General features: G+C 39.7%; 3 protein-coding genes across 5 annotated transcripts; 2 read left to right on the top strand and 1 right to left on the bottom strand.

The window, feature by feature from the left end:
- The first annotated feature begins 21,570 nt into the window (after positions 1 to 21,570).
- INPP5F (inositol polyphosphate-5-phosphatase F) lies at positions 21,571 to 63,970 on the top strand. 3 transcript variants are annotated; one of them, XM_065638735.1, is made up of 20 exons: positions 21,572 to 21,797; positions 36,228 to 36,308; positions 42,407 to 42,543; positions 42,864 to 42,992; positions 43,715 to 43,882; positions 44,197 to 44,253; positions 45,755 to 45,953; positions 48,325 to 48,504; positions 50,402 to 50,469; positions 50,882 to 51,006; positions 52,318 to 52,395; positions 53,086 to 53,206; positions 54,282 to 54,410; positions 55,910 to 56,027; positions 56,553 to 56,751; positions 57,769 to 57,840; positions 57,932 to 58,005; positions 59,175 to 59,303; positions 60,080 to 60,167; positions 61,341 to 63,970. In XM_065638735.1, the coding sequence occupies exons 1-20, from the start codon at positions 21,701 to 21,703 to the stop codon at positions 62,458 to 62,460; spliced, it is 3,369 nt and encodes a 1,122-aa protein (XP_065494807.1). In that variant the 5' UTR covers positions 21,572 to 21,700; the 3' UTR covers positions 62,461 to 63,970. The 3 variants fall into 3 exon arrangements, with proteins under 3 accessions (XP_065494809.1, XP_065494807.1, XP_065494808.1); XM_065638737.1 differs by lacking the exons at positions 56,553 to 56,751; positions 57,769 to 57,840; positions 57,932 to 58,005; ... (1 more) ...; positions 60,080 to 60,167; positions 61,341 to 63,970 and having other exon boundaries at positions 21,571 to 21,797; positions 54,282 to 54,417; positions 55,910 to 55,964; XM_065638736.1 differs by lacking the exons at positions 21,572 to 21,797; positions 36,228 to 36,308; positions 42,407 to 42,543; ... (7 more) ...; positions 52,318 to 52,395; positions 53,086 to 53,206 and having other exon boundaries at positions 54,370 to 54,417.
- Positions 63,971 to 66,233: 2,263 nt separating this feature from the next.
- MCMBP (minichromosome maintenance complex binding protein) lies at positions 66,234 to 79,200 on the bottom strand. The gene is made up of 14 exons (XM_065638986.1): positions 79,126 to 79,200; positions 78,787 to 78,828; positions 78,212 to 78,304; positions 76,737 to 76,872; positions 74,687 to 74,865; positions 74,349 to 74,449; positions 72,327 to 72,496; positions 69,982 to 70,063; positions 69,489 to 69,606; positions 68,687 to 68,852; positions 67,868 to 68,001; positions 67,093 to 67,257; positions 66,651 to 66,739; positions 66,234 to 66,360 (listed from the first exon to the last, which is right to left on the bottom strand). Exons 1-14 carry the CDS (start codon positions 79,198 to 79,200, stop codon positions 66,234 to 66,236), a joined length of 1,677 nt encoding a protein of 558 aa, XP_065495058.1.
- A 2,800-nt stretch (positions 79,201 to 82,000) lies between these two features.
- SEC23IP (SEC23 interacting protein) lies at positions 82,001 to 106,180 on the top strand. The gene is given in 20 exon segments (XM_065638829.1): positions 82,001 to 82,180; positions 82,182 to 82,470; positions 86,756 to 87,285; positions 88,631 to 88,826; positions 89,313 to 89,506; positions 89,851 to 89,940; positions 90,916 to 91,036; positions 91,364 to 91,453; positions 92,067 to 92,208; positions 93,486 to 93,694; positions 94,355 to 94,473; positions 95,037 to 95,207; positions 95,466 to 95,561; positions 95,737 to 95,934; positions 96,583 to 96,738; positions 97,489 to 97,591; positions 98,548 to 98,733; positions 99,646 to 99,808; positions 102,631 to 102,731; positions 104,239 to 106,180. Coding segments are annotated over 19 exon segments (3,315 nt in total). The 3' UTR covers positions 102,713 to 102,731; positions 104,239 to 106,180.
- The last annotated feature ends 16,657 nt before the right edge of the window (positions 106,181 to 122,837 follow it).

Below are 122,837 nucleotides of genomic sequence, written 5' to 3'. Positions count from 1 at the left end.
AAGCAGTGCTTTAAAAGTTGATTATTAAAGTCAGTGATACTACTGCAGAATTAGGTACCACTCAAAGCAAGATTTCATGATCTGGCCTAATAAGGGAAAGTACATTTGGCTGCCCTGGAGCTGCCTGGCTGGAAGACTGTTGCTCTGAGTCATAGTCTCTCTTTGTTTCCTCTCTTGCTCAAGATAAAACTACACCCAGTCCAGCATATACGTCTTCACACATCAGCGTAGCTACAAGTTCTGCATGTGGGCTGGGAGGAGGGACTAGCAAAGGAGGAAGCAGATGAAGATGCCCACTCATTCCCTATAAGCTTCTGACCTCTTTGCAGAGCCTGCTTGCTTCCTTGCATTGGTGCCAATGATGCGGGCAGCTGGCAGAGGAGAGGAAAAAGCTTCTTCATTAAGTTGCATTTCTCCAGTGTGGTACGAGCTGGTCTGTGGCTTGAGCCTGAGCTGGGGAAACTGGGCTTTGAAACTCAAGTAGAAAGTGATTAGAGTTTTAATACTAGTGATAAGAATGACACTACATTGCGTTACTTTTCAAATACTGCCATGCACAACAAACGGCCAATGTACTCTGGGATGCAAGGTGTTCAAATATGTATATACTGCATTTGCAGTAGCCATTTTAAAAAATTAAAATACCGCAAAGATTTTCAATAAGAAAAAAAACCCCTGCCTGTTACTCATTTTGATTCTATGTCAAAGCGTTTAATTTATTCAAGAAGCAAATAATCCCCAAGTCAGTGAAAGACACTGTTTCAACTAATCTAAAAGTAGCAAGAGGGATATGAAAAGCCTGTACACAGAACCACAGTAAAAGCTTAGGCTATTTTCTGATTGCGCTATCTTGTCCAGCTAGTGATGTTTTAAATGCCGGTAGTGGCCTCTATATTTAAACTATCACAGCGGCGAGGCATTGTGTTTCCTATAAATATAGCATTTTGACTATTTACGCATGGCCAAATGACACCATACCCTGCGGAAGGGGCAGCAGATAGTGACATTGCCCCCAAGAGCATGCTGAGATACAATTGGGCCACTCTCTGGTGTCCCATTCCTCCCGTTCTCTGGTGGGAGGTACAAGCCCTGTATCAGGGATGTGCTTTACTTCCAACTTTGTTAGCTCAGCTGCGTTTGCAGACAAGTTGGGGAAGGGAAGGAGGGGAGTACGAGTGGAACTCAGCCCAGAAGGCAGGGAGGCAACCCGGCACAGTTTGGAGGGGCAGGTCATTCCCTCGCATTCCAGTAGCAATGTCAGCCAGCGTAGGAAAGGCCTTGTCTCGGTGTCACTGTTCTCAGAATATCATGTGGCACTTTAAAAAATTGTTGCTGAAATAATAATAATAAAAAGCTGCTGGTGACTGGTGTATAGCTGCCGAAGAGGATAAAGATTAATCACGGTATGAGAAGGCTTTAATTTGCTAGGTTTTTAATCTCCCTCCTTAGATGTGCATGTATTGATATGTTTAAATATGCAAGTAACCAAATAAAAGACGTTACTGCATCATGAACTTAAACAAGATGTACACAAACATGAGGGTAAAATGGGTTTAGACCAAAGGAATAGTTACGGGCAGTAACTTCAGTGGTTTTGGTCCTGTCGTGTCCAAATAGTGAAATGCAGGTGTCTTAAGAACCTGAAATCTAAATCATTAGCTGTAAACGTTTAATATCAGATCAGTCTTTGGTTTTGCTACAAAAGCTAATATTTATCAGTAACACAATTTTTCTGACAGAGACAAATCCAGGCCTCTTGGGCCACTTGGGTAAAGGAGGCTTTTAGAAAAAGCTAATCTGAGCTCAGTAGTGCTGGATGTAGAATACAGTTTGAAGCCATAAGTTAACCATACAACAAATGATTTCCTGGAGCATTAACATAAATATTAGGACTCAAAGTCCAAAATTTGCTGGATATATATAGTATTGTCATTAACGAAATATTGACACAAACATTTTAGCAATAGATACAACAATCTTACTGGCACTTTCATCTTCTATTTATGTGAGTTAGGAGGATCTCATAATAGTACACAGGAGATCCAAATGACCTAGTCTGTTTAAACTCTTTTTCTCCTAAGACACAGCATTTACTTAAGGATAAATAGATGACACTAGGACACATTAGCGTTGCTTCACAAAGAGCCTTTTATACTGGATAATTTGGATTTCCTAGCTCTACATAAACAACACATTCACAGTATTGTATATGGTATCAGTCTACTCTCCCGTGAATGACTGTGCGAATGTGAATGGTCTGTCCGCTCTTTGTAATGCTAGATATTAATACAAATGTATGCCAGCCAATGTAATCCACAGCAAGAGTTATTTTAAGATGGGCAAGAAGCTGGTTACAAAGCAGTGGAATGTACCAATTCTCAACCAAATACCTTTCCAGAATTTATAAATGGGCAACTTTAAAACATAAAGAGCGTAAGAATTACAGGCTAGTTCAGTTGTTGCCTACCAGAATTTTCATCGCTGTCTCCAGAAGCTGGGAATCTGCACGGATGGAAGGAAGAGGTCCAGCCTTCAGTATCCATAGGCTCCTGCACCAGCAAACTGCATGGCAAGCAGAAGTACAGGATCACAGGTTAAACTTCAGTTTATGGAAAGAAAAGTGCATTTGCCACGCATATTTCAGAAAATAATGCCAAAGGGCACCGGTCTGTAAAGACACACTTCACGTTTCAGAATTAAACATTGAATATGGAGTTCTTTATCTCTGGTCCTTTACATTTGACATCTATCCAAGGCCTGTGCAGTATTCCGTGACGTGTTCCACAACAAAGAAAGAAATCACTATCAGAATTTTCACTAATTGATAACCTTGTTGGAAGTCTTGATAAAAAGGCTGGAGACTGAACAAGACCTGAAAATTAGCAACTTCTCTTAATGAGAAAGGTACCTTTTCTAGGAAAGAGGTGAGCAGGTAAGAACATGTAACAAACTTCCAAGTGTTGCTACTTCCATTACATCTCCTCAGTGGATAGAGGATCTGCCTGCAGGGCTGTTCAGCTGCCTTCACAAATACAATATTTTTTTTTTTTTAATGGGGGGTTATTTTAGTTTTAAAACAGTAGAAGAATTTAGCCAGAAAGGGGTACTGAACTTTGCCTTGCTTCGCTGGCTTCTGTGGCACCTGACAGTGAACAGATTAGATCTGCAAAATCATCTACATGGATTACGTGAAGCCCTGATTTATTGCTTTCCATCATTTGATGAACTTTGAGTTCCTATCCATGTCTGTCTTGTCAGGAAAGCTCAGCTCCTTCCATTTGCAGAAATGAGCAGTATCTGGAATAATTCTCTTGTGTGTTTGCACAGGGTTGGCAGGCAGATGATGTACGTTTTCTGCAGCCCATACAGTTCTGTGGCAAACAATGAGGGGTCAGTAGTCTTGTCTCTCCAAGTGCACAGCTCAGAGTGTAAAATCTGTTAGTAAGAGCCATAACATTAACCCAGTGGGCATTTTAATATTTTATTTAAATAAAATTGAGATTAAACCATGAAAAACCTAAAGCAGCATTGCTCAGGTTCCAAAAATACAGAGATTTTTACTTCCAAAGGATCGATGAAATGATAACGCATACTCCTAGTGAAGCATTTCAGCAGATGTTGGTGAATGCTTAGTCCCCAGGACTCTCGGCTCATCTCCATTCCTGCTCTCAAACTGCCTGTCCAAGTACCATGAAGCCTCTTTCATTCTCCTGGCCCATTACCGCTTAGGAAAGAGTGAGATAGAGCAGATTTGCATCTGAAGATTTAACAATTTAGAGAGCTTGGTCAAGAAAAAGTTAGTAGTTCAACTCTATCTCTCCAATTAAAGGTGATCTCGATCCTCAGCCATTAAATTCGAATGTTTATCAAAATTTCTGCATGCCTGCGTACCAGCTAGGAAGGCAGCTCTTAGGATGGAACGTGCCTGGAAGCGTGAGGGCAACTATGAAGGTAACTGTAATTCTATCCAAACCAGGCTTCTCTCCACCCAAAATACCGAAATCGTATGATTTACTTTAAAACTCTGGAATTTTGTACTTTTGAAACATGTAAGCATCTGCAATAGCTGCCAAAAGTGCACGGGAGCACTACCAACTTATGAATGGCCTTTGCTAAGTATTTTATTATTTTTTTAAGATTGTACAAAGAAAGAAAAAAATGCTGGCAGTGCATCCTGACAAAGAATAAATCTATATCAGAGATATTTTGTAATTCTTAACAGTAGTTACTTCAATATGCTACACTGTGGGAAAAAAAAGTATCAGGACTGAAATTTAACTGTATGGATTATTAGATTACACTGAATAAAGGATATAAGGTAGAAAGGGTTGTATAACAATATCATAAACAAATATTGCTGCCTAGAAACAGCAGGCATAGACACATTAAAATATTTAAGGTACCTTAAATATTAACTACCTAGCAACAAGTCCCTGATTACTCCAAGGAAAATATGCACTGCTAGGAAAGGCAGAAATCATAACAATCATTATTATTATTCTACTTTTTTTTTTACAGTAACAATTAGACACATCACTCCTGTTACAAAACATACAATTAAATGCACAGACGATCCCTGCCTTAAATAGTTTAGGCTTGACTACACTAAGAAGCAATGTATGGCTATGACATTACAGAATCTGTATTTGATAGGACTAGCTCTTTGCATCACTGGGTTCTAGCTCCTCCTCTACCTCTGATCTACAGTGTGACTGTACCAACTCACTTACGTCCACACTTTCCTAATTTGGTGCTTTCATTTATAATGGAGTTGTGCCGTAGCACAGGTAAACATAATCTGAAGCACGTTATGTGACATCATTTAACAAGAGAACCAGGGTAAGCTGTGAGTCTTACTTCCCGTGACATTGCTCATGTCACTCAATATTCCTGTATGTTACTCTCATAGTGACCTGCGTTTGGCAGCATGAGGAGCCCCCTGGGGTCACAGCTCGGCAGGGCTGTGTCTTCCTGCACCACCGCTGCGCGTTCCGAACGTATGAGCCCAAAGGCAGAATTGCCTGCTGCACCATTTGCAAAACAGCTGAAAGGGCTGTGATGGAAAATGGTTTCCAGTAATAGTTAAACAAACTTTCTAATCTTGCTTGTGTTCATTACAGCAGTGAATAAACATGTTGGCAGCAGGCTCACATGCAGTGGTGGCAGGCTCTAGTGATTTTTTTTAAGCTTAGAAAAGGTGTCAGGTTAATACAGGTTTGCAGGGTGTTGGAGGCCTTGGGTTCCTGCAGTTCTAGTTATAACAAACAACATTGACATGTCTAGCATTTTAAAAGCTGGGATACTTTCAGATTTGGCTTCCAAAGTAGGTTTTGTAGAACCCTATTTGCACATGACATTCTCAAGCTTCACATAAAACCAATAACCGTTTGCAGTCTGGGATCTACATGAAGACAGGAATCCCCTAGCAGAGGGATTAGAGTTTGGTTTACAGTCTATAAACCAAAAATAAAGCCATTGGCTCATTTCTGCACTTCTTTATTCCATAACCACAACACCAATCCTCATTGCAAAATTTAACTCTACTAACAATCCTAATCCATCGGTCTCTACCTGCCTCAAAAGAAATACAAACCTGCAGACTCTGGTAAAACAAGCCTTGACTGTTTCCAGCAGCACTCCAAGCAAATTACTCTAGAATGTCTTAATTCTGTTAAAATAAAACGTGTGTTCTCAGATTTTTAAAAGGAGGTATAAAGCATTTATTTTTGTAATTGATTCAGATTTTGTATCATCCACGCTCCTTCATCTAGAGCAGGGGTGTCAAACTCATTTTTACCGGGGGTCACATCAGCCTCGCAGTTGCCTTCAAAGGGCCAAATGTAATTTTAGGACTGTATAACTGTAACTACAGCTAACATTTATCGAGTCCTAAAATTATGTTCAGCCCTTCGAAGGCAACCGTCAGACTGATATGGCCCCTGGTTAAAATGAGTTTGACACCTCTGCTCTAGAGGGTGAAATTCTCTCAGTGTCGGTGCTATTTTTGCTTTTTGTCCAGAAGTTTTCCATTGGGAACTCTGCATGAGTCTCCAGTAGTTGTTGCCAGAACCTGATCCACCAGAGTAATCCACTCCTGATGCATCCTTTCCTGTGACACTCCTCTCACACAGGGGCAGCAAAGCTTTGTGTGCTCCGGATTTTCCCTGTTCTCCCTGGTGAATTTTCTGCCTTCAAGATTGCACAGCAGAAGCTTCCCTTTGTTGCCAGAAGTTGGAACAGAATCTGAGTGCATTTATGTAAACAATGGAGGAAGAGCAATTTTTGTGTTAGTTCACGTGGACATTTCAGGTGTGATTCAAGCAGGTTATGTGCAGAAGACACGTTTTGTCAAAGCCAAGCTCTGAGAATCTTTCTATTTAAAATCTAAAAAACTGAAGTTATTGGGCTTGAGCCAAGAAACATATTTCTAACTAACTTTATTTGCTACGTGCTGCTCTGATAAAAGCAAAATCCAATCACTGGAAGAAACTAATAATGTCAGTAAATAGTAATTTAGCATTCATCACACAGCAGCCATTACGTAAAGAAAATTGGCTATCATAGCATTATTATTAAAACCAGCAAATACTGTGTAATTTTGTACCATGACAAAACTATGAGGTGTACCTGAGGAAGGGCCACGTCATGCAGTTGCACGACTGCAAGCGGAAAATACGGCCCAGTTGTTCATTCCGGCCGACTGTCGCCATTATACGCGTTTCTGAGCTCCATGTATGACGTCAACGGCACCGTGACGTCGCACTGGGGACGAACACGGTTCCCAGCGACCAGCAGAGGGCGGCGGAGCCCAAGGATGGAGCCGGACCCGCCGCCTCCGGAGCACCCGGAGCGAACCCGACGCGAACCCGACGCGAACCCGACGCGAACCCGACGCGAACCCGGCGCTCCTGCCCGGGCCCTTCCTTGGAAATCAGGGGCTTGTGGGGGGCGGAATGTAAGGGCTCGGCATCTCCTAAAGCAGCCTTTTTAAAGTGTGCTTGGAATTAAGCACTGAGAGTTGAGTGCGGAATGATGAGCGGGGAGAAGGTGACGAGCGATTTGTGCCACAGCAGCTCGTGGCTCACGTTGCAGAAACCCACCAGCAGTCCCTGGATTGACTGTGGGTTTGTTTTTTTCCCTTACAATATCTACTGTCATTATAGAAAAAAAATCATATGAAAGAAATTAAACTCCTTAATTTCCTTGGTCTCTTCTCCCAAGTAGCGATAGGATGAGAGGAAATGGCCTCAAGTTGCACCATGGGAGGTTTAGATTGGGTATTAGGAAAAAAATTCTTCCCGGAAAGGGTTGTCAGGCATGGGAACAGGCTGCTCAGGGCAGTGGTGGAGTCACCATTCCTGGAGGGGTCTAAAAGGTGTTTAGACGAGGTTCTTAGGGACATGGGTTAGTGCTAGAGTCAGGTTATGGTTGGACTCAGTGATCCTGAGGGTCTCTTCCAACTCAAATGATTCTATGATTCTATGATTCTATTCTATGATTCTATTCTATGATTCTATTCCTTGATTTTATCCAAGTCCACTACAGCGCTAAGAAATACAGGTTCTTGTTCTAACTTAGTGATTTTATATGAATATATGAATATGATATGAAAAACTCCCACTTGAGACCAGCACAAGAAACAGGGACAGTCACTTTGGTAGGCACTTCTGTGCTAGAGCAGGTAATGCTTATTATCAGTCTTATGGAACATAAGCATCACTTTCAGCTCAGTACAGGTGGTGTTTTAAGGAATGTAGGCTAGCAAGAGACAGCTGAAACCCTTCAAACCTCAAAACTACAAAATAGGAGCAGGAGTTAAGTAATTCCAATATGTTGAATTGGAGTGATTTTTCCCTATAAGGCACTGTGGAGCTGTACTCTGAGGCTTCTGAGGACCAGCGAAATATAACATTTCAGCCCTGCTTTTTAATAAAGTGCTGCTTCAAGTGGAAGGTTGGACTAATGATCTTCAGAGGTCCCTTCTGACCAGCATTGGCATATCTACATTTTGATTTCTGAAAGAGTCATTTTAAAAAACCCAAGATACCAAAATCACAATCAATTGCTCAGTAAACATTTGGGTTTTTTGTTGAGGGTGCTATTTCTCAAAGCCAGGCCAGGCCAGGATTCATATAAGCCACTTTTTCCCTGAGACAGAATGATTGCGTATCCTATTTTAGAGTGACTTAGGTCAGCAACGAAAGCTGCCAAGAAGTCACAATCATCTGACTCCAAGGGTTGGGCCACTCCTCTTGATATGATAGCTGATGCAACCTTCTCTTGAACAAACTGAACTGTAAGAAGAGGACATGTAAAGCACAGAGCAAAAACTGCTCTTTGCATAATGGAGTACCGTCCAGAGAAATTAATCCTATTACCACAATAGCTGGGGATTATTTTTTACCCAAGTTCCATCCCAGGGAACTTTGAATGCTCTTATGTGTACTTATCTAGTATTTTAATTATATGATTCCAAAGTACTTTCCAGTCATAAAATACTCCACTAGGAGAGGCCATATGCCTATTATTCCAGCTTACAAGTAGCACAGTAAATTATTTGCAGTATCAGTAGTATAAGCCAGCCGTGTTGATTCCCAGTCCTTCCAGAATCTTTTTCCCATAGGCATTATACTGCTGTGGCAGGACATAATTTTTTATTTTATCTTCCATAAGCTGAATCCAAATACATCAAACAAAGCTGAAGGATACATGGCTACTTAATGCAACATACTCTAACTGAGAATCAAATCTCTGACCACGCCTGGTTTTGTTAGTGTTAAATTGCATTTGCCTGTGGATGCTGTGTTTGATTGAGAGTAGGGTAGTGGCATCTATTTTAAAGACTGATATAAAATTTAAATAGAGAGTTTGTATTTACCTTTTTCACTATAATTAACATTGAGGCTTGAGGCAAATCAAATCAGCCAAAAAGAACAACTGCATGCATAATGCATGAGTTGGTCTCAGAAACCTTGTTTCAAACATTTAGTTAAGCAGGAAAGTTATTTGAGGACTTGCACATGTTTGTTTTCTCTTTTTGGGGAGTTGAGTTTTTTTGGCACATTCAGAGATACCGCTTCTCTAAAGAGCAAGCATGGCTGAGTGGGGAAAAATGGAATGCCAGCCTTTTTTCGCTCTTTTTCCCTGTTCTCTATGTGAACCTTTTTCTTTACATTGCTTATTCACTGCTTTTTTTGGAAAACATTGAAAAAATATCCCTCAGGTTTTAAGGTACATTTGTAGAATGGACGTCTAGAAAGAAAGCATTGGTAAACAGCACAGAAAGAAACAAAACTCTAGTGAAGAAGGTATTTTTCCTTGATTAAAACAATTAATTGGGAGGCTATAGCCCAAGCTTTCTGACAAAGTATCTCCAGCCTTAAGGAAGTACTAGAATCCATTGCCCTGAAATTTGAAAATCCTACCCTTTCTCGGGTGGATCTGGATGCTTAAGTGCAATTTGCACATTATTTATAATGAGGCAGGTATCAATTAAATAACCTCATAAGACCTGAGCACAGGACATGACACTAAGGGCATCATTCTGAAGACTCAGAACCTAACTGGAAGAAACACAACAAGTGAAAGGGATGAATGTTACCTTTTCTGGTTAGCTAGCAAGTATTTGCAGTTCTGTGGTGTTGCTACGCTTTGACAGCAGCTTCTGCTACTACTTGATAGATATACGCACAAAAGAAGAAAGACAGAAAGGAATAGATGAAAAGAAGGTTAAGGAAATGTGGAGAAGGGTAAAGAGACTAAGATTCAAAAGAATAAGATTGCAACAAACCATCATAGATTGTGAATAGGAAGAGATCACTTTAGTTAATTCCTGTCTTGCCCAACAGTTCCTTAAAAAACACTAGTGGTGGGTGTTGCCCAGGTAATTTCAGTGAGCAGTCTATTCCCCTGCTTATTTATCCAAATTCTTTGTCACTGTCTAATCTAACTCATTCTTCCTGCAGTTATGCTCACTACTTTGTTTCTTATCTAGGATAAGACCTGGGATTGTCTAGCCTCAAAAAGAAAAGGCTCAGGGGGGATCTTATCAATGTGTATAAATGCCTGATGGAAGAAAAGATGGGGCCAGGCTCTTCTCAGTATTATCCAGTGACAGGACAGGAAATGGGCACAAAATGAAATACAGGAAATTCCACTTAAAGTTACGAAAAAACTTTCATTGTGAGGGTGGTCGAACACTGGCACAGGTCGCCCAGAGCAGCTGTGGAGTCACCATCTTTGGAGATACTCAAAACCCCACTGGACATGGTCTTGGGCAACCTGCTCTAGCTGACCCGCAGTGACCCTGGGTGCTGGGCCACAGGTACCTTTCAACATCAACCATTCTGTGATTCAGTGACAGGGAGCAAAGAAACCAGTTATTCCTGACCTCTTTCCAGCCATTTCGATATGTTTCAAGACTGTTTCCCATGAGAAACTAGTCTAAAGAATACTAGTTCTGCAAATCATAGATCACAGCTTCTAAAATTCAGAACATCCCTGATTTCTTTTGGCTCATTTTCAGCTGATAATTCTTGAAGCGGTTGTATCAAACTGAATATAGTATTCTCACTGAGGTCTTACTCATAGTAGAGTAAAAGGATTACTGCATAGGTCTTACGTATAATGCTCCTGTGTATTCATTTTAGTACAATTGGATTTTTTTTACGTTTTTGTTAGTGGTTGGTTGATCAATTTATGATCTAGGATTACCCCAGATCTTCCAATTAACCAGCTGTTCCTGAGCTTGTATTTATACAGATGATCATTCTTCTTGGAAATACTTATTTTGCCAGTCATTTCATTCATTTCAGATAATTTATTCAACTTGCCACAATAATCTCGTAATGGAATCCTGATACCCAGTGGGCTTTCAGGCCCTCCTAGCTTGATAATTTATTAAGTGCACTGTTATTCTGTTATTTGAGACATCGCTATAGATACAGGATAATCCAGACTCGTGAGTTAACCCTGAGTAACCACTCCACAAGAGAAACTTCCCAACTATTTGGGACTATGGAGGTGTCCTAACTGGACGATATTTCATTAGATAATTATGAGAAAATCACAAGACACAGGATCAAAGGTCAGATAAAGTGCAGATACACACTATTGCCAGGACTGTTAGACTGTCATAAGAATAAAGGGTATTGATTCAATCTTAAATTTATTATGTTAGCTGATTCTTAACGCTTTGTTGTCTTGCAGGTACTTGAAAGTACATACTTTGACTGTTTTTTTCTATTCTTTTTTTCATTTAAGAAAAGGGTGTGATTGATCTCATATTCCCCGAGTCTTCCTTTTTTCCCCTTTTTAAAGCTCAGGATGGTGGCAGAGATTCATCGATATATATAAAGCTATAACCTCCCACTGGTTTCACAGACAACAAAAACCAATGGTAAAGTAGAAGCCCAAATACTCCTCTCTGGAGTCTCGCTCCTCTGTTAGTTTTCAAAGATCAGTACTTCCCTGTCCAAGGTTATCACGTCTCCACCTGGTCCTACCAGGCTGACGACATAGTGTAGACTCTTGCAATAACACATGCTTGTAATTTTTCCTTTCAATAATTACTCAGAGATAGATCTATTTCCTCCTACATTCTATATGGTGCAATGGTGTATATGGCAAGCTTATGATGCAATTATAAATGAAATGGTGCTTTGCAATTCTTTGTGTGTTTATTTCCCCAAACAGGTAATCGACTATTTATGTTTCTAGGATATTTAAAAACTGTTAATGAATGGATTTGATTTTCTCAGAAACATCTTCTAGTAAAGCTGAGTCATCTGTGTAGCTACATATCAGTCATAGTGTTATAGCTCTGATTTATCACACATAGTCATAGATCTACATACAAAGCTATTACAGATATGCAGTATATATTGCTCAAATATATGTATCTATTATATATGTTGTAACATAATTAAAATGTCAAAGTCAAAAGCATGTTAATAATTGCCAAGTGTTACATGTTGCTCCGATTGCACCTTGGCTTCTCACTGGCGTTCCCCTTCAGAAATCGAAAACCTGACTGACTCCGACGACAACACAGAACTTCCCTGATTTCTCTGAGGTATAGTCTTATATCATGGGGTTTTTTCTTATTATTTCCTAAAATATAGAGCTGGCTTTCATTTATCTGCATATAAATATGATTGTAATCTCTTTCACCATAGCAGTTTAAAACATTTTACATGTATCAATATAGTCAGGCTATAATACTTCTGCACAGTAGGAAAATCCTACCTTTAGTCATATATGTACCAGTGGGGTAGAGAGAGATTAAGTTATTTATCCAAGGTCAGGCAGACAGGACAAGGATTCAGATTTTCTAATTTTTAGATCTCTTTTTCAATCTCCTGTCTGTCTTCTTTCCCTGGGTTTTACAATGACCTACATATCACTGCACAAGAAATGCAAAGCCAGCAATGAACACTTTTAGCCTTTATATAGCAATGATCATCTATCCTAGTTATTCGAGTATAGAACTTACAATCTCACAGGAAAATAAAGTTATTTTAATCTTCTGGTTCAGCCCTTTGAGAGTCATAAGAATTCTAATTACTGGTACAGCACTTAACTGCACATCCAGAGCTTGAGGACTGCAAATTCTCTACATGACTTTTTTACTCACAAGCCACAGATGGAGGAAAAGCTGATAGTATTGTTTGACCTAAATTATTGCATAGCAGCTAGAGATTCTGCTCTCGGGAGAAAAGGATTCAGGGTTACTCTTAGAACTTCATACAGCCTTGCTCTTCTCTTAAATACTGATGTGTTTATCTGCAGTATAACTGAAGCTGCACATTGAGGTTCTGTAAACACGAGTTCTTTCAGAGAGCAGTGGGTGTGTATGTCAATAAGGTTTTATTATGGCTCTGTATGCCTATTAGAATAACTACACTAGCAGAGTTAAAAATAATCACCTCTTTAGCCAGCACATCTGTGCTAGTGAATGTGGTTGAGCTACACCAAGACTTACAGGAGACCTCTCGTGCTGTTCCAGCTCATATCATTTGGGAAGGTGATGCAACGGTCCCTGGAAAAGCTCCTTTGGATGGCACCCTCTGCATCTCATCACTGGGCTCTGCTGCTCTAGGTACAGATGAGCACATGAACTGGATTCCTTGCCGTCGAAACAAGACCAGAAGATGCACTCCAGGACTGCATCTAATGCGCTCCAGCTGCTAAAGGGTCTGTAGGACAAAACTAGATCTAATCTTAAATAAAGGTCCCGCAACGTGCAGAGTGCAGAAGCTGGATCCTCAGCGCCAGCTGTTTTGTTCTCCAAACAAACCCTTTCCTGTTGTCCCGCACTGCTTGCTGACGTAGGCATGGTTGGCATTAGTGCATTTCTAATATAGACATGATCTGATTCTGCATTGCTTGGCGATTGAGAATGAATTGCCAAGTAAGTGACGCTACGGTAAATCCTGACCCTAAAAAATCAGGCTGCTTCTGTCCAATAAGGGCTGGCTGAGTTTACTGTTACTCTGCTTACTGTTATTTGGAGTCCAGTTTCATAAACAGTTTTTTAGTAGTTTATTCTGCATCTGCATTAGCTCCCTGAATTCAGCTCACAACATGCTGCACACACACTTGTGACGGTGGAGCGCAGGCATGGTACAGGAATAGAAACACACAGCTGGGGAAGAGGAAATGATTATTTAAGATGGCTTTAGCACTGTTGTTGCTGAATGTCACAGCATGTCAAACCTTACTCTGAAAAGTTCCCTCTGGAACATATTCTGGGGTAAGAAAAGGAGAATTTGACCCTAAGTTAATTTATTGCATAGGTTTTTGCTGCAACTCTACAAGTACATATGCCATTTTAAAAGCATGTTAGTCACAATATAGAAAATGAAGCCAACCAGAGTGATAGAATATAAATATTTTGTATTAAAAATGTAACAACTGAACCAAGTACTACAGTATCTTTCCCATCACAACTTGGTAATGCTTAAATCTGGAGCGCTGAGACCACTGGCTTCCAGGCTGATCAATGATGTCACATTATCTCATGTTCCACCCCTTAAACATCTAATTCTCTTCTTGTTCCTTGTCTTCTGTAATGGTTCTAAACCTCTGGAACCTGAATAGACATTATGCTCTGGCTCCGAAGAGTCCCTAGCGCAGCGGGGGTCCTTATCCACAACTAGAGTTCTCCAGCATGACAGTACTGTAAACAACGCATAGGAATTAATAAATATTTTATAAAATAATAAGTGCCATGAGAAAGGGGAGCAAGAGGAAAGTGCTTAAAAGAAAAAAAGCCCAGGGAGGGTTAGGCTATTCCTGCGTTTACTTCCATGCCATCCAACTGACAGAGATTTTGTCACTGCATAGCTAATACATCTCTTTTTCATAGGGTAGCCAAAACCAGGGTGAAAAGTGACTAAAAGAAACATGTAATACTTCAGTACTTGGCAACTATTGCTATTCTTCAGGCTCTATTTGATGTTCAGCCTCAACAGTATTCACAGAACATAAAATCATATTATGTCAAGAATGAAATACATTTACTTTGCTATTTTTGCTATTTTACTGTCAAATCACCACAATACTAAGAAACTGAGTAGTCCTATTCACAAATAGAGACAGAAAGTATGATAAATCTCCAGCAAAAAGCTAGATTCAATGAACCATAATAACATGACGAATATAACTGGATGGTTTTTGTTTCTATAATATTAAAAACAAACAAACACAAAAAACCACCAAAAAACCACAAAAAAACCACACAAGGAAAATAAAGCAACTTCCAAGAAAGCTACTTACAAAATCGTTTCAAATTGGCTAAATGGTATCAGATAAAAATAGACTTAATTTTTTTTTTCTAAAAGACTTAAATTCCAATGATCCTTTTCGTTCTTTCTAAAAGTCTGGCTTTTGGTTTGAAATGTGAACCATTTTGCTCTTAAAAAACCCCCAACCTAAATTAAAAGCAAAGAACGGGAGGTAAGCTCTTCCGAAGGCTAATAAAGCCATTCAACTTGCTCAGATTGTTTTTATATCTTATTTTGCTGAATATATTCTGCTCAACTCCCCAGACACCGAGTTAAATGCTGTTTTGTAGCTAGAACCACCAACAAGACAAAGTTGTCTTCGAAACATTTCCACAAAAGCCCAGATTGTGACCTCATGCCACCCTAATAGAGACACGCATAGTTGTGAGGAAGCCTCTTTTAGAAACACCTCCACCGAACCTTTCTTTGATCAAATGTAGGTCTACAAAGGAAAGTCTCTTGTGAGGCAAATGCGCCAAAGCCTACACTTGGGAAAAATGAGTCTCTTGTGTAGATCTCCCTTGATGCTTTCTGGCAAATGGGATTAACGCTCAATCAGTCCTTAATCAAGGAAAAGACTGAAATGGGGCTGTGGAGCAAAATATAAAATCTACTCGGTGAAGGACTTTCTGTGTCTCAGCTGGTCTGCTCTCTACACTTACAAAGACACTGGAAAAGCAACATGCCTGATGATCAGATCAGGAATAGCAAGTAGAATCTGTTTTAAATTAGCTGCAAATTTTGTTACAATGGCCATGAAGTGCAGTCTGTCATTTACCTTGGAGAAATTACAAATTAAATACTATAAATAGTATTTTAACTGATAAAGGCAGACCAACCGCACAGTAAAGAAACTTTTCATGCATGATCGCACCAGTCTGCGAAGTGAAATTTGTGATTGTAGAATAAAAGAATCGCAGGCAGTCAAAACATTCTCATTTATTTTTGCAAATGGTCTCATTGATTTGATCTTAATGGTAAGCACAACAGTGGGAGATCAATACATTACCCATACGCCATGTAGTATATTGCAGATGTTAACCACGTACACATTGCTTTGAAGGGAAAATGTTATTGTTTTCCTGTGTGCTCAGTGAAGCTTGGTGAAGTCAATGGAAATATTCCCATTGGCAAGAAGAGGTTTTCATGGGGAAGGAGGAAATACCAGAGTCGCTCTTGCTTTAGAGATAACAACTGCAGCTGCCATGTGAAAAAGTTATTTCAGTGGAATGAAAGCTGAAAATAAAGTCAGGCAAAAACTTCTTATGCTGAACTGCTTTCTCTGTTCTTGAGAAAGTTTTCATTTTCTTGCCAAAAACTAATATTCATGCCAGTGGTTTTGTATTTTTCTGTTATAAAACACAACATACAAGTGTCTTTCAGGGCATTTAATATTGAAAGTACATTTACGGGTAATTGTAAAGTGTTCTGGTGGCAACTGTTGGCTGTTACAAACAAATCTCTTTTTTATCTGCTCTACTGCCAATCAGAAGAGCCTACTGTTTCACTTTTGTTCTGAGGAGGTACCTTCTCAGAGCAGGCTTTTCAGAGTGTCTGTTTAATGCATAATATAACCTCTCCGAAAAGCACACAAAAGCCTTTTCAAAAGAAAATATTTCAGAAGAGGAAAGTAACTCAAGAGCCCCTCTTCCATCATAGTTTATTAACCATCTCACACAGTTGGGGTGCTGTCAGGTTAGTAGATATGTGGTGAAGTAAGTAAATTAAAGAATCTGATTGGAATATTGTAGAAGCCCTTATCCATGATGTCATTTAAGACAGTAAGGGTACAGCATCATAGACTTATTATTCATATTCCTGTATTAGTAGGAACACATTAGAACCATCTGAGTTATGGGAACAGGCAAACCAGCTTGTCTTGTCTGCAAAAAAAACCAGGTTGCAAGAAAACTAGCAGGCATAACAGGAGGCCAGTCTGGCTGAATGGGGAAAACCTAACCCAGATCGATGCAAAAAGGGAGCACATGGAAAGCGCAAGTGGGTTGGGACTACCAAGGAGGAAAACAGGTGCATTGCCTGGGCACACAGGGATGCAAACAGGAAAGACAAAGCACAGCTAGGCTGAAAACTGGCAAGAAGTATGAACGGTAACAAGAAAATCTAAGTGCATTGCTGAGTGGGGTAGGCAACCCTGTGAAGAAGGACATTGAAAAGGCCAAGGCCATTTTTGTGTCAGACTTTACTGGAGGATCTGCTTTCAGGCCTCCCATTCCTCTGCACCTAATAGCAAAGTTGGGGTACAGAAGTCCTACCAGTGGTAGAAGCCTGAGTTAAGGATTACTTAAATAAGCTGACATACAAAATTTCCATGGGACCTGATGGGATGCATTCAGAAACTGGCTGGTGTCAATGCAAGGCTGCTTTTTATCACCTTTATCATATTTATCATAGCACTTGACACTCCTGTAAACAACTAGACTGAATATACCTTGAATAAACAATAAGGCAGCAAAAATTATTTCCACTCGTCGTCAGATAGCTAAATAAGTGATGGCTCACCCTGTCAGTCAAAAGCAAAGCAGAAAATGTCCAGACTATAGATTTTCCACCAACTGCACCTATGTTATCTCTGATAACAAAAGAGGAACGAGCTGACTAAAATATCATGCAGGCAAATAGGAGTGCTTCAAATGTTTTAAGTGTATTCACTACCAAAGAGCATTTTTCTGATGTTTGTCTGGAAACTACCAGGAGCAAAAGACAAACAAAAAAGTGTTCCACGACTTCTTAATCACAGACATTTAGGAATAAAGATCCTTACACTCTCTACAGTGTCATTTTCAAAACTGGTGTCATTCATCCCAGGAAAAATTGTGTATTTGTCCAATCTATGCAGTCAATCCAGACTATTGCTAAACCACGTCACTTCCCATTAATCAACATTTAAACTTGAAATCAAGCTGTGGGCAAACCGGTAATACTGAGAGTGTGCATGCATAACTGTCAGCCTACGCTATTCACAACAAATTACAAAAATGCAAAATTCCTTTTCCATTTTTTTTTCCCCTAACTAAAGCTGACAGGCTCAAAAAACACTGCCCAGCTGTGAAACTACAGAAACACACTGAATGTAAACAGAAAACTACCCAAGGGGAAAAACGTCCTGATCAAAGGGTGAACAAGGGCAAAACAAAGTCTGTCCTCAAATCCCTGCAAGGAGCTCTGTATTATTTTAATGACAACCTCATGCACTGCACTACAACACTGAACTATTTGGGAAACGCATGCAGAATGGAGATGATATTGCAAGTGGCAGTGATAAATATTTAGCAAATGATAGTGCAGACTGCCCAGAAACAGAGGAAAGAGATGGGAGGAAAAGTGAAGGGTTATGTTTTGATCCATTGAGATGTTCAGCTCTTAGTTTTAAACCAGAAAAGTTCTGAAGCACATGCTCATCTTAAAAAATGTTAATGTCCAATCAAACATATTTAATTTATACAACTAAAGTCATGCACACACTTAAATGCTTTTCTAGGCTGGATGCTCAGTACCTTCCAAAATCAAGCTTGTGCCCAATTTTTGAATGTTAACATTTAATAAGGAGATTTCTCAACTCTTGATGTCCTATACTCATATGTTTTGTAGCATAACTAATATATATATTTGAGTACACTAATGGAGAAATGTTGTATGGAAGAGATATCAGTCTTTTCAAAAAGTGGTTTTACAGTAGTGCTGTTCAGTCATAGGTAGTTTAATAATAATCGGTAAATTTTTTTATTTGTGTGATGAAGAGGCTAACCTCCCCCATAGTCCATCCCTCTCTGTCAGCAGAGACTTCAGTCCTTCCAGATAGTGTGTGAAGGAACCCTTGATTTAGCCTGCCAAAGGGAAGTGGAAACCTCTGGCAGGGGAGGGAAATTCCTAAAATGGATCTGCCACTGACAGAACAGACTCATTCTGGAAACCTCTGCCCTCTGCTGCCAGTTCCCCAGCCCCAGCTGGAGATTCCCACTCTCCTGTTGTGTGACAAATACCACGTCAACTGTTCATAGAGCCCTTCTGAGTGGGTGGAGTCTGTAGCAGGACATCTTTCTTACTGTCATTTTCATATTGATTATCATTTGTTCTTACAAGTCAGTATTAATCATCTCAGTTAAAAGTCTTTATGGGTTTTTCAGATAATTGATTCAATGTACATGTAAAAGTCAAATGCTTACATTTACACAATGAAATGAATGAATGGTGCCACTGAACAAGGTGTTTATTTGCACTGTCCAGAAAAAACAAACTATTTCAAGCAGGCAGGTGTATACAGCTGACAGCTAAAAGAGATTATTTCACCTACTTCTCAAAAATCTGCCTCATCTCCCATTTTAGCAAATCTCAGCTCAAAATAATTATCAAATTTTTTTATTCCTTAAGGCTTCACACATTTCCCTGTGAGAAGGAGAATGCTGCAGCTACTGCCGCTAAGATGTCTGCTGCCTGTGACTCATCATCTAACTAAACTACTGTCCCTCTGCCCTCCTCATAGAGCAAGGCAGGGAAAAGAGAGAGGAAAGGAGCAAAACTCAAGAATCTCTTCCAACTGTCAATTGGCAGCTTCCTTGCAGGGTCACACAGTGACTTCTCTCCAGGAGAAGCTGCAGCACAGATTTTACTGAACTGAGCACTTGAAAAACCTGAGGTTCTTGCTGCTCCTCACCCTTCCCTTTAGGCAGCTAAAACTGAAAAACAGACACGGCCTTTGGTTAGAGACACAAAACATTGCAGTCACAGCTCTGCTGTCCATTCATCCCACCTGAAATTTCACAAAGCCTTCTCTACTTGGGCTAGACTTCATTTTATGGCACTACAAATGAGTTGTCACTTACATGTGGGAAAACAGCACTATGTTCTGTCAGGAAACAAGCCGTCCCTGTACTTCATTTCTCTGTATGTTTGAAAATGTATCACATTGTGCTTATGGGAAAATCAAGAAACTAATTCAAAAGAGATACATTTATTAAGAGGCTGAGAAGCCATTTAAACCCTTCTCTTGCCCAGTACCTGCAGGCGTGATCTGAATTACCAGCATTCTGCCAATGGCATTGTCTGCTGCACACAAGAATTAGGCTACTCTGGAAGCTGTGGGGCATTCCCAAAGCACAGCATTTTCAAAATTGGGATCTGTAGCCAAGGAAGAACAGTGTGTCCTTTTGCATACCTGTCCAGGGAAAATGTTACGAGATACTAGCATCTATTATCAAATCAAGTTCAGTTCCATCCATATCATCCCTACATTATTTAAGTGTATTAAAAGAAAAAAGCGACAACATCAGAGGTCAGACCTTATATTTGAAAGAAAAATCTTAAACTGCATTAAAAATAATATAAAGCCCATTTAGAGACTTTTTTTTTTAAAAAATTGTTCATTGTCTTAAGAAAGAAGGGTAGGTGTAAATAAATAAAAAAATGAGAAATATCAGTTTTCCGGTACTATGTAAAACTACTTACTTAAATGTGCCATTAATTTCCAAGATACACTGAAGATGTTCTTTCAACAAATGCTCCCAGATGTCTGCATGTACGATGGGACACTTTTTGTCCATGTCCATTTCTACTTCAGTTTTATAGGGAGTGGGACTTCAGCTTCCGTAAACAAACAAGAGCTCTGGAAACCTGCGGACAACTGTCTGGTAAGGGTCTGTAGCAGTGATGAGTTTGCTCGTACTTTTTCCAGCATTGCCTGAAGAGAGAGGGTATAATTACCCTTGTATCAGGAGGTGTCCCTTTCTGTATAAATATTTAAAATCATAATGAGTCCCCACCGCGGCGCCTCAGCCCGGTTCCGTTCCCCGCTGTCTCTGTGGGGCTCCGGGCGCCTCCTTCCCCGGGGGGCGGCTGAGGGGACCGGGCTGAGGGGCTGGAGCACAAGTGTGATGGGAGCGGCCGAGGGAGCTGGGGGTTCATCCTGGAGAACAGGAGCTGAGGGGAGACCTTCTGATCTCCGAACTGCCTGAAAGGAGCTTGGAGCGTGGAGGGGGTTGGTCGCCGCTCCCAGGTAGCAAGTGACAGGATGAGAGGAAACGGCCTCAAGTTGTGCCAGGCAAGGTTTAGATTGGATATTAGGAAAAAATTCTCCACAGAAAGGGTTGTCAGGCATGGGAACAGGCTGCCCAGGGCAGTGGTGGAGTCACCATCCCTGGAGGGGTTTAAAAGACCTTTAGACGAGGCTCTTAGGGACATGGGTTAGTGCTAGAGTCAGGTTATGGTTGGACTCGATGATCCTGAGGGTCTCTTCCAACCAAAATAGTTCTATGATTCTATGCCCTAAGGGGTTAGTTGCCAGCTCCTCTCTCTCGGCATTTTAGGGCTCTGCAATGTTTTGAACTGCTCCACTTGGGGATAAAGCCCTTCGACCTTCTGGAGGAATCCACAGCAATAAATCCTTGCCAAGGCTTCAATAGTGTCCCAGTGCCCCACGCTCCATGAGCCCCTTCCTAGGAGTCTGACCACAGGCTTCCCCCGCTTTAGAGGAAACGCGTTTAGACCAGGTTCTTAGGGCCACGGTTTAGTGCTAGAGTCAGGCGCGGTTGGACCCGCTGAACCCCAGGGCCTCTTCCAGCCGAAACGACTCCGTGACTGACCCTGAGGGACGGGCGGGCGGCAGCGCCAGCCCCGCCCCTCGCGCGCAGCAAGCCCCGCCCACCGCGGCTGCCGCACCTTCAAGCGCGCGGCGGGGGCGCTGGCGGGCCGCGTCACGTGCGGGCGGCGGGGCCGGAACCCGAGCGCGTGCCCGGCTGAGGAAGCGCCGCGAGCCGCCGGGCGACCTGCGGCAGCGCGCGCCCCGGGAGCGCGCCCCGTCCCTCCCTCTTCCCTCCCTCTTCCGTGCGCGGGAGCGCCGGGAGCGCCCGGAGCGCCCCGCTCTGCCGCCCGCCCTCCGTCCCTGCCGGCGGCGTGCGAGCATGGAGCTGTTCCAAGCCAAGGACCACTACATCCTGCAGAGCGGCGAGCGGGCGCTGTGGTGCAGCCGGAGGGACGGCAGCCTGCAGCTGAGAGCCGGTGAGCCCCCCGCCGCCGCGGGGCCGGGGCGCCTCCCTGCCCGTTTCCTGCGCGGGGAAGGGACCCGCCCGCGGTGCCCTCGCCGTGCGGCGGCAATGGCCGGGGAAGGGCGGTGGCGGAGCTGGCGGGGAGCGCCCGGGGGGGGCTGGTCGGCCCGGGGGGGGGCTGGTCGGCCCGGGAGGGGCTGGTCGGCCCGGGGGGCTGAGCGCTCCGCGGGCTCCGCCGCCCCGGCCCGGGCGGCGCGGTCAGGCGTGCGCTGGCACTGGCGGCCCGGGGAGAAACGTCCCTTCCCGGGGCTGAGGGATCGGTTTGTCTGGCACGGGGCTGTTGCTCCTCTGCAAAAATGAAGTCGCGCTGCCCCCGCCAACTCCCCCGAGTAGTTTAATGTGTTGAGGTGCATCTGGTCGCCTTCACCGGAGCATCGTTAAATGGGAAAGGGCCATCTTGTGTTGGGTGTCAGCCTTATAGAATTGATGCTTGCCGGCGCTGGTGACAAATGGTGGTCGCGTCCTTGAACACATGTACTCCGTGGTCTCTTCTTTTAGGAGGAACCGAGCAGGTGTCTACGCTTGTAAATTGCTCTCAAATTGTTTTAGTGACTATAGACAGTGTAAGTGACTGTTAGGGACCCTACGTGTATTAATATGAGGCCGCGGACAAGGCAGTGGGAACAAACATTGTAGGTACAGTGAGTTGTGTTAATGGAAAGTTTGAGATAATGGTGATTGTAACATCCTATCTGAGAGATTAGTAAAGGCGGCTGCAAAACGGAATACCATCCTTAGAAATTAGCTTGCCTTGAGTAATGTATGTAGCTTAGATGTAAAGGACCATAGTGTACCTGCTTGTAAGTTAAAAATACTCTTGAATAGCTGGATGTTTCACCAAACGTGGTAGGCTGCACAGATGTTACCTATGGCTTTCAAAAAAACGGGATCCATGTTACGCTGAAAAAGCCAGTTAAGTGTGCATATGACCAGGCTGGCTGTCTGAGTACAGTACAATTCATCAGCTTTTTTTAAAAGGCTGGAAAAACTTTATATATAAACAGCAAATTCCATAGTTATCTGTGTTTATATAAATAACTTCCATACTGGCCTTTCCTGTGTTATGTTTTCATACTTGGCTCATGTTGTCAGTGCAACTGGTTTACATATCTTAGATAAAATTACAGTTTGTCTCAAGTTAAGTTGACTTATGCTTGTCCAGCAGCTTCACTTATGGTTGAAAGTCCGGTAATACTTTGATTTATAGATGACCTTACAAAATGCTTGATATTAAGCTAGCAAACGAAACTGCTGGTCATTGAAATGTATGTTTTTGCAGGGAAAAAAAATTCTTCAGTTTTAGATTTGTGATAGTTATAACCACCTGCATAGGCTCTTACTTGAACCAGAGTGATAAAAGCACAAACTAGTGAACTGTAGTTTTGGAAATTGGTGTTTGAAAGCTTTCGTTTTAAAAGCATCAGTCACTTGTTTTCATGTAGCCATTGCTGTGATTTGTTTGTTTTTAAATTTTTTTTTTCCCCTACTGCCCCTATCTGCAGTCCATTGACTTCACGGAGGCTTTGTCAGTGCCCAGCAGTTTGTCCTTAGCCTAGCTTTAAATTTTCAGCCAGTATACATGTGATCCCTATTGTGTGTGACCTGCAGATTAGTGAGAGGTAATATGATATTGAAGTCTCTTGGTTGGCTTGAAACTCTGGATTTAGTCCCTCTTTCCCATTTCATTGTGTTTGTAGTTTTGTTTTTCCAACCCTGTCTGTTGATGACCTTACTGAAAGTGGACTGTGACATGAAATACCTTAGTATGTTGAAAGAATCAGTTTTCTCACAAGAAGTATTTCTTGCATCAATAGCTCTTGCTCGTATTAAGACAAAGATGGATATCCTTAAGTTTACAATTTTATTACATTTGACCATTTATAATTGAGGCCACTGACCGGACATGAGCAGATGGATTACCGTGTGATGAGTCACTGCCATGTTAAAAAAAACCCAAAGTCATAACTTGTGTTCATTGACATGTTTAATAATCTGTCAAAAGGCTATAAGCTATGTGTCTCTACTTGTTTTTGGAGGCTTTGGTTTTATTCTGTCCCACAGAGGCTGCTCTGAGTTAATCTTTATACATTTGTGGATTGAAATAGATAATACTGGCAAACCTTGCAAAGTATTGCGTTATATGATAGGTCTGAATCTAAAGAGCTGATGCTGAGCTTTATAATACTCTCCTCCCTCAACTGTAAAGGCATGTTCAGAAATTTGCTAGTCTTGAAAGCTGTGTTTCTGACCTCTTTGAATAATGGAGAGAACAGCTTGAATTAAAAAGGCAAAAAACCTTGGTAAATATTTGCTATAAGCAAAGTCTGAGGTTGGCCCTAGTTTGAAGGATGTCAGCCTGTGTTTACAAGATGTTTCTGGTGTGTTTTTTCTCTGAAGTGAAAGCACTAATGAGTCACCTGCTGGAAATCCATGAATCACTGTGGCATCATAGATTTTGTTTGGAATTTAGCTGTGCACTTTTATTTTCAGCGTAGTGAAAAACCCTGTGTTGTTCAACCATGCTTTAAATATCTTATGTTAGGTCTTGATCAGGATTTCACTCTTGGTTTACTCTGTTTACACTCAGCTTGGCTGCTTCTCGCTGGTACTTCTACACAGATTGCAAACATTGTTTTATTGATGTTGTTGATATAAATGCTGTATTTATGTAGGCATGTGTATGCACATACAGAAAAGAGCAGAAGTATTGAAGACACTGAATTCTTTTCACCATTTTCTTATCAGCAGAAGAAGGAATGAGACTACTTTATGGGGTGAAACCTTCTATTATCATTGTGTGGGCCTTGATAGTAGTCTGGGCAGTAATGCCAGACTAAACAAGACTGGGAATATTTGAGTGTAGTAACACTTGTTCCCACCACCTTGGAGAGGAAAATCTACTAGATATTTTGAGAGATACACAGATTGGAATTATTTTAACACAACCTTTGGGGACTTCATGCTCTAAGACTCCATCACCTCTGCCTGTAAGAGTGTCTTACCTCTGGAGCTATAACTAGAGGCAAATAAGCATTTGTTTGTTTTAAATGCTTTAGGAAGTTAATCTTACTGTACTGATCTTCATCTGTTGAAAATGGTTGTGAATCAGCAACTGAAACAATGCCTCTTAGATATTTTCCTTTTAATGAGAGATATGTTACCAAACATTATTTTCAGAGTATCAGGGGAGAGGTTTCCGATGAGGTGTTCTCATCTGACGGTGTGAAATCTTCTCTGAATCACAAATCATAAGGCCATCTAATATTATAGGCATGTGTGCTTGCCTTACTCCTCAAAGATGTTACAGGAGTCATGTAGAAATTACTTGTCAGGATTCCTGAACTGTTCTTCATGATCGTAGACGGGAGGATACAGTGGTTCCTTTGTTTGAAGTATAGTGGCTGTAAATGTTCAAGTGAAGGCCTCGATCTAATGAATGTTTTAAGGAGCAGTAGATGTCTGGGTAAGTGTAAAGCTACAGAATAGTCCGGAGCATGGCTCTGAGTGGTGGTGGCCTGAGTGCCCATTCATGTTGCTGAATTAGATATTTCATATAAAACAGACTTCCTGAATTTCTGTAGTTTGTATTGGAAACTGCCTATATATTCTGGAAAATATTCCAGAGGAGGTAGTTGTAGCTTTAGAAAACTTCTCTCCATATTTCAAGTTACTTCATAAGGGACCTCAAGCTGTGTTTTGACACTTTTCTAGCTGCGGTGGTTATGAACTGTTTCTCACCCTTGCCTGCTCGTTCTGGTCCCCCTTCCCCATGCCCGTTCTTAGCTGTCAGTACAACATACTTGTGGCGTATGTGACAAACAAGATGTCAGAACTGATCTGTATCATCTGCAACCCAGCAAGAATAGATGCTTAAAAAAATCCTGAGTAGTTCGTTCACTGTTGCTGCTTGTTCCTTCTCACAAAAGAGGAGGAGAGAGGACTAGGGGAGAGGGCTGGGCTGCTGTACGTCCTTCATCTGATCGAATATTACCTACATCTGTCGATTTTTGTAGCTTCTGAATGTGAAGTGAGATCTTCAAATGTATTTGCCAGAGATAATTTTATGCTTTCGTTAAATAAGATCTACTTTGTAATTCCATCCATGATTCTTTTTAGAGCATAGTAAACCTAAAACTGAGACTTACATAGGTTGATGGTATGCTACATCCTAATCTGGTGAGACTTAAATCTAGAGGTGAGATGTTGTTTCTTTATTTTCCTGTTGGGTCTCAGTAGCAGAAAAGTTGAATATAACAAGACTGTTACTGTCTGGTGTGTTTTTTTCCTTCCCCTTTTCCTTATATGAAGAGGTGTAGAAATGCCAAACCTGTCCCAACTCAGATGCATTGGTGTCCTGGAACGCCTGCCCATACTGAAATGACTTTAGGTTTTAAATAAATACATGAGAAACCTCTTAAGCTTGATATACTGTGTGTGGTGTGGGGTGTTTTTTTGTGATCTGAAGTTTTCTTGCTTGGTGAAGAAAAAAACCTTTTTTTGTTTTTTGGGTGCCAGAATTAAAATGAATCTGTAATTCAGGTGGATTTTTGTGGCTAGTATTTTGCTGTCAGAGGTTAGACTCATCTTTGATCTCTAATGGGTTAGTATTAAATAAATAGTAGTTAGTAGGAAATTATAGACTAACTGCAACTAAAATATTTAGTACAGAAGGCACTGACAGGTAGCAGCCTTTCAATTAGGAAAGATCTACATCTATAGCAAAGGCTTGTGGTTTTTCAATCTATCAATACTGTTCTTATTATTAGGTTCTTTCACAGTTTAACAGTGTGGGCTATATTTCAACTCTCCGTGTAAGGAAACATTGAAACTTTAAGTGACTTAAGTTTTAAACTGTCTGAATGGTAGTAAAAGGTTACCATTTATTTGATATGCCACTTATGTACTTTCAAAACAACTATTGTAGATTAGAATGTGATTTTTTTTTTATAGTCATTAAAAGCATACAGCAGAGAGATCTTATGTATCTCAAGTTATGTCCCAGAAAGAATAGTTAATGCTGTAGCTTCTGAAGCTGAAAGGCTTTTTAAGACACTTACCTGAAGGTTTTAGGTGACTTCAGGAGGTGATTGGGTGGGCAGTGAGGCTTTTGCTGGTAATGAAATAGTGAGACTGACAACAGGAAAACACTTTCTCTTGCTTTTCCTCCAAAGTGCTTGTGCTGCAACAGGAGCCCTGAGATGTCCAGGGACGCTGCATTAACTTTCACTAAATATTCCCCTCAAACTGTGAGACTTTTCAGATGGTGGTTTAGAATTTTCTGCAGTGCAATATCAAGCAGGTCTCAAATATAGCTTAATGAATCATTGAATGTGTTTCAGAAACTCATTCTGTTAGAGTTGTGTATTGAGACTCAGGGCTCAATTGGGCAGACTGTACTTTTTCCCCCTCAAATGTCTCAAAGATTTGAGACCACTGACAAAAGCTTTTTTTGTGAGTGTTTAGAGTTTTCATGATGAATGTCATAAAGAACACGAATTTTTAATATGTAGAAGTTTTTAGAGAGTAATATACAGATTTAGTAACTCAAAACTTGCTATAAACTTGTGATTTTAAAAAAGTAGTTCTGTTCATTGAATGTTCTGGATTCGTTATAAAAATGCAATGGTTATTCTAACTGAGAAATTCACATGCACAACTGAACTAATATTTCTTGAAAACACTATCCTGGTATGGTAACCTAACTTGGTCTAGGATGGTTTAACTCTTTGTTATTACTTGTTGTTTGTTTAAACAACAAAACTTTCCCCAGTTTATTTTCAGTTGTGATTTGGCGAAATCACTTACCCTTTCAAGAATCATTAGCAGAAATTCCAGCCAGGAAATAACTTATCGTGAGATAGAATATGGAAGTCGAGCCCATCAAGGAGGAGAGTGCCCATGAGTATGTGCAGGTTTCTCTTCCCCCTCCATCCGTTTAAACCTTTTGTGAAGTGCTCTGATTCCTGCCTCTGGAGTTAATGCTTCCAGATGATGGTCTTCAGTTCTATCAGCCGATCATGTTCTGATTATATTCTTATCTGTTAAAATCATTGCATTTCTCATGTTTTCATAGGAAACAATAGGAACAGAATATAAAGAGGAGAAGAAGTTGGACAAATTTCTACAGGAGAAATTTGGAAATAGTGTAAAAGCCTTTTTTATGAAAGCTCTGGTTTAGTAAATGGCAATATTAATACTCAACAATCAGTTGTATATTCTCGTTCCAAACATCTTTAATTCCTCTCCAATAAAAACTGGGAGAAGATTTTTTTTTTTTTTCTTGAAAAGCTGAACTGAAATGAATGGAATTCCACTTGAACATTTAGGTTTTCCTTTTAAGGAAGAAATATTACTTGAATAGAAGCCCTAAAACAGTGTTCATCGTGTCTTTGGAAAACTGAAAACATGGCGTTTGAACTTACTTTGAGCTTAAACTTATGTTCTATTTTGAGTAATGCAGCAAGTCTTTCTGTGATAAAATGTTAGACAGTAGGCAAGATCATTCTGAGATCTGAAGTAAATCACATAAAAGATGTCAGCATTGTGCAAAACAGAATTCTGAGCCACATCTGAAAGTATATGACCTTGCCCAAGAGGCAGTTGCAAAATGTAAATTACAAATGTGCTGGCCTGTCATTAATTGTTAACTTTTCAGTTTTTCTCCTTATCTGTTTCTCAGGTTGGGAAAAACAGCAACTTTCCCACATATAGCTGAGGCTTAAGTTTTTCCATATACTGGCACATCTTCCAGCAATGTTTAAATGATATATTGCTCGTTGTAATTTGATTAAATAGTTGATTTGTGGCCAACATTAAAGGAAAAAAAAAAAAAGAGGTGGAGGAGAGGGAGAGTGTGTTATGTGGTGTGTGTGGCATCAAATCCTTTACTTTCTGTTCCTGAAACATGTGTGCCAGGTTTTTGAGTGTAACTCCCTTATTTAGTGTTTGCAATGGTTGTTCCCAATCCATAATTCTTTTTGTGCTTTGAGTTTGGTTAGTTGGGCAGTCAGGGAGGAAAGTTAATTATGGAGTGAGAAGAAAAGGTGACCGTGAGGGGAAAACCTGATCTGGCTTAGGCTTGGCTCACCAGAGCTGGACCAATATTTCTCTCATGGCTCTTAACAAGCATTGACATAGGTCAGTTCAGTGATAAATAAACTATTTTTCATAATAGTGAAATCCTTCTGCTCAATGTTCATATTTAAATCTTTTGAGGATGGGATGGTTTTCTTGCACTCTCTTTTGAGTACATCTGTAACTGTTGAGCAAACTTTAAAACGGCGTCTTTTCAGAACAAGTGAATGTAGTGTTTAAACTGTTTCGTAAGTAGATTTGAATAAAATGTTTCTTCCTTTCTGATAATTTCCCTCTTGCAAAGTAGGATTTAAAAAAATGCAGACAAACCTACTGCTTTTCCTAGCTTTAAGGATATACTCACAAACAACTTGAGCTTTGAAATAGCAGCTGAAAATGAGAATGTGTGCTAGTCTGTAATAATATTAATTAATACAGCGTTGATAGTTCTGGTAGGATAAAAGATATGTTTCCTTACCCGTATCACTTCTGAGAAAGTATGTGTTAACTAGCGGAGTTCAGGAGTGTAGAAGAAGAATAAAGGGAAATTCTAAAGTAAAAAAAACAACAAAGCCCCAACAAAACACAAAGCCGAAACCAAACCAACCAGCAACAAAAAAACCCAACCCACTGAGCTTCAGTGGCTTAGTGCCTATTTGCATTTTGAGAGGGTCACCGTTGGCCACTTATCTGAATGGTATTTACAGGTTTGTGGAAGAGGTGAGGAGATGATTTATTTCAAGCAGTTGAAATGCATCTATAAAATTTATAAATAAATATACAAACACTTGAGGTGCATGCTAAAATATTTTTTTTATTGATGTGGTATGTGATAAAGTTTGGAGACCACTGGTCTATAGGTTCAAATTCTGTTTGGAGGGAAGACGTTTCACCTGGTAACAACAACTGGTATTAATAACAGCAGTTTTTTACCACTTCTAGTACAGGAGTTACTTGTAATACTGAATACTCTCCAAACAACTGAACATTTTCTGTGTATTTTTAAGTTTCCTGAGCATTGCCTGGTGACTTGGGGGATTTTATAACTGCAACAGAATACAAGGAAGTATTCTTCATCAAAATGAGTAGAAAGGATTAATTTTTGTTAGGTACTTTATCTGGGACTTGCATCCTGCTTTTGCACCAATAATCCAAGCCTGTATTGTGTACTCCCATCCCTTCTGCTTTACATCTGTCACTATATGACCTGAATTGTACTTGGGCTGTTCCTTTTCATCTAGTCTGAGATACTGAAGTGTCCAAGGAAGCTAAATTGCTGTTTCATTTTCCTGGACATAAGTGGGTTGATGTGCACTGTGTGTGCTGTGCTGCAGCTGAGACAGGCGCTCTGTCAGAAACATGCACTGAATTACTGTTTGGAAAAAAGTGTGCTTTTCCTTGTTGGAAGCTGGCTTTCTAGCAAGGCTATAAGGTCTAGGAGAAGGCTGAGTTTTTAGAAATCCTCCTTAACGTGGGTGTCTGGAGGTGGGGGGCAGAATGGGGTATAGTGGTGATTTAATTCTCTCTTTTATATAAAGCAAAGCATTTCAGTTCTGAGTGATTGGGCCCTCTCAAGACTATAACACAGTGCAAGCTGTATAAATGACAAAGATAATTAAAACAGCTGAAGGGATAACTTGTTTAAAATATGGAGGAGAATACGTAAGTAAATACAGTTAATACTTCATAATAATTAAGATCTTGTAATATAAATGTCTTAATATTCTTCCATCTTTCTGCAATTATAGTAGCTTAAATATAGAGATCTATGCTGAAAGGAAAACTTAATTAGCCTAAGTTTGTTTGTATGAGTAGTGCTTTATTTCATACAAGAGAAGGAAGTTCATACTCTTAAGTCTTCCCAAATAACTTGTAATCTCTTAATCCTGGCTAATATTTCGGAAACTATTCAAAGATGAACAGGAGCTTGGAAGCAGACTTGGTTTTGAAAAGCCACATAAAGGTCAAATAGTGCTAATAATGAGGTCTGGTGGTTGTTTTTGATCTAAACCACACCCAATTTAAAGAAAATCTCAAATCTATGTAGAAAGGGTATTGAAGTTTTTTTCACGGTGCTAACACATCAGGTGTCAAATGTTATGTTAGCAGAGCTGAAAGATTTACTCTGACTATTTACTGTGAGTTACTCAGCTTTTACGTTTTGTATATAAATGTCTATTGCTTGTGTTGAGTGGTGAGAACGATTGTGAGAATTGCTACTCTGTCAGGCTACGGAAAGAATTTTTGAGAAATAGTGTGCATTTGTATCTGTGTTTATACACTTACTTATAAACTGAGCTTGAAGTTCAATGACATTTTGAATGTTTTTATACTGAGGACACTGGCAGCAAACACTTCCAAGCCAAGGTGCATTCCTGAAAAGCAGCCGAGTTTGAGGAAGATAGGAGGGGTGTACTCCCTGAACTACAGCAAGATTGCAAGATAAGTAGTTATAGCTATATGATGGATTGAATAAGGCAGCAGCTCAGTAGTAAGGGTTGGATTCAAGTGATTATGAATGAAATCTCTTTTTTCTCCCTGCCTTCTCCCCAAATGAAGTTGACAGGCCATCTCCTTGAACTCTTCAGGCTTGCCTGGAGTCATTCAGTGGTGAGCAAGTGGCTTATCTCAAAGCAGCAGTTTGTTTTCTGATCAGAATTTGTACCTGACCCCAGATCAACCCTGGTGGTAGACTAGAGAAAGAAAGCAGTTTGGGATTTTGATGCTTTTCCAAGTTGCTTTTGTATCACCCATTTCAGGGTTATGTTTGTATAAACACAAGGAATTTAAGAAACTTTCTCTGACATCGCCTGGCCCTGCATTGCTGCTGGTGAGCTCTGAGGGGTGGTGCTGGAAGCAATCACATCAAAGCTGGTTTTGTTCTGAATTTGTGACCGAAGTTCTGGTGTGCTGGGACTACAATGCTGATACAGTCACTGTGAATGGTGAATGTATTGTCAGTGATCTCTGACAGGAATCGGCAAAAAGAGGCAACCCTTATTTCAATAGCTTGAATAAGGGAAAGAATGAGCAATTTAGTACTTTGGGATCGAAACGTGGTAAGCAAGTACATACCTCAGGGTACTAGAAGTGTGTGTTATGGCTTGTCAAACCCTGGCAATTCTCAAACTAAAACATACTGAGGGCACCAGAGAACTCCCTGAGTTGGGGAGGATCTTCCATGGGGCTCAGCTTGCTGCTCATAGTGACTTTCTGCAGACAGCTGCCTACTTTCTGCTCTGAAGGACGATGACTTTGAACAGTGCTTGTTTTCACCAGCACAATACTGTAAAAAGTCTGAACAACATTGTGTTGCAGTTTCAGGTTGATAAGTCTTCATTTCTCTCTTTCAAGAGTTCACTAGATGACTGGTGTGACATCTATAGGAAGGGAAGTTTGTGTGGGGAAACAAGAGTAACTGTATTGATAATTTGTAGTTCACATTATATCTCAAAGCATTCAGTCTGGTTTGGGTGTACAGTCCAGTGTTTCCTTTGATAGAGCCCTGTGGTAGTTAATTATTCTTATTGCGAAGGCATTTCTTTAAATTTCAAACTTGCCATGTGATTCAGCAGTCAGAAATGCAGCCACCTGTCTCCCAAGACTGATGATTTTCAGTCTTGTTTTCTATGGCTTTAAAAATATGTATACCTTCTGTAACTTGTATCACTTATCTACCAATTTCTGCTACCTCTTAAATTCTGCTATGTTTTAGAGTTAAAGACTAATCTCCTATAGGCTTGCAGTTAACTTTCTTGGATCTCTGTATATTTAAAATTGTTACATAAGCGAAGATTAGGTTGGTTATGATTTTCAAAGATACAAAGTGGTGGTTGAAGACAGCTGCTGCCAGAAGTGCCAGACAGGCTAAATGGCTGCAAACAATCAGTCTCAAACAATTTTACAATATTAGACAAAAGTTGGAAAGAGCTTCTTCCAAAAAAACCCCGAGTAAATAGGACTGCACTCAACATGAAAGCCTATATTCTTTGGGAGTGGGTGGGGGAACGATAGTTAAACCTTTTAATTTGGTTCATCCATTTCCAGAGCCTACTCTTCAAGACCAAGAGGTTCATATCAGTATTTACTGTAGTGATATTTATTCAGCATGACTGAGCGTTGGCTCTGAGTTGAGATATGGCTGTCCTGCAGGAAACTGAGCTATAACCAGCAATGAAATTCTAATCAGAAGCTCAGAACCAGATGCGTTTTATTTATTTAAAGCAACTTGCTTCTATGCTGTCACGCATACTTTCCTATAGAAAGTTATCTAGAAATAGTGTAATTAAAAAAAACTTGCGATACCGTCACCAAAGTGAGTGTGATTCCACAACTGGCGTTTTTTCACAGCCTACAGGCATTTCTTCTGTAATATGACTTTGCATCTAGGTTTTTCTTGGACACTGAAAAAATGTTAATCTCCTCAAATGTTGCTAAATATGTGTCATTTTTCTTGGGGAAGGCAGAGCATAGGAAAATTTTCTTTTAAAACAGCCTTCACTGTTAGTAGCTTGATAATCACACTTATCTCAAGAAGCAGAGCTGCCTGGCTGGGGGATCCGCATTTGCTGTCTTTCAACTCTTAAATCAGAGGTGTCAAACTCATTGGCACTGGAGGCTGCATCAGCCTTGTGATTGCCTTCAAAGCGCCGAATGTAATTTTAGGACTGTATCAATGTAGGAGTAGTTGCATTTCTACAGTCCTAAAATTACATTTGGCCCTTTGAAGGCAACTGTGAGGCTGATGTGGCCCCCGGTGACAGTGAGTTTAACACCCACCTCTGAAAGTAAAACATGCATTTATTTCCAAATGCATTCTCTTTTGTTTTTCCAAAGCTCCTCTATAGTTTAAGTGAACATAGTCAAAGTTTAGAGCCAATTCTCATTGTGTTTCTGTGCTATTAGGGAGGATATCCCTGTAGAAGTCTTGGACGTTGTTTATGATTATGTCTACGGCTATGTATGTTAGAGTAACACACAAAACTAATAGAACAGACCCATGTGTCCTACAGTCCCTAATATCAATTTTCTTATGTCCTTTCGCAGGAAAGTCTCGACTATTGTTTCCTTACATCCGTAACTAAAACAAATCTTGTTTTCTCATTTTTATCTTGTGTAAGGTACTACTAATGTATCTTGTCATAGCAAGAAATCAGTGGTTTAAAAAGACTTAAATGGTATTCTAGACTACTGGGTTTGTAATGGCTATGGCAAACCTTCAGTGTTTGGTTCTTCAGGTTCCATCTGTCCCTGGCCTTTTTTGGCTGCTTGGTGTATCTTGCTGGTTTTTAGCCGCCACGGTGGAATATGAGTGTGGAAGTCGATTGCGGAGGTAGCAAAATGTCGGTGAAGTCTGAGACAATACAGGTCTAGAAAATTCCCAGGGATGAAGACAAGACCTGGGATTGTGTGGCTGAACTGGGAAAGGTGGAAGATTTGGGAGCGAGGAAAGCTGCCTGTGTTCTTTCCTCTAAGTCTGATAGTGCAGATTTCCCACTTGGCATACAGATGCTCTTGCATGTCATTTGGACTGAAACTCTGAGCTCAGGCTGTCCTAGAACTTGTTTTGCATGAGCACAAGTCTTTGGCATATGGATACAAAAAGAGTTCAGGTATTCTAGCAAGATTTGAGGGTAAATCAGACTGTTTGCACTGTTACAGCCACTGTTGCTTTTTTTCCTGGTACTTATCTGTCTGTGTTAGCTTCCTTGAACTTCATTTAATTATGGCATGATTCATACTGGGTTCTGTACAGACCGAGTAACAGTCTGTATCGCTCCTACAGTGTAAAAGGAAGAACCAGGAGTTTCTCTACAGTTATAGACCATTAAATGTCACAGCTCAGTGACACACATTAGTTGTAGCTGTGTTCTGCCTCCTGCAAACAGCTTTAAATTCTGCTACCATGTGCTCTTGGTTCATGCTTGTCTACATACAAGCACGTGTGATATATCCCATTTAAATGAGTTCAGTTTAGATCTGTCCTGACTTAAACCATTTCTATTGTATCTCATGTAAATGCTTGTGTTTAATGATGAAGTTAGGCAAGTTCAGTTTGCTATTAGATGTTATGCTGAAAGCTAGGATTAAATCTGTGGTGTTGGAACAGCAAAGTCTCGATTACAAATGTTTCAAGGAGGGTACAGTGTTTGAAAATGTGTATGTAAAAAGTATCAGACTATCAGTTGTCACCTGCAGATCTCGGACTTCCAAGAAGAAACTAAAGTCTTGTAAATAAAGCATGTGTAGGTGGACGATTTATATTATTCTGTATCTTAAGATATTGTGTGAGTTTGTTCTTTCAAATGGTCATCTGCTTACACTGGCAGCCAAGATATTTAATTTGTCTGGGTGTTAAAACTGGAGAAACTCTTCTCTGGTGGAACAAGTGAGTTTTGATAGATAATAACAAGCTTCTTGTCCTTCTTGATATAGAAAAACCTTCTCTGCCTTTGAGTTTGTTCTCTCCTACACAGATACTAACTGTTTAAGGATTTTTCTTCACTTAAAAGATTTAACTTAAGAAATTTACAATTTCTAAGAGTCTTGACCTCTTGAGCAGGTCCTACACCACTACTAGAAACTCTTACTGGGTATCAACAATGTGTGTCAGTGCCCATGGGATACTCTTCATGTTTATACCATCTTACTGATCGAATGTGTGTTGAGAGGAGTTTCCTTCACAGGCTGGAAAACCCAAACCCATAGTGCTGCCTTCCTGCTTTCTCTTCTGCTTCCCATGAGGCTCACTGGAATTTCTGAACAGTAGGAGAACTTGAAACCTACAACTTAACTTTGTACTTCAGTATTCCATGTAGTTTTGTTGAGAGTGCTTTAGAAAAGGGGAAAGAGTGTGTGCATGTGTATAGAAAGAAGATATGAAACTAATGGTGGTTTGATTGGTGTGGGAGAGATCTGGGACTGAAAGTTTACATCTGCTAGGTTTTTGAAGCTATTTTGTTAACTTAATGACCTGTATTCAATTTCACTACAGCCATGTAGAATTTCAGTTAAGTTACAAATTCTAATGGATATTAGAAGAATTATACCTTCATTAAACTGAATTACTGTAGCCCAAAACTATTATGTATTTTCTTTTTATCTGAAATATCTGGGGTGGGACTTTAACTTGAAAATTTGGTAATTTGGTCATAGCTGCTTGGTAACAAGCAAATTGAAGAGCATATGTATCTTATTGTGGGAATCCAGGTTTATTTTCTTTTGGGGAAGTGGAGAGAATGACCATCACTAGACTAATTGTCCTGTTGAGTTTACTTTCATAAAAAACAGCTCTTTTTTTTTTTTTTAGCCACAGATCTTCTTTTGGCTTGGAATCCCATTTGTCTGGGCCTGGTAGAGGGAGTCATTGGTAAAGTTCAGCTTCATACAGGTATGTGGTTGTTTTTTGTTTTGTGTGGTGTATTTTGGGGGTTGGACTACATGACCTTTGAAGGTCCCTTCCAACCCAAATTATTCTGTGGGTGTTTTTTTTTTTGTTATGGCTAATGCACTTTGTTTTAAGGTCAGTGATACTACAAATAATACTGTGTAGCTCAAAAGGAATTATGTAGTGTTCTTTGCAGCTGAGGAATGCTCCCCAACTATGTGAACTTGTCAAAGTGCTTATATTTTAGCTGCGGATGCAAATTCCCTCTACTTTCCAGTATATACACTTTCGTCCATCACTGTCTTGTAAAGGTGGAGAGCTGCATTTGAAGTTTGTGTTTGAAGTTCCAGCTGAGACTTCATCTGAAATGCATAAAATTCTTGCACCTTTTTGAAAAATTATTTCAAGCAGTTTTTTCTTGCTCTCCTGTGGTACAGTGCAAAAACTAATGATGGAAGTTTTCACAAAAATATAAGGCTTAAATTCTCAATGCTATATGAAAACCTGAAGAATGATTACTGCCTTGGTTGACTATTTGACAGTGAGGAACACTTGATTTATTTGTAGTTAAATGTAAGACATATCTATAAAATGAAAGCAGATGTAGAATACATTGTGATTTTAATGTTAAACTGTCTAACTGATTCTAGTAACTTCTCCCTGTAAAATAAGGTAATGCTCTTTTAGATTTAGTCAGCTGCAAATTCCTGGAGCCATAATAAATATTTATTTTGGTATGTAACAGCTTTGACTAGAAAGATTCTTTTTGCCAGTAGATCTCTTGATATATATTTAGTGACAGCTAGGAAAGCTGAACAGAAACTCTGCCTCACTTAGGGTGTGCTGTTCATTTTGTGCATGCTTAGACCCTGCATTTAAAGTAGTGCCTGGCAATGTGATCAATACAGGTGAAGTTTCAAGTGTGTTCCAGGATAGCAGGACGGGTTAAATGCTGAAATAGATCAGACGTTTGTGGTTCAATGAACAGAAGCAGATTAGTCAGGGTGGGACTGGCATATGAGTGATAGGGGAGGAAGGAAAATGTGTTCTGGTGCACCAGTGTATGATGGGTCTAGTTCTAGGAAATGCTTCGCTCTGTAGTTACTGTAACCCTGAGGTCTCATTTCTGAGAGTAACAGTTCAGAGACCATCTCTCCATGAACTTCCTGATCATGTCCTCCTTCCAACTGCATCGCTTCATCTTTGTATTTCACCTGATGCTTTTGTCTGCTCACTCTGCAGATGTATGCAGCCATCCTTTTTCAGAGCTGATGATATGAAGTGGCTCAGACTCTGCCATTTCACTTTCTCTCCTCCTTCTCCAGGCTTTCTGTGCTATTCATGATGAATGATGGCTGAACTCCAGTAATGGCCTCTTTCTGCTATGGGGACAATGCTCAGTTAGTGTTTATAGCATGCTATTTTTTAATGTGTTTTTGTTTTTTTTAAACCAAGCACTTAGGTAGACAAAGGCCTTTCCCCCTCTCTCTAGGGAGTATAACAGGCTTTGAAGTGGGAGACTTTGTCAGATGCTTTCTGGAAGGTCTAATATGTTATGGCAACCAAATATCCTTGTGTGTGCTCATTGTGAGGTGCTTCCTCTGCTTGTGAAAGCTGAGTTAAAACTCCCCAGCATGTGACACTTCAACAGGTGCCAGCTTGCTCTTGTTAAGTAAATCAAGATGGTTGGGTAATAAGCCTGATATACCTGGTCATCTTTCTATGTGTCCTATAGAGCTCCTGAATCAATGGTGCTGATCCAGGCACTCCATTCAGTTGCAGCTTAGGTCAGTGGAAGAATTTTGTCTCTTCTCTGCCTTGTTCAGATGACACCATCACAAACTGTCCATAGGCTATCCTTGTTGTAGATAGTCAGGTATTTAGTGATGCAACTGTCCTGTAAATAGACATTTTTCTACCATTAAATGTCTGAAGAAAGATACAACCTCCAGCTATTTATGCTTTTCTGCTGAGAAATTGAACTTGCTGACAGCTGTTGATGAGTGTCCTCCATCGGGCTGACTGAGATGTCTTATATAGGTCTCTTGAAACCTGTTATTGTCAATGAACTCATACTTGATCATATTCAAGTGTAGTTTTATGTAATCATCTAGTGCTCTGTAACAGTAACCTGTCTTCATTACTTATTCTTCTATCAATCTTTGTCACCTGGAAACTTTATCAGCAGAAGTCATATAAATATTTAACACTGCTGGACCACGATCTCCAGACTTGGTAAGAGTCTTGTGCAGCCCCAGCCAGGTGAAACGTTTTTCTCTCAGAGCTGATCCGGAACAGGACAACTTGTTGCTGATTTCTTCTCCCCTGCCCACAGACTATAAGAATCAGAAAAATTAATCTGAAGATCTTATGGCCAACTAGAGTCCTAAATGGGCTTTTCCTGCTCAGAACCTTGTTATTAGCTATTGTTGGAAAGAAGTACTGGTGTGTTTTGAAAATGCTTAGCGCATACTGACTAACTAGAAACTTTATCTTTTTAAGTATTGAAGTTCTCACCAGTGCACTCTAAAGCTGTCACTAAGCCTATATGCACTTTAATGTCTTGGGCATAGTTCCTTATGTGTTCTTGAAAGATTTGCTTAATGCAAGAATGCTGGAGCAGTCCAAGATGACCTTGAAACGTCCCTGTAGTCAGTCTTGGGCTGTCTTTAATTTAGGATTGAAATACCCTTGCCAAATTGCTGTGACTAAGGATGGGATTTAATTAATCTTTCTGGTTTTATTGCTGGCCTAGTGCAGGGGAGTTTGTAGGAAAGCTTTTGTGGAAGGGAAGCAGTCTCATAGAAACCAGCTAGCCAATATTACATGCCTTATTTTTTAATTCTTTAAAGAATTTTTGCCATGAGAGGGTCAGTCGTACATCTAGACGTAACTGTACACCGACATTGGAGATGAAAGTCTGCTTGAAGTATCATTTGGTTCATCCCCAATACTGAATTTTCTTAAACATAAAGATGCATTTGGGAGGGGAGGAAAAAACCCAACCAAATAAAGAAACAACAAAACCTTAATTGAGTATCAGAATGTAAGGATATGGTCTCTTTTTTTTTGGCCAATCTCAAGATAACTTGTAAGAAAATGTGGAGTACAAGTAGGAATAGAAGGAAAAGGACTTTAGGATGTGTTGTAGAGATAAGTTACTGAAAGAACATTGCACACTTTCTTGGTACAGATTCACAATTAAAATTGTTTCTGCACGATCTTCCCACATAGAGGCAAGGACATCTCTTGCATAAAGTATCTCCTTATAGAATATTAATTTTGTGTGGTCCAGTCAGTGTGTATACATACAAAATATAAACATAGCCACTCAATTTCCTTTTGCCAAAATCCCAATACAGAAGTGGGTTGTATTATTTTTTGTTAGAATAGAAAGTAGATACTTTAATGGTGATGGTAGCCTGAAATTGAGTTCTGAGCTGAGGTTTACTGATCTGCTTTAACAACTTTAATTTTGCTTTACTTTGTAGAAGACTCTGGCTTCTGATTTATTGAAGTTGCTGCTAGCAGTACGGTTTGCTAGTTGATGCATATTTTTAATAGTATAAGTTCTCATTTTAGAAGCTTTCAAATCACTTTCGATCAGTCTATTTAGCAAGTTGATCAAACATGAATATGCTCAGAGTTAATACTGTCTATCTAACTATAACCAAAGCTGGATTCCTTAACTAGTTCCAGCAGCTTCCACTTAAGTCCTTCATTGCCACCATGTTTTTCTGTTTCTTGGTCAAAGGACACTCATGCAGTTTAATGTCAGTACTTCCATCAGTTTGGTGTGCTCTCCCATTGCTGGTTAATTAAGACCCAAATTAAATGCTGCTGGCAAGGTTTCACAGACTCACTAAACAGAAGGAGTTCCTCCTTCCCTATCCCCAGGAAAGGAAAGCTTTTTTGTTGGCATGTTTCTGAATCTTGAGAGAAACAATGAGTGGTTGGTTCAGTATCTGAAATATTGTCAATGAGATGTAACTGCTGCCATTTCTAGCTTCATCCAATCAGCAACTTAAAACATTATTATTGCATGCAATTGATTTTATAAGTTATTCGAGTGACAAAAAAAAGGTATTTCTTGGCTAAAATCAAAATACTTGCAAAAAGCCTGGTAAACTTATGCAGAGTTTAAGAAAAGTTACTTCAAAAGCATTTGGGGAAACAAAATGCTGTATTGTTTGGGAAGCGTTAGGGGAAAATAAACAGCAACAGTGTCCTGACAGTGGTGATGCAAAAGAACAGCTAAATTCCTGTTTGAGTGAGGAGGTTTACTTCAGATACATTGCTTTAAATTGGCTGTTGCCATCAACTCTGCCATAGCTCGTGAGACACTTAAAATGAACATTAGTTCTGATGAGATGAATGATTTAAAACATGCACTTTCCTGGAATGGCAGGTAGCTGTAGTGGTTTCTGTGCACTCCCACACTGAGTAGACAACTTTTTTTAAAGTTATTCTGTGTAACTACTTTTAACTGTAGAAGCACATACTCTGTTTGGGGATTCAGTTATTTAGATTTTCCTGGCAATTATAATATGCTGCTTCTGTGGCTATTGTTGAAGCTTTTACTTTAGGGCATTCTTTCTCTGCATAATTACTTCCTGACTCTTTTCTTTTGATCTGCTGGGGAATTCCTGTTTTCTTTCAATGTTCTGTGGATCTGGATATAATACAAATAGAGTTTTGAAGTGCACACCAAGAGAACTTTGCATTTTTAAAAATGCCAAAATGATACAGAACTCACTTGACTCTATTAAGCTCTTAAGTTCTTATTTACTGCTACCAGGGTTTGTTAATATGAGGTAAACTGAAGAGTAACCAGAGATTTTTTTTTTTCCAGTTTTTGCTAAGGTGCATCTGCTTAGAAATGCATTTACGTTATACTTTTTTTCTGGTGGAATCATTGATTATTTCACTGGAGGTCTAGATGGTATCCTTTCTTAAAAGAGGATCTGTTTGGTGACATACACTGTGATTTCTTAATCTCTGTGAATTCTTAAGCACTCAGAAGATAAAATACTGTTTAGAATTTACTGAGCAAGGAAAGCAGACTTTTGTATTTGCTATAAAGCCTCTAATTTTTTTTTTTTTTCCGGAGGCTGTATATTGTATTCAAAGGCATAATACATGACCTAATCTCCTGTCACAAGTGTAGAAGCATCTTTGAGTCTACCATAGCAGGCTTTTAATGTCTGTATATGACCTCTTCAGTTAAACTTGGTTGCTTCTCAGCTAGGAGAAATAGTGAGTGTATACGTATGTCTCCAAGGCTTTCTGTGCCTTTTCTGTCTCTCTTAGAACTTTGATTTTTTGACTTGTGAAAGCCCAGCATACTATGGCTTGGTATTAATCTAACCAAGGGATCAAAAACTAGGACGCTCATGTCCAGGCACTGTTCAGCAGTCAGTGGGAATGTTTGTTCTGTTTCTCTTTAAAGTGCTGAAGCTCTAGTTGCAAATATTGTAGATTGAATGTGTGTATGGCATGCACCTCTTACCAATGTCTTCATTAATCCTTTGGCTTATTAATTTCTCTACCATTTTGCATATGCTTCAGGAACGATGTTGTTTACACATACATGAGATGCTCTACAATGTAGTCCATGTTTGCTCGCCAGATTTCTTACTCCTGAATTTTGTGTTATCCATGTCTGTCTTGTTTGCTGTTTTGTACACCACAGAAGGTACAAAGGGAAAATCTTAGCTTGCTGTGTGGTGGGCTCCAGCTATTTTTTTTGAATAATGCTGCCGTTAGTGACATTGGTGGGAATGTACGTCATCCTAGAGATTGCCTAATTGCTATAGATGAAGCAGTGGTAACTATACCTCTAATGGATAAGCCTGCAAAATAGTTAATCTTATTATATTAAAGACTGAAAAAGTATTGTTTTTTAGAGTGGTGTGGGTTTTTTAAAATTTTATTATGGCAATGAATAATAACAAACCATAGCAATAGTGAATCATCATTCACTGGAGTTTTCTAGTCAAATGGTTCATGGCAGGAGTTTTACACTGGGGAGAAGCTTCTGGCAGACTAATAAAAGTAAATGCCTGACAGACAAATCAAAGCATCTACTAATCTTTTTCCAGATTTACCGTGGTGGCTGCTTTTAATTCGTCAGAAAGCATTGATTGGCAAACTTCCAGGAGACCATGAGGTTTGCAAAATAACAAAGATTGCAGTGATTCCACTTTCTGAAACAGAACCTCAGGATCTAGAATTGGAGGTATGACTGTCTTCAGTGAATTCCAACTTTCCTGCTTCTGCTTCAGTAAAACTTAAATGTGAAATTTGGGTGGGAACTGGCTACTCAGGTGGGTCTGGTTACTCAAGTCACATTAAATTGAGGCTGACATTCACACAACCACAGGAGAAAATGCTTTCTATGAAAAGAGAAATATACCTGCATGTTTGCCCTGTATCTTCAGAGTGTCTCCCCTAGGTTTGTGGACATTATAGTCTTGCTTCTGTAGATATTAATTAAAATTTCCTTGAACTTGTTTAAGAGTATTTAAGTATTTGCTTTAATTCAATATCATTATTTAGCTTTGTAAAAAGCACCATTTTGGGATAAACAAGCCAGAGAAGATTACACAGTCCCCAGATGACACAAAATTTCTGCTGAAGACTCTTACTCAAATTAAATCAAATGTGTCTGCTCCAAATAAAAAGAAGGTAAATCTTTCTACTGTGTTTCCCCCCCCCCCCCCCCCCCCAAACTGTTTAGTTGATGCTTCAAAGGTTGTAGATGATCAAATAGAGAACGAAGACCTAAGAAGAGAAGTAGGGAAAAACTGCAGAATGTGCAAATATTGTCTTGAAGTTCAATTTAATCCTTGATTGTTTACCTGTTGCTCTTTTATGATTTTCATTTTGTAACTATATAATTTCGTCAGAATTACTTAACAGAGTACCTTCTTACCAGGATTAGCTTGTAGTGGGGTTCTAAACTTCTTCAAATTGCTCTTCAAATTGCATCTTGTACTATATAGAGTTGGAGACAAAACTTGGCACACAGTTCCTCAGAGGACACCATACAATCTTATCCAAACGCTTATTACGTGATAATGGCTTGGATTTGATAGTCCAAACAATATGACAATTAGAACAAGTAGACACAGTGTTTCACAGAAACTGTTGAGACTGGAACTTCTGGATCCCACGTTCAAGCAGAGTGTTTCAGGGTCTGACTGCTCTGAATGCCCTTACTGCTAAAAGTAACAGCATGGTATTTCTGAAGGTGCTGGCCTTTGCATTCATATCTGCCAGGTGTTTTAAGATCCTGCTCTTCAATGGGAAAATGTTTGTCCTACAAGGTTAGAAATGGTGTTTAGGAAATATGGTTGGAGTCTTCAGTCAAAGAATAAGACATAATAAAGCCATTCCTTTTCTTTCAGATTAAAGAAAGCAAAGAAAAAGAGAAGCTGGAGAAGAGATTATTGGAGGAGTTGTTCAAAATGTTCATGGATTCAGACTCCTTTTACTACAGCCTGACCTATGACCTAACAAATTCCGTGCAGAGGCAGAGTGCGTGTGAGAAAACTAACTTACCGCTGTGGCGAAAAGTAAGTGGGGTGTGGTGTTTTTGTTTTCCCTTTTTTGGAGATTGCTGTTCAATAATGTGTGTGGTCCAAACTTGACTGGTGACATTATTTGCTGGGATAAACTACAATAACTGTAGATCTTGCCCTGTAACCAGCTTCAGTGCAAGGAAAGGAAACAAAAGTCTCTGGCAGCATGTCCTGAACTGTTATATTCAAAAATAGGGAATGCTAGATTTTTCTGTACAGGTGTAGTGAATAACACTGGTGTATTGACCAAAGATATTGCCAAACCTTACTTAAAATATTGCAAAACATGCCCTTTTTGTTTTAAACAGGTTGATGACAGATTCTTTTGGAACAAGCACATGATTGAAGATCTCATCAGCATTGACGTGAGTCTTATTTCTAGCAATAGAATGTGTATTACGAGAACCATTCTTTAGTTTTGGTTGAAATGTTTACTTAAGGCCTCATAGAAGTTTTCTTAAGAACCTGTTCGGCAGACAGGTGAGGATCAGGGCTGTGCCCTCGGAAGCTGAGCAGCTGGCATTGCCTCTTCCCACAGCCAGCCTGCCAGCAGCCTCCTAGTTCACTTGCGATCATTGCTAATGCTAATTTAAAATTTTATTGCAATAAAGCAATGCAGAATAACTTGATGTATGATACATTTATGCTGATTTATGACTGCAAACTTAAAATGTATTTATCTGTGAAATGGATTATCCCTGGGCAGAGCTGAGTATTTGGTAAGAAGGAAGAGCCAGAAAAGAAACTTTGATTTCCAGAGTTTTCATGAGATGAGATTTTTGTCTTCCTAAGTAGAGAATACTGTTTTTCTCCTTGAACAGAGTTGTTGATCAGTTTAACAATAGTGTAGGACAAGTTATTCTGAACAGCTATTCAGAGTAGCAGAGAAAGCATTTTCCTAGCTAATGGGCACAAAAACGTAGAACAACTCTTTTCTTCAATATGTAACCTCCTAAATAAAGCACTGAGTTACTAACTACCATATGCCAGTTTAGGTCAAATCTTAGGTTGTTTTTAAGATGACAGTGGACATTTTGCCTTGTGCCCTGCATCTCTCGTAGTTATTTTACATACTCTAATGCTTATAGAGTCAGAACAGGGTAAACTTAGATTGTATATAATGTGTGAGTTTAACTAGTCATATTTTTCATGTTATAAGATATAAGTGGATAACTTTGAATTAGTATGCAACTGAAATCCAAATTCTGTTTAAGAAATTGGGGTTTTAGGGTGACAAAGCACTAATGTGCAGAGCCCTGAACCAGGTGACTTGGATACTAAGTCGGCCCATATAAAGCTTATGCCAATATGTTTTGCTGAAAACAAGCTAACAACATTACACTTTGAAATTTGTATCTACCTATACAATGTGATATGCTGCATGTCCACATAGTGGTTATAAAATTGCCTTAAAGCAGAAACTAGAAAATAAATTACCAATGCTTGATGCTCTATCTGAACTGACTGACTTTGACAGGATGAGTTACTACTAATGTGTTTAAACATGAGATGTAACATTCTATGAAAACTCCCTTTGGGGAAAGGGGAAAAGAAGCTTTTGACTATTATAGGGTTCTTTTCCTTCCATAGCTGGGAGTAAAGGAAGGCTTTTTGCCTTGCCTTGTGTCAGCTTGCTTCAAGGTAACAGAAAAATCTTAAGTTGCTTTCTGTTTTCCTGATTTAAAAGCCCCACAACTAACGGAAGAAAAATGCTGGTACCTCTTACAGAAATAAGACAAGGATATGGCAAATATTTCTTAAAACCTGAAAAGCATACGAAGCAACTGTTTACCTACAGTTATTTCTGCCATTTCTCATGTTTACATTCTTGTTGGTTCTACATTATAAATTTTTTGTAACCTTCAGAATGCTGAAGTGGACTTCTGGATTATACCCATCATACAAGGATTTGTGCAAATTGAAGAGCTTGTAGTAAACTATAGTGAATCTTCCGATGATGATAAGAGCAGTCCTGAAACTCCTCCTCAGGAATCAACTTGTGTAGATGACGTTCATCCGACCTTTCTGGTGGCACTTATTTCACGCCGGAGTCGGCACAGAGCTGGTAGGCGAACAAAGTTCAAGGTGTTGGGATTGTTCCTGAGCGCTGGAGAGGGGTGCAGAAGATAAAACTGCGATGTTGTTCAGCAGATGGTCAGCTCTTGTCAAAGTATGTGCTATGGCCTTTGCTGCTTATAGGAAGAAGTAAAAGCTGTATGCACTACAGTCTTTTACTTAGAGCAGTTACTAAGTGAGCTTCCCTAGTCTCCTCTTGGGCACTGAATGTATTTTTGGAGGTCACAGTTCTGAGATAAAAGTTCTGTCTTTGCAAAGAACACCTTGATTAGGACCTTGCGTACAGCTCTGCCCTGGTGTATTTTGGTAAGCCTGGGTGAGAGTTGAGTTTTCAAAGGTCTTTATTTGAGGGCTTGACAGCAGCTGAGTAGAGACTGGAAAAGGTGTGTGCTTGTGCCTGTGTCCTGAGAGATGTTTGTGTAGGGCCAGGGTGTGAAATAAGAACTGTGCTTTGGTCTTGCCCCTTATTTGACTTATTCCAATAATAGCAAGGCAAACAATTATTCCCAGTCCTTAGGAGCACAGAAAGAAAGATTGAATCACTTTGTACTTTAGTAGGTCCTGTACAACTCTAAGCCTTTTAAATCTATCAGATTTTTTTAAGATATTCTGCACTGTGTTCAACTCCTTTCCTACAGAGTCAGGCTTGTAACAATACAAAACAAGAAAAATCCTGCTTAGCTTGCCCTGATATGGGACTGGCCTTTGTACCACAGCTGACCTCAATGCATTCAGTTCAGTTCCCAGGAAAATTATTTGTCAGAACAACTCAGAGTAAATAGTTGAGGTTTTCAGGGTAGTTTCTAGTTTGCAGTATGCCTTATTTGTACTGAATTGTTTTACAAATACAGAAACTGAATTCCCTCACTATTAATGACACTATGCTCATCTGATTGCTAGTCCAGAGCATAAACTGTGTTGAACTTTCTCCCTAGACACAATAAGATTATTTCAGTAAATTGACGCAATATTTTGAAGAATAATTGTGGGCTTGTGTGTTTAATTCGTTCTGTAATACATAATTTTAGCCAAGAGTTCAGTGTTTTAATTTCTGAAACGTTGTAGTTAAAAAAAATCCAGCCCCTCAAAAAACACTGCTATGAAAGCCCAAGATACTTCTGTGTTAAATATGGTGATTCTTTATTTGTCAGGCACCTTGTTTGTGATTTAAAAAAAACGAATTAACCACTGCACTAAATTATAAACCTGCCCAGGACCTTAAGGAGAGGTATCGTGAGATAAAGGAAGACAGCTGCTCTTAAGAGAGTAAGAGCCTAGTGTCTGCAAAAACAGATATCAAAAGCAAGGGAGCCAAAATTTCCTGTGCAATGATTCAGCTTGGGTTTTGATGTAAGAGCCACTCTTGGTGTCAGGATGTAAGTAAATGGTGTCTGATACTTTAGTCTACAAGCCCCTCTCTGATTAAAGGCTGTGAAATTGCTTTCACACTTTGTCTCTATGACATGGGTCCCTGCGATAAGTATTTTGTTTTGACATAGGTCCCTATGATAGGTATTTTACATTCCTTTCACTTCCCTGTTTCTAAACTTTTCCCTTCTCTGCCACAGTCCTCAGCTAGTGCTATTGAGGTTCAATTTGAAAGTCTGGTCCAGTGCGCCTTCAAGGCTTGGAACAGTTGTTCCAATTCTTTAGAACTGAATTTCCATGCTATAAACCATGGCCTCAAATATTTCTCTAACCCCGTTTATTTACTCCTTCCTTATCCCTTGCTACCACCTGCATCTGTTCTGAAACAGTGAGGTACTTTCCTTTGAGTAAAGGATGTGCAAACTTATCTGTTCTGTTTAATGATCAGATTGAGATGGCTAGGGAAAAAATACTCATGTAGTTGGAAGAACAGTATCTGTTCTTAATATGCAGAATTAGTTACACATGTTAAAACAAGGGGGTGGAAGTCAGAGTCTTCTATTCTGTGAAAATCTTCTTGGCCTGCCTGTGGAATCTCTTATTGTAAGAAGTGAAGCATCTGTTAGTAAAAGTGGCTTTTAGGTTCGTGCAAAACATTGAGCACTAAAGTAAAACTTTCTGCTAAACTTGACAGAAGAGGAGGTAACGTATCCTTTAGGGTGGACTAGATGTATCTGTAACTTTATAGTGCCAATAAACTGCCTTGCCCTGTCAACTTGCTTTCTGCTGCCCATAGTATATCAGTAAATAAACTTTATCCATATAGTCAACATAACCTGGGGATTAGATTAGGGTAGGAGTGACTTTTTCTGTTGATCATGGCTTTTGTCTAGGACTCTCTTCTTTTGTTACTGTTGTCAAAATGGTAACAAAAGTTATTAATATTTAAGTGTTAGTCTTAAACATTAATTGATCATTCTCATTCCTCCTAGGAATGCGGTATAAGCGAAGAGGTGTTGATAAAAATGGAAATGTGGCAAATTACGTTGAGACGGAACAACTGATTCACGTTCATAACCATACTCTGTCATTTATACAAACAAGAGGCTCCGTGCCGGTTTTCTGGAGCCAAGTTGGATACAGATATAACCCACGGCCCCGGCTGGACAGGAGTAAGTATTTGAGTAGAACACCGAAAGATCGGAGTTCCCTTAGGACCAGGTTCTTCGGGGTGTTGCTTCACCACTACTATTTCTGTGTCACTTTTTAAAAGCCAGGAGTAACAGTAATGACTTGACTCCAGTTAACTCTTACTCTAATTACACCTATGCAGAACTTTGACTACTTGTCCATTGTAAATTCTAACAGGTCTTGAATTTCAGTATTTAATGAAGTACCTGTATTATGTCCACTCTTACTTGTTGTGGTGTGTTCTGGCTTGGGAAGGGAGACAATTTGCTGTTCTCTTTTGAGAAATGTCTTTTTTTGATGTCTCAGAAATATCTTTGTCCCTGAAGTTAACTGCTGTTTCAATGTGGGAAAACACAGACATTTCATATAGCACCAGTTTTGCAGTGTGCTTTTGTCTTCTCTGGAATTAATTACTACCTAGTGGGCTTTGTCAGATCTGAATTGCTTCATTTTCCACTTAAAGATAATGCCAAAGCCAAAACATGTAATATGGAGACTGTGACAAATCTGGATGCCTGTATGAACTAGGTATTCATAGCCTGAACTATCTTAAGATAGAGCTCAACAAAATCATCTCGCGGTTTAGTTTTTTAAAGGAGAAAGTTTTCTTGGAAGGAAGCTTGTAGGTTGATCATCTTGTGTAATCAGATTCCAACTCCATTGGGCAGACTGGCATCCTAGATCATGAGTATGTACTTCTACAAGTCCATCTTATGTGTTGGATTCACATTCTCCTCCAGCATTAGCAGCTCTGGTCCTCTGCCACTGAAGAATATTTTTAGGGCTGAAAATAAAAACAAACCAGAAAAAAAAAAAGCCAAAAAAACCTCCCCACAAACTTGTTTTTTCAGTGGGCTCTGTGATGTTGGAAAGTCAAAGGGCTGTTTTTCTACTGTGTCTTGAGTAAAACCTGGTAAAAGGGGCCTTCAAGCTTGCTTAGGAAATTGGCAAAGCACAATTTTATATTGACAAGCAGTTACTGTCATTGCAGACCTAAGGAAGATGCATCAACAGATTTGGTTTTCTTGTGATTTTGATACAAAATAACCTGGAGATTACTGGGGAGGGATGACATGTTGCCACATTGTGGAAATGGAAGCTTAAATAGATAATATAAAGTGAGGAAAATGAAAATAAAACACCTCTTTATCCCCCTTTAGATATTTGGAACCAAAACTTGATTAGTTCTAACCAAAAGCTTGTGCTGTGACATGTTTGTAGAGCTAAGCGATTGTGTTGTGGGGTTTTTTTTAGTTATTTTTTTCCCTCCCTTTTTTAATATGATTCTTTTCAAAAAATATTTAGGAATTGCATTTAATTTGATAGATTTGCAGTTAGGAATTGAGACTTTGAGGAACCAGTGGTGCCTTGAATCAACCGGATGGCATTTGTGGTTTTTAGTTACAAGCAGTTTTGTCCCCTAGGAGAACTGGATGACACTTTCAGGATTGTCCCTGTTCTGCATGTCCCCCTTTGCAAATTGCAAACCTGTCTTGTACTCCAGTTTGCTTTTTTTGAAAAGATGCAAAACGAATATAAGCTGTCCTCTTTTGGAAGAGATGTTTATTTGGGCATGTGGTGCATATGTGGAAGGATTAAACAGGCTTATTAAAAGTTAAATTTTTGTCCAATCTACTCTGCACAAAGCAAAATTTAAGAATGGTGTTTCGTGTACAATATAGTAGTAGAACAAAAATGTTAAAGCTGAGCAAATTGATGAAAGACCTTTAAAAGGAATTCTGTACAATGTGTTACGTTGTGCGTCCAAGTACTCTTAAGCAAAGTTATCTTTGTTTTTTTAGAGTATATTATAGATTTGGGCATCATTTAATACTTCAACCAGGAACTGTTGCTGAACAGGCTGTTTCTGCCTTGTAGGTGAAAATGAAACAGTGTCCTGTTTTCGTGCACACTTTGAAGAACAGCTGAAACATTACAAAAAGCAGGTGAATGCTACATAAGTCATTTTATGAAAATGTAGGACATGAAAGTTAATGTTCTTAGTTTTTCTTGTTGTGGTTTTTTTAGAAGCTCGTTGACAATTGCAAGTGTGGTGCATAAATAGAATTTTACTAAGTTTTTCAAGTATCCTCTAAAAAACTGACAGTAACTTACAGCAATGTGTAAGCCCCACTTCTGTGCACCTGTCTTGTGCATTCCTAGTTTCTCTGTATTAAAATTCGTATAAGCAGGTAACTGTTGGAGTTTATTTGATCTTGGGTACAATCTAGCAAAGACTGTAACTTCACCAAGATTACCTGCAGAGCACTTTTAACTCTTGAGCTATTTGTTATCCTATGATATGTCTAAGCAAGTTGTGTAGCAGATGACAAGTGTTTAATTTAAACGTTTGAACAGGTTATTATTAATTTGGTGGATCAGACAGGCAGAGAGAAGATTATTGGAGATGCTTACCTTAAACAAGTTCTTCTGTACAACAATGCAAATCTGACTTACGTTTCATTTGACTTCCATGAGCACTGGTAAGAAACCTTTTAAAAATGTCACTTGACATGTTTTTTTTAATTTTAATTAGCATGAAAGGCAAGTAGAAGGGAGGAGAAAAGCCATTATTCTACTTCTGCATGAAACACACTCCTTTTAAATGGGAAGAATGCGTTTTGTAAACTGAAGTGCTATAAAAGTTCACTTTTGGATAGCCAAGCACTGTTTGATCTTGTGTCCCTGACTTGTTTAATATGCAGCTATTGGACAAAGCTTTTTTGTTATGCGTTTTAAGCAAGAGTTTCTGTGAACGTGCTGTGAATGTAAAGCTGTGGCTGACCTGCTTTTCAAACTGTGTAGCATTAATTCTTTTCTACAAGCCATTCTTCTGCTTCTCTTGCTTGTGTCTATGAACATATGACAGGTTCTTTCAGAATCTTGATGCTGCTGTTCCATTATAAAATACACCAGATTTTATTTTAATGTTATAAATAGTTGCTGTTTTCATGACTTCACTGTGGCATGGCCTAGTACAGTGTTCACATGCCCAAGAATGTGATCTGTCACACAGGCCTGTATTTCTATGGAGTCTAAACTGTTTTAATCTTCATTTCCCAACTTAATCTAGGGATTGCATCTGGCCTGGAAAAGCATTACTGACTGAATAAGTGTGTCATTAGTGGATACTGTCTGAGGTGGTGGGGGGGGCAGGAAAAAACCCCCTCAAAATAGTACTGACCTTTAAGAGACTTCTTTTTGGTAGCACTGTTGACATCCCGAATTGACTTGATACTTACTCTTTAGTTTAAATGAGCTTTCATTTTCATTTACTTACATTTTTCCAAAGAACTGCTGTGGTAGCCAGGACTGTTTCTTTTTGCACTGTGAGCATTAGTGAATAGAGAACGAGAACCACCTGGTGGGGTGGGGGGAGAAGGGGATGGTGTGTCTATAGGTGTTTTTTCTGTAGAATAACTGGTAAAGCAGGGCAGAGCATCCCAATGTTGAATCTACAGTATTTGCTTTTGTTGAGACTGGGCCTAAAATGAGAACAGAATGTTGCATATACCTGAATAGCTGCACAATTCTTCTTTCTTAGGGAAGTAGCATTCAAGAATGCAAATTCTTGAGAATTTGCAAAGATCTGAATCTCTTGAATTTGGATATTGAACTGTACATTAAAATAGTTCCGAAGGTTGGCTGCTATTTAAAGTTTATTGCAGGAGAGAACGTCTGTCTCTCCCACATAATCAAAACACCATCTTTGTTAACATTACAAATAATATAAAATAATTAGGTAAAGAAAAATCACTAGTTCAAACTAACTTCTGTGAAATTCTGTATTTTAGCCGCGGAATGAAGTTTGAAAATGTTCAAACACTGACCGATGCCATTCATGATATCATTCTTGACATGAAGTGGTGCTGGTAGGTGCTTAACTGTTTTTAAACTAGTATGAAATATTCATGGGGGGGGAGAAGTACATATTCAGAGGCCTTGATTTTTTTTGCCGTAACTGATATGGTTTATATTCTTCTCTTGGTGCCCAGCTTGTGTGTCAGAGTTTTTGTGTTCCAGAGTATTAGTGTTCTACACATGTAACTGCAAAAATTGTCTGTGGCTTGCCTGGGGCTTACTGTATTTAACACTTCTAGGGCTTCTTGTACTTAATGTGAAACACTTTGTATTTGACCCACAAATCCTAGAATGCCAACTTCACTATTGAAAAGAGTAGATATGTTTTGACCTTTTAGTTTGTACTGATTAAAATTCATGTGTCTTGGGAATGAGTATTGCTGCAGTCTTGATCAATTACTATATATTGCTTAATACCTGTTGTGTGAAGTGTTGCTATTACTGTTGGTTTCTAAATTTTTGAGATTAAGTGCCTTCTCTTGAAAGCTTGTATTATATCTGTAGGAAGCGAATTCAACATCTGATTACGTACCAAATTTATGGCCCAAATAGGATGTGTTGGATGTAATTAATTCTGGGGTGATGAGTGCAGCTATAAATAGTATTTGATGTGTAAAGCTTCCTACTGTTTGTAGAAGCTGATAAGTTACTCTGGATTTTAAGTTTCTCAGTATGCTTCTGCTCTATTTTTCTCTTGAAAGGGTTGATCAAGCTGGTGTGATCTGTAAACAGGAAGGAATTTTTCGCGTTAACTGCATGGACTGTCTGGATCGTACCAATGTCGTGCAGGCTGCTATTGCGAGAGTGGTCATGGAACAGCAGGCACGTATGATTAATGTACTTTTTCAAGTACTGAGGTACCTCAGAACTTACCTGTTAATCACAGGGTGATCTGTGTGTTTTGAAAAATGCTGAACTAACCCGTACTGAAAAGGATCTTTGCAAACTGTTAATATTTGGAGAGCCATGAAGCTGCAGGTAATATGTAAAGTTAAAATAACTGGAAATAATTCTAAAACTGTGCTTAATCCCCTTCTTCAGAGCAGAAATGACTGTCCACATCTCGGAGACAATTCTCCTGTTTTGATTTAGTCATTTTAATGTAAGTTGTGCAGTAAAACAAAGTTGAAAATACCTGCAGTTGGTCTGGCATTTAGTGACTACATTGCAGTTATATAAAGTGCAGCTTTACTGGTTTAGTGCATGTAAAATCACTGAAGTTTGTATCCGAGACTTATATTGGAAAAACTTAAGTATTGGTTGTTCTGAAGAGTAAGATATTTTACTTTCAGTATCAGTGTTAAACAGTAATTGTCCAAAATGTGCAAGCATTAATAATAATCACAGCATGTGAAGTCGTTTTAAGGTTTTCTTTTGGGAGAGGAGTAAGTTTGAAGGTTGTGCCATTACGTTTGCTTGAGTGCAAAAGATTAAGAATCTGTTACGCTGCTGCTTGTAACCGGAAAGTGATTCCATTTCTGTATTTTGAAACCATTGAAGTCATGAATGCCTTAGCGATAGAGATTAACTTGTTTACTCATGTTAAGTTTGTGTTGTCTGTTTTGATAGCTCCCTATAGAAAATAGAAGCACTTCCTGTATCTTGAGTAATCAGGAGTAACTATTTTTCCTTCAGCTAATTTTTTGAAGATTGACTCCTACATCCATAATTAATATAATCCTGCTGTATCCAGCGATACGATGTTTATCAATGGATTAGTAATTCATTGCTAACAACTGATTTAACCTGATAAATTAGCAGAACGGCTTCCTTTTTCAGATCACACAAAACTTCACCATTAAATGCTTGGCAAGTGTTCCCATTTTCTTTATCAAGCTCCGATATTGAGAATTATTTTTATCTCCAACCTTGTATTAATGCGTATGTCAAATTCTAGCTCAAAAAACTGGGAGTGATGCCACCAGAACAGCCTTTGCCAGTGAAATGCAATAGAATCTACCAGATCATATGGGCCAACAACGGCGATGCCATAAGCCGGCAGTACGCGGGCACAGCGGCCTTGAAGGTAAAGGGTGAGGAATTTTACCTGTTCCGATGACGGGTAGTATGTCGTGGCACAGGTTTTATGTCCAGTGGAGAGCTCTTGTACGTGTCAAAGTTAGCCAAACATTCTGCATGTTTTTTTGTCTTGAGGCCTTTCAAGAGGAGAATGTTTTGTATCACGCTTGGTGCGATTTGGAGGAGACTCGAGTGTCTGAGTGTCCTGTGGCAGCACTAGCTATATTTTAGCTTCATTCTGTTACCTTCATATCTAGATGCAAAGCTGACCTAAGAGTTTAAGATCTACATTAAGCATTACTTCTATTTAAATATAAGCACCATTACAGTACTTTTAAACACAGTATTAGATACTCTGAAGGACTGAAAATCAGGATATGTAGGTAGGAGGATGATTTTAATTAGTTTTTTTCTAAAGACTTGATTAGTTGTAATGCGTTTTGTCTACGGAGACCAGAAATCGTGTGTGAAACTTCTTACTGTTCACTTCTACTGCTTTGAAAAGTCAGAATTGAGCTACTTGATGTCTAGTCAGTGCTGGAACAATTTTTAGTATTCCTGGTATTTGGCATTGAAAAACCCTTTATAGCAGAAATGCTTAGCACTTAAATATCTTTTTAACTATCTCTACTGAACTTTGAGTCTATTACATTAATCCTTTAAAAAAGCCTGACTCACTTGTCTTGATTGTAAATATTTTTAACTTCAGATCTGAAGCACGGAACAAAATATAGCTACATTTTCATCCATTCTGCTTAAAGATTACTCACTGTTTAGATTAATAGATTAAATTTATTTGCAGTTTAATTATGATCTATCTCTTAATTCGGAAGTGAAACACGCTTGAAGTGTTCTTCCTAGCAGTAGTTGGTGTGGCTTTTAGAACTGTTCCGTGCCAGTGTTCAGAGTATCTCTGCAAACAGAACCCTCTAATGAAGTGTAACTACCAAAACTGCTTTTTATTCAAGTTCTAAGCCTTCTGTGGCCTAGAAACTCTTTTGTTTCTGAGCTTGTGAGGATATGTACTATTTTCCTTTAGTATATTATGCTTGTTTTGATAGCAGAAGCAGAGAAGACGAAAACCACTTTTCAGTAAGCTCCAGTCTTCTCCATTGCTCCAGTAGTGCTCCTTTTACATTAAAGGCCAAGACATAAGTGTTGTAGTTTTTATTTTTTTGAAGTATCCAAGCATCCCAGTGACTGTCTTGAAAGTTCTGCTTTAATGTTAGCTGGCTTATGTGTCCAGATTACTGTTTTCCAGTAAGACTTTATATAGAATCATATTATGCTTTGACAGACCTATACTCTGCAGAGTCAGACAATGCCATGAGAAGCAAATGCTCTATGAAAATCAGTATCTTCAACTTCTATATGGAATAGCTGATTCAACATAATTTCCGAGTTTTTCATCTATTCAGTTCTGAGTTTCGGAACGCCAAAGCTTCCGAGCTGAGACTGCTGCTTGCAAGTTGCATACGTGCATGATCTGCGTGTTCTGTGTGACAGGGTGACTTCACGAGGACTGGTGAAAGAAAGCTGGCAGGTGTGATGAAGGACGGAGTTAATTCTGCAAACAGATACTACTTGAATCGTTTCAGGGATGCTTATAGGCAAGCAGTCATAGGTAAGAAAACGATTTCATCTATAAGCTGAACTATGGTATTTAGAAAAGTCTATTGAAGTCATCTCAGCTTTTTCTCATTAACTTTTTTTCCTGAAGCTTAAAAGCACCTTGAGTGTACATAATGTTCATGTCTATGTAGTGGACACCATATGGAACAGCCATGCTCCTTTTGGAGATTAAACAACATTCAGTTCAGAGGGATTACATGCAGCGGAACTCACTGTAGAATTTGCTCTTAACTTCATTTTAGCATTAACTGTTGTAACATCTCTTTTAGACAGTTAAATTTATGTGCAAGTGTTTCTTAAAATTCTGAGTTCACTCTTGTTTCTCACTGAGAGAAAATAGTGCTATACCTACTGACTCTTCAGTCTCAGGCAACAGTCTATTCAGAAAGAATGATTAACCATTTTTCCTGAGCATCTTCAAATAGGAAACATTTGGAAGGAATTTACAAAGGAATCAGACTATGGCTGTACATCACTTAACTGTTGGCTTCTTGTTTGATATTTTTGTTTTATTTAGATTTGATGCAGGGTATCCCTGTAACAGAGGATCTTTACTCCATATTTACAAAAGAGAAAGAGCATGAAGCCCTGCACAAGGAGAACCTGAGAAGCCATCAAGAACTGATCAGCCAGCTGTTGCAGAGCTACATGAAGCTGCTTTTACCAGATGATGAAAAATTCCATGGAGGTTGGGCACTTATTGACTGCGATCCAAGGTTTGTTAAATAAAGCCATAACTGATCAGCTGCTACTATGACACCTCAGATAATTACTACTGCCTCTGTTACTATTGATGTTAAACAATTTTGATAGCAGATGTGTTAACAGAATACAACTTGATAGTTTTGTAGAGTGACAAGAGTCCTTGAAGAGATCAATACATGTCATTGTGAAAGGAAAGGTCCTCTGAACATGTGCTTTTCCCAAAGTGCCATAAAAGTGGTGCGTGCTGGAGTTACCTCTGAGGCACCACCTGGAAATGCACACGTTCAGTTAATATTGCCAAAATGTGGTAGGTGCCATGGGAGAGAACTTCTAAACCCCCTTAGCTCTAGAAGTGACTGTCGGAGGAGCTGGTTTTCCTCATTGCTTTATGGAGAAAGTGTAACTTGACTTTAAAGCCACATCTGATCAGATTAAATTCTTGTGTAGTGAGTCAATAGTAAGAAAGCCTACACATCTCTTCATGAAAAGTAGTGAGAATCAACTCTAACTGATAAGTCTCCTTATCAAGTTCAGAGTCCACTAACTTGTAAAAGAAAAATAGTGACTTGATCTTCTGCAGGTTAAACTTCAGCATCTAAAAATAACAAAGCAGGATGTTATGATAACTCTTCAAAGCACAAGACTCATCACCTTAACAGAGTCTGAGGTATTTTTCCACTTCTCTGTTTGCATTTTTAATAGCTTGTAGGTCTTATTTTTGGATCTGCTGCTGACTGACTTGAGCTATTAGGTAACTCCAGGTTTAAAAGTGTTATGTGGATCTGCTTATGGTATAGTAAGCCTAATGGCACATCATGTTTTAGCTTGTGAAGTGTCTTACCTAACTTGTTTTTTTTAGAGGCTGTGAAGAGGTAGCAGCATCACATGAGATAATGTACCGTTAACTGAAACATCTTGTAATTTGCCTGCAGTTGTAAAAGTGTCCCTAAAATACCCTGGGGATGGGTTACAGCTGTACCAATAAACCCTTCTCCCCTGTATTCATTTTTCTTCTTCCCCTTCTGTAGTCTCATTGATGCCACTCATAAGGATGTGGATGTTCTGCTGTTACTTTCTAATTCTGCCTACTACGTGGCCTAGTAAGTTACCACTTTCTCCTACCATGTGTAGTTTATTTCTAGTAGCTTTGTTTATGTAGGGAGCATTAAGTTCTGATTTTTTTTTTTGTAGTTATGATGATGAGATTGACAAGGTGAATCAGTACCAAAGGTTAAGTCTTGAAGCTCTGGAAAAAATAGAAATAGGTAAGAATGTAGTCATATATCTTTCTTGAACGCTCTTTGCAATAGCTTGAGCACTTCTCAAAGCATCCTGCAAATACATTGGAACAGCGAGCCTCAACACATTGTGTATATCCTGTGAAATCTACCGTAGTTAAAAATGTGCTTTCTTGTTGGTAATGGATGCCAGAGTTGAGTATGTATTCACACTCAGTCCTGTCTTTTGCTACTGCTCGGAAAATGGAAACTTTGATCACTGGTAGGGTGTAAAATTTTCCCCTTTTCAAACTCGTTAGCACAGGGATTCATCGAAACAATTTTTATCAATTGGCTGTAACAACTTGATCGGCTTCTCTAATGGATCGCAGGTTTGTGCATTCAATGCACTCCTTTCTTTTGATCCAAATACAGCAGCTGATTCTGGATTATACTGTAGATCTGTTTCGTAGCTTATTTTAAAAACTCTTAAGGTCTGATAAGAAACATGCTGTCATGAAATCTTGTTATGCTGATTGACTTATTTATTGACTAAAGAATGTAACATCTGCAGGCTAGATCCAGCACTTTCAGCTGAAAGTATTAAAGATGTGACATCTTTGTTTAATCCTCCATTACACAACACATGGTGATTTCATCATCTCCTTGGTGTAACTTTCACTATGTGCAGTTTCTGAGAGGTCGGTGGAAAGGTCTCCCTCACTTCTGTATTGTGGAGATCCGTAATACACCCTGATGTGCAGAACAGAGTTGAAACATCTAGACCAAATACCTTACAAAAACAAAACCCCACCTGTTTAATGATGTAGATATGATGCAGCACATTGAAGAACTGAAGTACTTGGTCTAAGTGTTGAAATTTATATTGCTTCCACTTGGTAAAAATACATCAGCTTTCCCTTTAATCCTTGCAGGAACACACTCTAAACTACAGCATTTTTTCTTCTGTTTGGAAGGGTGATATGTAATAAGCAATCAGGCTGAATTATAATAGATATACACAGAGTCAAATTGCTTTTTGTAAGTTATTGATTGTTTATTGTGAAAATCTTCAATTTAAAATTTGCTACTCTCAAGAAAACACGAAGCCTTTTATGCTGAAGAAGACTGTCCACTCTTACATATGTTTAGGTACAGCCCTTGCAATATCTCTTGCAGAGTTTGGGTAAAGATTTCTCATCTGGTTTATTTCCCAGGGCCTGAGCCCACTCTTTTTGGCAAACCCAAGTTCTCCTGCATGAGGCTGCATTACAAATACAAAGACATGAGTGGGTATTTTCACACTCTCAGAGCTGTGGTACGCAACCCAGAAGAAGATGGAAAAGGTTTGTTTCATGTGTGTAAAAAAAAAAAAAAAAAAAAAAAAAAAAAAAAAATTTATACATAAGTGTATTCAGTGTACCGGTGTTTCTCTAGAAAGCACTTTCTCCATTGCTCTTAGAATAACTTTTAATAACTTTTAAGGATAAACTTTAATATGATTTAGTTGTGTGGGGTGGGGAACCAACAAAAAAATGCTGTATGTGGCTTCTTGTGTAAACACTAGAATGTTACTGATTTAATACTGATTTAATTGCTTAAAAGCAATGTCTCTAGAATTGAGACATTTCCATGTCTGGATCTTTACTACGCCAAAACCGATAAAATGGACTTAAAATTAGCTCCTAAAGAGTGGAATAAATTGATTTATTTAGTGAAATCACTGTCTAGAAATGTTCTTGCTTGTTATTTAACTAAATTAAATGAGCAGTAATAAGGGAAGAAGATCACTTATGTGGAGCATTGAGTTTTGTTAAGAAGGATTAGAATACATATAATTGCTTCTCTTCATTCCACAAATGATGCATCATGGCAGTGGTTCACTTACACCCAGTATTTAGGGTTTAAGGACGGTCTATTCTTTAAGCTTATTTTGTAAGCTTTAAATCAGAGTTGCAGTTTGTAGGGTGCAACTCTTCTGTAGGGTCAAACAAAGAAAAAGAACCGAAGTAACTTAATTATGTTGCAAAAATAATTGTAGATGTGATTAATTTTAAATTTTTGGAATATGGGATTTTAAGGTGTATTTTAAGGGTCTGACAGGCTGCTAATTGGATTTCAGACACTCTTCAGTGCATTGCGGAAATGCTGAGAATCACGAAGCAAGCGATGGGATTAGATGTGCCCATTATTGAGAAAAAGCTGGAGAGGTGAGTCTTTAAACATGAACCTTCTGTGTCCCATTTCTGTTCTCTGCTCAGTGGCTGCCAGCACATGGTAACAGTCATATCTACTATGACACCGAAAAGAAATGTCTGTATCTAGCTATTGTGCTAGGAGTTGAGTAATAAGTCTGCAGGTGCTTATCTAAAAGTATAAGAAGGAATAATATTTTATTTGTGTCCTTATAGACAAAATACACTACCAAATGTAAGTAACATACTGCAAATCAGGTGGTTCATCATTAGTTTGTCCAATTTAATTTTTCCTATCTGAATTTTAGTGTCTGCTCCTGCAGTAAGAAGACAACTCGTGAAGTGTAAATCTGGCTTGGATTTAACAAATCCAGATAACATTATAGGTCTTGTGTGCAGAAAGGACTGGAGTTAAACTTCTGAACCCTGAAGTGTTAATCAGAATGGCACATGAAAGCACAGTTGATAATTAAAAGTAATTACCAGAGTTTTCTAGATAGACAATTGACTTATTAGAGAAAACTATAACTAAACAGAAGTAACCTTTATCTACAGATACTGGTGAAGTGTTAACTGAGGAAATCATTTATGAAGGACAATGGAGTAGAAATAAGAGGATGGCTGGCTGAAGCTGAGTATGTTTTACCAGTCCAAGTGTGATCTGTTGCATTACTTTGGACCCTTCCAATTCAGACTGTATAAACTACTAGAAAATGTGTTGTGTAGCACAACTGTAAATTGTCGAGTGAAAACTATTAGGGAAAATATTTCAACAACTTTCTTCTGCATTTGATTATTGGGCTACTATTGCAGCTTCTTTTCCCAGCTGAGTAGAAAGTAGAGCAAGAAAATGTTCCTTTTTTTACAGGCACTGAAGACTGGATATTTGCTAAATCTGGCTACGGAGTACAGCATACACAAAGAATTACAAATTTAGAGAATTCAAATCCAGTTTTATCTAAAACTAAAGACACCTTTTCCCCTTGTTCTGCTACCATTCTATAACAATGCTCCTTTGTTTTTAAATTTGATTAGCTTATATGGGTACAACTATGTAAGGAAAGGATAATGTTGCTAAAATGTCCTTCTGTATTATGGAAATAGACTGGAAGCTGGTAAATACTTGGTGTTTATAAATAGGATTGCCTTGATTTGACATCAGAGGTGGTTTTTCCCTTTTTCTTCCAGGAAGAGCAGTAAACCTCATGAGGACATCATTGGCATTCGGTCTCAGAACAGAGGGTCCTTGGCCCAAGGCAAGAATTATTTACTGAGCAAGTTCTCATCTCTCAATCAAAAAGTGAAGCAAACCAAATCCAACGTCAACATCAGCAATCTTCGCAAGTTGGGCAGCTTTACCAAACCTGAAGTGAAGGTGAATTTTTTAAAACCGAATTTGAAAGTGAATCTTTGGAAATCAGATAGTAGCCTTGAAACTTTAGAGAATCCAGCGGTAGATGCTAAAGTCCACGCTGAATCTGATACAGAAGGATCAGATAATGATTCATTCCACTCCGATGACTTCCTGACTAATTCTAAGTCGGATGAGGACAACCAGCTGACCGACTCTCTGGAGAACATGGGGCAGGCGGACTATGTGCTGCCCAGCTGTGGGATCATCGCCTCGGCTCCGCGCCTGGGCAGTCGCTCCCAGTCCATCAGCAGCACCGACATGAACATCAGCATTCATGTCCCTGTCCCTCAGGACAGCCACTCTGACCATGAGGACGTACCCGCGCCTTCTGCTGACAACACGGAGATGGAATTTGCGAAACCTGTTGATGTGTACTGCCAGAGGTTTGTGCACGATGCTCAAAATAAGGCGTCGGATGTTTTGGAGGCTGAGGCTGGTTCTCAAGAGCCCCATCACGTAGTAAATCAAACCAGCAATAATACAGCTAGGATGGCAGAAACCAAGGCTGAAACTATGGGACATATTCCTTCCAGGCCATCCAAGCTGGATGTACAGTCTTCTGAGCCAAATCCTCAGCTCTTAGCTGTTGGTGGGACTGACTTCACCAAATCTCATAAAAGCCCAGGATCTCTATCTGGCAACCTTGAGACGGGACTGCACACGACTCCTTCCCCAGCTGACAGCAGCAGCAGAGCTGTATCTCCTTTTGCTAAAATTCGCAGTTCCATGGTCCAGGTCGCAAACATCACGCAAGCAGGATTGACTCAAGGGATTAATTTTGCTGTGGCAAAGGTCCAGAAGAGCCCTGCGGAACCAGAAGCTCTAAATGAAATCAAACAAAAAGAACTGAAAGAAATGTTTACGCAATGCCAGACGCGGATAATTCAAATCTAGTTGCTGATGTGGGAAGTGTTCTTCTTGTCGTGGCTTTTAATACAATACTAAAACCAAAACGCATCAGGTTTCATTGTGGCATGAACTGCTACTGAATACTGGGATCAATAACAGAGATAATTTGTTTACAGGTGTGAGAGATGCAAATGAATTTGGTTCTGACCAAGCTTCAGAATTCCCTCAGGCAGCTGAGATGAAAGAACAGTAACCCATAGTTAAACAGGTAGCTTAGACACTGGCATTTAATAAGCATGCTGTCTGTCTTCAATGTGTTGCACAGTTATTTTTGGAGACTAATTTTGTAGCTCTTTTGACTTATGTAGAAAGTATTTATACTCAAAAGGTGATAACTGCACTTCTGTGACCTTATTTACCTTGCACTGCACCAGCAAAATAACTTACTGGTAAATTACATGTTATTTATTTTTGGAGTAGAATTTTTACTTATTTCCACTGAAGTTTTAGATGCAGCTTTCTATGAATTGTGCCTCTACAATGGGAATTGATGCATTTTTCTTGGATTTAATTATGTTCACCAGAAGTTAAGATTTCTTCTTGCTCTCCTTTTCTTTCCACACATCTTGAGACACTTTCAGTAAAGATAAAGCACATGGATCCAATCTGAAATATCCACGATCCTGCAGTGCAAATTTAGTTTGTAGATTTTTTTTTTCCTCACTTTGTTTTGAGGTGAGAGGGAATGGAGCGAATGTCCTCTAATTGTCTTGCCCATGGTAAAACTATTCCTATTTCCTTTTTTCCAAATTCCTGGCAATTGGCTCTAATCTCTTATCTCTGTGTAAAGACAGACAAGCCAGATACAATGCCTGAAGGTTGGGTATCCCTCTGTGCTATATATTCTTTTAAACTATACTTTATTTGTCCAGATGCCTTCTGATTTAGGAGTTATGAGGACTTTTGCAAGTGTACTGGTTCATAAAATCGGTGTTGCATTAGAGCATAGCTGTCAGCACCTAATCAAAACCAAATTCATGACCAGCTCAAGCTTTGCAGACTTGCAGGATAAGGCGAAGCATCCACTCATGCTGGGAATTGGATTAAAAAAACCCAACCCAAACAACCCTTATCTCTGTGTGTCAAAAGATTAAATCTCTCTAAATCACCCTTTCCCAGCAATGCCTTGCCATGCCATCCTAGTGTAGGTCATGATCCAAAAGCTACTGTAAAGCAGGACCTTCCTATGCTGTGGTTTATAACTATATAACCACCCTTATAGACCCGGTGCCTCCGCGTTCTAGTCCATGTACTGTAGATAGGCTGCACGTGGTGTTCTGAGAAAATAGTGTCATGGGGTAGGTAGTACCGTGTCCTGGGACTTCTTGTGTGTCTGAAATGATCATCATCGAACCCCGGTGGTCTGGAACTTTGATAAACAAATTGGATTTATTTATTTGTTTTATTAAAGTGATGTGGGTTTGGGTTTTTTGAGTGTCTATACTTGTGGCTATATTTAAAATGACTGCTGTATTTTAATGTGAGCAATATACATGAGGTATTTTAATTAAAAAAAAGTGGAATTGAAAGATGGTTTTTGGTATGTGATGTTAAGGGATGTGGTAATACAGGGTTCTGGGCTTTTAAGTTCCAAAGATGGGTGGGTTGTCTGGACTTTCTCTGGTTTAAGAGTCACAGAATCACAGAAGGGTGGAGGTTGCAGTGTCCAACTCCCCTGCTCAAGCAGGGCCACCTGGAGATGGTTGCCAAAGATCATGCCCAGGGGCTTTCTGAATGTCTCTGAGGATGGAGAATCCACCACCCCTCTGGGCAACCTCTGCCCCTGCTCAACCACTCTTACGGTAAAAAAAAAAAAGTTCCCTGATATTCAGAGGGAGCCTCCTGTGTTCAGTTTGTGCCCATGGCCACTTGTCCCATCCCTGAGCACCACTGGGAGCTCCTGGCTCTGTCCTCAGGCAGTGACAGACATTAATAGTGTCCCCTGTCAGGGGCCACAGAAGTGACTCGTCCTTTATCCTTTTCTTCTAGCACTGCACTGCTACAGACCTGGCATCAGGGGAGGGGGAAAAAATAAAGTCATAGACACATTTACAAGGACACTCCTTAAAAACTGCCTAAGCCTTGGTGCTTGTACAGGTCCTGGAGGAGGGGAACTTCCAAATACTTTGCCATTATTTTGGTCAGAGATGGAGAAATGGATCTATATGATCTGCAGTCTGGAACAGCCCTGTAGGGCAAGGGTACTAACTAAAGTCACTCCTATATTTTAAAAAATGTGGCTTAGTCAGCAGTCTAGGGCATGTATTCCTGTAAACTAACCCCTGATCTGCTGTATTGGGTCACTGCTTGGTGATCCAAAAGTATCATGTCCCTGCAGCTTACAAATTGCCTAATACTTAGGGAAATATTTGTCTCAAATAATTTGTGGCAATATGCATAAAACTATCCCCTAAGCAGCACCAGAAGGCTGCCTTTTGATAAGGGTCTTAATTTTCTTCCTGTATCTGGTTGCTTAACTTCCTATTAATGTTGCACAAGTCAGATGAAACAATGAATATTCATTTTAGTGTTCAAAAAAAAAAAACCCTCTAAGGGCTTTGAAAAGGTATCAAACTTGGCTTGAGTTTAAGAAAACAAGTTTTGTGTAAGATCATAAATACTCAAATTAGCATGCAGAAATGGACAGTTCCAGATTGGCTGCGCAGCCAAAAACAATGTCACATTTAGAATAGGAAAAATGCAGAAAAATAGAGGGTTCCTGTTCACACATTCTCAATGGCTTCATGGAAGTGTGGCAGGAATCTTTTTTCCTTGTTCAGAAAAGGATTAATTGAAGCAAAATCTAGAGTTGACTCCATTGCTGTCTCCACAAGGACAGCCTTGCTTACTCCTACACCATGTTTCCAGATTACTCGAACTCCACATTGGTTTAATGTTTCACTACTTAACCCCACCTTGTTAAAACTAGTTGTGCAAGCCCTAGTAAGGGCAGTTTGTCCTGAAAACCAGCTCAAACTGTACAGCACAAATAAGATATGTAGAGACCATTCTTAGTGCTTAATTGATGTTATTGAAACAATTTAAACACACTGCATTACTGGTACTGTAGAAAGATCCTTTTGTATAAATACATGAGTATAACCAATTCTCCAGTCAATGCTTTTTTAAAAAAAATGTGCCAGAATAAAGCTTGTTAGAGAGATTTTAGAAGTTCATCTTGGTTTTCTCTGAGTACAATAAAGATGTATTTCATAGTGGAACCTTGTCATGGATAAGATCAAATCACTTCTTTACACCACAACGTAAATCACTGTTATGCTGCTGCCATGAGCACAAGCAGCTTCAGCTCATGGGAGCAACAGTAAAGCTCTGGATACTACAGTTGCTGTTTCCTGCTGGTTACCAAAACCTCTGATCCTCAACATTTAGCCATTCAAGAATTATCTCTCAAACTTATTCCTGAATAGAGCTTACCACTGCTGAGTATGGAGGGGCTCTGGCTGGGTTAAATTTTCTCATTATTAAAGGAAATAAGTTTACACAATTTCAGTACTAAAGTTTAATATCAAACAATTTGCTCATTGTTACCAATTTTCAATTACAAAACAGGATCCAAAAAAATGTCATAAAATATGCTGAAGTGGCTGTTCAGAGTTAAGTGTGTTCAGACTGCATGGGTAAATACCCGTAATTTTTTGGTATAAATTATCTACAAAAACTGGTATAAACAATATCCCAATCTTAGCATAGGTTCCATCTAGGATTAGACAAATTTTCATAGCGACATCCACAAAATATTAAAGTTCATTCCCATTAACGCATTTTTGCTGCTGAAGTCTGGCTTTACGTAACGCCTCCAGTTGTTTGGCTCTCAGCCACCGCTCTCGTGACAGCGTCGTCTGCCCCACGCTGAGAGACAGGAACCTGGAGGGGCAGAAACAGCGATTCAAGAAATCAGAGCTCGTTCACGTCTCAGGGTTGATAAGCTAATACAGCACAGAACCCATTTTCTTTTGGTCTCCTATGAACTAGAAAGCATGGGAAGAAATGGGGGAGGAAATATTTCACCCAAACGGAGAATCTCTGCCAAGAAGAACAAGGGAGGAGTAGATTCCATGGTTTGATTGCCAGGATGTCTCACACAACTGCAGTCAAACCGCACTGACTTCATTTGTTACCAGCTTGGGAGAAAGTCTCCAGCAGGACAAACCTACCTCGCCACCAGCAGAGTTCTGTGCAGATCATCAGCTGTTATGCTCTCAGGGTCGTTCTTGCGCATCTCTACAAAGTCTTCTTCTACCGCCTAGAAACGACACAGCACGCAATTATGTGGCAAGAAAGAATCTTCGCTATGAGATGAGCTTTTAAGGAGCTAAACACCGTAACCACCCTTAGATTACAGGAGAAACATTTCAACTTGTTGCTGTTGGGAAGCAAGCCCAAGTGAAAACAGGCTAGTTCTCATCTTTGAAAAGAATTCATTTTCAAAATGAGTTTTACAAAGCAGGATATGTGTAAAGTATGTCCTAAAATACTCAGGAGTACAAATCCTTAAAGGCACATTCAGGACAAGAAAATGTTTCTGTTCAGAGAACAATGGGAAAGTAGTTTCTATCTGCATATACAGTTGAAAACATATTAGTGATGTCTTCGTACCTTGGTCACTTCATCGGATATACTGTAGTCCAGCAGCCTCAATAAACTTAGGTAAATTCGGAATTTGTTCAGCACAGAAGGCAGCACCGCTTTCAGGAGGCTGTTCATATATTCCTCCATGTTTGGTGGAATTATCTGTGGTTGTAAGTGGACTTGGCAATCTGACTGAAAAATAAAATTACATATCATCTCTTTCCACATTCTGTTTTGTTTTTTTTTTTCATTCCAAGACTAATTTAATCTCTAAAGCAACAGAAGTCACTATTTCCCAGAACTAAGGTAAGACACTTCATTCTTTAAATATTTAACGGTTCCCTTTTTGAAAATCAGCGTAAAGTCCTTATTCCAGCAGGCACCGGTCGCACTTAGAGGCAAGAGAGCAAACGTTCGACTCCCAAAGCTGGAATGCAAGCGATGGGATATTTGTACGCTTTGGCTACGCTGTTTCTCTAGGGTCAATGCCAGATCTGTTGCTCTGCACTCACGTGCCCATCACCTCAGAACCTCCTGTTCTAGAATAAAGTGTCGTGATCTCTGTTACTAACTCCGGTCGCTGCCTCGCTCTCGCAATACTGCTCAGCCAAGGAGGAGAGAAGGTCAATGCCCTGGTTCTCCTCGAACAGGTTCTTGGCCTGGCTGCAGCCTCGAGCGAGAACTGATGCCGGTAACGCACCCGAGACAGCTCTCCCGCCTCCGCTTGGCTCTGGAATGGCACGACCTAAGGAAGCTGCTACCAGCTGTAATTATTCCCCAAATTCAGGAAGACCCGCCTTACCGGTAGGAGTGATCGGCCCTCTGAAGTGATAAGAACGTTAATATTGCATGGGAATTCCATCTGGTGGTAATTGAAGTCATAATCCACCTTCTGCCAAGTGATCAGGTTACCCAGTGCGGTCACATTGTGTACACCTAGAAAAGCAAGAACAAATTCTCTGACAACTGGATCTAAACAAATGTCAGACCTGATTTTTTTTTCCCCCAATCTGTTTTTAATGAGCATCTCAGAGAAAAATTCTTGCAAGCATCTTGTTTCTTCTTGTGTCTGTGGTGTTTTCCATATACAGCCAACTGTTTCTTAAGATCACAATGAAGAATTCTTGAAGGATTTCAAGCCTAAATTTTATCTGGCCTAGTGTACGTATTAATAGCTAATGTTTTCATCAGTCCTACAAAGCCAGAAAACTACAGATAAAAAATTCTCTCTCAAAAGAGGACAAAATACTACAAATTATCTGACAGAAAGTATAATTTAACAAATCAAGGGAATTAAAAAAAAGTCTTGCTGGGTAAAGAACACATTAAACAGTCTCTGGCAAGACCAGAACAGCTGAAAAACACACTCATCATTTTGACTGAATACAAGCATTTCTGAGCAAAATACCAGAAACTTCCAAAAAGTAAAACAGAGAAAAAAAACAAACCCAAGAGGTGGAGCTGTAAGTTGCCTGAGCCGGCTGCAGAGCAGCAGGAAGCTCGCTCAAGTGATGAAATCAGATACGGAAACCACAAACAGCTTTGTAATAGAAAATTAGCACCGGGATACAATTAGCATCGCTGTATTAAAATGTATCAACTTTTAACCTTCCAAATGTACCTGTTGTGTCGAGCTGTCCTTGCTCAAGCTGAGTCTCGTCTACAACAAGGGAGGTGTTGCTGGCGAGCTGCAACACTCCGCTGACCAAGCGATTGGCTGCGTAGTCTTTGTGTGGGATAAATCGAGAATGGTTCATGTTCTCAATTGTCATTTGTAGGCGATAGGACTGCAAGGAGAAAATAAAAACTGATCAGCACATTTCCTCTCCTGCAGCTTCCCTAGTAAATGCTGCTTCCTTTAGCAAGGGTTGCAACTGTGAACCTCCGTAGGAAGTAAAACAAAACTTGTTACCACGACACGGAATGCACTTTATCCCCAATGTCCCAATGCTAAATACTTAAAAAAAATTCCAAAAGGAAAATAACGCTGTTAAGAACTCATATAATCTGTATTGCACATTTAGGATGCACAAAAAAGAACAAATGATTTATTGCAGCAGTACAATTGTTATGACCCCCAATTGAAATGCTATGAATTATCCACGAACTTGGAGATAAACAGTAACAACACAATAATTAAATGACCTAAATGTCTAAACATATCAATCCAGAAAGGCAAAATAAAGTATGCAGCATCTCTCTGTCAGTTCAATACCTATGAGGATATGGTTTTATTCCATATTCATCCTTGGTAAATAGAGACTCCAACTGACAGGCAAGCCATATCTCCATTTTTATTTCCCTCTACATGGATGACAGGAACCTTTGCTTAAGAATCCTGCCTTTAACTAAAATGTTGTTTATTTGGTTGGAACAATTAGTCCAACAGGAATATGAAAGTGCTATAAAGCCGTTATTCTTACCGCTGGAACAAGCTGCTGGATGATGCGGTATATGTGCTCTGTGAAGATGCTGTTTCTCGGACATCCGCTCAAGTTGACTGTGAATTTTCCCAGAGGAAGCACATCTCGTCTGGCGTAACTAAGTGGAAATAACACAGGTTAGGCAAGCACCTGATGAACACGGTGAACACAGGTATCAATCAGTGAGAGTGCTGTGCTGTAGCTCTGATAGCCAGCAGGATTTCGGGACTAATAATACATCAATCACAGCCACATTTCCTTCCTTCTCCAGCGTCCAAGGAGCTGCGTTAGGCTGAAGGCTGCTGAGGAAGGCTCTGCAGCATTGCACAAAAGCGGTACATTGAGAGTGCTTGAGATCCTGCAAATGTGCCTACTACACGTTCTGCTCTCCTCATGCTCTGTTGTTACTCAATAAACATATTTCTTCATCCGTTTCCTTTCTCTTTGCCCAATCTCAATTTCCCTGCTTATCACACTTATTCATTTCCTTTACCTGCCCTCAGCTTTCCTCTCCCTCTTCTCACTGTATATCTTCTCCCCATTCTTGACAAATTTCAACTTTTTTGTGATATCAGCTAAGAGAGAAAACACATTCTAGTCTAAGTGTTAGAGCATTCACAGGCCAACTAGAAAGAACAAAGTGTGCACAGAACAATAATAAAAAACCCCAACACTAAACATTATTCATACTGATACTGAAGTACTTATCATGCTGATATTGAAGTACGCAGGGACAAGGGTTCAGGGCAGACTGTAAACATAAACCCACCATAAATCTGATCAGCTCACAATTAAGCTGCCATGGCGTTCTGGTGGGATCTATGTCACCTGTCTTGCTGAGACTGAGAAATATCTCATGGCTTTTTACACACCAGTTGCGGTAGGAGAAAGGTAAGATGCCGAGTCCACTTACAGCTCTGTAAATACTTCTGTTAAGTGTGTCCTTTACCTCTCACTTTGTAGTAGAATGCAATTTTTGAAAACCATAGAAGACGTGACTTACCAAAAAAAAAATTACTTTTTTCCCTTTTTTAGAAACCTGAATCAATTTTCATTTTGAAGATAGATTATTATTAAAATATTAATTTAAATATGAGCGTGACAACTATACTTAACGATCTACTCAAAACATACTGTCTGAAGTTTCACACCTGAAATTGTAATGAGTCAAAGGACGCTGCTCCTGCGTCCAGTGACAGTTTAAACCAGCATAAGGGAACATTAAGCAAATCCACTTCAATCGGCTGTGCAGATAGATCAAAACACATGCACGTTCAGCTACAGCATCAGCTCTGGTGGTAACTTTCTAAATGAGGTTCACTTGAGCTTACCATTAAACTTATGTCTGCATTTAATTAAACAAATTCCCAGAATGTACCTTTCAGTGTCTTTTAATACTTAAACAATAACTACTGCAGTTAGTAAATGCCGTCTCTGAGAAGTCGGCTGCATGTCCTATTCAATAAAATAAGCCAGAGATAAAAAGATGTTTTCGTACCTCTGTTTAAAAGTATATCTTAAGGAGATTTTGCCCAGCTCTCAAAGGAACGCTGAAAGGATACACTGCCAGAAAAATGGCCTTTTAACAAAACCTACTGTTATTTCAGACAATCAAATCTATTTACTATGTCTATTATGACAGGGCAACTCTAGCTGACAAAGTACTACTGGAGTAGGTACTACTGAGGCTATTTCTGCCATTTATTTGCAGAGTGGTGAAGAAGCCCATACAAGGAGATTTCTTTTAAAAAGATAAATATATAAATTCTCAGCAAACATCTAAATACTTACACTGTAGAGATGAGATGCAGTATCAGGTATTCAGCAGCCAAACTGTCTCCCAAGAGCGCGTGGGTGAGGAACCCAAGCAACTCTGCTCTCACTGGTGACAGCTCAGACATGAAATTAGAAACAACTGATGAAAGAGCAAAAGACAACAAATGTCAGGAAAAGTGCTGTTCCTCACCCTCTTCCCTCCATATAAACCTTATTTTTCATTACAGTTTGATGAACAAAAATGGTTACTCCAAAGCAGTCTAATAAAAATAAACATTCATTGGTTTTCCAGCTGAGTAATTACTGGCTTTGGATAAACTCGAATCACTCATCATTACCTTGGAAATGCTTGCTTTTTTTTTTTCCCATTAGATTTTTGTAATGCATTTCCAGAAGGCTGTAAAGTTTGGAACCAAATTTTGAAAAAAAAAAAAAAAAAAAAAAATCGATGGCCTATCCATACTATATTAAAGGCAGAAAAAACCCCAGCCCATACACGTAGCACAGGTCAGGACAACCAATACAAGGCACGCAAGGAAGACAGTTATAAATATCATTTAGAGGTGTGCATGCAGTAATTCAATGACAAAAAAATAACAGTCAAACAGGCCACAAGGAATAACACAGTTGCCTAAAACCAGAATTGCTTTATCTTCTTCACAGTATTATCATTCTTTATGTTGTCAGTACATTTCTTACTTCCATTGTTATAGTAAAGTGCAAATCTAATTTTCCAGCAATTCACTACCCCACTTGAGAACATATAAGCTTTTACGGTTGAACAACTTGGTAAAATCCTCGGGCATGTAGCATGTGAAACCAAGTTTCATATAAATCACATTTATTTCAGAAAAATAAACACATAAGCATCACATAAACACAAATGCTTGTGTCTTGCCCAGTTCTGTAGTACTGAATGGTTCCTCCATTTAACAAGGTTTAAATTCAAACTCTGCCATCGATGCATTTCTCTCCGAGCAAAGAATTATTCGTTCACACGTACCAGGAAACTGCACATTTATTATTCATGTTCACAGAGCGAGGTGAAGCTTGGATACTCACAGGTTTTACTCTCCTCTTCATTAAGGCAGGCAGGCAGTAACGGGTTAATGTGTTGTAATTTCTGTGCCAAGATCACGTGGATTCTGGGGACTAAGGAGGCAGGAGGACTGTGCACTCTCTGTTCCTCTGCCGTGTCCATGGACTCCACGGGATCGAGGGTCGAGCTGTCCCTGGGGAAGGACACAGCACAACTGGGCTTAGAAAAGTTCCACGCAAATTTTTCTCCATCTGAGTAACGGCTGCTGGAACCAGGCCAAGGGCAGAGCGGGTCGGAATAAACACCATCCCAACCCAGCTTCTGCTAACGCCGCCCATATTCAAACTGCCTCCTTTACAAACACCATGAACGCTCATATAGAAATGCCAAAGCATGCTTGACCAAAAATATTTGGATTCTGTTATTTTCAGAAAATAATCAAACCTTTCTTTGCTGAAAAAACAACCAACCAACCGAATAACCCAAAACCAAAACAAAACCCCAAAACCAAAAACCAAACACCCCAAACAAAACTGTATTTATTATTTGCTGCACCATTGAATAGGACGTAGCTTTGAATAAAATATTCCACACTGTCCTGTCCAGTATGTACTTAATGAAGTTTAAACAGTAACTTTTAAGAAAATAAGGTCATGATTTATTACATTTGTGTATGCACATGTGGGATTTCCATATCCCACCTGGTTCCAGAGCCTGACAAGATCTTTTAGACAGTCACATAAGAGCTATATCACTGGCTGAGTAAAAAAAAAAAACAACGCAAGTAAATAAATCCTATATACCTCAGCTCAAACTTGAAGGCATTAACTCTTAAGTTAAGGGTTGAGACATATAAGCTTTGCTCTCCCTGAAGATGCCTTACAAAATTCCTTCCAGGTGGTTTTCATTTGCTATGTAGAAATTAAAATCCCTAAAGCGACTCTATCAGGTGACAGTAAAGTTTAGTACAAATTTAATCAACTTGCACTGGTTTTAAAAGCTGAAAGGCTTTACAACTTCCAAGCCCCTTCAGCAGTCCACCCACAGACTATCCACTCTTCCCATTACAATAAACTTATTTTCTTTACATTCAAAATGTTGCTAAATGCCACCGTTTTGCCTATTTGTGACAGAATGACATGCAGAAAAAAACAACCAACCAAAAAACCACCAACCAGCTCATGACAGACCAACTGGGCTGTCAGTCTGGGATCAGCTGTCAGACAGATGACAACCCAAAGCAGCTGACCAGGCTGAGGTAACTCTGAAGAAGTTGGCACTCTAAAGGATTCACAGTGCACTCTCCACATTGTACCGATCAAAAAGGTAAAGAAAATCACCAACAGAAATAATCTGAAGTGCAATAGTTCAAGACAGCAGTAGTATAATGCGTATGTTAGACGGTCAGCAGCTTTATTTTAAAATTCGACTTCTTGCATCCTTCTCAATTAGTTTGTATTTTGTCAAGCAAGTAACCACAGAACAGCAGGTGAAACTGGAAGTTTCTATCAGCAGTATAATGTGACAATACACCTAAATTAATGAAAAAAATCAACCCAATTTATACTCATTTTGGTCACTTTCACACTCCATGCAGACATGCAATATTTGTTTTTAATATTCTACAAACTTGTTTATGGTAACACCTTTCATGGACTTACAAATTATTTCAAAATGACATTTTATAATTTTAAAGCTTACCTGAAAACTTTGTTCACTATTTGCCCATTCATTGGAAGTTTAATAGGCATGAAAGGGTACAGAACATTTAGCTACAGAAACACTTTCTGCTTTATAGACTGTACAAAAACCTAGAAAAAGATGCATCATGTACTCAAGAGTAAGGACACACTAGAGTACAATGCACTTCACTTTACAGGATGGTGGATCTAATTATTTCCAAGTCAAGCTTTTTTTTAAGCAACAAAATTCCCCTCTTAAGCATAACTCTTATGTATTTATACATTTCCCTGTTTGTTTCAAGGAGACAGCCACAATATTTTGCTCATTGAAATAAGAATTTCCTTCGTTTCACGAAGCCTTACCTCTCGTCACTGTTGACTATGCTCAGCACCGGATCCACAGACAAAATACCGTACACCTCCAGAACGTCATTGACTTTGAAGCTGTCCCAGCTCTCATAGACCTGCCACAAAGAGAAAACAAGAAAATTCAGAGGCAGATGGGCCAGATGCAGGACCGCACACCAAGAAAAAAAATCTCAGGACACTCAACTGCAGATTGAGAACAGTCTGTGTAAAGAGGTCCCTTCTCGCCCTCAGTGGCACTAAACTTAAAAACGAGTTTCTGGGACTGCATGCTTTTTCCCATTGGTGATCTTTTGCTATGCAAATGTAAACAATTGTATTCTAATCTGATTTACCAGGATTTGCTGAATAACGGAGCATTCAACATGGGAACGGCACAGAAATTTGGTGTTGGAAGTTTCATAGTCAATATAGCATACTAGCGAATCAAAGAGCATTTCAAATACAACACAAAAATGTGCAGCGTACTGTTTTGCTTGTTCCATCACAACTTTTTTCCTTAAGAGGACAAATCCTAAAAGCAGAATACCAGGAGCCAGTATCAGCTACACCCTTGAGCATCTATTACAGTAATGGACTTTTTCACTTCACTAAGTGTAATGAGAACACAGGAGCTGTAATAAATGCTGTTGAAGGAGTTCAGCAATTCGGGTACAGCGGTAGTGACAAGAAACAAAGTAATTACCTGTAGAAACAAAATTCTGGACTTGAAAGACAGTTTCTGTGCCTATAAACTAATGCCAGACTAACTACTGACACTAAATTGGGATTCTGTCTGCCTCACCCAGCCACACTCACCAGCTCTCCACTTCCGTTACCTTTACAAGACACGCTGGTCCCTTCTCTCCTGGCAATGGAAAATTTAAGTCAAGTGGAGGGGAGCAGTTGGGAGAAATGAGATGGTGGCCCGCAGACGCTTCTGTTTCTAATCTCTTTGGCTCCACACATCCATGGATGTCACCTCCACTGCCTGAAAAATAAGGGATTGATAGGCTCTTCAAACAGAAATGCAAAAGTGAACAACTTTCTTCAGTGAGCAACATGGGATTAAACTAATTTAACAAGACAACCGAGACAAAAATATTTAATAAAGCAACATATTTGACACAAGATACTCTTACTCAAAATAGAAAAGCCTCAACAAATGCATATTTTAAATCATCAGGATAAGCGCAAGCGTGAGTACTGGTAAACATCTACGTGTCGTAGAAACCCAAACACGGCCAATCTGATTTTCAAAATGTAACGTTTGAACTGTGTGAATGAATTCTTTCTAAATTCTGTAAGACTGCAAAGGTAATATTTTTCTGCATCTCACAGTCAAAAAAATAGATGGTTCTTAAAAAACTGTATGCAGCAACATAACAGTTTATATAAAAAATCTCTGTAGATTTTCAGCAATAATCAAGCTATAAAAATGTATTCTACAACTGATCAGAGTAGGTACAAAGACAAAATAGTCTAAACTATATAATAACCCATTTGTGAACTGGTAAGAATCCAGAAAGAAAAAACTGAATGCAGCTACTGAGCCTGACAGACAGAGAACACCAAGCAAAAGAAAGCAATAGCTTCTACAATTTATTTTAACAGGACTCACAATTTTAAACTAACCACTTTCTCTTGTTCAAAAAACACACCAAAATCTCAAAAATAAACCCCATCCATGCAATTTTAAATGGCATCTCCACAGAAGAGCACCAAGACAAATAGTTCACCAACAGATTACAGCATGAGAACTGCACACTGTCTGTACAGGGCTACTGTTTGAAATACCACCCTCTTAAAAGCTTTAATAGCTTTCTTCAGGATGCTTCAAGTGTCTGGTATTAATTTGCTTCATTTATGAAGCTGGATCAATAAGTCTCATGTTAGAAAAAAGGCTGGAAGCTGGTTTTTTTAGATATATGCTACTGTTCATAGTAAAGCAGCACCTAACTGAGATGCAGTTTGGCTTAAATTTACACAATAACATCCACACACAGAGCAAGAGAGAGACAAGATGAGGTGATTTTTTCCCCAGATTACCATGAAATCTGCAATAGAGTGGGAAATTAAACAAGAACAACTAAATTTCAGCCTGCTGCTATAAATTATGTGTGTGCTGTTACATACAAAAGGCAATACCCAAGTGTTGCTGTACAAAATACTAATTTTTTAGGAATCAACTCTAGAAAGCAGTACCAACAAGTCACATGGTTTACACACAACACGCACCACCACAGAATCTCCCACACTGGAGACTTCAAAGCCACTAAATTAGTTATAAAGGCTGCAATAACACTACTGATTCAAACAATTGTAAATATTTCCATTTTTGAGAATGAAATTTCAGTAAATTCTGGAAAGCTAGCACAATAACTATTCCTCAGTAATGACTGTTACCCAGATGTTGCTCTTTCTGTTTAGATGGATGCAGATCCATGTCCTCGTCTTCCTCGTAGCTCCTCTTGTGGCGACTTGGTGTGTAGGATGTGGAAGGACTAACTCGAGCTTGGCTTGCACTAATGTATCCGTAAAACTGAAGATTAAGGACAACTACCCATTCAGCTGAGAAAATTCAGGCAAAGTACTTTCTTTTTAACAAAATCCTATTATCCTATTTTGAGCAAGACATTAACGCATCATCTCTGAGTGCTATTCCACTCTCAATCTCTAAAAAAAGGGGTTTTTTTACTCCCAGAGAACATGCTTGTGGTCAGGTACAACTCAAAATCTCAAGAAATTTTTCCTCTTCCACATCTCAACCCTAAAGAACAGATAATATTTAAATACTTGCTATCTGACACATTCGCTATTACTTAAAAAAAAAAAACACACCGAAAATGTTCACATCCTTGTAAGATACTAGCAATACCACACTTGTAAATGAGTTTTGAAAATACTAATACACTTTTCCTTTTCTTAGAATGATGGGCAAATATTAAAATAATGTTCAGTGTTTTCATAATAGTCTGGCTCACTTTAAATTCCCATTGCTGCAGTATTTTGCTGTAAGCTTCATTCAAAGACTAACTTATCAATCTTTATTTACAAGAATTGTGTTAGCCTAATTTTAAAATTGCAGTGGCATCCTGTGCCCATGACGAGTAGTCGTTTTCTCAGATTCTGAACTCAAATTATGAAATATCAAGTCATATTAGATTTACCATCAAATTTGTCCCTTTTTACAAAATGCAACATATGTTAAGTTTTCTAGACCTCTCCCCCACTCCCTTGGATGAGAAGAGAATATAAAACTCATAAAAGTGTTAAAAGCAGCACCCTGTATCCACTCCACTCAGACAATTCAACTTCTATTTACTAGAAGAAACTAAAGATGATTTGTTTCAACCCAAGACCTTTCCTGTACTCACTAAGAAAATGACATAGTGTGGTCGAACTATTATAAACTCAATACTTCGATTTTCCAGGAACGATTCTCTTCGCATGCTCAGCTACAGGTGTTTTTACAGGTTCTTGTAGGAGACTCTCACTATGTGATGGTGACCTAATTTAATCAGAAAATGGCAACAGAATGCCTACGGCTCAAATGGAGTTTCTCATATTCTAAACATTTTCAAATAGAAATTAACAGAAATTTTCAAGACCCTCCCAATCAGACATGCAAATCTAGCTTAAAGCCCTACTAAATCAAAAAGTAACGTTCCTAAATTCATTTGTATCCTCTTTGCTTATGTAGCACAACACCAATTTTTCCTTTTTTTTTTTTTTTTCCCTACACCTACCACCTCTCCTCACCTATCCTGATTCACTCTAAAAAAACTTCAAATAAACTTGATCTCCTTAAATCTAATGAATTTGTTGGTGGTCACTGTATAACAGAGCACTAGCTCAGTCAAAAAAGATATTTCTTTCACCCATGCTGATTCACCAGGCACTGGAACGCAGTAGAAAGTCTGTCTCTCTGAGGTGACTGTTTGCGAAGAGTTCAAATCAATTTCCTGCTGAGGCTGGAACACCAACAGAAATTTTGTTAAAAATCTGATTAGAATTTATCTTCTTTTTTTTTCAACTAATCCCACAGATTCACTTACTTAGGTAGAAGTTACAAACATGCAAGACTACATACTCATGAAAGAGAAAATCTAAACAGGCTGTATCTATAATGCTTGGATTCCAGTAGCACTGTGCTACCAAAAGTAAATTGTTTTCCATAGCAGAAAGTTTTAAGATCAAGAGTGCTTACTGCCCCCCCGAAACAAATTTTAAATAGGACAAAAATGGCTTGAAGCCTTCTAAACTTGGAATGCCCATGGGCAGTTAAGAACGCTCTGCTTTCCAAACTTGAGATTAATTTTGTGGTTTAGGAGCAGTACCTCCAAGAATACACTGTTGAGTACCAAGTAAGCTATAAACTTAGAAAGACACAGTTTATAAGTGCATTTTATATTTAACATGTCATCTCAAAATTCATATAACTTGTATAACTTACCCCACATTCTGCCACATCTCTGTATTTACCAAAATGCAAAACCTGTCAAGAAGGAAAAGGCAATGTGATCATTCTGGTTCTGACAGCACCCTGAATAACACCAAAATCATTGCAGTCTAAAGTCCTTCAGAGACATACTGCTGAAACCTTCATTATTTTAGTAATTTTTATTCCCCAACAGAAATATGAGAAGTGATGTATTACTGATGTCATACGAACAGTTTTATTAGACAGAGCCCAGACTCCACAGGTTTAATTTAGAAACTAGATGAAATACAAAGACCAGAATGGAGAAAATGCTAAACATGTACTAGAATAATAGATCAGTATTTCACTTACACGCGTGTTTGTATTCGGGTCAACTGTTTCATATACTCCCATGTAAAACTCAGGATCAAACATATCTTGAACCATGCAGCGAAATTTCACTAAACTGTTGGGTTTTAGGTAATGTACAGGAACATCATTCAGCGATGGAACCTAGAAAAAAGAGCTTATTCTAAACAACCAGTATATAAATATTAAGAAATGCCCTGAAGTAAGCTAGAACAAGCACAAAAGCTGTCACCAACTTATTCTCTGCTCATTCGGTGTATCCTACCGCTCAGTTACTTGCCTCAAACCTTGTGTTGTTCTTGTTGGTACGATTAATCCCCCTGGACAACCTGCCACATCAGGTAACACACTTAATATTTTCTGAGCACACCTCCTGCCTTGATCCCAGCAGTAACAAAGTGCGTATATCTCAACACCAGAAGCTTCTGCAATAGCTGTTACAGTTAATAGTTACAATTATCAGACACTTAACAGTTCCCAAATTCTTCCAGTTCCAAAGCCACCAGTCCCGCTCGTTTCTCAATCCCAATACTAAAGAAATGCATTTCGGTCACTGAAACCATATGGAAACTCTACAGCAACATTTGAAACTAACCCCTAAACTGGGAATTATTGCAGCTGCAGTATTAAATAGAATTTATTACTTATTTTATTCCTATTTGACAACACTTTTACTACGTATTATGTACCAGTGGTACTATAGCAATTGCATGCACAATTTCTTATAACAAAAGGCCATGGAAAACCTGTATGTTAACTTCCAAGTCCACATTGGGGGAGTCTTTTTCACATGTGGTTACATGACAATGGAAAAATGTGAGAAGAAACTTCTTCTCAGTGAGGGTGACGGAACACTGGAACAGGCTGCCCAGGGGGGTTGTGGATTCTCCTTCTCTGGAGACATTCAAAACCCGCCTGGACGCCTTCCTGTGTAACCTCACCTAAGTTTTCCTGCTCTGGCAGGGGGATTGGACTAGATGATCTTTTGAGGTCCCTTCCAATCCCTAACATTCTGTGATTCTGTGAAAAACAGAAGAAAAAAAAAAAATCAATGCCTAGGCATGTGGTATAATATGAAATAATGAGACTCGCAATAAGAAAAGTTTTCTAATTTTGAAGATAAACTGTTGGGAAAAAAACCACATCCAACATTAAAATGCTACAAAATAACAGAAGTGGCCTTATAGCAAACAGCACTTTAACAAACAAACATATATTCCCTCATGTTTATCTTAACTAAGAAAATGCACTTTCAATTCCCTCTAATGCTGTATATTTCGCACAGTTTTGCCATCTACACTTTGATTTAAACTATCATTGAAAAATTAAATACAGAATACTTCTACTGACAGGAGAAAGAAACCCCAACCAAACAAAAAACCCCAACCAATGATTTTCACTTGGTTTTTTTTTAGCCGTAAGTAGAACAAATTTGACATGAAAGTTTCTAATCCACTTAGCAGCATTCCATGTTTGTCAGTCTTTAGAAAACCATTGCCTTCTGAACTCAGGTGTGCACGCTGTATTTTTAAACCTAAAGCACAGCTGCCTTGCTAAACTGCTGAAACCAGGCACGATCCCACCCAGTGAAGTACATTTTTAGCAGAAATTGTTTTTGCCTCAAACCTGAAAGCCCAAGCAGTTATTTCTTCAACCCACACAAAGTTTGCAGCATCATGATAAAAGACGAGGCAAGGGGTTTAAAAACAGCAGTTCGGAAACTTGTGGTGTACAAGCACCTAGTGCAGACTCACAGTAGCCAGGGCTGGCATTAACACTTTCAAAAATGACAGAATTTGTCAGCTCCTGCCATCTACTGGATTGCACTCAAATAGGCAGCATTCAGCAGTTATGGCCCAGGGCAAAACGGTAAACAGAAGTCAAGTGGATTGGCTTCTCTGCTTTCAGTCAGGATTTTACACCTTTGCTTTACATGAAGATTAAAGCAACTAAGATGTAAGTAAAGTATTACAAGGTCTAAGCCTAAAATTCCAAAGTGTACTTATCACGGAAAGGAAGGACTACTCAAAAACATGTAAGAGGCAGAAAGAACAAAACTTAAGAATGCCATATCCCTAAAAGAATAAAACCATCTTACCCAGTTAGTAGCATTATTTTCTTTTAATTTCTCCTTGAAGTATTCGGTTACCTTCTTTTCCCAATCAGAGTTTGGAACATTTTGGGCTACAAACAAAACACATTTACGTGCGTATTAGCATCACGTAACAGACTTCTATTCAGCATTCTGGTAACATAGCAAACGATTTAAACAATTTACTGCTATTCTGGGCAAACGACTGTGTTTCAGATCACTTCATGCCCCTCCCAATTGCACTGACTTCCCATCTTACACCCTTTAAAGTAAATGGAGATGAACAGAAAGTAAGGAAAAGCCTTGAAACACAACGGAGAGAAAGCGGAGGAGACGAGGTGTCGCTTTCTGCTTTATATTCACCGTGGAAACATCTGTTTTAAACACGCTTTTAGAGAAAATCAAGCCCAGCGCTAAAACAGCTTCAGCTGACGGCACTGCTAACATTACCGCCGATCGGTAATCCGTGTAGCCAGCACACATTGCTCCCGAAACCTAAAATACGCTTTGGTTTAATTATTTTTTTTTCCTTCCCCTAACCAGCCTGCCAAGCCTAAGGCACCAGGACAGGACCCGGAGGCGACGGCGGCGAAATCCCCTCAGAGGCCTGAGGGACGCGGCTCCCGCCGAGGAGGAGGAAGCGGCGGCCGGCCCGCCCGGGCTGTCGCTCTCCTTTCCCGGCCGCTCCCCCGGCCCCGCCGCCGCCCCGCGAGGGGAAGCTGTGGGGCGCCCTCCCGCTCGGCCCCCGAGCGGCTCCCGGCCCCGCCCGGCCCGCGCTCACCGAAGATGCCCTGCACGATGCTGAAGGGGTTGTTGAGCCAGTCGGCCACGCACGGCATGGCGGGGGCAGGCAGGGGGCTGCCGGCGTCCTGCAGCCGCCAACTCCCGCTCACAAGCCTCGCACGGGGGCTCCGCGCTTCCGCCCTCCTCCTCCTCCTCCTCTTCCTGCGGCAATGGCGGCGCTGCCAGGGCCGGGCCCGCCTTCTCCTCCTCACCCGTACGCGGAGAGGCCGTCAGGGCGCGTCGCCGCTGCCGCCATCTTAGAAGCGGGCAAGGCGGTGCGGGCGGAAAGGGCCGGGCCGCCGCGGGGAAGGGACGTGGCCGGGGCGCAGCCATGGCGGCCGCGAAGCCCGGGGGTGGCGGCGGCACCAACCTGCTGTTCTCTTCCTCCGCCACGGAGTTCAACTTCACCGTGCCCTTCATCCCGGTCAGCCAGGCCCCGGCTGCGCCTCCGGGACCCGCTCTCCTGGCCGCCGGTAGGGAGAGAGGGCGGGCGGGGGTTGTGAGGGGAGCGGGAGGGCGCGGGGGCTGCGCGGGGCCCGGCGGGGCAGGGCCGCTCCGCTCCGCGCCGCCGGTTAACGGGCTGTGGGGCCAGCGGGGCCCTGAGGAGCCGGGCCGGGGGCTGCCAAGGGGCGTCGGGGGCCTGGCCGGCGGCTGGGCCGGCTGCCTGTCGGTTGGACCCGCATCTTCCCTCCTCAGGGCTCCCCGAGCCGGGGTCGCTGCCCGGCCTCAGCGCCTCAGGAACCGCGAACTGCTGGAGATGTGTATGTGCCGGGTACCTGGGGGCCGGTTCTGTGTCCAGCGAGGCGGGGTGGTTGTCATTATTGGGGACTGGACTAGATGATCTTTCGAGGTCCCGTCTGATCCCTAGCGTTCTGTGATCGCGAACTGAAAAGTTCATTGATTGGCATTTTTGTTTCGGCAATTAGTTGTTGTCAGTGCAGGTGTATGCTTAGTGTTCTCTTTGACCTCATTAATGTTTATAAATATGTAAAGGGTGAGTGTCAGGAGGATGGAGCCAGGCTCTTCTCGGTGACAACCAATGATAGGACAAGGGGCAGTGGGTACAAACTGGAACACAGGAGGTTCCATTTATATTTGAGAAGAAACTTCTTCCCGGTGAGGGTGCCAGAGCCCGGCCCAGGCTGCCCAGGGAGGTTGTGGAGTCTCCTTCTCTGCAGACATTCCAACCCGCCTGGACACCTTCCTGTGTAACCTCATCTGGGTGTTCCTGCTCTGGTGGGGGGGTTGGACTGGATGATCTTTCAAGGTCCCTTTCCAATCCCTGACATTCTGTGATTCTCACTTTTTTTTTTTTTTTTTTAGGCTTCCCTTCTGTGTTGTTATCTGTTTTCCCTGTGTGAAAGTAACTACGTTAACCAGGCACCTTAAATTTCCATGTTAGTGTAACCCGTTTTTTCTGGAACAGGCTCCCCAGGGAGGTGTCACGGCCTCAACCCTGACAGTGTTCTGGAAGAAACTGGACAATGTCCTCAGATACACGGTGTGAACTGTAGGGTTGTCCTGTGCAGGGACAGGAGTTGGACTCGATGATCCTTGTGGGTCCCTTCCAACTCAGGACATTCTGTGATTCTGTGAATATCCTTTCCTTCTAAAGCCTTAATGGTGTTCCAAGCGCATGCGTGTGCAACTTAAAATCTGGTGCTGAAACAGTTTCAGGTGAAGGAATGGATTTTTCTGGAAATGTGTTCAGTCTGAGATTAAAGCTCTAAACATTGGAAGTGCACCTAGAAATCAGGTATTCTAAATGTTACTGTATTGGTACACGTTGAGTCCAAAGTCCAAGTCTTGATTTCAGTGCTGTTGTATTTTAGCTAAAATAAGTATTAATATATCTGGAAATAAATGGGGTACATCTCTAGATTATAAAAAAAGGGTTTGTCAAGTGTGGCTTTGATACATTGTTTTTGATTGACCACATCCTTTCTGGATAGGACAGGTAAAAGCATTAGAATGGTATTTCTTCTTACATGAGGTATCCAGGTAGCTTATACACTTACTACTTCTATTTTTGCAATCCGTATTGTTTTTATTTCTTGCAAATACACGTTGGTTTTAATTTTTTTTAAAAGGTACTTTTTAATTGCTACTCTGGCCAGTATCTTTGCACAAATGGCTCTCATGTGGCAACTTCCTAAAGACTCTGAAGCTAGCCAGTGACAAAATCTGATGGGATTTCATTAACGTCATGAATCATATAATTTCCTTGTCAATTAAAATTTGATGGGATGAAGATTCACAGTTTTGCAACTGGAGTGAATTTCAGTGTCAGAGGTTGTGCCGTATTCTGTCTGTCCCAGTAAGGCCCCCGTCTGATTAAATGGGCAATTTCTGTGGTCCATTGCACTCCCGGTTTGTCCTGCCAGATGTCATAGGGACCTGGCTGCGGAGGGCAGTTTGCATCTTGAATCATAGTTTGAAGCAGAAAGGAACAAGATCTCAAGTTTGAAATTGTGTAAAATGCAAGAAGAATTGATCTCAGGAATTGTTTGACATCTGACAATCTGCATTAGGAAGCTGTGTGCAGTCGTATATTCGTTGTGTCTCCAAGAGTAAGTAATAAGCTTTGCAGTTTGACAGCAGAAGATACATTCTCTGGCTCAGGTGTGGGTGAAGTAACCAATGTACTTATGGTAGATAGAGAGGAGTGTTCCCAAGGAGGAAGTGGACTAATGTCACCTGTGGTTGTCAGGTGACAATCTGGGAATTACAAAATACCACCTTATGTAGGGAGGGATACACAGGAGGTTGTCACACGGTCACGGTATTGTCCATGGGAAGAATACTGCCCTTGTATGTCAGGGCTGTACCCTTATAGAGAATACTTAAATTTGTATGAAGTGCTTCTCTTTCTGCCAGGCTAGGCTTATGTTCCAATGTACTTTTTGCAAAATTAGAAAAAGGCAAAGCAGAAAGTAATATATTGTGTTAAAAAACTGTATGTGTGTGTATATATATGTATATTTTTTGTTTTGGCAGAACACCTCATTTTGAAAGGAAAGATACAGTTAGGCTAAATCTCTGAAACATAGTTGAAATTGGAGAATAGTAGGTGTTTTGTGAATTGATATTTGGTAAAGGTCTTGAAAACTCTTCAGCGCATCGCTACGTGTTTATCATGAGGTGGATTGCCAGCTCTGCCACCAGTTATTTTAGAAAGCAGAGAATTGACAGTGTGGTATGCAGTGTGCTTCTCTCTATTCCACAATGCTTACGAAATGTGAAAGGAAGAAGAATTTTATTACTTAGAAGTTGAGACTTTAGTATAAACGGCTGTCCTGTTTGTAGTTGGGAGATAATCCATAGGCTTGACTTCATAGTGGTCATTGCCTATAAATGGTTTTAGTATTCTTCATATGATGGTTCATATACATAAGTTTGGGGTTTCGTTTGTTGAAGGGGAATAAAATGCTGTAGGTGAAAGTGAGAGAAATTGATAAATGCAGGTGATTCTTGCCTCAAAATGACACCATCTGAAAAGACTATTAAATAAAAGGTGGCTAAAATAGTTCTTTTTAGTCATGACAGCTGCTTGGTTTATTATTAATTAATTAGAACAGTAGTTTCCTAGAGAGACTTCTCTGTGGATTCCCGTGTGCTCCCTTGATACTCTATATTACAGTTATGTTGGCTGTGGATAAAGACATTTGTTACTGGCTCCTCATAGCTCCAGAGATACTTGGTCTCTCTTTGGCTGGGGACTGAGTAGCAGAGAAGCAATGATAACTTTGTGTTTTCTGCCCCATAGCCTGGGGATTATTTGATCGCCAGAGCAGATGACAACACACTTTGACTTCTGCAGATTGCATTGGCAGCTCACACGGTGCTCTTCTCTGAACAGGCAGTGATGCTCAGACCATCCCAGGTTTAACTGAGTTTACTGCAAGACCTATGATAATATCAAACCACTTTTCACCCCACTTGTTACTAGATTGCTGCAATGCAGAAAGCTGGGATTGACCAGGACCTGGTTTATGTATTTTCTCAATGTGTAAGGGCGGTCATGGCCTTGCACGTTTTTAAGCCCTCTCCTGCAATTATGCAGAATGAGGACTTACTTTTCTGCAGCAGAGGTTTAGCCCTTATGCCAGTCCAGAGCAGGATTTTTAGAGAGAACTGGAATAAGTCTTGCTCATCAAGTGACTTGGAGTGATGAGTTGTGGCCATCTTGCATGTAAAATGGGAAACCTTGCGAGGGCTGAAGGAGCAGGTGACAATAGATTGATTAACCAATAGGTTTGGTCTCATTGGGAATGTCATTAAGCTCCACTTTTGAATTTGATCTTGGAACTCTAAAAATTAGAGCATAAAGTCCTATGCTTTGTAACTGTTTTCATGGTGAAAGGGAATGAACCAAGGCTGCTCTGGCATTTGGTACGCATAAGGGAAATTGGAAGGGAATTTAGTGCCTTGGAAGCAGGGGTCTTTGCCAGCTTGGCTTGGGAATGCCCTGATGTCAGTCATGCTTTGGTCTCATTTCAGATTTTAAAATTTTGTTGTTTTATCTCTGCACATTGAGTGACTTTTATAGTCTATTTTAAATGTTCTCGAAGACTTGGTATCTTTTGTTTCATTTCATGGTGTGTTTAATCATCAAGGATGTGCAAGCTTTGTAATGCTTTTAGCTTTATGGGGGCCAACAGAGTTTTGGAAATAGCTGATAATATTACAGAACATTTTGACTACACACACTAAGTGGTTTGAACCTCTCACACTCAAGTGATCTTTTTGTTTTTGCAGATGATTCTGCAGATGTTGGTGAAGAGGACAGCTTCTTGGGTCAGACTTCTGCCAGCCCGAATCCACCACAGACTTTCAACTATTTCTCTCAAGTCCCCAGCAGCAGTGATCCGTTTGGAAGTATCGGGCAGCCACCCTTGACAGCTGCTGCACCGCCTGTTGGACCAGCAGCCTTCTCCAGGCCTCCCACTTCACTTCCACTTGCGCCTGGGTCGCAGGATGGGCAAAATGCCTTTTCACCGCATATTCCCCAGTCGCAGTCCTCTTACAGTGCACCACCTACTTCACAGGTGGGAATCACAGCTTATCAGACTCCTCAGCAGAGCTGTCCCCCGCCTGCAAATGCGGCTGTTGTTCCCCAAGGAACATCTCAGCAGGGGTATAACCCTTACCGACACACCACCCTGAGCAGCAGAGCTAACCCGTACCTTACTCCGCCGCAGCTGCAGCAGAGTCCCGCGCCTGCTCACCCGCCATCCTCTGTACCGCCTGTCCAGATGTATCAGACACCTCCGGGGTCGTTGACACAGGTATAGAAATCATTCCTGATCTCCTGGTGCCAGAACAAAAATTAAGTCACTTTTCTCTTTGAATTGCATATTTCATCTTCTGAAGGTTGTTCTTTTCTCCCATAAAAAGCCTTCAACCTTTTCTGAGAGCAAAATCTTTTCACAAGAACTAGTCTGGAACTGTTGCTTTAGGAAAAGTTCCTTATCTTTAAAATGAGAGTACTCTGAGGCTGTAGCTATGTGAGCCTCTGGCGTCAGAAACAAAGCCAGGTTGTGAAGTTGTTTTGCTCTTTTCTGTCTATTACTGCGTTTGCTGCCATTTCAGCTGGCCTGCTGCATCATTTGTGCCTCTGCTGTAAATCAAGTCATTTAGCCATTTGCAAGATATGGGGTTAAAAATTGCTGTTCAAGCTGTTTTTGCTGGTGAAACCACAAGCTGTGTGTAAGTTGCACAGATTGTTAGCAAACCTTTTAAAACACACTGGTTGAGGTGTTTGTGTGATGTAAAGCATTAATCTGCATTCTTTTTTGTCTTTACAACCTGACAAATTTTCCTTCAAATCAACAAAAAATATTTTTATTTTGCCCGAGTTATCGCTATATTGCTGATATTGTGAATAAAGAATAGAAAGATTATATAATGACAAAAAACATAGCAAAGGCAGTAGAACCTGAACAATAAGAGCTTCTAATTGCTTAATTTTATATGTTGTACAACATGTTATTTTTCTTTTCTTAAAATGTATCAACTAAACCAGTTATTACTTCTGACATCACTCACTTTATGTTGTACTGAGATCTCTGTACAATTTGTGTGAAATCAGGTTTATGTGGGCTATAGTCCCTTTCAAAATCGGTTATTTTTCTTGTGTTGCTGAGGGTACATTTGAGTCTGAAATCTGCCCATACAGACCACTTTGCAGGAAAAGGGCTATTACTGTGGTGGGCACTTGTTAAAATGGACAATCTTTATGCAAAAATGTAATTATATATAAATGAAAAATGAGAAGAATAGGTTTTTGTTTTCATGTCAAATTTGATGGCTCTAAGAAATAAGCTCAGCCTGAGTTTTGAAAATTTAGGAGAACACTTTAAATCTAGTTTTAGGTAATCAAGGTGCTAGGCCATAACAGTTTTTAACAGTATTTGTGGGAACAAAATTCATGTCCTTTCTCAATTTGAAAATGTGAATCTTTTCAAAAACATCATAAAGTGGACATCCTGTCTATGATATTGTTAGACTGAAAGATTATGTTCTTAGGAAAAAAAATATTAGAAATAAAGGCTCAGAGTGTTCTCTGTAGTTTTTACAGAACTGATACTTGGTTATGTGACGTTGAGGTGATGAGCCCGTGTGTATTTTCAGTTTCCACAGCCTCAGTCACAGCTCCGAGCTCCCAGACCTGCAGGTCCACTGGTCCTGGCACCTCCTGTTTTGCTGCAGAACCAATACGAGCCAGTTCAGCCCCACTGGTTCTACTGTAAGGAGGTGGAAGACAAGCAGCTATGGATGCCGTTCAGCAGTCTGGATTCTGCAAAACTAGAGGAAGTCTATAATTCTGGTAAGTCGTATCTTAACTCAGAGGTGAGCAGAAGGACTAGCAGAAAGATATTAGAATAATGCTACTTGCATTTAACAGAGTGATATGGCAGTAATAAGTAATGTTAGTACATATCTCAAAGATATATTTTGTGCCACTAAATTTATTCACTTCCGTTGTCTGTTGCTTGATGCTGTCGGTGTTAAGATGTACATCCCCATTTTCACACAGAACTCCTAGTTATCTGTGTCTTGGTTTGCCTTTTTGTTAATCTTTGTCAGCTGTGGAGTAAGTATTCATATTTGGGAGTTGTTCAAAGCTTTTTTTATTGTGTAATAGAAGCATTTTAGGAGCAACACAATGGTTACCTGATATTATGAAGCTTCTTTTCCACAGTATAACTGTCTGAATGGCTTAACATTCATCACAGAAGTGATTTGGGCTGGGGTGAGAGAGAAACAAGATTGTATGCGTTCGTATTGTAACTGTGTGACTTTTATGTCACAGTCCAGCCTGATCCTGAGAGTGTGGTTCTGAGCACGGACGGAGGACGCTATGATGTGTACCTGTATGACAGAATGAGAAAAGCAGTTTACTGGGATGAAGAACCTTCTGAAGTGAGACGATGCACGTGGTTTTATAAGGGAGACAAGGATAGCCGGTTTATTCCTTATGCTGAGGATTTTAGTGATAAGCTGGAGGTTAGTATTATCTTTACATAAACTTAATGAGGAACTTGATAGTTCTTTGCATTTATGACCTTAGAAATACCTTTTGTGTTTCATTAAAATGATTTCCAGAATGTGCTTTCTGGAACATAAGTAAGCAAATCCTGGAAAGCGGAGTGGCTGGAAGGCCCTGTTGCTAATGCATGGGTCCTGCACTGCTGTGACCTAAAATCAACTTGTGGAGTGCTTCATGTGACACTTTTGTGTAAATAAAGTTATATAAATTATAACCTTAACATTACAGACTATGCACAAGCCCAAAAAATAGTTTGTCTGAGAAGGCATACTGATTTCATGTAACTTGGTTACTGTTTTAGGCAGAATATAAAAGGGCTGTAACTACAAATCAATGGCATCGTCGACTTGAATTTCCAAATGGGGAGACAATCGTTATGCATAATCCCAAGGTAATGTTTTGGCGATTGGTTCTCACAGAATTCAGTAGGGGTGAATGAGCAGATGGATGGAAGCATAAATTGAATGCAGTCTTAGTCTTGCTTGAAATGTACTTGTTGATTGTTTTGAATATGTATGCGTTAAAGATGATAAAGTTTATAGAACACTGAATTCCTCCTTGCTTCAATATGCTGTCTCATGATTAAAAGACAATGCTTTCTGAAACCTAAGAAGAATAAGGGTTTACATAGTAAATATTTTGACTAAGCATAACTGGCAGCAAATGGGATACAATTTGAATTAGTTTAACCTCAGACAGTCTGTACCAAATGGAAGATAATGTAAACTAAGAGCTTTCACATGGAGAAGAGCATTAATGTAACTGTAGGGTAATGCGTGTATCTAAGCCATGAGAAATCTTCCACTGAAACTATTTTTAGACCATGAGAAAGTATAGCAAAAAAACCTTTGAAAGTTACTCTAAATATTTTGCGAGCAGTGATTAAAACATGGACTTCAACCTTATCTCCACCTTATGATAGAGTAATTGTATAATAAATAGGGGTAGTGTTCAGATTCCTCACATAAACAGTAATCTGTTAAGGAGAAGCAGGTGTGGGGGTCTGGGAAAGAAGAGATTGAATAATGTTTGTTGGAGGAGTTAAAATTCTTAAGAATCACTGAGCAGGCTGCCTTCTTCAACTAGTGATTATTTTTGTTTAAATCATCTGGTTGCTTTTAAAACTAATGAGATTTATCTGTGTTATTTCGGAATATAGTTTTAGTGAAGCTGTCACTGCCACAGGGACTAGCCCTGGGGTTTTCTAAGGCTTTTTTTTCTATATGTGCTAATTAAAGAAAACAGTTGTCTCAGATGCAAGGTGAAGCAGTCAAATTAAATTGTGTTAAGCTATGCAATGCATTCAGACTAGCAATATGAATCATGAGGTTTTTTTGTGTTTAATTGGACGATGTATTTTTTTCAGGTCATAGTTCAGTTCCAACCTTCTGCAATACCAGATGAATGGGGCACCACTCAAGATGGTCAGGCAAGACCAAGGGTAGTAAAACGTGGGACGGATGCTGACCATGATGAAATTCCTGATGGTACGTGAGTATTGCACGTAGGTCTGCAGCTGGAGCAGTCAGTTTGGCTTTGTGCAAAAGTTGGACAAGAGTGGGTAGAACGGCAATGTGCTGTTTGTGCCTGGAGTCTAAATTTGTTCCTTAGTCTAAGCTGCTTGAAAGATATTATCTAGTTTTGGTTTTTTTAATTGAAGGAGTCCCATGAGCTATGTTATATCCTGAACCGTGTTATGCAATAGGCATTATAAAGCAAGTATATCTTAAGGTTACTTGACTCTAAACTTCACCACTGCAGTACATGTTGGTACTCTGAATTTTTTTTTTTTTTTTTTTTTTTTTTCTCTACAGGAGAAATGTCCCAAATTGACCATCTAGTATTTATGGTTCATGGCATAGGTCCTGTATGTGACTTGAGATTTAGAAGCATTGTTGAATGTGGTAAGTTTTTGCTTCTTTTAATGAGAAGTCGTATTCTTAACTGCTTAAATGTGGGTCTCTATGTATTATATTCAGATAAGCATGTCTTAAAAAAAAAAAAGTCCCTAATGTTAAGAAGTTCAGTTTTAAGTAGGATTTTTTTCCTGATTATTTTCTGAAGTGGATTCTGTGTTTTTTCAGTCTTACAGCTTTAACTGTTGTTATTAGTTCTCAATATTAGACTTGGAGAGTGGTTTGGCTTTGGGCTTTGTGGGATGTGATATTTTTTGTGGTGTGGGTGTATGTATTTGTGGTGCGTGGGTTTTTTTTGTTTTTTTTTTTTTTTTTTTAAATACATTCCGGCACAACTGACTAAATTAAGGCCATGTCTGGTAATGGAGTAAAATGCATTCTTTGTGAGATACATAGAAGCTTGTTAGAAAACCCACTTTTACAAAAATCTATTTTCTCAGAGGGGTAATATTATACTTGTAAAGATTTTTCCACTTTGCCGTTTCCTTCATTTGTATTTTTACCATGTCTGAAAATGGAGGGGGCGGGGGAAGAATAAAAGAATATTTGTAATTGAATATTACTGTTACTACCAGATTTTCATTATTCTTCTTCTCTGCAGTTGATGATTTTAGGACTGTTTCTCTGAAGCTGTTGCAGGCTCACTTTAAGAAATCTTTAGAGGAACGTAAAGTGAGCAGGGTGGAGTTCCTGCCAGTTCACTGGCATAGTGCTCTGCATGGAGATGCAACAGGTGTAGACAGGTGAGTAGATTGTTTAATGCTGTGAACTCTTCATACAAGTGGCATCTTAACAGTTTTCATGAAGTGGATAAAAAGAGAAGTTAATACACTAGATGTATAAAGTTAATAGGCTAGATGAATAAATGTATGATTGGGTTACAAAAGAGAATTGCTAATTTTTTTAAATTAACATTTTGATAAGGAGTATGGGGAAAGCTGGAAAGGCACGTGGAGTATTTTCTCTTTTTTATTTTCGTGACACTGAGTGACAGGATATGTATACACACACACGCTTTACCCACTTTCACAAACATGCAGTATTGAAATGTGCTGAGAGATGATGACGAGTGTAGAGGCAGTGATTGTAAGTATGAGATAGTGGGTGTCTGACCCTGGGAGATGTCAGTGGCCTGCTGAGGAAAGCATTGAGCCCTCTGCCCAGTCCTAGAGCAGTACCTGAATTATGACTAGGCAATTGAGCTAAGTGGTTTTTGGTTTTGGGGTGTTTTTGTTTTAAACAAAATATCTATATTTAGGTGGGAGTGTTACAGCACTTAAAAAGCACTTCTTGGTGCCTGTTCCTTTGCTGATGCTTGACGTTTCAAGCTGTTTTCTCTTGCTCAAAGGTGGGAAAGTAGAAATTGCGAGGGTAGCAACCTGAACCACTTAGAGCGCACACTGGTGTTCTCCAGACTGTTCTAGCTCGGTCAAGTCATACTGCTTTCCTAGAGTCTTAGTATTTTATTCTTGTTTGAACAATACATTAGCATGAGGAATGAAGATCTTCATTCTGTTAATGAAACCAGGCAATGCTAACTGACTAAGGCAGTCTCGGTTCTCTAGCAGTTCCACTGCAGCTGTCTTAACTCCAGGCAGGCAGATGGTGATGCTGAACTTTTTCTCCAAAAAGAGTATTATGTTTCCTGTTAGTTCGATTTAACTTTCAATTTTTTATGCGAGTTCTTTTTCTCTTCCACTCCTACCAATCTGCTCGCAAAACTTCCCTGCTACTGTATGAGAGCAGTGTTGGAGCAGAGAAAGGATTCTTTCAGGTGTTCTTTCAGCCTGGAGAGAAAAAAGGGAGCTGTATCTTTCTCAAATATGTACAGTTAGCAGATAGCACTGCTGTATGAATATGCAGCAAGGCCAGAAGTCTGTTTTTTTTTTTTTTAATGTCTGTAGAGACCATATCTAGTATTTACACTGCAGTTCTTCTACCTGTTATTTCAAAAGCTAACAAAGTTCTTATCTGCGTTTCCTTAAAGGCACTCATGCTTCTAATGATTTTGTGTTACTAGGAACATAAAAAAAATCACTTTGCCGAGCATTGGACGCCTGCGCCACTTCACCAACGAAACGCTCCTTGACGTTCTGTTCTACAACAGCCCCACCTACTGCCAGACCATTGTGGAAAAAGTGGGGATGGAGATGAATCGATTGTACGCGCTCTTCATGAGCCGCAACCCCGACTTCAAAGGAGGAGTCTCTGTGGCTGGACACAGTTTAGGTAACTATGTAAGGAATTGATTGGGGATTACACCAACATTCCTGCACTAAGGGAGCCGGAACCATTGTTAAGCATAAGGTTAAAATTAACTGATAGGGCATGGCTGTCTTTCAGAATAGTGCTGACTAAAAGTCAAACGCTTCTCAGTAGTTTATAGAGCTTTGAGCAAGGGTTAGCACTTCACAGATGCGTGAATTCTCCCTCTGCCTTAGCTTCCTATGTGAACACTTAGTGTCTAATTCGTGTTTAAAAGTTGACAGATTATCTGGTGTCTTGTTAGGTGGGTAACTTCTGTGTCTTAGAACCCCCCACTTAGTAAATTAAGATAATTTTTTAGAACATCAAATAAGTGTTATAAAGACAGATGACATACTGGTTTGCGCTGGTACTTCCAGTTTGGTAAGCAGTGTAAGATGGTTAAGGAGAGACAGTTTAATCATGGCAATTACATAAAACTATTTCACATGAATAGGAAAAAAAAAGTTTGCTTTTTGCTGAGAATGATCTTGAAGTTAATATGTGGGTGTTTTGGTTTTAATACAGCCATCGTTTTTTATCAATGTATACATTGCTATTACTATTGCATATCAATCTTCCTTAGGATTTATGGACAGGAAAATCTATCATTTTTCCCAAGGTAACTTTAATTCCTATTTCCAGGTTCCCTAATTCTATTTGACATATTGTCTAACCAGAAGGACTTGGCTTCATCAGTAAATAGTGGGCCATTCTCTGGTGTTAATGGGACTGTAAAGGATATGGCAGTTCATGATAAACAGGTAATTTGCATGCTAATATTTCCAGGCAAATAAATCTGATATTTTCAGCAACCTAAGTTTTCAGAATTTATCGGCTGAAACACAATTGTGCGTTCTGATAGTACATTTTAACATATTAATGGAAATATGCAACTTAGTAAATATTGTCAAATCTCAGGACAAACTACTTGCATCTCTCTGAAGTTACAAGTTTACCAGTAATGGGATTTGATCGTGAGCATCAGCTTTGACCTTTGTGGACACACAACTTAGTCTTAACAGTAGCTGAATGCTGGGGGAGATGTGTAAGACGGAGAAAATCTATCTGTGTTCAGGCTGAAACCAGTGATTAGTTTGATGTTTGAAAGGAAGTATTTTTTGTGTGTGTTGGAAATAACAAGAAACCTTTTAGTCATTTTTAAATATATGTTTTGCTAGTCAATTACTAGTGGAAAATCTGTATCCTGCTTTATGAAAAACGGGCACGAACTTACAAAGCTTACCTATAATAATGTTTTTATTTGCTGCATATTGGCTTTTCACTGTTATATCATGTGATTCTACTTCTGTGCTGTTTTGTTAAGATGACTGAAGATACCAGTTCCTTGGGCTCCTCGATTACTACTTCTGGTGATGACCTTTGTGAGCCTGAAGTAGATGATGATGTTCCTACTTTGCAGAAGACTCTGGAAATGCTCAGTTTGTCAGAGTACGCAAGCACGTTTGAAAAGGAGCGGATTGACATGGAATCTTTGGTAAATAATGTTCACTTAACTTATGGGGATTTCCCGTGATATGAAGGTTTTTGTTGGGGGTTTTTGTTTGTGTGTGTGTGTGTTTTGGTTTGGTTTTTTTCCAATTACTTTAGGGCACTTTGTATCATGTCGTCTTAATTTTTTGGTAATTTCTGTAGCTTTGCGAAATGTCTTATCTAAGTCATTGCATATAAGAGATGATATATGCTACTACAACAGTTATAAAGTATGCTTCGATGTTTGTGGGGCTTTTTTTAGCTGATGTGTACAGTCGATGACCTGAAGGAGATGGGGATACCTCTTGGACCAAGAAAGAAAATAGCTAACTTTGTAAAAGACAGAGCAGCAAAGCAGGTAAGTACATTTTTCAGGAGCAAAATAAAAAATTGTTAAGCAAATGTAACTGACTTTCCTGCTGTGGAGTAACTTCTATTCTTTAACACACTTGTTAACATTATGGATTTATAAAAGGAATTTTGACAACAGTGAAATAAACTTTTTTTCCTGGTTTTGAAACTTGTCTCAAAAGGAACAAAAGAAAACAGTAGCAGAAAAGAAGGCTGCCACACTCCAAACCCAAGAAGATGCCCAGAAAGCAAAGGAGACAGTTACTGCTGTCTCCTCTTCAGAGGCTGCTCAGCTGCACTCAAAGAGGAAACTTCCAGTTGGTGCATCCGTTTCTTCTGTGAACATTGACTATGAGTATTTTGAAGTTGGAACTGGCCAGGTGAAACTGCCTTTTGCTTGCTTTCCATTTATTTAGTGATTTAATTTTAATTTTTATTTTATTGTTGATGACTTTGTGCTACTTTCCTTGATTGTTGTACAAAAGTTATGTTTATGTAGAGCTCTACCCTTTGGAAGGAGGGAGGGCTTGGAGAGTGGGTTAGATTGCTGAAAAGCAAAACTTACTGTAACAAGGATGCTCCTACAATTAATTTTTTTCTTTCAGCAGTGAGCGAGCTGTAAACACAGTTCTGTTCCAGAAACAGAACTGCGTGAATGACATAATATTGAATGGTTCTGTGGCTTTACAGTTAACATGGTAGCCTAAATTGGTCCATTTATGCTGTTATATTTAAGTTTTACCTCAAACTTAGCTTAAAAACCAAACCTCTTAAGACTTCCTGTTTTAAATATATTTTTAAACTTTTTTGTACTTTTTTTTTAAAGAAAGCATTTTAATATTAAAATATATTAAAATGTAATGGTACTATAGTAGTAGTATGGAAGAGGGCAATGTAGCTGTAGCTTCCTGGAAGTTCTGTGAGCATGTGATTGATTCAAGACACAAGTCGTTTTTCCTTCCACACTAAACATTATGTTAACTGGCTGGTGGTTCTGAGAGGCTATATATCCAATTTCTGTCTGGTAGGTTTCTGTGGTTTACAGCACATTGGACTTTGAACCAGATATTTTCTTTGCTCTTGGTTCTCCTATTGGTGTGTTCCTCACTGTGAGAGGTGTGGAGAAGATTGATGAGAACTACAGACTTCCCACCTGCAAGGGATTCTTCAATATCTATCACCCAGTGAGTAAGCAGGGCTTTTGGGATTTGATTTTGATTGATGCAGATGACAACAATGCAGAATACTAAGTTTTAACCTCTAAGCATTACACCTCCTGTTCCCCTATGTACATTTCCCAAAACACCCTTTTTAAAAAAAAAAGTCTCAACTGAAATATATATTCCAAATATTTGTGGTCTTTACTGTGAAAGAGAAGTAGAGCTGGATATAGGTTCCATACATTTCATTGTAGGTATGGATTAGCTTGAAAATATTTGCCCCGTTCATTTTCAGAGCTTAAAGAACTTTTCAAAAATTAGTTTCAAGAAATTGTAGATTTTTATTAAATGGTTGTATTTGAGCTGTTTACAGGACTTTTCTGAGTTTCCAGTTTAGATTCTGGGAAATTTGGAACTCCTTAGAGTTTTTACAGTGCACGCAGTACACTTGTCCTCTTCTGTCCCATCTTGCTTAACAATTAAACAGTGACATGTTGGTAGAAATCATCAGAGTGCGAGGAAAATTTTACTACTCTTTCACTGTTGTGTTTCCTCTTTAGAATCTCTGTAGGAGAACAAGACCTAATTAGTCAATGAACCTGCTCAATCTTATGGTTAAACTATATGGTCTTGAACTGAGTTTCTGTAAACGGAAATAGAACAGAATTAAAAAATGGTTCTCTATTAATCATAAATAGCAATGTTTTTCACTGAAATGTGATAATTGGAATAATTTCTAAGGTGACAAAATGCCAATGTGTTGTTTCTTAACAGCTTGATCCAGTAGCTTACAGGTTAGAACCAATGATCACTGAAGACCTGGATTTAAAACCAGTTCTCATTCCACATCATAAAGGCAGAAAAAGACTTCACCTGGGTAACAACTTATTTCATATATGGATGTCATTGCTAATTTACTCATTTGATGCATTAGAGTATCGTAAAATGTCAAGAGACTAATGAATATTCCTAGATATGACTCCATGTTTTTCTTAAACATCCACAGGAATTCCTCCCAGCCCCATAAGATGGACATTTGCAGTTGCATTCACATGTAATAATCGTAATTCCTCCAGATTTGAGCTTCTGATTACCAAAGTTCCATTTTAAAATTGCTCTCCATCGCATGTTCACCTTGATTTCTAAGATGATGTGAAACAGAAACTAAGTTTACTGGTTTCTTTTACCTTGCCCCTAATGACCACCATGAAGTGTTTAACCAGTGTCTGTTTATTGTAACATTGAGGAGAAAGGTGGTTCCATAGCCATTGATGGGCAGGGACTGGGTTTTGTTGCTCAGAAGTACACATCAGAACAAGGTGCTGCACTTAAATTTTGTGTACCTGATAAGGAAAGTCAACTTTGCTGTGCAGTTGACTAGACAAGGTCCTTATTAAGGAATGGTTTAGGTTACAAGTCTTAAAAGGTTTGTATAGTAAAAGAAAAAAATACTGTCTGTTGCTCTTTAGTGGTTTTTCTTTGACGTAGCTGAATATCCATGGAGTAGTCGTGTGGTGGTGGTGGTGAGGGATTGGATGGTGTAGCTATTTTTGTGGACTCTTCTGGACTTGGAGGCTGTTAGACAGTTTCCTGTGCTAGTAGATGTTAATTCATTGACCCATACAGTGAGAAATTAATTGCACATTAATTACATTTTACCTAATCGTTTAAAATGAAATAGAGAAGCGTGATACACGTGTTCATGACGTAGCAGGCCTGTTTCCCCTAAGAACTGGGATGGTTTTTGAATGGGGTTTCATCATTCTGGTGTTAGTTTATAATTTTAAATCCCTCTACTATGGCGACTTTTTTTTTTTTCCCCCCCCCACTTAGAGTTGAGAGACTCTCTGTCTCGTATGGGTTCTGATCTGAAACAGGGTTTTATCAGCTCTTTGAAGAGTGCGTGGCAGACCCTTAATGAATTTGCACGTGCTCATACGTCTTCAACTCAGCTACAAGCGGAACTGGAGAAAGTAGCTAACCAAATTAAGGAGGAAGAAGAAAAGCAAGTGGTAGAAGGTATGTGATCACATTGGTTTTCTTATAACTTGGCAATCTCAAATTAGTAGAAACTTGAACATTCTAGTTACTGCTTGCTATGCATTTTCCTGACCTTATTAAGGAGGCCTCTGTGCTTTTGGAGTATTAATGTTAAATGTGAGCTCTATTGCTGCATTTTTTTGTGTTTTAGGAAAGGAGAAGTTAACTTTTTAATGGAGGATATTTTAGGCTTGGGTTTGTATAACCTTTCAACTTTCTGTCAGAAGGGCAGGTTTTTAAATCAGTTGTGTTTTCTTTCCCCTCAGGGCAAATCACTGTAAATAAATATTTATTTGTGAGATTTATTCTCTTCAGTAGTGTTATGGTGAGTTTTTGAAACCAGCCAAGGAGCATTTAAGTATGTACTGTAACAGAAAAAAATGCTGCTGGGGTAAATAAACGTAAGTCAGATATAAATATTACCCCTAAAGACACCAAGGGCAGGCTTCCCAGTTGTGGATTATCTGTTGGTCTTCAGTAATACTGGCTTTGTCTATACTTACAAAGAAAACATTCCTCTTAGTTTAAATTGAGGATAGTGATTGACTCTGTGTGAGGGGATGTAAAAATATATTATTTCAGGTTATTCGCTTGTCAAATGACTGGATATGTCTATGTATAAACCATGTGGTTTGTTTTTAAAGTTGCTCACCTGCTACTTTATGTGAGCTATTCTTCAAACAGATTCCATTTAATCTATTATGAAAGAAAGAAGCCTATAGTTCCAGTAACCTTTCTGAATGATGCAGTGGTACAGTCAGTTAAGGCTGTAATTATTGTCTTATTGCAAGCACTTGGAAATTCTAGCAGGGAAAATGGGTAATTTATCTTGATTATAGTCAAGCGGGCTGTGCTTCAAAATAGTATAAATCTTAAACTCTTTAATTTTAGCTGAAAAGATCACTGAAAGTCCAGAGCCTCCAAAAGATGAAGACTTTTCAGTGAAGATTGGAATGCTAAATGGAGGACGTCGTATTGATTATGTTCTACAAGAAAAACCAATTGAAAGCTTCAATGAATACCTTTTTGCTTTACAGAGTCATTTGTGCTACTGGTAAGAGGAAATATTTGTGATTCTATAAATACTGGTTTTCTGATATAACTGTATATCTTTACATGTTAGTAATGACCCGCCTGCCATTTATCTTACTCCTGTCATCTGTTAGTTACCTGTGACCAATGCGATAACAGCTAGAAACATGTTTCCTGTCTTTTATAACGAAAACTCAGGTGATCTCTGTCAAAAATCATGCCCTAGTGTTTTACTTCAAGTATGTTTTGACAAAAACCGATACGAGGTCCTCATCACTTAATTCTAAAATGGCCTCTCATTTGGAAAGACGTTGCCTTCCCACACAGGCATACTGTAAAGATACATTTGTTATACTCTGGATGCTCAAGTGTTATATCGTTGAGATGATTCAAGTATTAAGGTAAACATTATATATGACTCCCTAGGAATGTCAGTCTCGAGGTGTCGCACCTAGATGTCACTGTTAGCTAATATAATTTCAAAATAAAATGATGTGTTAGCCCTAAGTAAACACATCTATTGTCCTGTCTGCAATAAAGATGTATACTTGTCTCTTGAACTTTGACACTCAAAATACACACCTTTAGCTACAGTCATTTTCGGAACAAGGAGAGCTCTATCGATGAGAATTTTGACAACTGTAGTTTTTCAAATAAAACTATTCATGAAGGAATTAGACTACAATATGTAGTAAAACTTTACTACCTTTTCATGCTGGAATGAAATTGCTGGATATTGATGCTCTGCTCTCAAAGATTAACACATAAAATGAATTAAAAAGGCACAACGGGTATTCCTGTAAATTTGGATGGTTATAATTTACCACTTGTGTTTAGTGGTCGCTCATATACAGAACAATTTATAGAACAAGAAGCAGAGTTTTGTGTTATCAGTAGTCAGAGCTGCAGTACACCATTGCCTTATCTGCATTTGGGGTTATTTTTTTTTTAAGTGCTTGTGCGTTTCAAATGGAGAAGGGTGTAATTCCATTTATAGGAATAGCAGTAACTATTGACCTATTGTATTTGCCTTTGAGTCGCTCTGTTTTTTCTTTTTTTTTTTTTTTTAGTGTGTCATTGTATGCATTTTGTTACTGTCATAAAATTAAGCACACGTGAAAGTAGACAAGATGTGGAATGTTAGAGCAAAGGATGTGTAAACTATTTGGCAACAGGGCAGCACAGTTTTGTGTCTCGGCCAAACTGGGGTGGCAACTGCTGAGCTCAGCAAAATGCTGGGGATGGGGGGAAGTGACCAGTTTTGTTATTCTGGAAGGAAAATACCAGTCTCTTGTTCAGAGTTTAGCAGGTGCTGGACAAGCGGCACTCTCGCTGTTTTTGAAGGTTTTGATTTTCAATAGCTAATAATTTTTAGAAGCAGACATTTATTTTCCAGGGGTTAAAATACGGAATCGAAAGCTTTACCTGAAGGACCTTCTTCAAGTCAGTATCACGTTATTAAAAATCAGTAGGAGAAGGGATTTTTACCAGCGCTGCTGACCTTGGTGCTCTGGCAGGGCTCCCCAGCAGCCGGTGACCCACGGGTGGCAGTGCCGGTGACCCACGGGTGGCAGTGTGGATTCATAGGTAGAGCTGAAGAACCGGGAGTTGTTTTCCACAAGGCGGCAGCTGATCATTGCCAGTTTTTTTCCTTTTGTCGCTCAAGTAAGGAAGATAAGCACAATGATTAATGACCTAAATTTGAAAGCGTGGGTGGGGTTTTTTTTTTTGAGATGGGTGGTGGGAAAAGCCTTAAATGAAATGATCTGTCAAGAGAGAATGGAGTTTCTGTGGTGATGCTTCCACTTGCTTGTTCGCTTGCTCATTTAATAGCAGACACCATCAAGAAACATGGTTATTATCTCTATGCTTAATTGTGGAAAATACCTGTAGTCCCTTAGCTTGCACATTTAACTCTGTTCTGGTGCTCTGCAAATGATGTTCCTCGCATTTGAAGGATCACAGTTCTGTATATCTAAATCTCCTTTACTGTCTCCTTATGTAATTTCTTTTAAAAAATACAGAAAGCTACCTTTATCTAACAACTGCTGCAGCTTTGGAACCATGTTAAAATTTGCCTGTGTAACTTTGTTATTTTTTACAGTGATTGTTACTCTTTTATACTGGTATTGTTTGCATGTGACTAAATAACACTTCATAGACAAGTAAGAAAATTAAGTCTGTCCAATGTTGAATTTAAATTCAGATAGTCTGAAGCTTTGATTTTTGAAAAGGGGAGGAGAAACACCAACTTGGGAACATGGCACTAATATTAATCTTTAAATTAGTTGAGAACTTCCTTACATTTTAGTAGTAAGGAAGAAAGGAAGATTATAGATAGTTAATATAGTCTATTTACAAGTAAGTGCCAGCCAGTTAGGAGAGAAGAATTAGCATATTGCTGATGGAACTGGCAAGGCTGAGTTTTGACATTGGGCTAAAGAAACCCTTGACAAGCAGCATGTATTCTTGGTGGGATGTATTCAGGAGCGTGTCACCGACAAAAAATGATAGATTATTTGAGGAGATTTAAGCCAAACGAGTAACATTGAAGAAGGGGATGATTTCAAGTTGCAAATATAGTAAGTTAGGGAGGACAGAGTGGGGAGAGAAATGCAGTAAATGCATAAGCTAATTTGATACAGAAATAAGACAAAACTAATGAAGAATTGTAGCTCAGAGCAAGTTGATAGAAGTAAAGCCATGTTCCTGAAAGATAAGTATTAGGGCAATAGGTTGCACAAACTTTTTAGAGAGCTGGAATGGGATGAAGTGTGGCTTACACGAATTAGAACATGGACCATCCCAAAATAACTTTTTTTTTTTTCTTTTAATTCTTCATAGGGAATCTGAAGACACTGCCTTGCTGTTTCTCAAAGAAATATACAGGGCTATGGATATCAATCCTGAACAGCCACAACATTGATGTATAGATCCATGAATTTGTAAGTTTGTTCTAACATAACTTATGTACTTAGATAAAATTCAGCTGCGACTTAGATGTCTTTACTTTCCCTTTTCCTCTGAATTCTAAATTATGAAGCAGGCAGCTGCAAAGTGTCATTTTGATAGGAAAAACAATTTCTAGACTTGGATGCAGGGAAGTCTTCAAGTTCTTCCCCCCTTAATTCCTAAATATACCTGCTGTTAGAGATTTTGGTATAGGGTAATAACTGCTGGTACAAATACGTCAAAAATATGATCTCTCTTTGTGATGTTTCTTCCCCAGTTCAATTGTTCAGTGAATGTTCAAGTGTAGGAAAACTTGGTGATATTAGATATGATTAAGTTTTCTCTACAGTGCAGTAGGTGAAATAACACCAACAGTCTTCCAGTGTTGTGATGTGCAAACTGTAGTATTGGTTGACCAATTGCGTACGTGTATGCCGGGGAAAAAGTCACTTTTCTCCTAAGAAGCTGTTAAATGTTGATATTGATAAATTACTAAATGAGACTTTTATAAATGCCAGTATTTTATTGTCATCGTGTAGCTGACTGAAAGTAGAAGGAAAACAATATAGCATGGAAGTTGGTTCACTTTGAAAATAAATTAAATATACCATAATTGAGTGTCTTAGATATGAAATATACTTGCAGGTATTTTTATTTTAAGATTAGTGTATCCTAACTGAGGGTCTGTATTGTACCAGTTTGCATCACTGAATGTTATCGAAAAGGCTATATTCTCTTTTGAGAGGCAAGGAGGAAGAAATATGCACCTTTTCTGTTTGGAATCATACAACAGGATAGTTTCTGATGTATTTCTCCATTTTTCAGAAGAACTGATAATGTCAAGGTACATAAATACGCAGTATGAAGAGAAATACTTGACATTTCAGAGGAATATTCTAGATATCTTTAACTACCGCCATACAGTTTTAGTAGTCTTTCGTAACAGAATGTTTCTGATGGTCAGTTGATAGCATCTCTTTGTAAAATGAAATGTCATAGCTGATCAAATGCATTTTTTTTAAGCACAGATAAATAGTAGGAAAAAGGCAGCACAGCTCTGACAGTGGTTTATCAGTTATCACAGTGGCTTATGCAGAGTCTCAAGTCACACAGATATTTTTTTTTTTCTCTGCTTCTATTTATCTCTGCTCAGAGTGAAAACACTTGAAGCTTTTTGATACTCTAAATAGAGTGGGATAACTTACTACCACAAGTTAAAGCATCTAGTAGCTAATTAAAATGTAAATTGAATGGCATCTTACTGAGCAGTTGTTGTGAGCTCTTTCTGTTTGTAATTGTAATTGCCAATTTATGTCCACAAAACATCTTTCAGGAGCTTTTTTGCATTAAAACATTGATTAAAAATGTGTATAGATCTTTAGATCTTTTTGAGTCCTCTTGCAATTGAGTGCTTGCACATTTATTAGTACTACTGCAGGAACAGAAAATTTGATGTATTTCATATTTCCTGTATGTACACGTTCTGTTTTCTCTGTACAGCCACACCTGTTGCTCCGACAGACCTGGTGAAAAGCGTTTTGAAGAACATCCAGTGTTTTCATAGTTACAGATGACAGCATAAGCATCAGACATTTTCCTGCCAGTCTAGAACTTACTCAGATTCTACCTTCTAGTGTCACTCCAAGCAAACTTACATTTTGAGATGATCATCACCATCATTCAAGAGATGGATGGAATGACACAATTTTGATCTTAAATCAGTTTAATTGTACAGTTGCCAAGTATAAAGTGATCGCCGTGGAAGGTAGTTTGTTTTTTGTTTTTTTTTTTTTGGCATGCAAATCATTACTTCTCTCCTTTAGCTCTCCTGTCAAACATGCTTTGCCTATCAAGGCAGCGTGTCCTTCTTAAGAAGGATTTGTTGAGAAATGGCGATAATCTGCTTTTCTTGACACCTTTTTTGGTCCACCTTTTAAAAATAAAATGTGAATCTTTAATGCAGATTACACAAAGCAGTTCATATTTACTAAAAACTAGAAACCAGAATAATTTTCTTACTATTGTAAGTGTGATGGAGATCATTTTATAAAGACCTTTTTAAGCCTCTGTTAAGAGTTTTATTGTGTTGGGGGTTTTTTTAAGTAAAAATGAACCTTGGACTTGAAAATGTTAGAAGTTTGTTACAGCTAGTTCAGTGTTCACATCTCCTGAAATGAAGAACAATTTAAAATAACATTTTGGTCTGGTAATTGAGGTAATTTTAGTGAAAGTGGGTTGCAGTTCTGAGAACTAAAATACTTTCCTTGACCTTGCAGGTTAATATCTCAAAACGGTTGATGTAAATAGATGAATCTGCAGTTTATGGGCACTAGATAATAATCTAGGTCCAGACCTACAATCCAGACTCTATTGTCATGTAATGAAGTTGAGATGAGTTGGGTGCAAGTAAATCCTTTGAATTCCTGTCTCCGAATGCTGAGCTTCTGTAGCTTTCTTCTGGCTTCAATTTACATGCAAATTGTGGCTTTTCTTAATATTAATGACTTAACCTTACTACTGACTATTTACCTCTGTTATTGCAGCCGATGAATTTTGAAATGCAGAATGTTTTTTTCTTGGTATATGTAAAATACACATTATTGTGTATATATTTTGATTATTATAATTAAAAATATCTTATTCCAGCAGGTTTTTACAGCAAGGTTTTGTATTTCATCATGGAAAATAGGTTGGAAGGGGCCTCTGGAGAGGTTACTTGGTCCAACTGTGCTGCTCGAGGTGGGAGCAGCTTGGGCCTTGTCCAGGGATGAAGATCCTTTACGTCTCTCTGCCCTATTTAATGTTTTACTGCTACAGTGGCAATTTTTTTTTTTTTTAATATGCAATTGGAATCTCCCAGGTAGAGCTTGTGTCTGTTGCCTCTTGTCCTTTCTCTGTATATCTTGAAGAATAACATCTCTGTCGTCTTTTGTACCCTCACGTTACATAGCTGAAGACAACAATAAGATTTTCCTGTTGGGCTTCTCAAGACCAAACGCTTCCCCTGACGTTTTCTTGCACAGCCTGAGCTGTGGCCCTGTGGTCACCCTGGGGCTTTCCACTGGACTTGCTTTAATTTATCAAAGTCCATCTTCTTCTGGGAAGCAAGTTTGCCAAAGGAAATTTTGTGTCCAAACCAAACTTATTTGTATGTTTGTAAATTAACTTCTGAAGACCAAGATTTCTAAGCTTACAATTTGCTTCGTTAGCTAGAGTATAAATAAAATATATTTTAAAAAAAGAGAAAAGAAAACAAACAAAAGAACCCAGCAAACCAAAAGAAATCTAAAACCCACAAACCACAACCCCTGGCATCATTTTCATCTGAAGTATCACAGAATCACAGAATGTTAGGGGTTGGAAGGGACCTCGAAAGATCATCTAGTCCAACCCCCTGCCGGAGCAGGAACACCTAGGTGAGGTTACACAGGAAGGCGTCCAGGCGGGTTTTGAATGTCTCCAGAGAAGGAGAATCCACAACCTCCCTGGGCAGCCTGTTCCAGTGTTCCGTCACCCTCACTGAGAAGAAGTTTCTTCTCAAATTTAAGTGGAACCTCTTGTGTTCCAGCTTGAACCCATTACCCCTTGTCTTACTGTTGGTTGTCACCGAGAAGAGCCTGGCTCCATCCTCGTGACACCCACCCTTTATATATTTATAAACATTGATGAGGTCACCCCTCAGTCTCCTCTTCTCCAAGCTAAAGAGCCCCAGCTCCCTCAGCCTTTCCTCATAAGGGAGATGCTCCACTCTCTTAATCATCTTTGTGGCCCTAAGTATCATGGAGTGGAAGTTCATACACTTATATTTGTCAACTCTGGGCAATACCGAATAATCTGATGAATTATGGTAGTAGCTCTGAGGGTGCCTCGTTCAGTTTCTTCTTTTACTGTAAAGCTGCTGGGCTGTGATGGAGCCCCCGGGAGGGAACAGCAGCGCCAAGGAACCCTAAATGTTCTGGGGGTGTGAGAAGTGTTGCTGCATGGGGGACCATGGCTGGCAAGGAGCTTACTTAGCAACGGAAGGATGCCCAGGGGAATATTGCAGGTGAAATTGCTTTGGGAATATAGCATTAAAATCAATTCTAGTTATATAAATTAAAATTTGACTGCAGCTACAGTAGCTAGCAATTCTTCCATCTTAAAAGCAAACAGGAGTGCGAACATTAACAAAGGAAAAATGGCAGTGTAGTGAACGATTACATAAAACAAAGAAGATTTATGAAGATCTGAAGAATTCTGACAAGATATGGCACTTGGTTTAGTGAAGTTGTTGAAAACCAGATGCCTTTACTCTCCTGTGAGGAAACTTGTTGAATGGTGCTTGCTGCTTCCAGATAAGCACCTGTGTAACATTGTATTGATCTTATTTTATATCAACAAATCAGTTAACGTGCACAGGTTTTTGAAAACAAGTTCATTGAAGGATCAGACTGACTGACTATTCTTTTCTACAAGGACTTTATCCCCGCAGCATTATAACAGAGAAGATCTGTGGGAACTGAAGGTTGTCAGTGAGCTCCCCAAAGCCACAGAAGTGAAGGGCACAGACAGGAAAAGTGCATAGTGTGCAGAATAAATTGAAAAACACAACAAACCCACATTAAAAAAACAAACCAAACAAACCACAACAACCAAAAAACCAAACAACCAGAAAAATGAAAAACTAATTGGTTTTCACCAAAGTCTCACCTTTCTGGATGTTTCATCTGCTATTGCAGACTCTGATACAGTCCAGTTTTCCACTGAAGCCTCATGTGGAAGATTAATTTTCAGGTGGAAATTTTTCATGAATGAGTTGTGAGGAAAAAAACGGAGCATCTCTAAGAAATCCAGCACTTTTCAAAAAGATTCCCATTTGGATGAAATTGAATCTTTCATTGCAAACTGATTTCTTTTGAAAAACCTTTTAACCTCTGCTCCTCTCCCACTCTTTCAGCAGCGTCTGCTGGCAGTGAGCATTTCTGACCTCTAGGAAGATCTTGCACATCTCTTTGAAAAGGAAACGTAGTTAAATAATTTCTCCTGATGATAGGAGACATCTTGCATAACACTGAAAATGTTCAGCAACTCCGCTTCTAGAGTTGTCCTGGTCCTTTCCCAATGTATGTTATATCAATATTTATAACTTTATGTCTGCAATATGACAAATGTGTTACAAACTCTGTCTAAAATGCAATTTCCATAATAATGTTCTCCCTGATTCCTCTCTGTATGTTATTTTTTTTCCCCTTGTGATGAATTAAAAAACCCTAGCATTTTATTTTTCCTTATTCTTCCAGTGCCAGGGTGCTAGCTGGTGGAGACCAAATGTTCCAGTGTAGCAGGAGTGGACATTGGAGAGCAGCCCTTTGCAGGGCTGTGTTTCTCAGACTAAGCTAATTATCCTACTACTTTTTTTTTTTTTTTAATCATTGCTTTGAGTTAGAATGTGTTCCCTAATATTGAAATAAAATAATCTCATGCATTCTTGCTTAATAACAGGAAACATTTCAAATGCCGGTTCCCATTTCGATACTCTTGGTGTATCTGTGTTTAACGGAAGTGGTGTAAGTCATTGACAGCTTACTTTGATTTAATAGGGGCAATCTGGTGGTTGTTTTCAGACTCTTGTAACAGCAACTGTTAAAATAAAATGTGAGCTTTGCTCTAGATTTCTATCTGATTTTCATAAGTGTAAATCAGGATTAGCTTGCCAGAGGCTAATGGAACCACTCCAGTGTAAACACGATTACAAACAGACCTGCTGGGACTCAGCATTTCCACAGAGTCAGCGAGGGGTTTTTTTATTTGCTTTAGATGCCAATTACTAGCAGTCTCTTCTATAGAATTACCATTTTTGCGTGATGATGGGAAGGAGGTGGAGGAGAGCAGAAGACAGGCTCTGGGTACCACATGCTCCTGGGTGCCCCCAGGCAGAGAAGGGAAGGGAAGTAGGCTGCAGAGATGAGCATCGCTGTGGTTATCTGCGATCTGGTGCATCAAAACTGGGATTCAGTTCAACAATCCTTGACCCTGCACGTGAGGTTTTCACTGGAGAACTGGGAAGTACATGAACCTTAGTTTGTCTTGCTGCATTGTGCAAACAGTGGTAAAAAAGCAAGAATGTAGATGTTATTTACACCAGGACTCCAGGACCTTTTCTGCAAAGTTCCTTTCCAGCTGGTCAGCCCCAGCCTGTGCTGGTACTTGGGGTTGTTTATCTCCAGGTGCTTTTGCTGGAGCATCTTATGAGGACAGACTGAGAGAGCTGGGGCTGTTCAGCCTGGAGAAGAGAAGCTGAGAGGGATCTCATCAATGTTTATAAATATCTCCAGGGTGGGTGTCAAGAGGATGGACCAGACTCCTTTCAGTGGTGCCCAATGACAGGGTGAGGGGCAGCGGGCACAGACTGAAGCACAGGAGGTTCCTTCTGAACATGAGGAGAAACTTCTTTCCTGTGAGGTGCCAGAGCCCTGACCAGGCTGCCCAGAGAGGTTGTGGAGTCTCCTTCTCTGGAGACATTCAAACCCGCCTGGACACGACCCTGTGTGATCTGCTCTGGTGACCCTGCGTTAGCAGGTGGGTTGGACTGGATGATCTCCAGAGGTCCCTTCAGCCCCAACCAGTCTGGGATTCTGTGAACCTCATGAGATTCCTGTTTGCCTATTTCTCCAGCCTTTCAAGGTCCCTCTGACTGGCAGCACAACCATCAACCAGTACTCACATCATCTGTGCTTCTCTTTAGAGTTTATTCCTAACTACAAAAGCAACCTGTGCGCAGAAAAGCATAAACTTGTATTTCCTTTGTTGCAAAGCCCAAAGAACTGAGTATTTGTCTTGTATCTGCAGTGAAAATTTTCAGTGAGCTGAACAGAGGTGATGATCAGATTTTTCTGCCAGTGCGGTGTTGAGCTGAGCGCGGGGAGGGTGCAGGAACACTGGACAATTCACCTGCTTGAAGTGAGAACGCGGCTCTTCAAGATGCGTGAGGAACAGTGTGTTCAGCTCCATGACTTTCAAAACCCAGGACTCTCCGGTCTTCCTTTACATGTGGAGACTATAAAAGAAGAAACATCTTTTATAAGTCAATAAAATAGCCTCAGATCCATACAAATTCAGGCAATCCAAAGTAAAGTGTGTCTATTTAAGAGATGGTAATAGAGAACAAAGGTCTGAGAGGAGAAGCAAGCAAGCAGTTGACCTTGTATCTGCCTTTCTGCCAAGAAATGTTCAAATAACTTTTAATGTAATCTTGTTAAAATGGCCTCATGAATGAAACCAGAGCAATAATTATACCTGAGACTGCTCTGAGTGCATTTGTGGGGAAAAGAGTTTATTCCAAAGCTGGAAGGAGCTCACTTGGCTGTAGGCAGAAGTTAGGTTTTCCTGAGCCTTATGTTATGGGTATTATGGAATATTTAGTTGTTCATCTGTTTGTAACTCAGGGGATTCGTGATCTCTGCATTGCAGGATGTTCAGTTATGATTGTCCTCTCCCCAGTTTTTCCATCGGCACAGACGACTAAGAAAATACAGCTCTGAAATTCCAAATAATAAGCTGTAGCCCTGGCAGCCTCCTGGGGGGCTCTCTTAAGTGGGATGGGAGGGGAGTTGTGCAAGGGAACTGAGGCAGAGACAGATCTCAGATTTCTGCCAATATAAAGTAACCAGGCACAGGGAAAAGGGAGCACAGCTCTGTCATGGCAAATACTTTCTCTCTGGTTTTTTTCTGTTTTGTTTTGGTTTTTTCCCCCTTAGCTTCTCGGTGGAAGCTACATGTGGAGAAAATAATGTCAGTGCTGCTGACTGGAAAACAGGAGTTGCAGTATAAAGTAGAAAAAAATAACCTCAAAAACTCCTTTGTGAAGGTGGCAGTATTTCTGCAAAATATCTTGGCTAAATGATTAGTTAAAAGACTATTTTCTCAGGACTGAGGAGTGTCAATAAACAAGATTAGATTTGTTTTTCAGACCATCCTTTGTACAAATATATGTGCTTTTACTCACTGGAAGATCCTTCGCTAATAGGATTGCAGTACAGGTTTATTGATTCAAATATAATGACATCTCATATTGAATGATTTGTGAAGTCCTCACAGGAGATAGCCCACTTAGAAAACACTGACAATAGGATGAAAAGAGCTATTAACAATCTAGTAAATGAGCTGAGACTGTGACTATATAGCACTAACAGTCCCAGAGAAGGGACAAGGTGGCTTTCAGAGCCACATGTGAGTCACTTACGTTATTTTGGCTTTGCAACACCAAGTGGGATGGTTTTGGGGGGTGTGTGTTGGAAAATATGTGCCTATTCAGTTCAAATTTCCTTAATAGGAGTTGTAAAGAAGAGTTGAAGTCAGTGAGTAGCTGTGGACAAAAATGGAGAACAAAACTCTGAAGCCAGTCAGTGGGAGATGTTCTGAGTCGGTGGCTGATGCTGATAATGTTTGAATACAAGAAAAGAGGGTTGGGGTGGTAAAAAGTTACACCAAGCTGTAGAAAATAGGTATGGAAAATACATGCGATGGTTGACGATGAACCAAATGAAATTTACTAAAAATATTTACAAACTGCAACATTATATTGTTAAACACCCCTAAAGGAAAAGGATGACAGGACACATCTGCTGCAAAGGGGGAAAAAGCCCCAAACACTTCAGAAATCGCTCAGAAAAAAATATTGTGTACATGTATCTGTGACTACAGGGAAACACCTTGCAATGAAAAATTGCCCATAGAGTATTTGTATCCAAATGCCACAGCATTTTAGAATAAAAATACATGTCCAGAAGTCCTTCTATTTTATTGTTTATGCTAAGAAACATTCGAGAGACAGACTGTATGATAATGCTTAGGTGATAACTGTGAACATTCTGAGTGGACTATTTTTTTATTGTTATTCTAGGTAAAAACATGTAGCAGGATTATTATCTGTAACAACAGCTAGTCAGGTATCTTTTGACCAGTATCTTGTGCTGACTGGACTACTTACCCAGTATCTTTTGCGTTCTTTAATCCGATTTACTTGTTATAATGTATAAAGGATTTTTGTGGAAGGTGTTAGGCAGACAGTACCCAGTTGACTACAAGCATATATCCTTAGAAAAATAACAAGTATCATTAGCACACTAGCAAAACCCCTTTAGGCTGCATGTGTGTGCTGAACCCACACTGTGCCTAATTTGCTGATAAATGTATCTTGTTAGGTACCATTTTCTTTAGAGGTGCATTGACCTTTCCTTGGTTTTCAGCAGGAGGTTCATAGTTAAAGTGCAAGATAATTAATGGCATAGCTAATCATATCAGATGTTGTACTGGAAACACTGAGGGTAAAGCAATTAGGGCTCAGCTAAGTACAACTTAAAATAATCTGCAGGCTAATGACATTGTAGGGATTGCGCATGGCCACCGGTGAAACTTTGAAAGTTGGTAGGAAGGGCAAAAGTGTTTCAAAACAGGCGTAAATTCAGTGAGGCAAACAACAGTGCTAATATCAGCCACAGCCCTGAGGAGGCGCTTGAAAGATCCTGTGCTTTTGCTTGTCGTGGTGTCAGGATGATGAAGTTCACCAAATTAAGTTAAAATTGAAGCTGACTGGAAGAAAGAAAAAAAAAAAAAGAAAAAAGTTAATACAACCTTAACCTCTGAAAACTGTGAAGAAAAACAATATGAAGAATGGATTTGGGGGGCTAAAATTTCAAAACTAGTCTCTGCTGGGAGCAGGAGCCTCCTCAGCAACCTCCCATGGCTGAGCAGCTCCCAGCCTGCACCCTGCACGGGGCTGGGAGGCCACCGATGGACGCGCCTTTGGGCCTCGCTTTGAGGAGCCCTTTGCTGGGATAGCCGGGGTTCTTGCTGCCAGCACCACGATGTCCCTCCACCTGCTGCGCCCTGCAAGGTGACAGTGGCTCCCGAGAGCTCCCCCATCCCCACAGCTGCTTCTGCCATCACTGAGTGTCCACAGAGGCTGCCAGAAGTGAAGACCTGAGATGATGTGTTTTGGTGTCTTCTCCTCTTACTGCCGGGAGTGGTCAACGCTTCCCGCACGCTCTGGGCTTCTTACCCACTTGTCCTGCCAATGCAAATTGCCTTTTTTCAAAAAACCTGCCTTGCCTGGTGTGGAGCTACAGCATCTGAACTAAACTCATTTCTTCTCGGTCACAGAGTCAGGCGTCTCATCGGCAGAATGGCCTCAGCTCTGCCCACACACGATGTATGTACAGAGAAATGAAATAATATTTTACTGCTATTCATTCCAAGCGGCCGCATAAGCAACACAGACTCTCCGGTGCATTCTTGCAGCACTTTGATAATCAAAACAATATTTTGCAACATTTTGCTTACTCTGCTGACATTTATTATAATAGAAACTTCACTGGGAGAGAGCAGCCAATGCAGGAGAATTGTGACTGTAAATGATCATGAATCTGGGTGAAACAAGCAGGAGTCCAGAATGTAGACTTGTTGACGATATAATATGCCAAACTAAATTCAAATATTGGGACAGTAAGATGCAAGCCACTAGTGCTATGAAGAAGGAATTCCTATCAGCAAATGGTGGTGGAAAAATCTTCACTGTCTGTCTTAAATGAGATTTGATCATTACAAATCTGCAATTTACAGACCAAATTAGGCTTTCGAGTTGAAAACATTATTTGTGCCTTAAACATACGGATGTGGAAGGAGAGAAAACACCAGAAGTGGGGACAGATGGCTTGTCATCTTTGAAAGCAGCTCCCTTAGGAGGATACCAGGTTTCAAATGGCATGTGCCACTGGCCAAGATTTGTTCAAGAGCTCCACAAGTCCCTGTGCCAGAGCTGTGCCGACAAGGTGTGTGAGGAGCAGAGCTCTGGATGGATGTGTTTTGAGGCATCTAAGAGAGTGACTGAAAAAATCCCATTGGGATATAAATGGGAAAACATTCTGTTCCAGATGCCTGATAAACCACGGAAGTCCCGCACAGCACTTCATGGGGCAAACAGGAATAGTATAATATAATTTGCTTTGTGGCCCCTGCAACTTTTGATGTTATGTCTCGTCATGTCTGGCTCAAATATATGCGGCCAATGTTTTAACAAGGGTTTTCTACTGATAAAGAGGGTTCCTGTCCAACCTTCCCCATTACCCAGTGGGAAATTTCATGTACCAGTGGCAAGCTGCAATGCAGAGGTAAAAATTTTCTTATTTCGTACTCACTTGTGTGCACTTTAAAGCAACAACAAACTACAATCTTTTACCTTTCCATGCTGAGCCTCAATAAAAAGCTCCTTCAGAAAGGAAAGGGCGTAGGAATTTCTTAAAATTCTCTTTAGTTAGGGAGTTTCAGTGCTGATTATGTAGGATTTCACCTGCAGCACAGCAATGAGTTAAAGACTTCACATTAAGCTTTCTGCTGATATATATTGCAATGGAGCTCTAGCAATGCCTGCCAGCAAGAAAAGCAAACGTTGTGTTTATCTTGGCAAGACCCTCGCTCACATTCTATCAAAAGCTATAAGATGCCAATATTAGCCCTGAATCCATTGCTTCTGAGCAATGAGTTTCCAGAGTCAATTAGCGTGTCATTAATATACACAAAAGACTGATTCTAACAATCATTCTTAGCAAAAGATAATGACAATGCTTCTCACTCAAGCAAGGATTGTATTCATGAGATACCCTGCCCTCCAAAGAAGAGACCTTGATACTACTAATATGTCCATGGTGCAGACTGCAAAAATACGAATTAGCTTAAGCGCAGCTTAGATGTGTATTCAGCGATGTACTCGAACGCTGTGCTGCCTTTCGCTGTGTCTCTTGGCAGACAAGTAGTTACTCTCTGCCTACTTACTGGCGGAGCAGATTGGTGTGCGGTGGCCACCAAACCCATCTGATGCTGGTTTGGGGAGGTCTGTGCAAGAAATGCCACCCACATGTGGAGAAATCCTCACTCCGGAGCACTGGGACAACACTCAGCAGCTGAGCTGGTGGTGGCTTGATGGATTTCATGCTGAACAGGAAAACAAGTCATGTTTCCTTTGAATATGCTTTTTATAAGCAGCAGCTGCACCATTGGACTGGAATCACACGTGTGAGCTGGTATAAGGGATGGATGATGATGACTCTGAGCAAATTCCTCTGACCTTTGCATGGCAATGACTTGTACAACTAATGTGAGTGGGCGTGCTTGTAAGAATCATATAAGAGAGTCATAGAACAGTTTGGGTTGGAAGGGACCTTCAAAGCTCCCCCAGTGCCACCCCTGCCACGAGCAGGGACATCTGCACCAGCTCAGGTTGCTCAGAGCCCCGTCCAGCCTGGCCTGGGATGTCTCCAGGGATGGGGCATCCACCACCTCTCTGTTCCAGTATTTTACCACCCTCATTGTAAAAAATGTCTTCATCATGTCTAACCTGAATCTCCCTTCCTTTAGTTTAAAACCATCACCCCTTGTCTCGTCATAACAGGCCATGCTAAAAAGTCCCTGTCCCCATCGCTGCTCTGCACGACCTCTCTTAGTTAGCTGCTTCTGATGGTTTCACAGGACACATCACTTGCAAAACTCCAGTTTAAGAGCGAGCTTTTTTCAGAAATGGAAAGACAGTTGAAAGAGGATTATTTTTGCTGACAGACAAGGTGGCTGAGGAGTTCATTATTGCTGCATAGATCTGACTTGACATGCTTTTGGAGAGCCGGTCCTACTGACAACCTCCTGCCCCTCTCTCCATGGCCAGTTTAATCCATTACTTCTTGGAACAGGCAGTCTACAAAAATGTAAAGATAACTGGATGTTCGAAAATCCTGTTTGAAAGTGAAAATAACTGTAAGCAACAGGTTCTACTTTGTAGGATCCAAGATGTAAAGGTGAACCAGTGTGTTTATTGGCATTAAATAATCAGATATGGAAATAAAGGGGGTTGAACAAAATAATAAAACCTTTGTCTTGCTTTGATACGATCATTTGTTCTGCAGCATAAATCCAATATGCTCACACAGATTTTTCCTGAGATGATGTGTCACAGAGAGCGCACTTCATCTGCATTTTTATTCAGGAATAAGGAAATAGAGGTTTTAGTACCACTGTGGAAATAAATTAGAATTTCTTCTTTGACATGGGAAAAGGAAAGACCAATTGCAAGAAGTTTTTCCAGAGACAAAAATGAGCGGGTGTGAAAGATGTGTGGTTGGTGCCAGGCCCTCACAGACAGCAGCACCCTCCTGTTCAGAGGGATTCTTCCACAGGGAAATTTCAGCTGTTAGTGTCTGCTCTAAGTTGTTTTTTGGAGAGTGAAGTCTCCCATTGGGTCTGTTCTGCTTTTCCTCATGCACATTTGCACTGGCAGCAGATCGGTTTTTGCGTTCCCATCAAGAAGCAGAGAAATAAGAGAAGCAAAGGAAAGAGCCATGTCAAAATTCAATCCATTCATCCTTCTCATTGCCATGCCATCAAGCTCTCTCATATTTCTCGAGGAGACATGAGAGCCATTTAATGCCTTGGAAGGAAGAGGTGATGAGCCAGAAAATGAATGAATTATCAGCAAATGCAGACAATCCGTGGGAGAACAATACATGCAATGTTGACCTTGTAGTAAGATCATTTGTGTGAGAGACGTGAAACCGAAAGTTTACTTTTTTTTCCTCCTTTAGTTTTAACTCTAAGGAGGAAAGGAAGAACTACAAGCTGAAACTCTTCTGAAAAAGGATTAAAAAAAAAAAAAAAAAGCCTACTTAAAAATAGCTCGATACAGTCCCTCCTCTGAGCACATGGCGTAACATCCCTCATAATTTAGGTTCGTATTTGCTGCTATTGCAGTGTTCATGGGGTTGGCTGTTAAAACTCTCCCCCTCTTCTGCACGTATCTTGTCTGGTCAGGCTGCAGCCTCCCCTGGGTGTGACCACTGCCCTGCACTTGTGCTGTGCCACCAGCATCGCCCAGTGCTCTGTCCAGCCCAGGCCTAAGCCACAGCTGAGACGGGTCCTGCTAAGCTGCCGAGCACACAAAGCTGGCTGCCTCTTACGTATCTCTTGCCTGTAAATCCTCGCTTATGTTTCCAAATAGCAGCAATCCATACCTTTCAACTTGCACATGCTTCCTCCTAAATATTACCGATGTACACGCAGATTTCCTACAACACATCTGGCCGTTTTGCTGCCTGTAGCCCCAGTCTGAAGTTGGCTTTTCCTGAGGTAGATCCTTCAGCTCATCTTGGATCCTTATTCCATAAGCAAGGTCTTAAGCTTGGTACTTGGCGTTGTCAAGTCCACATGAGTGTCTGCAGACTTGCACATTTTGACACATGTGGACAGCTTGGTCCCGTCTTCCACTTGAGAGAAGTGGAAGACTAGAAGGAAGAACAGGGTAAGGAGGTCACAGCCCCTTTGCAGGCATCCCGTAGACATCCTGCTGTTCAGAGGGTTACTGGGAGTTAACTCACACTTTGACTTTCAATTCAACAAACAGGTTGAATTTCCATTTCCATTCACATCCTTGTGCTGGGTACTAGAATTGTAAGTTTGGGCAGCCTGTGTTAATTATTCTGTCATGTCAGCCTCTAAAACCAAATTTCAGAAGTTTTCTCTCTCAAACACTTCCATTGTCTCAATATTATCAGATAATTTGTGTTTTGTGAGAAGGCAAAATACATTTTAGAGGCTGTAATATTGATTAGAATCTTTTATTGTATTTTCATGTTGAAATGAAATGAATGAAATGTTTGCATACAAACCTCTCTCAGAACTTCATGTTACAAAACCCTGTTAAAATATGACATTCCAGAAAGCGAAGTATTTATTTATTTTTATTACCCAAAGCATCTAATGTGTAAGTGGTAAATTACTGAAGAGTAAATGAGACCTAAAAAACTTATTTCAGATTTAATAACATGGAATATTATCAGCAGCACAGGTAGGGTTTTGTTTTAATGAGATTTTTCACTTGTCAATTTAAAAAATAAAGAAATCCATAATTTATAGGCAGGACAGCTGCTACAAAATAAGATGCCAAGAAAAACAAAACCTTGTTGAAAATGAGGCCAGTTATCCTTTTTCTTCATTTCCATGCTTAGCAGCATTTAATTCCTAGAACTATTCTGGTCCTGATTACAATTTACATCTAATCATAAAATCATTCTCTTTGGAAATTCTGTCTTTTGGCATGTTGTGTAACTAACATTATTCATGGAAATCCTAGCTCGGTTACGTGCCCATCAATCACTGCTGCCTTTTTTTTTGAGGTATTTTCCTTCTTTCTTCTCTTGGTTTATTGGTTTCTTGTTGGAAATGGAATATTGCATGACAGCCCCATTTATATCTGATGTAGAACATGAAATTCTGACATTTCTATTATAAGACTTAAGATGCAGTAGTTGCAATGTGTGCCTGCAGAAACTATAAAATGGCATCCAAATAATTTATATGAAATAAATGGAAGTGGTGTAATTAACATAGCAAACTCATCAGACATTAAAATTGAACTTCATTCAAAATACCTCATTAAAATATAACTAAAGAATTAGAATAAAATCCTCAAACTGTTTGGAAAAATATATTACCCAAATACATTTACACTGATGAGTAAAGTAGAGCTTCTACTATTACCAGTCAGCACAGCATCCTATTTTTTCTCCAGTACAGCTGAATCATAAAACTGTAAATTCATCTGTACAAAGTGGCTGTGACAGAACTGACAGTCTGAACTGCTTAAATCCAGTCTTTCTACGTAAGAAAGAATAAGGTAATTTCACACTGCCATCGAGATCCTTTGTAAATGAAGCCCTGAAAGGAGGTTCAGCCCAAATTTATGTCTCAGTCGTGCTGGTTATATAGGAGCAAGAATTCCACTTTCAAAGAACAACTTGTTGCTTCCGGGTGAGGACCGTGGACAGGATGAATCCAGTTACACTCAGCGATGTGATCTGCTAAGGAAGTTTCCTAAAAAAAGAACCATGTTTATACAGAAGTTGATAGGCTTATGACAACCACCAGAATCCTCTTTCTGGACATTATTCTGCTAAAACTGGAACTATACTAGTGTGTGGAATAATATCAGTTTTCTCCTACAAACCAAGGAGCCAAACAAAACAGCACATAAATTTGCAGGAGGTGTTTTTTGCAAAACTATTAACTATCATTTTTCTGTCAGCAGCCATTTCTTTTCCATCATTTTCTTTCCTATTAGCACCATGAAAATCATGGAGGTCTGTAGTATATTTCATTATGCTGTGAAACTTTTTGAGCTAACACGTTTTCTCAGCCATCTTAAGAAGTAAGGAAGGGATTTACCTCTTCCCTGAACGTCAGACGGACCGGCAAAACACCTCCCACAGCTCCACGTATTATAACACAGCTGCTCTGCTCCCTCTCAGCAGCAGCAAAGCAGATGGCCGTGCTTGCCTAGGGACCCTCTTCTCCAAGCAAATAACAGACACAGCTTGATGGAGGGTACCTGCCAGGGTCCTGAGGGCACTAACAAGCCTTAATGGCACCAAACAGCCTCACCTGGGGCCTCCAGCCCTGGCCTCAGGGACTGTATTTAAGCTCAGCCTGAGGCTATTATTCCTTCCACAAGTCATGTTGCAGGAGGCCAATGTTGTAGGTTTCTAGCTCAGCTGTAGCAGTTTGGCTGTGGAGCTACTTGGTCTTGGCCTCAACCCACAGGCTTATTCTCTGCCCTGTCTTATCACCATGGACCTGCCTGGCAATCGCTGGGCCTGGCCTGTGGATTCACTTCCACGCTGGACCCGGGACCTGCCTCATCACTGTAATATTGCATTGTGCTGGGGCTCTTGGTTGGACCTGGCCACCACCTCTGCCCATGGTTGATGAGGCTTCTGCCCTGAGGATGCCCTGTAGCTTCTTGTCCTTCAGGGAGCAGCCAGCCCTCACCATGTCCTGGTCCTAGGTCTGCTTCTGATCTGACGTGCAGAAGGCTTTGGACAAGTTGCTTTTTTTCTTCACCTTGTTTCCCCATCTTCAAAAGGCAAGACATCTACTGACAGTATTTATTGTAATTAAGCGGAGTTTAAACATGAGACAGAAGCTGGGTATGGGGGTTGTTTGGGAGATACCTCTTGGGGACTTTTTGTTTACTGAAAAGTTGTTTAAGACAAATATTGGAAGCATGTGACTACCGACAACTTGGTTTTGTGAGCAGTAATACAGACAATGAATTTTTAGATTTCACCAAATTATTCCCCTATTGACAAAAAAAAAAGCAAAGAATTGCATTACTGTTCCTTGTACCACTTTTTTCTCCTAGTGAGTAAAGTTTAGGAGGCTGCTTGTTAGGTAGGAAGGACCTCTCCAGCCACTTGAAGCTCACCTGACACCACTGCTCCTAAGGAGAATGAAGTGTCTGAGTTGCAAAATGCATTTGACAAATAGTTTGCTTCTATGTGCTCCCTGCACAGGAAAAAATCTGTAAACTGAACCTAATATTACAGCTCAAAACTTAATAGTGAAGGGAAGGTGCGAATGCTGTCACCTGCTAAAGAGTAGTTGGCCTGTTAGGGTCAAAGGCAGAGTGAAGTAAGGGGTATACTGTTAACAGGCTATTTTTGAAGACTGGATTGACATGCTAAAAGTGGTGGAGACTTCCCCCAAGGGCAGCCTAAAAGTCAAGATCAGATGTCATCCTCAAAGGCAAGGTTTAGTTAAAACTAGAGGAGGCCTATGGCCTGCACCAGAGGAATGATAATCCTTTCTGGCTTTACAGTCCATGCATATATAAATCCCAAGGATAACCAGAGGTCACATAAGTATCGTGCACCTTCATCATTTGCCCTATGCCAGGCTGCTTTTGCTGGTTGTGAGATGCTCATTTATTCCATAAACAGCCACCCTGATTTCAGCTGTCTGCTGATGGTAAAGTGGATCCATCCGTATGGGGAGAACTTTGTTTTGCCTGGCAGCTCCCCAGATGGCAACCGCCATCTGCCCCAGAAATGTTTAGATCTCCAAAGATCAGCTGTCTCATCCTCTTTGCAAGAAAGCATTAAGAAATCCTTGCAGGAAAACACAAAAACCTCAACTCCAATGCCTAATGCTTGTTTGGTTTGGGCACTGTAACTTTTTTGCTTCTCATGGCTTTTGACATGTTAGTGCTCAAGATCTTAAGTCTGTTACAGAAGGTCCAGATGTTGTGAGGCTCATATTCTGCAGAATAATTTTTTATGGTCTTTTTGTCTTATGTGTCTGCTCTGTGGTTGACTCCAAGGTTGTACACTGGCTGGATAACTCCATGCCAGTTATTTCTTTAGGCTACAGCAGCCCATACCTCCTCTTGGGGAAGTCTGTGGCAAGACTGTCTATGAGGTTAGTGTGAACGAAATACAAGAATTCCCCATTCAGAAATAATTTTGGGCAGCTCAGTTATCCCATGAAGGTACCAGGACTTTCGGTCAAATTTTCAGTACTATAGAAAGCATTCTATAGTCCCAAAACATCAAAAAGTGGGAGGCTGCCCCAAAGCCCGGACCATATGATATAAGAAGAGATTAAAATGAAGCAGTTATAGCAAAATATCCTGGATAATTATGCTGATGTACCACTGTGTCATTAAAGCTTGTGGGGAGACATTTAGGGAACTAGTGAATTGCTATAATGAATGTTTGTGACACTCAGAGCAATGCACATGCCACTTGTGATGGCTCATTTCAGTTCCCTGTCTGAATTGCTCTGTAAACTCATCCTATACTACATGTTCTACTGCTGACATTTAAACCAGAGCAGCATACTAATGAATCCAGGAGAGGGGAGAAGTTTTCAGTAGTGGATCTGCAGCTGCAGTGAGCTTAGTGGGAGAAACAACACTGAATTAATAGCCTGCTGCTTCTCCAACCTGGATTTGTAGGTGACTTTGGCAATTCACACAGTGGCATCGAGGGTTTGGGATTCAGTTGGAGATTCACAGTAATGGCTCATTTCTAAAATAATTTTGAGTTGCTTGCTTCTACTGTCTGCTTTACAGGGATTGCATGGGTTATTATAGAAAGAACACCCAATTAAAGCAGATGGGGTGGTGTCTCGTCAGGAATCAGTCTGAAGTCAGTACAGCAAGATGACTACACACCAGCTTCTTAATCTTCAGTTAACTCTTTCACATTACTGTGGTTTATTTACAGGCAACCCTGTGTATGTGAATCTATAAGTGGTCCCACCTGTATGTGCCAGTCTGAGTTCTGCATTTTGTTCTCGCAGTATCACAAAGACAACCTATTTTATTTGCAACAAGTAGCTACCTAAAGCGGATCTTGTATTCCTTAGTGGCCACAGGCTGCACACAGTTTACCTCTTGCCGCAATGTTTTAATGCAGCGAGAGAATGACTCCGTTACAGCAAGGTAATTGCTCTGTATGGGAGCTGCTGAATGACCCCCGAAATTCTGGGGCTGCTTCCCTGAAGGATGCAGCTTGATCCCCCGCGGTGCTGCTGGAGGGATGGGGAGCCTCGCTCCATGGTGGAGGGAAGAAATCTCTGCACCTTCCCAAAGGACTTGTAGGAACACAGCACACCAGAGGAGGAAATAATTTCTATTCACTCGAAGAAGAATGGCACTCCTACCCTCCTGTATACCTGGTGAATATTCACCCTGCACTTTGCAGAGGCCTCTGAGGTCCTTTCAATGTCGTTGTTGCTTCTGGGAGTTCCATGTGGGTAAATATGAGCCTTGCATTGTCTTCCTTGAATGTGAAGTGTATTTGCTTGTTTGCAAATACTCGGTTTAAAAACAGAAGGAAAATAAAGGCAAGATTCTGTGTAATGATTCTTATGTTTCTTAGAGTTTTTTTTTAAAATAAGTGATAGGTCTTAATACAATCTGAAGTATCTCAAATGGTAAAATACAATATTGCTTTTTCCTCCAATGGAAGCAGCTAATTAGTTTTGTTATAATGCTTATATGCGCATTGCTTTATGTAGATTTCATTATTTTTACAGCTACAGCTGTGTTTTCCCTTTACTGTTTTACTTGAACATTTATTTACTCAGAATATAAAAATGTGTTCTAGAAGACTGGTTAAATAGGCATTTTTTGGGTCTAGGGCTTGCCTGTGATATAATATTTCCAATGAGTCCAGTATCTTTTGTTAATATCAATAAAACTCCTGCTCGGCTGATTTCAGCACTGTTTGCCTTCAGTTTCA

The sequence above is a fragment of the Caloenas nicobarica genome, chromosome 7, assembly GCF_036013445.1.
Source record: "Caloenas nicobarica isolate bCalNic1 chromosome 7, bCalNic1.hap1, whole genome shotgun sequence".
Classification (NCBI taxonomy): domain Eukaryota; kingdom Metazoa; phylum Chordata; class Aves; order Columbiformes; family Columbidae; genus Caloenas; species Caloenas nicobarica.
This window is presented reverse-complemented; position numbering and strand designations above follow the sequence as displayed.

Excerpts from the sequence above, each read along its gene's own strand:
- INPP5F (XM_065638735.1), top strand. The coding sequence starts at position 21,701 with ATGGAGCTGTTCCAAGCCAAGGACCACTACATCCTGCAGAGCGGCGAG. Across the intron at positions 44,254-45,754 it reads AAGATCTCATCAGCATTGAC|AATGCTGAAGTGGACTTCTG; the intron begins GTGAGTCTTATT and ends TGTAACCTTCAG. Across the intron at positions 52,396-53,085 it reads CTTGACATGAAGTGGTGCTG|GGTTGATCAAGCTGGTGTGA; the intron begins GTAGGTGCTTAA and ends TTCTCTTGAAAG.
- MCMBP (XM_065638986.1), bottom strand. The coding sequence starts at position 79,200 with ATGGTTCAAGATATGTTTGATCCTGAGTTTTACATGGGAGTATATGAA. Across the intron at positions 70,064-72,326 it reads TGAAGAGGAGAGTAAAACCT|CTGATATCACAAAAAAGTTG; the intron begins GTGAGTATCCAA and ends TTTCTCTCTTAG. Across the intron at positions 67,258-67,867 it reads AGGGCCGATCACTCCTACCG|TCAGATTGCCAAGTCCACTT; the intron begins GTAAGGCGGGTC and ends TTTATTTTTCAG.